Raw genomic sequence first — 138,207 nt, 5'->3', positions numbered from 1 at the left:
TCTAACACTTATCCCAAGGAATTCCCAAGAAAAAGGGAATTCCCTACCCAGAAGAAATGCATTCCCATCCCCAGAATCACTTATTTCCTTATATTCTTCATAACTTGTGAAACCACGATGTTCTAGAAGATCTTTTTTTTTTGGCCACAGTGCAAGCAGCAATGAATCTTTTGCTAGGGCCAAGTCCCTTAGTTATCTGCAAAATCACTGGCCAACTTTTCCAAGTCTACCATGTCCCAAATATAGTCTGTTTCTGCAATTGTTTCTTAAGAAGTTGCTGGATGTAATCTTCTACTTGTTTGATCTGTCTAGAATAAGTGCTCTGGCCGTAAGTTTTCAACAAGGCAATATCACCCTCATCCAGCGCTCGAATGGGCTTCTTGTCCTTCTCCTCTTTTAAGAAATTTGAACATTTTTTCATGCTTGGGGGAAAAGATTTTCCCCCTTCCCAAACTACCTATTCCTATATTCATCATTTTTTGATGGAAAATTGTACAGATCTGCACACATATATTGTATCTAGGATATAGCTTAACATGTTTAGCATGTATAAGACTACCTGCCATCTAGGGGAGGAGATGGAAGGAGGGAGGGGAAAAATTGTAACAGTGCAAGGGACAATGTTGTAAAAATTATCCACATATGTTCTGTCAATAAAAAACTACTATTAAAAAATAATAAAATACAAGGAGAAAAAAATTCCCTTACTGAAAAACAATCCACATTGATTTAAAAATCATTAATTTACATTATTCATTCACTAAAATATTACACTCTAAGTATGATTAATCTTTCTTAAAAGTTCCTGCAAAGGACTCATTGAACAATGTTGGCAATTCAAAATTCTGCTATTATAGGAAGATAGAAGTTACAGTGGGAAATAATTGGTATAACAAAAATATCAAAAAACAAAACAAGGAAGCTGGCAGGTCTTATAAAAACTTTACTTCAATACAAAAAACAAGAGATTGAATAAAAGAAAAAAAAAAACAAACATCCAACTGTTTGCTTGCCACCCAATTTGAGCAGTGATCCACGTAGAAAAACTCTTGGTTTCTTGGATCTGAAACATCTGCAACACTGTACCACAAACAAGATGAGGACCCTAAAAATCCATAAAACAATTAGTGATTATTTCCAACTTTTCCTTCCTCCCCTTTCCCCAACATACACATTCCCAATTCTGTTTGTTAGCAAAATACTTAAGTGGGTAAACCAAGTATAACATGCAAAGTAGGTACAAGTGGGAATTGCTTTCTAGACAGAAGCTGCAAAGCCACTTTCAGAAGAAAATTCAAGCAGATCATGCCTGATCTCAAATCTTGAATTTTTTGTGCCTCTGTAATAATACTAATCCCATCATGCTACCTTGCACCTTTACTAATAGGTGCTACAAACCAATACTTTTGAAAGAAAAATGAGAGCAATAAAATGAGAATCTTCATCTCCACTTTATCAAAGTCCCAGAAATTCAGTTCTCTAAACAGTGTGGGAACTCATAAGAATTTTATAACAGGAATTACTAGTTCCATAACTAAGTTATTAGTTATTCCTACCCAATGACACTCACAGGACAAGATAAGATAAAGGACCCAGGAATATGTCTCCCTGCCTACCCTACAATCCCAAGGCCTCAAATTCCTAGGATGGGTCAGAGTGGTTTTCTTGTCTCCAATGCATGTGTCAGAGACTCTAGTCTGAAAACTCATCATTCCCAATTTTTAGGAACATTAGAGAAGCAGGCCTTGGATGGAAATGATTCTGGGAACACAAAAATGGCATGAAGAGAATGCTACGTCACTTGAAAATGGGAGAAAATAGCATTGCGAGAGAAGTGTCAAGAAAGTCTCCATTTGTAGAGCCTGGTTAAAGGAAAAAAAGGCAATGTGGATATGGTGATGATGAGAGCCATCTATACCCAGAGAGAGGACTGTGGGAACTGAGGGTGGACTACAATATAGTATTTCACTCTTTTTGCTGTTTGTTTGAATTGATTTTTCTCATTTTTTAAATCAGACTTTTTTTGTGTAAGACAATTGTAAAAATATGTATGCCTATTCTGGAGTTAACATATTTTTACCATGTTTAACATATATTGCACTATATGCCATATAGGGCAAGGGATAGTGGGGGGGGGGGGAGGAAAAATTGAAATATAAGGTCTTTCAAGGATCAATGTTGAAAGAAATTATCCTTGCATGTTTTGAAAATAAAAAACTTCAAATAAAAAAAGGCATTGTATACTCCTTTCAAAAAGAAAGGATATGTATGAAAAGAGAGTCAGAAGGTAATGACCTCTAAGTTATGTATAACACAAGTCCATGTGACCATGGAGAACAAGAAGCTAAAGAACCTTCTTTTTGAAAGCAAAAAGATTAATTAAATTAAATTAAAAGCAGGATAATTTTCAACTAAAAAAAAAAAAAAAGAAAACACTCATAGCTTCCCACAGATCTACAGAGCACTTACCTTTCCTGTGTTGAAGTAGAATCTGTTGCTTAAATTCCCTACCATGGATTATGAAGGTAGGAGCCAGAGGAGGGAAAAAAAAAAAGTATTCAGAGAATTATCAAAAATTAGAGGGTTCCATGTCACCCTAATCCCAACCAAGAGTCAGAGCGCTGCGGTAGTAGCATCAAGGAGATACTCAGATCCACTCTAGGGTCATCATGCCAATCAAGGAATCATACTACCCTATCCCAACTAGGAAATCCCCTATCCCCTTTACACCTGGTCACTTACCTACGGGTGCCCTCTGTTGCGTGGGTCCTAAGTCCTAGAAGAAAGCAAAGTTAAACCTGAGGAGCAAAGAAGGGAAACCAGGAATCCCTTTTTCCCTTTTTTGAGGCTGGATCAGTTCCAAATGGTGACGTCATGAGGACATCAGAAACTCTAGTCTGTAAAAGTAGGATCATCCTGTCCAGATTCCTGGGTTATCCGCGCCCCCTCTCTCCCCCTCCTCCCCTCCCCCCCCGACCTCGCACCGCTGCGGCCTTACCAGCGATCTAGTCACTTCCACGGTCCGGGTGGCAACCGAGTGTGGGGGGAAAAACCCATGCTCCAAAGGCCTACACTGCCGAAAAACTCCTCATTCTACTCATTTTCCCTTCCTGATCAACCCACCGAGCATTGGCCGGGGACTGAATCGCGAGCGCGGGCTCGGCGGCCATGGCACAAAGTCCAGGCTGCATCACAAAATCGAGAGGAGGCCATGAAGAAGAAAAGACTTTAACCTTAACGAAACGGCTATTTAAAGCCTCAGGAAAGTGGACGAGGAGGGAAAAGACCTTGAAGCGTGAGGCTGTCACAGGCAGTGCCTAAACTAAGCGCAAGCCTCTTTCCCAATTCTTCTTTTAGTATAAGAAAAAAGAAAACAGAGGAAAATTGATAATGGCTTCTCTTTCAATCCTACTTTTTTATTTGGAAGGAAAATCTGTAAAGGAATTTTTGTTGATTAAAACAAAGTCACCCAAAATACAGGCAGATTGGTAGGCCAAACCCGAGAAGTCCCCACAGTCAGAGCGGAAGTGTGCTAGAGGAAGAGGAGGGGACAGCACGTACCAGGATCCGCCTCTGAGGCCTACCGACGCTCGCCGTTGGGAGGAGTTTAAAAAAAAACCGCTAAATTCTTAGGTTAGACGTTAATAACGATCTAGGCCTGAGCTTGGTCCATCAGGCCTTCGAGTTCTGCCCTCTCCCCCCTCCCATCTGAAAACCTCTTTTGTCCTCGCCTTTCACTTGGCGCCTCCTTTTCGCTGTAACTTCTCGCAGCCCCCTCCCCTGGAAGGGATGAAAAGGCCCGAGTTCCGTTATGGGAATGGGATTTGGGGACCCGATTCATTATTAGCCCCTTCTGTCAGTTTTTACTTAAGTGAAAAATAATGTTATATATAACACTATGTAAATAAACATTGTATCATATGCATATAAAATAGAAAATATAGAAAAATGTGCCCCCAAAATCACGGACACGTATTTCAAGAAGGTCAGATAGAAACCATGCGCATCCTAAAGCATCCAAACTATCCAAAGCAGTCATAGCAATACTTTTTTGTGGTGGTAAAGAAACCGGAAACAGTGGATGTCTATATTGGTTGGGAAAATTTAAATTTTAAAAATTTAAAACTGTGATTTATGTGAATGTGGAGGGAACCCTGAAATTGTCCTGACTGGGGGGAAGGGGAAGAAACTCTCCTTGAACTCTTGAGAAACTCCTCTCTGACAGAGATCCACTCTTCAGGGCAGTTAAGTGGGTTTTTTTCGATTTTTTTTTTTTAAGATTGGCTCAGGACCACTCTCTACTTAGCTCGAATTTATAAATGGTCTCATTTAGCTGGAGATCTGAACCTGACATCTCTATTGAGCTGAAAATTGGTTCAGGACCAGTAAGTGGTCTCTTTCAACCAGAAATCTAGGCCTGGGGTCAGTGACAACATTGAAGGAATCTCATTCAATTGAAACTTCAGTCTCAGATTTCCATACCTTAAAGGACAAAATTGAGAAATTTTGGAAAATGTGAGATTTTATATGAATTGATAAAGTGAAGTAAGCACAACTAGGAGAAAAATAAATATAATGACCCTTGCTGTCTAAGTGAAATCAATAAAAGGCAAAAACAACAAACCAATTGGGGCAACTGGATCAGTGAATAGAGTAAGGGCTCTGAAATCAGGAAGATCTGAGTTCAAATTATTATTCCAAGTTATAGCTATAAAGTAAATAGATTGAAATGTACTTCTTTTGAAATCAATAATACTTTTAGTGTCCTGCCTTTACTAATGGATAGAGAGCTGGGTCAAAAGTCAGAAAAACTTGAATTCTAATCCCACCTTAGTTATTAGCTGTCTGACCGTGGGTAAATCATTTAATCTCTGCCTGCCTCAGTTTACTCAACTGTAGAATGGGGATAATAAGAGCTATTTTTTTCAGGATTAGAGATATTGTAAAGTATCTGGCACACACATATATAAAGCTAGCTATTATTATGTCTTCATGATGTGAATGATGCATAACCAAATACAGTTCATGTAATGATGAATGTAGTGGTGTAGAAGGGAGGGAAACATGACATTATTCTCACTTCTATGCCAGTCTTCTTCAGATGAATTTCTTTTCGTGCTGATTCATATTGTTGAGGTCTAGATTTGGGGTACCTAAATGAAATTGAGGTCTAGTGGCAGGTTTGGGGTACAGGGAGTCAAATGGAGCTCCCCTGCAACCCCCCTGGATTCGGTGCAAGGATGAAGCAGTAAATGAGGTGGCTTGAGTCCCCAAGAAAGGCATTTATCAGGCTGAGCTAGATTGATAAAAGAGGTTTATTATTGGGTTTGGAAATAAGGAGATAGGTGAAGGTAGAGATAAGGAGGGCACTGGACAGAAGGTCCAGTGGACAGAGGATCCTCACATGACTAGCATGTTTGGAATCTCTGCAAAGAGAGGGTTCCAGTGTGTCCCTTTTATAATGAGAGATTTTGCTAGAGGAGCTTTTGGGTGTAACCCCAAAGTTGGCTCAGATTTGGATGGGAGTTGGGACAGGTCCAGATCTTCTATTGGAATACAAAGGGACCAGGATTTGTGAGTTAAAGGGTAATTACATTAACTAGGGGAGGTTGGGAATCACAAAGAAAGGAATCTTTCCCTCATCAATATTTCTGACTTTTTTTTTTTTTAATAATTATAACTTTTTATTAACAGAACCCATGCCAGGGTAATTTTTTACAACATTATCCCTTGCACTCGCTTCTGTTCCGATTTTTTCCCTCCCTCTCTCCACCCCCTCCCCCAGATGGCAAGCAGTCCTATACATGTTAAATATGTCTGACTTCTTTCAAAAACTGGACTCAAAACATCTCTTTCATGAAATTTTCTTAGATGACTTCATTCTGTTTACTTCTTTATTTCATAACTATCAACACTCCCCATACTATTTCTTTGTTCTACAACTGGATGTTCAGAAATTACAGATTCAACAGACAAAATCTGCCCTGTTTTTGTGTTCCATGCAATCCAAGGTCCAAAATTTTGTACATATGTAACCCAGGTTTGAAAATAGCTTGGGTTTTCTCCTTGAAAATTTCCTGTATCTTTTTGGCAAAAGACAAGGAAAGTAGGAAAGTCAGAATTCAAAAGCTGAATTATCAGAAACTTTTAATTGAATAGCAGTTGCTTAAGATAGTTTAACATTTCTATGAGAGAATCTTCATGCTTTATGGAAAATATACCAGCAAGAAATACAGCACAGAACAGGAATAGTTACTGAAATGTTTGATCTCAGACCCCACATACGGTTAAGGAAGGAACCAAAACTTAGCTGAATTGTATAGGGCAACTGGCTCAAGTATATTTATCGTGGGCCTATTTATGTAGCTGGCAGCTAGATTCTGTGAGCAGATTCTGTGAGAATCCACCCAAGAAATGAAAGCCTTTTCTAGCCTGCCAGACAGGCTAGAGTTGGCAGTGAGATGTCTTTTTTGTTCCCTTGGACCTATAAAAGTTGGGTGTCAAAAGTACATGTTCTTAGCATTTTCACTTTTTGTTGTTTGCTTGTATGTTATTTTGCTTCTCTTTTTTTCTTGTGCAGCACAAAAATTGCATAAATATGTATACATATAATGGATTTAATATATATTTCTACCATGTTTAACATATATTGGACTACTTGCCATCTAGGGGAGGGCGTGGGGGAAGAAGGGGAAAATTGGAACACAGGGTTTTGCAAGGACTAATGTTAATGTCCATGCATATGTTTTGAAAAATAAAAAGCCTTAATTTTAAAAAAAAATCTATAATCCATAAAAAGTCCGTCTATTAAAAAAAAAGAAAAATACATGTTCACAAATGGAGAACTAGGTGAGCAAAGTTAGGATTTCAGACTTTAACAAGGAATAATTCAGGCCCTTAACCCAGTTTAGCCCCATGGGATTTTCAAGATTGTATCTTCATTTTTTTATTATATTGAGGATGCACTCTAATATATAATAATGTTTATTTTTATTAATAACTACATAGCACCTAACAAGTACATGTGCTCCTTTTTGACCATGTGTGTGATGTGGAACAGCAACTTTAACAAGCTCTCTTGTCAGGAATGAAATAGAATTTTAATGGCGCTCATTCTGTTCCCACTGTCACACACAAAAGTCCATTGAGTTGAAACTGTCTTATTAGTTTATTTAAAAGCATAATCTATACCTCCAGTCTCATCCTGCAGTTACTCACTTTGGATGTAAGCAAATTTGTTTTCTACCCTAACTCCTTCCTAAATCATTAATTCTGCCCTTACTTTCCTTCCCCTCTTCCCTCTGAATGGGACCAGGTGAAGATTTCTCAAAAAGTCTATGAAATGGAGTGAATCAGACCTTAGGCCTAAATTTTAGGAAATTAAAGGATCCTCTATTCTCAAAGGACTGTAAGACAGAAAAGGTCAAATCCGAGGTCTAAGCTTCCAGATGTCACATGACCAACAGGAAGTAGACAGTATAGCCGACCATTGGTCAATGGTTATTTCCTTTTTAATCCATCCAATGAATTTTTAAAAAATCAATAGGAACAGGGGTTGTGCCCCCATTTTTCTTTTGTTTGTTTGTTTGCTTTTTTTTGCTATTTAATCCTTTCCCTATTTCCAGCCCAGGGCCACACACACACTATGCTGGGCTGTTCAGTTGGTGTGTTCGGACCTCTCCTTGCAAGGACTGAATACATGCTTTCTGTTTGTATCTGAAGATGCTTCTGAGTGATCAGTTTGGGAAAGGAAGTCTAGCACTTCATCCCACACACCTCCAATCTTAAAAAGCCCACTTCTCTCACAGTCCATTTTAAAAATCATTTTTAATTTTGCCCCTGAGCCTTTTCTTGTCAATAAAGGATATCATTTCAGACTATGATAACACCTGTGGTGAATTCTTGACATTTCGAACTGCTCTCCCACAATCTGGTATTTCTTCAATGTGTAATTGAGAAGGAGATTGGAATTTCAATGGAATACTGGCAAAAAAAAAAAAAAAAGCACCAAGTTTTGTGCAGCTTTTGTTTTGTTTTGTTTTAATGTTGGGCACCGGATACGTCGGGGTCATAGTCACCCCTCCCCTTCTTTGCCATTAGGACTGGAAATTGAGTTTTACATAGCATTGTGACACAATGAAGGAGAGAGAAAAAAAAAAATATCCAGGTGCCCACCACTCTGACTCCATCCTTGTCTGTAACCTCCCACTCAGAGGCTACTGATTGTCAGGGCCATACATACTAATCTTTCCCGGATAGACAAATGGCACCTGAAGAACAGGGACGGGACTAGAGACCTCATGAGTTCGGCTGGTCCAATCATGGGAAAGAAAATGAGACCCCAGGATGGGTTCGTCTTCATATAGGGATGGAATTGGTTAGGGACCTCATGAGTTCAGCTGGTCCCATCATGGGAAGGGAAACGAGACCCCAAGACTGATAAAGCAAGCCAAAAGTAGATGTGACATCACAGGAAGAGGCTGTGGGGAAAGAAGCAGGAAGTAGATTTACAGTCAGAATTAGGATATGTTACAGAAGGCAAGAAGGCAACAAAGGTAACCAGGAAGCAAGGACTTGGCTATTTGATAGCTCCCAGGAAAGAACATGGGCCCTATTAGAGTGGAAGAAATGTAAGAAATTGAAAGAGGCAGTTAACAGTTACAGGGTTAAATCTCCATAAGTTAAAGAGCTGCTGGCTCTCCTAACCTCCAGCAGTATAACCTTTCCCTGATTTCGTGGCTCACCTACAGGTGGCTGTTGAGAGATTAGTATGTAAAGGAGAAGCAGCTGGTCTTCGTATGCAGAAATCAGAACACTAAGTTCCACTGCCAAAAAGCCATGTCCTCCTCAGATGAGGACACAAGCCTTGAGGAGATGATAAAAGGATGTGAGAATGTTGGCTCCAGTATCTTTCAAACTTGAGCTCACAAACTCCTGTGTCCGGATGCCCTGCTGAACAAGAACCACTGCTTGATGAGGCAGTGGGAGGATTCAAACAAAAGCCTGGGATTAGGCATGCTGACAATCAGTAATCTCTGAGGGAGTGGTTACAATGAGGATTGCCAGACCCAGCAAGGGAAGGTTCAACAACCTCTTTGAGAGACAGGAAGGCAGGAATGTATAATGGGTCAGGGATAAGTTTGCCCGTCATCATGCCCGGTGACACAGCTGTAGTATATAAGTTAGAGAGCCAGCCCGGTGGATGTGGATAAAACAGGGCTTTTTAAGGTCCTTTGAAAGGCCGAGGAAGGACATTGGCAAGGTCCAACCTTAATCCTTTGGAGAAGGCTGGCATATTGATGTCTTACAGGTCCTGATGGGGAAGGCCACTGGATTTCAGAAATACCAACTATTTGGCCAACCTAAAATCACCTTAGTATTTGGTACCTTAACATCAGTCTTGTCTCCATGTCTATCTGGGGAAAATTGGTATGTATGGCCCTGGCAATCGGTACCCTCGGAGTGGGAGGTTAACACTTATCCAAAACTACCCTGGGAATAGAATATGTTATCTTGCCTCCTGCCTAAAAACCTAAATTATGCCCTCACTATAGTCCCTATTTATCCAAGAATGGTCCTCCTCCCTTTTCTGACAGGGCCTGAGCCACAATCCGCAAAGCTGTAAATAGCAAGTTAACTCTTCTCTTCCTGCTCTCTCTGTGAAGTAAAGATAACAACTGTGACAAAATATTAGGCTAATTGCATTCTCAGCTTCTGTATCCTGCTTGCAAACCTTGTCAGACCCTAAATCAGTGGCTGGAATCAGGCAACATTGGTGACTATTAGTCAATGACGGTTAGTTACATTCTTTTCATCTATCCAGTGAAAAGGCTTGGATCTTTTACTATTTAACTGGGTGTTCTGCTTGTCAGGTTGAGAAGCACACTTTGGGAACTAAGATCCCTACTGGGTGTGCTGGGCCTCTCCCTGCAAGGACTAAATAAATGCTTTCTCTTTGTACCTAAAGATGTTTCTGGTTGGTTAATTTGGGGAATGGGGTCTAGCACCTGTCCCACACACCAGGAAATATTTAACAAAATAAACAAAAATACAATAGAACATAGATAATGTTAAAATATGGTTTTCTAAATCATTATGCAACCCACAGATATCCTTTCTGTATGGTCTAGTCCTCCTCCCACTTTCTATTTGATTTAGACACCACTGTACTAGATAGTCCCTACTGCCTCCCTAAATTGTAATCACTGCTAAAATTTTTCATATTGAATACTTTAGATGACTGCATACCTTAGAGTAGTGATGTCACTAAAAGGTTGGAAGCTGAAAGATCCCTTAATTCCTAAATTCTCTCAGTCATCCCCCTTATTCTCTCCTCTTCTCTCCATTATGTTATTCTGATATGGACTTACTATCTATCCTTGTCAGGTAGCAGCTTAGCCAACTATTTTCAGGCGTAACCAATTCCCAGACTATATCCTGTTTGTATAGAGTGATTGGCAGATGGAATTCTTTCTCCCTTGTCTATCCCCCAATTACTATGCATCTTTAAAGAACCTTTGAGATATTCATTAGCATTCCATATGGCTCCTTGATCTCTCCTTCTGAGCTTCTGCTTTTACTTCCCTGGTTTCCTTGAGAAATGCTCAAGGCTATATTTCCCCTATAGAAGATCTGCTCATGCTGAAGATTTTTGCTAAATTCTCTCCAGGACTAAATCAACTAGGAGGCACTCTTTTTCTCTCCCTCTTAGTGTCTTCCCTTTAATGTCATCTTTCTCCTTACTCTAGCTAACTCTAGTTAGTCTGCTAAACTCCTCTATGAATGAAACCTGCCAGTCAATGGCATGCTCAGGCCTCATGGCATATTCCTTTAATGGATTTCTCCAAATTCCTTTCCTTGATGACACCATTGTGTAATGTTCTCTTTGGTTAGGTTTTCTTGGGGTCTCTGGAGGCAGCCTTCGTTTCAGTTCGGTAATCACCACAAGTGCAGCCAGGGGTTAAAGTCCAAAGACTTTACTGTCTCCTTCAAAGTCTTGTCTCCTTTTCTGGGGCCCCGTTAGCATTCTTAGAGACCTCTCTCCTTGCTTCTGAGAGCTTGAGCTCCTGCCTCCTTCTCTGCCCAATGAATCCTGGCTGAGGCTCCTAGTTTATATGTTCTACACTGAGTATACACCAATCATTATATCACTAGGAAACCATTATTTGTTGCAGGATTAAATCGATGCTAAACTAGATTTAACTATGGTCTCCTCAATTCCACTTAATACCTTGTTTCAAGTTCTGGCCCATTGCTCTCCCAACTCTATTTCATAATTGCCACACTGGTGCCTATTTTACCTCTTATTTTGTCTGTAACTTCTTCCCCTAAATAAACCTACCTTTTGGCAAAAAGAATGGCCATTGTGAATTTGTTACATGTTTATTTTGAACTAGGAATTGCTACCTTAACCTCATCATAACCTCAACGGGGCCTTCACTGCTGTGGAACAATCCTACTATAGCTCTTTTTATCAACCCACTATTCCACTTTCCACAGCAGTTCTTTCAAATTTTTTCATTTCATCTTAAACCTCCCATGATTTCCCCCTTTCCCCACTGTTTCAGTGTAGAATCTTGCCTCATTTTTTACAGGGAAAAAAAGACTATTTTCCATGAACTCCCTCTTTTCCCCTCTTCCTAACTTCTATCACTTAAATGCCTTCTACTCTCTCCTCTCTCACCTCTATCTTATGAAGTGGCCTTACTTCTTACCAAGCCTCTAATCTATTTGTTCAGTGATCCCATTCTATCCTGTCTCTTCCAACAGATTGCTTCCTCTATCATCCCCACTTCATCATTTATCTCCAATCTTTTTCTGTCTACTGACTCATTTCCTATTGTGTATATATTTGCTTCTCCCCATCCTGAAAAAATACTTCACTTGATACTTCAACTCCTTTTCTCCTTTCCATCATCTTTTCTTTAAAGTTAAACTTCTTTAAAAAGTTACCTATAATAGGTGCCTCTATTTTCTCTTCTCTCATTCTCATCTTAACCCTTATAATCTGGCTTCTGACCTGAAATGGATACTGAATCTCTGAGATTACTCTCCAAAAGCTTTCTTAGTTTCTGAATATAATGGCCTTTTCTCAATCCTTAAATTGAGGTTCAAAAGGGTTGGAATCACAGACAGGTGTCAGGAGGTATCTCTAAAGAATTTGCAGGTTTAAACTCATCTCCAAATCAAGGGGAAAAGTTCATTGTAATTGTAATACCAATTGAAGCAGGCTAAATTCCAAAATTACTAACAAAGAACCAAGAGAAAGAAGATACACTTATAGGACAAAGTTAGAGAGACCAGACCTTCATGTTACTTATTTGCTAATTTTATGGTTTAGAGATAGGTCTGAGGGATGATCTGTTACTATTGTTTCAGGAACTTGGTTATTACTGATCAACGGGTTATCTGATAGTCATGTTTGTAACTTCTCTTCTACCTTTTGTCAGAGAGAACAGCCATTGTGAATTTTTCACATGACCAAACCCCAACATTTGGTGCCTGCCATCATCTGTTGTCTACATTAGCCGCATCATTTTCAGACATCCCAAACTGGATGTCCCATAGCCATTTTAAATTCAATATATCCAAAACTAAACTCAGTATCCTTTCCTCCCCCAACCCTTTACCTGCTCTCCACACACACACATACACACACACACACACACACCCCTTTCTTATTACCATAGGAAGATGTACACTGGTCTTCTGACTGTTCTAGAAACAAGACACTCCATCTCTATGTTGCAGGCATTTTTTTTCTAACTGGATTGCTCTCCTTCTCCTCTCTGACTAGTGACCTCTCTGGCTTACTTTAAGTTGCAAGTAAAGTCCCATCTCCTACAGAAAGACTTTCCCAATACATCTTAATCCTAATGCCTTCCTTCTATTAACTATTTCCTAATTATCATGTATGTAGCATGCTTTGTATATGTTTATTTGCATGTTGTCTCCCCCATTTGTTTATGCACTAGTTCCTTTTTTGTAATCCCAGCACTTAGCACTACCTTAGCACTTAAAATGTTTTTTGATTGAAAGAATTCAGACAAATAAATCCTATTTATGTTAGTACAAAAGGACTTGGGACTTAGAACCTGTCAAGTAGATCTAAGTTAAGCTTAGAAATTGGAATGTTGGAAGCATAACCTAGGAATTGCTACCTTAACCTAATAACTCAACTTAATAACTCAACTGGGGCCTTCACTGCTGCGGAACAATCCTACTATATCTCTCTTTATCAACCCACACAGAGCCTGCACCTTTGACAACTTGGTCCTCGAGATATATAATAGCTGAAACAATGGTCCTGGGTTGTATCAAAATGGAGCATGGTATTTCACACACATAATAACCCACACTATGTACATCATTCCCTTCTATAAATCCCTTTGTTCATGAAAACACTTTGAGGGAGGTACTATAAAAGATGAATCATAAGTTAAGTGATTTTCCCAGAGTCAAAGCTAGTAAATAGCAGAGCTGGGATTTGAATTGAATTCTCTTAATTTTGTGCTTTCCAATACCACATCAATAACTACATTGCAAAACAGACCATTATCTATACATAGTAAAAAGAGCACAAGCAAAATATTTTCAAAGTTCTAAGGAAGGAAACATCATTCCTTAGAGATGATCAGGCAGGGTCTCATAATAGAGGCAATATGAAAATTTTGAAAGTTCACAAATGTGATGCTTCAGAATGACAATTCAGGTTTATCAGTGTATATCCAGGAAGGCCTCTAGGTGGGTTTGGCATATGAGCATTCTGAATTAAAAAATGTCAGAGAACAATGGGACCTTAAAATCATATAACCTAACCTTCATTTTATAGAATAAAGAGGCTGTCTAAGGTCACATAGCAAACTACTAGTGGAGTTAGGACCAGGACTTCCGTCTTTTGCCTCATTCCTGTACTTTTCCATTACACCATGTTCCATAACCCTTCAGTATTTGGCCCACAGGAATTCTCCTGTCCTCTGCAACAAAGCTGTTCCAGAGTATTCCTGAAGTTCTACTTCTATGATCTTATGATTTTGCTATTCTTCCAGTACAAAACCATCACCAATTCTATCTCATTATTAGAGCATCATTCTTCATTCCCTTTCTAGGCCCTGTCCCTTGGGTTCATTGAAGCCCTTGCACCTGACTAAAATAACAGTTTCTGCTCCTTCCCTCCCCCATTATAACTGTAATTTCCAGGAGTCAATCAATGGCTTAAAGCAGGGCTTCTTAAACTTTTTCTACTTGAGAACCCTTTTCAAGAAATCTTTATGTGACCCTTATAGTATATAAGTATATATATAATAGGTATACAAACCAAACATTTACTGATAATAAATCATAATTTCATGACCTACACATTCAGTTACTGGTGATTAAGTTTGGAATCTCCTTACCAACTGACTTGGTTGGTGAGGCTAGAGAAAACCCCTTTTTATAATGGTGGCTGTAAAGTATTAATTTTTAGGTATAATCCAACATTCCACTTATTTCCCCACAGAAATCCTATATAGTGGTTAGATTATATAATATTACAGTTCATCAATATGTTGAGTTAAATTGGCTGGCCCAGGAACTTAATAATCGTGTTTAACAACATATGTGAGGAAAAAGATTTACTAATAACTTTCTCCTAAATGCTAATGTTTTGATTGGCTCAACATCTGTAAGAACTACTTTTGTTTTAAAAGGACTAATTTTTTTTAAAATGCTTTTTAAATCAAATTTCTCTCTAATTGGAATAATATTTGGGCATATTTTTTTGAGCTGGCATATCCAACAGGACTTGCCCATCCTCACCTTTTTGCCACTACAGTTAATGAGGTAGCACTCCACTTTTAAAACATTGTAGACCCATAGCTATTGTACTTTTTAATGAAAACTTTGGCAATTTTAATTTTAATCTTGAGTTTATAAATGTTTTGTGTGAAATAACTTTATAGGTTACCATGGCAATATTATGACCTAGTGGCCAACTTTTAGATGACAAATATCTTTGTTCTCAAGCTGCAAAACAAGATAACATAATTTATTTAAAAATAAATAAAACAAAAACATTGTCTAAGCCCTATACTTCGTTAACTGCCTGAACAGAGAATGTCTCTTTTTTTTTTTTTTTTTTTTGGTCCATTCCTCCATGGTACTTAGTACAGAAGTCCATACTATCTATAGATATTTTATATGAATTAGTAATGACATTGAAATATAATATTCAGTACTCCATGTATTATTTAATTAAATAATTCTATGTCCAGAAAAAAAGATTTTTTAAAAACTTTTTTGAATTACAGGATTTTAAAGTTTTAAATGAACTTGACCCTGGAAATAAACATCTACATACTAAGGAATTGAGGAAAAATAACCACTAGTAACAAGCAGGGACAACATATCAACATAGACATAAGGACACACACTAGGAATGCAACCAAAAACATACATTTTTCCCCCCACAGGAATGCTCAGATTTTTCCTGTAAAGTAAGATGGGAATCGAAAATTATGAAGGCCTTGATATACACAGTCCTCAACTTGATCTGGACTAACTAGCTTATAATAAGGATTGTGTTTTCCCCTCATTATCACCTGGTTGGTATCTTAGCTATAGGTACAGTGGAAGCTTCAGCTCCCCATTTCCCAATTTAAGAATCATTCCTACTCAGACAATTAACAATTTCTATCCCAGTTTCCCAAATAATAATATGCCTAATTCTGTCTTTTCAGCTAGAAACTTCATAGAGATACTTCTTATCATCCCATGATAAATGTAGTTCCTCTCTCCAGGATCGTATCCTGGATTCTTATAGTTTAACAAAAGAGATTGTGGTGCAAAGTAAAAGAATGGGAGTTGAAATCCTAGCTCTTCTGTGTAATAGGCATGCAATTGAATAAACTAGCTTTTAAGTTCCCTTGCAAGCTCTAAATCTACAATGCAGTTTTTGTTCTTTAGGAACTTAATACCATCTTCCTTTCTGCGTATTTTGACAGAACTTAATCACTTGCTAGGAAATACGATACCAGGGATGGGGTAAGTTGAGAGGAATTTTTTGCCTGTGTTCCTGTGGTTCTGGGTCCCATGTTGGTAGCGTATTACCTTCCCTTGAATTCTTAGTTTTTCTCAGTGACTGAAGGCCATTTTTATACTTCCCTTACCTTCAACCCCTCAGTTCAACAGTTATTCTCATGAATCCACTGCTCATACCCTTAAGCCCTATCCCCATACTCTCTCCAATCTTAAAGGTTATTTCCAACTACAATGTTTACCTATATCCTCAACCTACTATTTCTTAGAATACCTCTATTGAAGGAAAACTAAGATACAGGACCAAGTAAGGAAAGGGGCCTCACCTTTGAAATCCTAGGGCTCTGTACATTGTAATCATTCAGTGAACAGATTTAAAAACACTCTTGCCCCCCTTTTTTTAAACCCAAAATCTTTTATCAACAAAGATCCTATTTCCTTCTCAGAATTCAAAGGTCTTTCCCTTAGCTCCCTCCTTCTTCCAAACCCTGATTTATCTCTCTAACCCACCCACAAACCAGGCACCTTCCACTCACCAAATTCATTATACCCTTCCCTCAGAAAAATCATGTTTTTCTCTCTTTAATGAAAATCATGTTTTTACATAATCCCATTTCTATTTCATCCAAACCTTTAATCAAAAGAAATTACTATTTAGGCAAAAGTAGACCACCCCCCCCCAAAAAAAAGGACACTAATGATTCATTTTGATAGTTTATTTTTCCTATTTTCTAAGTCATTTACTACTGAAAATAAAAGTAAAAATAAATGAGTTATGAACAAGTACATAACAATATTCACTCCCAAGCTGAGGGAAAAAAATAAAAATGAAACATTAAAAGGGCAGAGGTCTATAATATCTCACAATTATTATATAAGCATGATAGGGAATTTAAAGGAGCAAAATCATAATATGGAAGGAAAGATCACCCAAATTCCCAGAAGCTCAAAGTGTAACATAGTCAAGTGGTGGAAGAAAATACAATTAATCCACCTCTTCAATAGTGGGGCCTGTTCCAGAGCTTGAATGCTGGGCCTGAGCCCCATAACTTTCCCCAGGAGGACCACCAGCTCCCTGGTAAAGACCAGTAATAATAGGGTTACACACCTGCTCTAATTCCTTTCTCTTATGCTCAAACTCTTCTTTTTCAGCCAGCTGGTTGGCATCAAGCCAAGAGATAGCCTCTTGGCATTTCTCCAGCACTTTTCTCTTGTCTTCCTCACTAATCTTTCCTTTCAGACCTTCATCTTCCACTGCACTTTTCATGTTGAAGGCATAAGATTCCAGAGCATTTTTAGCAGCAACTTTCTCCCTCTGGGCCTCATCTTCTGATTTATATTTTTCTGCATCACGCACCATTCGCTCAATTTCTTCCTTGCTCAGGCGACCTTTATCATTAGTGATGGTGATCTTGTTGGCTTTGCCTGTGCTCTTATCCATAGCTGTGACATTCAGAATTCCATTGGCATCTATATCAAAGGTTACCTCAATCTGGGGGACACCACGGGGGGCAGGGGGAATGCCACTCAGGTCAAAACGACCCAGAAGGTTGTTGTCCTTGGTCATGGCCCGTTCTCCCTCATATACCTGGATCAGTACACCCGGCTGGTTGTCAGAATAGGTGGTAAAGATCTGGGTCTGTTTGGTGGGGATGGTGGAGTTGCGTTTGATCAGTGCTGTCATCACACCTCCTGCTGTCTCCAGCCCCAGGGAAAGGGGAGCCACATCCAACAGCAACAGGTCCTGCACTTTCTCTGATTTATCACCCATCAGAATGGCTGCCTGCACTGCTGCTCCATAGGCTACAGCCTCATCAGGGTTGATGCTCTTGTTCAGGTCTCTGCCATTGAAGAAATCCTGCAGTAGTTTCTGTACTTTGGGGATTCGGGTGGAGCCACCCACAAGGACAACGTCATTGATTTTGGCTTTGTCCATCTTGGCATCTCGCAGGGCTTTCTCTACAGGCTCCAGGGTACCCCGGAACAGATCTGAGCACAGCTCTTCAAACCTTGCCCTGGTGACAGAAGTGTAAAAGTCAATGCCTTCAAATAAGGAGTCAATTTCAAGATTGGCTTGGGTGCTGGAAGACAGGGTTCTCTTAGCCCTTTCACAGGCTGTTCGAAGTCTTCTCACAGCCCGCTTGTTCTGGCTAATATCTTTCTTATGTTTTCTCTTGAATTCCTCAACAAAGTGATTTACTAGTCGATTATCAAAGTCCTCCCCACCCAGGTGGGTGTCTCCTGCAGTGGCTTTCACCTCAAAAATCCCATCATCAATGGTAAGAATGGAGACATCAAAAGTGCCCCCACCCAGATCAAAGATCAGTACATGTCGCTCTCCCTGACTAGCTTTATCTAGTCCATAAGCAATGGCAGCTGCTGTAGGTTCATTGATGATTCTCAGCACATTCAGGCCAGCAATCACTCCAGCATCCTTGGTGGCCTGGCGTTGAGAGTCATTGAAATAGGCTGGGACAGTGATGACTGCATTGGTGACTGCATGACCCAAGTAGGCCTCCGCAGTCTCCTTCATTTTGGTCAACACCATGGAGGAGATCTCCTCAGGATAGAAGGCCTTGTTTTCACCTTTGTAGGACACTTGAACTTTAGGCTTACCTCCATCATTTATCACCTGGAAGGGCCAGTGCTTCATATCGGATTGTACCACGGAATCTCCAAATTTGCGACCAATCAGCCTTTTGGCATCAAAGACTGTGTTCTGAGGATTCATGGCCACCTGGTTTTTGGCTGCATCTCCAATGAGTCTCTCTGTGTCTGTGAAGGCCACATAGCTGGGGGTGGTTCGGTTGCCCTGGTCATTGGCAATGATCTCCACCTTGCCATGCTGGAACACTCCCACGCAGGAGTAGGTGGTGCCCAGATCGATGCCGATGGCGGTACCTTTGGCAGATGACATCTTGGAAAATGTCTCCAGAATTCTGATTCTGGAAGCTCAGTCCAGGAAACTGCAAGTACAATCCTCACGGAACAGGTTCCTCTTGCGGGAGCGCAAGCGCCTTGGGAAAAATACGCCTTTACTCGGGATTTTCCAGAAGGCTTCAATTATGGCTGACTCGCGAAGGTTTCGGAGCCTCTATGTTCCGAGAAATTTCGGAAGTTTCAGTGGCGCAGTTACTCCAATTCGCAGGTTGTCAGAAGCAGCTGCAATGCTCAGTATTTATTTATTCTCCCAAGGACCTATTCTTTTCCGCATGTGTCAGCCAATCACAGCGTTCCTGGGGCGGTGTTCCCTTCTCTTTCTCTCCCCCATCTTGCTCAGGAATTTTCCAGTGATTTCGCGCCATGAGTGAGGCTTTTAGGGGTCCAGGTCCTACCCAAAAGCAACTCCAACCAATCACGGCGGGCATCCCGCCCCTCTTCAGAACTTTCGGGACATTTCTGGGGTTCCTGAGAAGTACGAGTTTGTAGGCGGAAGAAAATAGAGAAGAGGACCCTTAAGCAGGGTGTGCACAGCCGATTTTGGTGCCGCTCACTGCACTTTGTTACCATGACAACTTTGTCACACTCAGTCTCTCTGTCTCTCTATCACTCTTCCTCTCTACACAGACACACATTCTCTGCCACTGCCTCCCTCCCTCCATGTCTTTTTTTCTCTCTCCCTGTCTCTCTCTATCTCTGTCTCTCTCATTGGATCGCTCTCCTTTTTAGGAATGAGTATAAAGTAAAATTGGTTGTGGGTTTGTTGCGCCATTTGGCCTACTGGAGTGACTGGGGCTTTGTTTACGTTAATGACCTCTTCGTAGTACGTGGGCAAAGAGCAAAATGCCAGGGGAGAGTTTGAAAGGTGCATGAAATTCTAGACTGAAGTCAGAACAGGGTGGGGGTGGGGTGGGGCAGAGGCTACGGGAGATTCTGATTGGACCCTAAACAGTGGGGGGAGGGGCGACTGCCTAAGACGGAGAAAGTTCCCTAAAGTTCGGGAGAAGGACCTGAACCAGCGCCCTGGGAGGGAGGCGGGGCCTTGGGCGGCGCAGGGAAGAAGAGATGGGCGGGAGGGTGGGGCTTATGGGGATCGTGATTGGTTGGCCCTGTCCCAAAGAGGTGGGACCTGCAGTTCAGACCGTTGCGAACGTTGCTGTGACAGGGTATCGGAGAGAAAGACTCTTCGGGAGCATCTTAGGGCCATAATTAGTTAAAACGAGGAGGGGAGAGGGGAGAGTTTAGGAAGGGGGCTGGATGTTCATGAGAGGCGGGGGAAAAAACCCTCCTGAGGTAACGACCTCCTGAGGTGACTCCCCCCAATAGAGCCTCGGCCCCACTTTTGCCTTTTCCTCTAACCCAAAGGAAAATTGAACTGAACCTGCCAAAGGGGACATTAATTCTGGAGAAAACTGGTGGGAGTGGTGCAGTGTGTACAAGCTTTCAAGGGAGGCCAGACCTCTCCCCAAGTGTTATCAGAAAACTCCCAATCCTCACCCTGTGCGAACCCTACTCAATAGTCATCTTGACAGGGACACATATCCTTTAGCCTTCCCGGAGCTTGTGGGAGAGTCATGTCATCTACCAAAGGTACCGCCATCGGCATCGATCTGGGCACCACCTACTCCTGCGTGGGAGTGTTCCAGCATGGCAAGGTGGAGATCATTGCCAATGACCAGGGCAACCGAACCACCCCCAGCTATGTGGCCTTCACAGACACAGAGAGACTCATTGGAGATGCAGCCAAAAACCAGGTGGCCATGAATCCTCAGAACACAGTCTTTGATGCCAAAAGGCTGATTGGTCGCAAATTTGGAGATTCCGTGGTACAATCCGATATGAAGCACTGGCCCTTCCAGGTGATAAATGATGGAGGTAAGCCTAAAGTTCAAGTGTCCTACAAAGGTGAAAACAAGGCCTTCTATCCTGAGGAGATCTCCTCCATGGTGTTGACCAAAATGAAGGAGACTGCGGAGGCCTACTTGGGTCATGCAGTCACCAATGCAGTCATCACTGTCCCAGCCTATTTCAATGACTCTCAACGCCAGGCCACCAAGGATGCTGGAGTGATTGCTGGCCTGAATGTGCTGAGAATCATCAATGAACCTACAGCAGCTGCCATTGCTTATGGACTAGATAAAGCTAGTCAGGGAGAGCGACATGTACTGATCTTTGATCTGGGTGGGGGCACTTTTGATGTCTCCATTCTTACCATTGATGATGGGATTTTTGAGGTGAAAGCCACTGCAGGAGACACCCACCTGGGTGGGGAGGACTTTGATAATCGACTAGTAAATCACTTTGTTGAGGAATTCAAGAGAAAACATAAGAAAGATATTAGCCAGAACAAGCGGGCTGTGAGAAGACTTCGAACAGCCTGTGAAAGGGCTAAGAGAACCCTGTCTTCCAGCACCCAAGCCAATCTTGAAATTGACTCCTTATTTGAAGGCATTGACTTTTACACTTCTGTCACCAGGGCAAGGTTTGAAGAGCTGTGCTCAGATCTGTTCCGGGGTACCCTGGAGCCTGTAGAGAAAGCCCTGCGAGATGCCAAGATGGACAAAGCCAAAATCAATGACGTTGTCCTTGTGGGTGGCTCCACCCGAATCCCCAAAGTACAGAAACTACTGCAGGATTTCTTCAATGGCAGAGACCTGAACAAGAGCATCAACCCTGATGAGGCTGTAGCCTATGGAGCAGCAGTGCAGGCAGCCATTCTGATGGGTGATAAATCAGAGAAAGTGCAGGACCTGTTGCTGTTGGATGTGGCTCCCCTTTCCCTGGGGCTGGAGACAGCAGGAGGTGTGATGACAGCACTGATCAAACGCAACTCCACCATCCCCACCAAACAGACCCAGATCTTTACCACCTATTCTGACAACCAGCCGGGTGTACTGATCCAGGTATATGAGGGAGAACGGGCCATGACCAAGGACAACAACCTTCTGGGTCGTTTTGACCTGAGTGGCATTCCCCCTGCTCCCCGTGGTGTCCCCCAGATTGAGGTAACCTTTGATATAGATGCCAATGGAATTCTGAATGTCACAGCTATGGATAAGAGCACAGGCAAAGCCAACAAGATCACCATCACTAATGATAAAGGTCGCCTGAGCAAGGAAGAAATTGAGCGAATGGTGCGTGATGCAGAAAAATATAAATCAGAAGATGAGGCCCAGAGGGAGAAAGTTGCTGCTAAAAATGCTCTGGAATCTTATGCCTTCAACATGAAGAATGCAGTGAGTGAGGAAGGCTTAAAGGGAAAGATCAGTGAAGATGACAAGAAAAAAGTGTTAGATAAATGCCAAGAAGTCCTTTCCTGGCTGGAGTCCAATCAGCTAGCTGAGAAGGAAGAGTATGAGCATAAGAGGAAAGAATTAGAGCAGGTGTGTAATCCTATCATCACTAAGCTCTATCAAGGATGTGAGGGAGGCATGGGGGGCACTTGTGGATATGTTCCTCCCAAAGGACCCCCCTCTGGCCCCACTATTGAGGAAGTGGATTAGTAGCCTCATCCATGTGGGATTAGAGGACCCTGAGGAGCCTCTAGCCCACTTTTGCCTCTTGCCCCATTTCCCCAGCACCAGTTGTGCCTTCTGAATTGACTGCATCTGTATCACAATTGTCCTTGACCATCCTAGAAGGATTTTGGGGATTACTTTTCTGTTTCCACATCTCACAATGCTGTTTGGACACTGGAATAGTACTCTTAGAATAACAAGGCCTTTTTTGGACTAGTTAGGTGAATTTGAATTTCTGTTTATTTTTAATCTGGCCCTGGATTTTGTTTTCCGTCCAGGGAGTTGAGTTGTTTATTGCTCAATAAATTTGTGCTTAAAGGAAAAGATGTGTGATATTTTGGGACTCTAAGCATGGTAACTGTGAACATTGATATGAATGAATATGCCTGATGGCTGAGGGTGATTAGGCAAAGTCACATAAGTAATGAAACCAATATTTAAATACAAATTTTGTACTTAATCTTCATTCTCCTTAACCTTTCTGCAGTTTTTTGTGCTACTTCTAAATTTTTGCCATGACATTGCACTCCTGATTCTCCTCTCTGATTATTTTTTCTGTATCCCTTGTTGTATTATCATCCATTTTATGATTTCTAGTCAGTTTCTCAAGACTGTTCTGGGCCTCCTTTTCTTTTTTCTCTCTGCATGTATTTGTTTGGAGATTTCATCTAATACGAATTTAATTATTGTTTCCACATTGATAATTCCCAAGTCTGTAAACCCAGTCCAAATTTCTCACCATAATTTTAGTTGTTTCCTGTGGAATGTATATAGCCAAATATGCCACCAATATCTCTCATATTTAATGTATTGAAAAAGAAATTCATCTTTTCCTACCAGCTACTCTCTAATCCATATTTTCTCTAAATTTTCTTATTTCAGTTGAACTGCCCTATACCACTTCCAGCCACCCAGGTTGGAAACCTTGCAGTCATTTCAACTTCTTCACTCTTCCTTATTCCCCATATCCAATTAAGTTAACAAATCATAGCCATTGTGCTTCTGGATCTCTCACATTCTCATAATCTGTACTCTCATGTAGCTACAACAATCTCAGTCATCTCTCATAACTGCTTATCTTTTTTTCAGTCCTTTTTGTGTTAATATTAAAAAATAGTAAGCACAAGCCTAGTATCACAACTAGGGAAGTATCACATTCCCTTCTCAAAAACCTTCAATAACTCCCTTTTGCCTGGAGGTCAAAATTGCAAACTGCTTCATTTAAGATTTTCCACAAGCTGACTCCATTCTAGATTCCCTAATGGATAGACCACAGCTGTGGAGGCAGGAGGACCTGAGTTCAAATTTGACCTCAGCACTTAACAGTTAATAACTTAACAGTTAATAGTGACCTTAGACATGCCACTTAAGGCAATTGTTTAAAAAAAAAAAAAAAAACCTGCATTCTAGCTTCCCAGCCTTATTTCACATTACTCCCCTTTATATACTCTTAATAGCAAAATTGGACTACTAATTTGTTACCCAAACTTGATATGCCATTTTCTACTTCTAAACATTCAAATGAAATACTCCCCAAAACTGGAATATGTTGTCTCAATTTTGTTTCTCTTCTTTTCTTCCTCAAAGACTCAGCAACAGTGGGGAAATTGTCCCACTTCTTTTGCTCCATGTCCAGTGGCAATAGGAGGCAATCAACAGCATTTATTAAGTACTCAATATGGGCCCAGCACATGCTAAATAATGGGAATGCGAAGAAAATCATAGCAAAAACAAAAACCCAAACACTAATCCCTACCTGCTCATAGTTTAAATGCAAACTGTGTACAGGAATTTGATATTTCAGAGGAAAGGCACTAATATTAAGGAAGCCATGGCTTCTTTTAGAAGTGGGATTTTAGCTGGGACTCAAAGGAAGCCAGGAAGAAAAGATGGAGAGCATTCCAGGCATACTAGGAGTTGGTATTATCTTATTAAAAGAAGAATAAGAGGGCTAGTGTCACTAGATTGAAAAGTGGAGACACCATGTAAGATGATTAGAGGATTTTATATTTGATCCTGGAATGATAGGAAGCCACTGAAGTTTCTTGAATGGGGGAGAGGGGAGTAAGATGAGGATATAACAGACTTAATATTTAGAAAGATCAATTTGATAAGAGAATGGAGGATATATTAGGAGAGAGACAAGGCAGGGAGACCATCTGACAGGCTATTGTGAGATGAAAATGAACTGGCCTAAAATGATGGGAAGGTAAAAGACAAGAAAGGGGCATATATAAGTGAGGTTATAAAGATAACAGGATTTGTCAAATTAGAGGATGAGAGAATGAGTCAAAAATGATATCTAAGTTGTAAGTCTGGCTAACTAGGAATATGATTGTGCCCTCACCAGCAAAACAAAATTAAGAGCAGCATTATGTTATCTGTCCTTCATTTTTTGAAAAGGACCGATTTTATCATAGGATGATGTCTTGCTCATGAGGCAGAATTTGCACAAAAATGCTAACAATATAAAGTGAAAAGAGACTCCAGGACACAATGTTGGGGATTTTGAATCAAGTATTTATCTACTATGTTCCAGGTATCATCCCAGGTCAAGGGTAGATGAGAACAAAAATATATTGTTCCTATATCTAAGAACATTTAATGGGGGAAGGGGAAGCAAGTCCATATATAAATATACATAGCAAAACCAAAGTTACTAAATATATTGGTAAATAAGTTAAATACAAGGAAGTTTGGGGAAAAGAACCTTAAGTGAAGTGCCAATAGTAGATTATGCTTTTGTTATGGCTTTTTAACTTGGTCTTTATCAGAGGGAAAGCTGTAGTCCACAAGTTCCTGAAAAGATTCAAAAAACTACCCACCAGGATTAAGGCAACCAGAGTTTGCAGAACTATGAAGAATATGTATTCGAACATTTATTTGAAGAGAATTTCTATAGAAAACTCCCAGCAACTAGTCATGTGAGGAAAGGTAAGGCTGAAGACAGTTCAGTTCAAATTGTCTTCTATTATACATGCAAAAACAAAATGCATGATTACCACTAATTAATACTAACATACATCTGTGTTTGGTTAAATATATGTGACATGGATAGTACACTTACAAATGGGTCTTAGTGTACATATGTGATTGTGTTTTCATACATGAATGTTTGAGAAGACAAAGAGTAAGAGAATCCTAAGAAATGTAAAATAGTTGTACAAAACTGTCTTATTACACTAGTTATGAAATGTGGGGACTGGAGAAGAAAGAATATATTGGCCCACTTTATAGGTTTTGTTGGGTGGGGACCAATACAGAGAATACTTGTACAAAAACAACTTTACTATAATAACCTCACTATAAAAGTTAGCATATGCCTTTCCCTTATAGACTCACATAGACATCCCAGTTAAAATAAATTCCATGTGTTTTTCTTGAACTTCAAGAAAACTATTCTTCATAGCAGACAGATCTGGGAGAGATTAAAATCCTCCAGCAGAAAAGGCTTTGTAAACTCTGAAATTCATATATATGTGAACAAAGTAAACATTTCAGAATTATAAAGAAAAAGTATGCTCTTTGTAGTGGCCAGAAATTGGAAACTGAGTGGATGCCCATCAATTGGAGAATGGCTGAATAAATTGTGGCATATGAATGTTATGGAATATTATTGTTCTGTAAGAAATGATCAGCAGGATGATTTCAGAAAGGCCTGGAGAGACTTATATGAACTGATGTTGAGTGAAATGAGCAGGACCAGGAGATCATTATATATACTTCAACAACAAAACTATATGATGATCAATTCTGATGGACGTAGCCCTCTTCAACAATGAGATGAAACAAATCAATTCCAATAGAACAGTAATGAACTGAACCAGCTACATCCAGCAAAAGAACTCTGGGAGATGACTATGAACCACTACATAGAATTCCCAATCCCTTTATTTTTGTCTGCCTGCATTTTTGATTTCCTTCACAGGTTAATGGTATACTATTTCAAAGTCTGTTCTTGTGCAGCAAAATAACTGTATGGACATGTATACATATATTGTATTTAACATATACTTTAACATATTTAACATGTATTGGTCTACCTGCCATCTGGGGGAGGAAGGAGAAGGGTGGGGGGGAAGGAGGGGAAAAATGGGAACAAAAGGTTTTGCAACTGTTAATGCTGAAAAATTACCCATGCATATATCTTGTAAATAAAAAGTTATAATAATAATAATAATAATAATAAATATGGCTTGAAAGAAATGGGAAGACCCTCTACTTTTTTTGTTTTTGTTTTTGCTAAGGCAATTGGGGTTAAGTGAATTTCCCAGGGTCACACAGCTAGGAAGAAGACACTACTTTTGCAAAGAAATGGGAAGTCTGCAAGTGTATTTTTTCACTTTTTTGATGTATTGGTTATACTGATTTTCCCTCTTTTTCTTTTTGTCTTAAAAATACTATTTCTATATACAATGAAGGTGGTGATGTTAAAAAACACAAAAGGACATCATTTAAAGAATAAATTAAACATTTATTTTGAGGTGTCCAATAGACACCTCATGATGACAAAATGGAGTTCAGTAGAGGGGTTAGAGCTGGATAAGTAGATCTAGGAATGAACATAGAGATGATAATTGAATCTGCAGGAGCTGACAAGATAAATGGTATAGAGTAAAAAGAAGCCCAAGACAGAATCTTGAAGATTAATTTTTTTTTTAAAAAGTGAACTATTACAGATAGGTCACCCAATTGTGTTGAAAAGATCTCAGAATGTATTTTGGAATCCTAGTTCTGCCATTACTTAGCAGTTTGAGCTTGTAGAAGACAAAAACTCTTGGTCTGTTTCCTCATCTATGAAATGTTAATACTTGTGATGAGAGTAAAACTCTGCTTGATCTACAAACCCAAATGGTCTAGTATCCTCTGGAGCAAGATAAGCCTTCCCGAAGGAAATCACGACTCCAGGCAAGATTTCACTTCCACTTGAGATTCCCCTTAGACTCATGCATAAAATGGGTCTTCAGAAAATGACCCTTTGCAGATCACTTCTCTCCAGAGAATGATATGCCCGCCAAGAGAGTCCCTCTTGGTGTTTAACAATAAAGGTTTCCCGCCATAGCCTTTGGGTTTAGCGAAATTGCTTGGCCGGGAACTCGCGCCTTGGACATCTGACCCTCACCCATTCCTGCCTCACTTCGGATTCACCGTGCGTTATCAGCAACACAAATGTTGAGTGAATGTTTTTAGCAAATAATTTCTTCCCACATCACCTGATTGGTACAATGTAATTCTCCCTCTCGTGTTTATATCTGCAATGCGCAGGACAATGTTTGAATAGTTTTCATTAACTAAATTGACTTCAGAGATACCAGCCCTTTAGCCCAAAACACGCCTGCGCGGTGAGATTCTGGAACAAGGTAAGAGGATATAAACTCCGCCCAGAGTCCGTCTCAATTCTCCAAGTTCCAATCCTTTCCCCTTCTCGAAGAACTGGGAGCTGACTCGGTCGGTGTCTCTTCAAATCACCTAGTTCCTTCTCGCTCACTCTCGCGCTGTCAGCTCTTCGCCGCGCGTGCGCACTTGCCCTCACCCTAGCCCCACCGTAGCGCGCGACCCCTGGGCTCGGATTCCGGTGGTAGCGAGCCTCTCACGCGGCCCACACCTCCCCGAAACCCGAGCTAAGGCGTCCCCCTCCTCTCCAGGACCCGAACCGCGGCGCGAGGATAATGGTAAGGGCCGTGACGTCATAGAAGGTACCGCTTCCCGCGGAGACCGTTGAATCGGTTAAAGGGCGCGGGGTGAGGGTGGGGGTGTGTGTGTCTGTTGTGTGTGTGTGCGCGCGCGCGCGGGGAGAGCGTGTGTGTGTGTGTGTGTGTGTGTGTGAGAAAATCCATCTCTCCTATCTTGTGCTTGTTCTCGGGAAAACTGGGCAGAGTGCGAGGTCTAGCAGTGGGAAGAACCCGGGGCTCGAGCCCCTGCCCATCCCGTCGGGAGAACCTCGGGTGTATAGCCTCCCCCTAATCTGGGCCTCGGTTAAAATAAAAGATTAAACCCCCACCCCACACTCCTATGGAGCTTCTTTTCGTCTCCAAATTCATGATCCTTTGACTAGTGGTTTATTACATAATGAACTGTTGATATTGAATAGCTAACGAGTGTATAGATATCCCTTTACATATGCTAATATATCTGGTGGTAGTATCCCCTTTTTAGATGAGGAAAACCAGGCACACAGGTGGTGGTCGCATTGCTAGGCAAGATTTGAACTCGGGTCTTTCAGACTATAAATCTGGCCCGCTATCCACATGGGCTACATAACTCATACTACTTCAGAAACACTTCTCCCCTACAGGAAAGAGAACACTATGTTCCAAAAGCTTTAGTCCAAAACAGCAATAAGACTTTTGGAACACCTGATAATCGGTAATTGAAAAGCAGAGTGATGGTCCTTAAGTCCTAAAGAGAGTAGTACTGGTGTAGAACAAAGACAAAGCATGTACTTGAAAGGACTTGTGAGAACCATAGAAAATAAAATTCTGCAACTGGAAGGAACCTTGGAGATTATTATTTTACAGGTGTGGCAATTGGACTTGATTTGACCAAAATTTTACTGCCAGTAACTGGCACAGCTGAAATTCCACACTTTCCACATCACTACACAATTAGGCTGGATCTCAGCTAAGTGTTGTTCAACACCAGGCCCAGTGCTAATCGGGGATACAAATATGAGCAAAAAGAAAGTCCCTGCAATGGAGGAGTTAATATTCTAATCATGGAACACTACACATAAGAGGAGAGCTGAAGGGTTGAATATGGGGGAGAACAAACACATTGTGATTTAAGTTCAGAAAATGAGGGGGCTTTTTTCCTCCCAAATGGGAGACACTGGGAAGAATTCACTAAGGGGATGGAAAATAGGTGGTTAGTTCATCTCCCTCATTTTTTCCTTTTTCCTTCCCTCAGCTCTTCTACTCCTTTTTCAAGTCACTTGTGGGAAAGGATGTTGTCGTGGAACTCAAGAATGACTTGAGGTAATGTGGAACAAATGAAGAGTCTTCCTGCAGAACTGAAGGCAGCAACTTTGCTGGATTTCCATAGAATTCTTTTGACAAAAGAAGCTTCTTAATGCTCTATAATTATGCATTGCAGTAGGGACTGGGGGAAGGATATAAGAATATTTGTTGTAATCCTTACTTTTAAGCTTTACAGTCAAGAGGGATACAAGTCTTGCAAAAGGGAAGAAATTCAAGATAAGTACCAGGTACTAGATGATATGGTGTACAAAAATGTATTTTAAAAGGTCTTGGGGAAAGTCAATCTTAGTAGCCTGGGAATGTGAATACTGAGAGATGGGTAAAATTTGGAGATACTGGAATTGAGATAGGAATATAGAAAGGATTCCAGGTGAAATACTATGAGTGAAATACTTTTTTCAGAGGGCCAAGGAGCACAGTTGTTGACTCTACAAGTTGGCTCTTTCCTTGCTCTCTAGTCTTCCTTTCTAAGAATTTTACAATCTAGCTGTGGTGGCCTACTGGATCTTCTTTATTCCAGGATCTCTTCTCTGGGTGCTTTTGCATTGATAGTCCAACATTCCTAGAATATTTTCCTTACCGCAGTTTTGGCTTCCTTCTAAATATCACACAAATCCCATCTTTGGAGACCTTTGCTAATCCGGCTCTGCTACCAGAGCCTTCCCCTCCAGATTGTCTTCCATATATTTTGTATGTTATTAAGCATGTAAATTTACATATCTCATTAGAATGTAAGCTCTTTAAGAATAGACTATTTTTCCTTTCTTTGTATCCCTATCACTTAGCACAATGCTTGTCACATTATAAGCATTTAATATAAATGTTTACTGATGGATTCGATCATATGGATGAGAATTCTTTGCTTTTACATTTTTGCTATTGAACACAAATTGTTAGTAGCATGGAGGTAAGGGTTGAACACTAGAGTCTGTATAAAGAACAAAGTGAGTCATAGGCAAAACCGTGAAGATAAAATTTATTGGGTTTTACCTTCTTCCTCTCCTTTCTTTACTTTCTGGTATCCAACTAGGTCTTAATTGTCATTTCCTTGTTACTGCTTCACTAAGCATTTATATAAAATCAAGCTCTCAAGGGCTTAAGGTGGGACAATTCTCAGGAACATTCTTATTTTAATAAGGAACTTATAATTAGGAGTGAAAGAGGCTTATTGGTGGTCTTCCTCATGAGTCCATTTTTTTTGCTATTCTACTAGTGCCAAAAGAAGGCTTAATATACTTATAACAAGGTACATTTATAAAGGTTTTCCTCCTCCTAAGGACCATTAAAAAAGGCATGAGTATGGTGATGTGATGTGGAGTAGTATTGATGAATTGAAAGAAGCAGCCGAGGAGAGAGGATGGTAAACTACAGGAGCCGATATAAAGAACCACAGACTGGCTACCTGAACAAGAATCAGATGTGTTGTGATGCATTTTAAAGTGGGGATCCAGCTTCTGGGAAGGAGTCTCACTTCTTCCTGGATCCACTTGTGATGGGTGCTCCTCACATGTATCAAATATCAATTTGTCCCTCTGTAACTTCCACCCACTTCTCCTAGTTCTGTCCAAGAGCCAATTAAAACAAGGTTAATGTCCATAATAACTTCAAATCTCAATTAGCTGTTATGTGCTCATCTGTAAATCTTCTCTTCAGGTTTGTAAATACCCTTAAACTTTTGAGTTCCTTGATTTATCTGGATCTTCTCTGAATACCCTTTAGCTTAACAATGAATGTTCTTCCTAATATGTGGTTACCCAGAATTCAGCACTTTTTTCTTTATGTGTTGTGTTGGTCACACGTAGAGACAACAGTGCTATTTCCCTGTCCTGGAGTTTCATGGTATTCGTATCCATAAGTTTCAGTCTAAGATTGATTTATACTGAGCTTTTAGTCCACTAAGCCTTTGACTTTTTAAAAATATAGTTACATATCCCTCATCTTGTGCCAGTAAAAGTTGATTTGTCAAAATCAACTATAAAATTTGACATCCCTGTTAGACTTCATTTAGATGGATTCAGTGGAAAGACCTGTCATATATTTTCCTTAAATATTCTAAAATTATTTTCATATAAAGTTATAATCCTTGCTTTGTCATATGGTCTGCTAACTATTCCTCCCAATTTCATGACACTTGAAAAGTAGTAAACATACCAACTATTGTCTTTATCCAAGGTATTGGATAAAAAGATGAGGTTGCTAGGGAGCTTCTTCCAAGCTAGCATAGAATCATTAATGTCTATTCTGTCTTTCTACACAAGAATAGCAGAGAAATTTTGTGGAATGCTTCCTTAAAATTGAAGTAAATGACACCTGTAGCTTCCTTGATTTATCTGAAAAGAAAACATTCTGGCATGGACCTATTTGGTGGTTGTACTTCATGCATGAAATGGGATGAAAAGTGGTGATGATAGGATTCTTTTACTTATGCCAAGTTTGGTTCTAACTAATTAAGTCTTCTTCCTTCACAGTATCTGTGGGACCTTGCACTCTGTAGACCAGGTGAGAAAAATGAAGCATTCATCTTATCAGGTTCCCTGAGGGAAATGTGAATATGAGGGCTATAAGGGAGGAGCTTGGGTCCTGGTTTCTGTATTAATGGTGTGTGTCTCTTCTCCCTTTCCACAGTATCTCAACATCAAACTAACAGATATCAGTGTTACAGACCCAGAGAAATATCCTCACATGGTGAGTTGAGAGGATGAATAAGGAAAAGAACTGGCACAGTAAGTTGAGGAAAAAGACTTCTCATGAAAATTGGCTTTTTTTTGTCTTTTTATCCAGCTCTCTGTGAAAAACTGTTTTATCCGGGGTTCTGTGGTCAGATATGTGCAGCTGCCAGCAGATGAAGTTGACACCCAGCTATTACAGGATGCAGCTCGGAAGGAAGCTATGCAGCAGAAACAGTAGTGACTGTTATTATTTTTATGACATTTCTTCCTCCAGCCCCTAGTTCAGGATCCTTTTTTTTTAAAGGTTTTTTTCTGTTTGTTTTTTGAGGAGCAAGAAATGTTTGTTAAAAGTATAATGCGGGGGAGAAGTTATCCCCTGTGACAGGAAGATTGGATAGGGGAATGGGGCGGGGGCGGGGGAGAAGTATTGCACAAAATATTCATCTTGTCTTCTTCCCAAACTGGTCCTTTCTCCTTGCTGGAAAAGTGAAAATGGGTGGAAGGAATTGGGACTGTCTCCCCAGGTGAGAGATGTCTCTCAAATTGGGGAGTAAAAAGAACCTGTCCCGCATCGGGAATAAAGTTTGAAACTTGGAGGTGTTTGTCTCTTTCAAGATGCGATTGAGAATATCAAAATTACACTTTCTAGAGAAGGAGGCAGACTAAAAGAAAAAATGAGGATATTTTCAGACCATCCATGCTTTTTATTGTCTATTTCCTTCCTCTACTTAGCTCTAAATGACTAGTAATTCAGGCATTTAAATCAAGAACTGAAAGGAATTTCAGAAGTCAACTCGCTTCAATCCTGTTCATATTAACAAATGAGGAAGCTGAAGCCCAGAAAAATTAATTGACTTGCTCAAAGTCAATGTCAAAGATGGAATTTGAGCTGAGGTTCTCTGACAGAATTAGTATGCTCCATGTTTAACTTGTATTGGATTGCTTGCCATCTTGGGGAGGAAGGCAGGGATGGGATGGGGGAGGAAGGGAGAAAGAAAGAAAAAATTTTGAAACGCAAGGTTTTACAAAGATGAAAGGTATGCATGTATTAGGAAAAATAAAATACGATTAAATAAAAGTACATGACTACATAGGAAAAGGAAAAAATTAGGATGCTCAACATTGTACCACCATTTCCAGGGAACATGCTACAGTGGAAAGAGTATTTGGATTCAAATCCCATTGATTGAATTGATTTGTTACCATTACCTTAGGCAAATCACTCAACTTCTATGGGAATCAGTATCTTCATTTGCAAAATGAGAGGGTTTAATTAATTACTTCTCAGGTCCCTTTTAGCTCTTTGTGATCCAGTTTTTATGGGCTTTACATAAAGTCAGAACCTGACTAACCTAGAAAGGTGCTGTGTTATTTTGCTACTAATTGGTTTGTAGGGTTATGGATAGTCAAGATTGCTGATTGGGCTCCTCCCTAGGTTAATTCTTTGCATATTATCTCCTTTTATTGGTTCTAAACAGTATAAATTGGGTCATGACTACTATATGTCAATTCTTTTACTTTTCTTTTAACCACCATCAGATTTCCTATAGCAATCATCCTGAACCTTTTTTCAAGGTTCACTCCTCCCTGTAAACAGAAAATGGTGATTTGTTAATATATTTGATAAAATTGAGATTGTCTCAAATTGCCTTGTGATTTTTATGGTTTAGTTATAGTTTATTATTTTTGTCATTTTAAATTCATCCCTTCTTCCAGGAGACAAATGGATGTTAGCGATTTTTGGACTCTGGGTTTATCATTGCATTGATAGGCATTCTAAAATTTTTCAGTGTTACTGATGTAATATGAAACGCTAAAACTTTTGGTTTTGGAATTTGCTCCAAAGCGGCTCTGACTACTCCTTAGTCAATTAGCCTCTGGCCTCAGGAAAACTCCTACTCTGGAAATGCCCAGTTGGTCTAATTCTGAATAGACTACTTCTCAGTTCACTGCTGACTGATGATCTGGTAGTGACAATCAAATTTTGGAGACCACCCTCAATTCATCTGGAGATTATTCCCTAGGCTTGAGCTATTGAATTAACATATCTATGATTGAAAGCTGTGTAAGTATCACCTTCGTTCTGTTTCTTTACTCAGTAATGGCATCACTTGGCTTTTAATAAACTTTGCCCCTTGACTAGGAGAGGGTCCAAGCCTGCAAATTCTTTTGAGACATCTTGCCACACCAGTCTGGGACTTCTGGGTCTCCCCTTCTCAACCTCAATGTTACCATTGTATAAATTGTTCTAATTCTGCTCACTTTGGCTGCATCATTTCATAAGTTTTATTTCTTCTGAAATTATCTATTTCATCATATGGCAAGATTACATACACTACAATTTGTTTAGTATAGGAGGGTAGTCCTTCAGTTTCTAATTTTTGGCTACCATGAAATTATGGTTGGAACTGGGTCAAATGGTATGCTCAATTCCAAATTTTCCAGATTGGCTAGATGATTTTACTCCACCAACTGTGTGCTGGTATAGCTGTTTTCCCTCTAGTCCTGCAAATATTTGTCATTACCCTTTTTTTTTGTTTGTTATATTAGCCTGAAGAAATATATATATAAACTGAGGCGAGATAGAAATTAGAGTCTTAAATGTTTTATTTGAAAGGGAGACATGTACTACAACCAAATGGATCCATGGTTTGGTCCCAGGGCTGAATGAGACTACGTCTCCAAGAATGCAGCCTCAAATGTTGGATACAAAGATTCTTTTGTAGGGTAACAAGAACCATGACATAATGAGGGGAGGCACCTGATATTCTAATTAATTGGTATGGGGAGAGGCACCTGATAGTCTAATGATGTCTAAAATATAAGATCTTTATTCTATCAAACGTTCTGATGATTAGGAGGGAGGGAGGTAGTGTTTGAGCATTACAATTAGGAACTGGAGGCAGAACAATTTAGGGAAACAGGCAGGCAATTAAGGAAACTGGGTCAGGACAATTAAAGGGAACTGGCACAATATTGATATAATCTCAAAGTTGCTTTAATTTGCATCATGTTAGTGATTTTTTTGAAAATTATTTTTAGTTTATGGAATAAAATTTTGAGTATTTTTTAAAATGCACACAACACTACAAATCTATTGTGCATAATTTGCTATTCCCTTTAATATACAAGTTATATAAATTTCTTTTTTTCCTCTCTAGAGATGGCCATCATTAGATATGTATCTGTACATATTTCTATTTCTTAGTTCTTTGGATACAGAATAGTCAAAATAAGTTATTCTCTCAAAGTCTTAAAACATTTAGGATGTGGCACACCTGGAGAATCAAGGGGGGAGGGGGAGGGGGAAGGAAGGGGTGTGTGTAGCAGGAGAACCTGATATCTGGTAAGCTTCCCACTAGCAAGCCACTGATGCCTTTTGGCTTCTAAAATGCTCTGAACCTGATTGGGTGGGTGTTAGAACTTCTAATGCTTCGCCTAGGGTGAATTTTGAGGCTTCTTCAATTAGAAGGGCTTATACCAGCCTTTGCTCTAAGACTAGAGGATCATTGTAAGGACGCTTAAGTCAAGTTTCTTTGAGAAGCAGGCAACTGATCTGGGATCGAGTCCAAGAGCCCCGTTAAAGACCCCTAGGGCCAGACTCTGCCTTTCATGAACATACAGAGTAAAAGGCTTTTCTGAATTAGGTTGGGTAGGGACAGAAGTCAATTTAGCTTTTAGGGTCTTAAAAGCTTTGGCTATAATGCTGAGAAACTGAGCAAGACAGAGATTAGAGACCAATTCAATAGTTTATTAAATGGAGAGATATATTGGGACCAATGGATCCATGTTTGGTCCCAGGGCTGGATGAGACCATCATCTCAAAGAGTCCAGCCTTAAGTATCACAGAGCAAGCTTTTTTATAGGATAACAAGAACAATGACATAGTGGGGGAGGTACCTGGGATGATACAATGGAGGGAGGTACTGGACATCAAAAGGGAACTGTGGCACAACATGGCCTGATCACAGGCCCCCAGTCAAGAGGGAGTGTGTCAGGGCTTTGAATAGAATCATAGAGGAGCTTGACAATAACAAGTATAAAATCCAGCCATGCCCAAGAAAGTATACAACAGTTTAGGGAGTGATTGATAAATCGGTAGGTTGTGTGGGCCTTTAGACAAAGAAACTTCATAGCCCTGGGGGGAGAAGGGGGATTGGAAGTTAGGGGATTGTATGGTTGTAGCCAGGGAAGCCTTGTGGGGCTGCAGATCAAGATACTGGATACTAGTGCCTGTCTAAATACCTAGGGGTTGTCACAGAATTTAGTAGAGTTTGCTCTTAGAGATAAAATCTCTTGGGAGTGATATTCTTTTGAATTTTGAATCAGGTGAGAAACAAAGAAATAGAACTGGGAAACTGAGTCAGAAGTATCCCATCTTAAGCAGAAGCTAAAGTTGTCCTCCCACCTCTTGCCCAGATAAGATGTCCACCTATGACAATAGTTCAGGAAAGCATTCCTTTGAGTAATTTGTGGCATTCCTCTCGAATGTTGGGCTACTGACTTAATGATCAGGCAATCAAATTCTTTTTTTTTTTAATTTAATTTTTATTTAATAATTACTTTATATTGACACTCGTTTCTGTTCCGATTTTTTTTTCCCTCCCTCCCTCCACCCCCTCCTCTAGATGGCAAGCAGTCCTTTATATGTTGGATATGTTGCAGTATATCCTAGATACAATATATGTTTGCAGAACCGAACAGTTCTCTTGTTGCATAGGGAGAATTGGATTCAGAAGGTATAAATAACCCGGGAAGAAAAACTAAAATGCAGATAGTTCACATTCGTTTCCCAGTGTTCTTTCTTTGGGTGTAGCTGCTTTTGTCCGTCATTTATCAATTGAAACTCAGGTCTCTTTGTCAAAGAAATCCACTTCCATCAAAACATGTCCTCATACAATATCGTTGTCGAAGTGTATAATGATCTCCTGGTTCTGCTCATTTCACTTAGCATCAGTTCATGTAAGTCTCGCCAGTCCTCTCTGTATTCATCCTGCTGGTCATTTCTTACAGAACAATAATATTCCATAACAGTCTGAGAGATAAACTATTCTATGTTCCTCTAATTTATTTATAATCTCGTTCTTTATGCCTAGGTCATAGACCCATTTTGATCTTATCTTGGTATATGGTGTTAAGTGTGGGTCCATGCCTAATTTCTGCCATACTAATTTCCAATTATCCCAGCAGTTTTTATCAAATAATGAATTCTTTTCCCAGAAGTTAGGGGCTTTGGGTTTGTCAAACACTAGATTGCTATAGTTGACTATTCTGTCTTGTGAACCTAGCCTTTTCCACTGATCCACTAATCTATTTCTTACAGGCAATCAAATTCAAAAGAATATCACTCCCAAGAGATTTTATCTTTTAATAGCAAATTCTACTAAATGCAACTTAGGGCTAGATATATTGTTTTAAAAGTTTACCAGGACTTACACACATGAGTTTAACATGTTCTATATATTTAAATTTATCCTGAAGCAAAGGATCAATTATTATACAAACTTATAGATTCTTAGTAAACACTCCCTTTTTTCTTTTCTTTTTTTAAAATTAACTATAAATCCTAAACAGGCTCATTTTTCAGAGCTAATGACCTGTTGGTTTCAAGAAAACTGGCAAGCTTACATATTAAGGGGAGTTGCCATAGACCTCAAGGGAAAGGCTGAGATTGCTGTTGTCCACTCCAACTATTCTTGGGAGTTGTGGAGCCACAACATGGGCTGTGTTGTTTGATACCTCTCCCTGTAATGCCGGAGAAACTGAGGCAGATAGAGATTAGAGAGTTTTTAATAATTTATTTGAAAGGGAGAGATTTACTGGGACCAAATGGATCCATAGTTTGGTCCCAAGGCTGAATGAGACTATTGTCTCCAAGAATCCAGCATCCAGCAACCAATGCAAGTTCTCAATGACATATTTATACACAGTAGCTAAACAAAGGCAGGGGTATGAGTTGGGAGTCGCAATCTCTAAGCTGATTGGCGAAGCCCAGAACTGAGATCAAATGTGCACAGTCCTCATGCAGGAACAACATTTCCTTCTATGATTCTCATTAGTGGGCTATTATTTCCTATATTATTTATAATTGGCTTGATTATAGCACTAAACATTATCTAAAATATATATAGTGACAAGGGATATTTGGGCAAGTTAACTAGAAAGGATTCCACATGCATATTCTGTCCTAATAAAACTAATCTCTCACTGAGGCAAATGATAAAGGAGAGAACACCATCGAAAGCATTGTCACTATGGGAAAGAATCCAAAGGTCCAGGAAATAATGGTGTTTACCAACTTAGACTCAGAAAAGATCAGTATGTCTAGGAATCAAAAGATGATTAAAGTATAACTAGGAATTGCCCTAAATGCCTATGTACAGGGTTCCAAGTCAGGGAAATAGAGGAATCAAATAATCCATAAAATTGACAAAGAAGACATAAGTAAACTAACAAAATTCACTGACAGTTAAGCTTGTATAATATTACCTTTTCATTATTAGCTTTGAGTAATGTAATCAGTAATTAACACTTAACCATAAAAAACTTACTCTAATATTGAATATCAAATGTAATAACATATAAAGGTCAGTAAGTCAGACACATGTCTGAAGACTTTGTTGACCTAAAGAAAATATATGATCATAATACAGTATAAAAATAAAGTATGAAGGAGCCTGAGAGAAGTGGGAGCATCACTTCCATCAGTTCCTCACTCAAACTACTCAACGACTCCTGTCTTCCTTTGACCAATGCTATTCCTCCTCAACTCCCTGGACCTCCTGCAGGAGTGGAATCCAAACTCTGGTAAGCAGGAATCTCCAGGCAGAAACCATTAATTCAGTTCTGACAGGTCGTGGGGTAAGACCATAAATTCTAACAAACTGGGAGTTAAAGTGTCTGACTACAAAGTCTAGAGTCCCCCTTTTTGAGTTTACACATTGACAATTTATAATCTTAGAGCAAATAGCCCTGAGTTATATCAGTCTTCATGAACCCGAGGGGGAGTTTGCAACTAAGGGGATTGGGGCCTATCAATTAGGGAAACTGAGGCAGAGCAATTGAGGGAAACTGAATCAGAATAATTAGAAGAGAACTGTGGCACAACATCCCTACTCTGTGAAGGGGGAATACCTTATACTTGGAGGTGAACTGAGAAGGCTTTCACCTTATCCCTCTTCTTCCACACACACTGTCAATTTTAGATTTAACATGGTGACAATAACTCCAAATAATTTAGTTAAGAATTTTAGAATTTTCCTAATAGCCAAGCTACCTTTATTTTATGAGAAGTTATGGATGAAAGGAAGAGGTGAATTAGATACCAGGAGTAGTAATTACAAAATAGATTTTGAGAAAGCAATAGAAAGAACATCATAGTTAACAAGGAACAGGATTTTAAACAATTATAATGGAAAGACAAGTTCTCCAGTGGAACTCACAATCAACTAGGAAAAAGGGAATAAGCCATGAGAAGGGAACACACAATAGCCTGGCAGGCTAAAATCATGAGACTAAGTAGGGGAAGGGGATTAAACCATTAACTGTCAGGCTAACCCTTACAGAAGTTAGTTCACTATAACAAGGAGAAGGACACCACTAGGTAAATGAAGGGTGAGTGGGAGTTAAGGGGAGGAGAAGAAAGCAGCCAAGAATTGGAACATGGCAGACCCATAGGCCAATTTATGAGGGAAATTTAACCTGAGGAGTTTGCCAGCATAACTTGGTTTTCTGATTGAACACAGTAAAGTGGGATTTCCAAAGATGATCTCTTGGGGAGGGACTGCAATGGAAACTTCATCCAAACCAAAAACCCACCCAATCCCAGCATCATCAGTGCCCTTCCCAGCCTGCCTCCAGCAGTATTAGCATACTATCGGGGCTTCAGGCTTTCTCTGCCAGCCCCACCTACTTACCTAGGACCTAAACGTTTTGAGCAGAAGTTCAAGAAAGCAGTGGTTCCCTGTCACCTTTAGGAAAAAATACAAAACTCATTTAAAGCCCTTTACAATCTGATGTCACCCCACCTTGCCATGCTAATAACATGTGCTCCCACCTCCACTGCATTTCAAACTGCCCTATTTGATGTTCATGGGACATTTCCTCTTCCGAACACGCCATACTTCTGCGTTAGCTGTTTACTACCCTAGCCCCAACCCTTTTCCACCCCTTTCTCAAGTCCACCTCTTCAAATCTGGGCTCAAGCACGCTCTTGACTTCAAGAGACTGCTACCCTGTTAGTGCTCCTCTCCCCACCCCCACCCCCATCACTGTGCACTTATTTTGCATATATCTTGGTTTTGTTTGCGAGCATCTCTTCGTATTCTCATTTTTATTAGTATTGCTAAAGTATCTTTGCTTAATAAATGCTTCTTGATTGATTGCTTAATGATTCCTCCTACTTCGGAAAACCGGGAACCTGCCCACAAGAAATGGCATACATCGGGCAGCTAGGTGGCGCAGTGGATAGGAGTACCAGTTAAAGTCAGGAGGACCTGAGTTCAAATCCAGCCTCAGATACTTAAATACTTCCTAGCTGTGTGACCCTGGGCAAGTCACTTAGCCCTAATTGCCTCAGGGGGAAAATCAAAAAGTAAAGAAATGGCATATATTCAGTCTGAGCCCCAGATTCAGGTTATAAGGGTAGAAATCACGCAGCAGTCACCGCAGCGGAGCGGGGTGGGGTGGGTGCACTTCCAAGCCCTGGCCTAGCACGATTGTTGAAAGCAAGCCCCACCCCTCCCACTAGGAGGCCAGGGCAACTCTCCGAGCCGCCCGCCTATCCCCAGCCTTACCCCTCAGGACCCAAAGACCACCTCACTTTGCCATCAACCCGAACTCTCCAAACCTCCAACAATCTCTGACCACCCCATCAAGGGTAAGGCTCCTTTCCCGGAATTATATGTATTACCAGCTCCCCCGCCTCCGCCCCCCGCAACCCTGTCCCCACCCCGCTAGGATCCCAATTTAACTTTTTCAGAGCAGGCTCCAGATCAAACAGCTATGAAACTTGGGGCCCTTCGAAGAACCCGGAAGTGCTGGTCTGTCACAAAGGCGGAGAAACACGTGGAGGAAGTCGCGGCTTTGTTTGGAGACGGTGTTCTCTAGAAGCCGGGCTGGACCCCGAGGTATCGCTGCCGCTCCGCTGCTGGGTACGATCCCCCGTCCCTGAAGCTGGTTGTCATCCGTTTCGCTGCTCCTTAGGCCCTTCTCCGGCCTCGACTGCTGGGAAGTTATTAACCACTCTGATCACCCTACACCTCCTGGCCACCAGATACTTGGCTTCGGCTTAGTGTTCCCCCTAATTCAGAGATGAAGTTGTTCTTCCTTCTTCGCTCCTATTTCCGATCCCAGTCGATTTTCCCCAGTATCGCCACACAGTCTCCCCTTCGCAGTCTAGATACTAAGAAACCCTAGTTCCCCGACGTGCCAGTAAGCGGTCAGCATCCCGACTCCTTCCCTCACCAGCCGCCTTTCTGTGTTCATAATGGAGGTCGCGCCTCCACCTTTCCAGGTCAGGGGACTCAGAGATGGGATTTGATCCTCTTTTCCTCCAGCGTCCATATCTTCTCTACTGCCTCCAGTGTGACCCAGAAGGATGAGGGTAGAGGAAAGGGAACGGTTCTTGATAGGGGCCTTAGGGTTGTTGGCCAAACCCTAGTGATCACTCCTTTCCTAAAGTTTTATTATCTGCACTCCTCCATTCCAATTCCACTTTACAGATTTTATTTAACTGTAGGGGATGGAGAGCTGACAATCAGTTCTGATAGCCTAAAGGTTTATTTCTCCTTTATCCCTAGGCCTCTCCAGCTTGTTTTCTCTGAGGGCCTGTCCTCGCTTAAGTCTCTTTCTTTTTCTTTTTCTAGGTCTCTGCAAGTGTGGCGGAAGCTCCTGCCACACCGGGGACTATGTCCATCCTGTATGTCTCTCCTCACCCTGACGCCTTCCCCAGCCTTCGTGCCCTAATTGCTGCCCGATATGGGGAATCTGGAACCGGCCCAGGGTGGGGAGGGCCTCCTCCCCGGGTTTGCCTCCAGGCACCTCCTACCAGTGGAACTTCCATCCCCCCACCTCGTTTGCCAGTTCTTGAGCAGGGACCAGGGGGCTTAAGGGTATGGGGTGCGGCTGCCGTTGCCCAGCTCCTGTGGCCTGCAGGAATGGGGGGTCCCGGAGGCAGCCGAGGAGCTACTCTTGTCCAGCAGTGGGTCAGCTATGCTGATGGAGAGCTTGTGCCTGCTGGCTGTGGAGCCGCACTACCTGCTTTAGGGCTTCGGAACCCAAATCACGATCCTCAGGTGAAGGGTGATGGTCATGGGAAAGAATTGAAATGGGAGGAAAATGGGAAAGGCTGATCTAGAAGAAGAAACCCCAGTCATGGGGTGGGGGGCAGGGGGATGGTGAGACAGATAGAAAGAAAGGAGTGCTGAATTTGGAAGTGGAAGACTTAAGGAGTCCTAAAACTGCTGCTTCTCATATGTGACCTCAAATGTTATCTCATCTTTTTGAGACAGAGAGTGGTTGGTGTAAGATTCCAACTCTGCAGACAAATAATTTTATAGAATTATTTTGAGGCCCAAAAGATATTAATACATACACACTTACTTATGTGTATATGTGCACACACACACACACACACACACACACACACACTCTCATTGTTGTTGCCCAGATTTGTGATTTAATTGGTGCCACATATTCCTGGTTTGGAAATTCCATATACTAATGCAAATCAACATTTCTATAACTTAGTTACCATCAGTGTGGCTTGTTAATTTGTGTTTCATATTAGATAAAAGAGGAGAGACGGGATGAGAATGATTTGAAAGGGAGAGAAGAGACTAAGTGATGAGATAACAATAGGGATTGGGAATGATTGGGAAACAAGATTGGGGTGGATAGGACTAAAAGCAGAGTTAGCTGTTTAGTTGTGTAGGCAGAAGAAAAGTCTGATTTCTGGAGAGCATTAAGAAGAAAATAACAAGGCACTGAGATGGGAGTAAATCCTAGGGTGAGGGAGGAAAGATGATAATAACTTGATGTTTATGTAGCATTTCATTATTTAGAAACCATTTTTACATTATTTCACTAGATTTTTATAATATTTTATGAGTTAGGCATCTTAATTATTACTAGTCCCATTTTATGTTGACAAACATTTAAAGAGGTTAATGGCTTGCCTTTGATTTTGAGTGGGCAGCTACATAGTGCACTGGATAGAGTGTTTGGCCTGGAGTCAGAGAGACAGCTTCCTAAGATATGAACAAATCTACCTAGCCTCAGATACTTAATCAGTTGTGTGACCCTGGAAAGGAGATGGCAAACCATTCCAGTATCTCTGCCAAGAAACCCCAAATGGGTCATGAATAGTCAAACATGACTGCTAAGTGACTGAATTGAACAATGTCATCCAGATAACTCAAGTGGTATTTGAACCCAGATTTCTTTTAACTATAATTCCATTGCTCCCCCCTTTTTTTTTTTTAACCTTCTGTTTGCTCCCTCTTCTCAGGCAGCCCTGGGAGCCCTGGGACGGGCTCTGGGCCCATTGGAGGAGAGACTGAGGTTGCACACCTATTTGGTAGGAGAAGCCCCCACTTTGGCTGACCTGGCAGCTGTTACAGCCCTACTGCTGCCCTTCCGCTATGTGAGTTACCCTGGGGTAGGCCGAGGAAATGATGTGTTTGGGGAAGCCAGACCTAGAAGAGGGTGGAATGAGAGAGGTGAGTGGTAGGGCAATGGGTAGATATAAAGGAGGGGAATTTCTGGATAGTTTGGCTGAGTAGTAGGTATACTGTATCTTGCCTTCATCTGGACTTCTGTATCTCCTCCTCCCTAGGTGCTAGACCCTCCTGCTCGCTGGGCTTGGGGTAACGTAAGCCGCTGGTTCATGACATGTGTCCAGCAACCAGAGTTCCGTGCTGTGTTAGGGGATGTATCCCTGTGCCCAGGGGTACGGTCTATCCCACAGCAACCTGGTAAGGATTGGAGACGAGGAAGCCAAATAGATCATAGATTTAAGAGTTAGAATTGTAGGTGCACAGATTTAAGAGTTAGCAGGAACTTTAGAAGCAGTCCAACTTTCTCATTTTACAAAAAAGAAAACTAAGGCCCCAAAAAGCTTAAATGACTAGCCCAGGTCCTCTGATTCTGAATTCCTGGTTCTTTCTTCTAAATTATGTAATAGTCTTCAAGAATTATTTCTCACTTCCTATCTTTAGCTTATAATTGGGAGAGTTGTGGAGAGGGGTTGGAGAAAGAAATGGTCAGTTTTTCAGGGACAGTGGTAGAGGAAGAGATGAGATAATTAAATGATAAGAAGGAAGTGATGAGCAAAATGGTACCAGGCTAAAATTTTCTGACTCTTATGTGAAATAAGAAGCTACTTCTGCAAAAAGTTGAACCTTTTTCCCAGGCTCTGAAGTTTCTGGGTCCTCCAAGACAGCAGCCCAGTTGAAAAAAGAAGCAAAAAAGCGGGAAAAGCTGGAGAAGTTTCAACAGAAGCAAAGGAACCAGTTGCATCAGCCACCTCCTGGAGAGGTGAGATATTGGGAGAAAAGAGAGGTATAAGGCCTGGAGGTGGAAGTACCCTAGAATAGGATCTGAATTCATCTTCTCTTCCCCCATACAGAAGAAGCCAAAAATTGAGAAGAAGGAGAAACGGGACCCTGGGGTCATAACTTATGATATCCCCACCCCACCAGGGGAGAAGAAAGGTATTGGACAGGAAGAAGAGGAAGACATAGCAGCATCTCTTCCTTCTCTTGACTCCTAAATCCATATTTTTCTCTATTCTATATGTGTTCTATCAGGGGAGAAGGAGAGGTAGCATATCATAATGGAAAGAAAGTTGGACTCATTCAGAAAAACTTGATTTAAGCTGTGTCTTGACATATAATGGCTATGTAATCCTAGACAAGTAACTACCAATTTCTGCTCTAGACAACTCTCTTAAGAGATAAATTGCAGAAAAGTTTCTGACCTTCATTGCTAGTAGAAGTTTCCGTATCTGGAAGTTCTCTAGGCCACTAAAATCAGAGGTTTTGTCTTTTCCCCCTCCCATTCTTATCCTCCTCATGCCCAGAATTTTTCACTGACTCAGTTGACCTTTTCCTCCTTCAGATGTCAGTGGGTCCATGCCTGACTCCTATAGTCCCCAGTATGTTGAAGCTGCTTGGTATTCATGGTGGGAGAGCCAAGGATTCTTCAAACCAGAGTATGGGGTAAGCATGTGGCTGAATAATACTCTTTCCCTTAAAGGACTCTGGACTAAAATGGAGGGCTAGATGGAGAATCAGGGGCTTGGGTCTGAGAAGGAAGGGAATGTTGACAAGGAGTGGCCAGAGCAACAGAAAGCTGGAAAGTCTAAAAGCATCATGCTCTCCTTCATGTTCTCTTTAGCGTGCCAGTGTGTCAGAGCCTAATCCTCGAGGTATCTTCATGATGTGCATCCCGCCTCCCAATGTGACAGGATCCTTGCACCTTGGCCATGCCCTCACCAATGCCATCCAGGATTCACTGACCCGCTGGTGAGATCTTTGTCCTGCTTACTAAGATCCCTCTCTATGTTCCCTGAACATCCACTTCTAGTCTTATGTTTTCATTGGCTTCCTCCCTCCCCCTTAACTTTCTGTTCTGTTTTTTTTTTTTTAAATAGCTTTTTATTTACAAGATATATGCATGGGTAATTTTTCAGCATTGACCCTTGCAAAACTCTCTTTTTCAACTTTTTCCTTCCCCCCACCCTCTCCCTTAGATGGCAGGCAGACCCATACATGTTAAATATGTTTAAGTATATGTTAAATACAATATATGCTTACATATCCACATAGTTATTTTGCTGCACAAGAAAAATCAGACTTAAAAATAACCTAAGAAGGAAATCAAAAATGCAAGCGGACAAAAAGAGGAGTGGAAATGCTATGTAGTGTTTCACACTCATTTCCCAGAGTTCTTTTGGTAGGTGTAGCTGGTTCTCTTCATTGTTGAACAAATGGAACTGTATTGTTCATCTCATTGTTGAAGAGAGCCATGTCCTTCAGAATTGATTATCATATAGTATTGTGGTTGAAATATATAATGATCTCCTAGTCCTGCTCATGTCTTTTTTTTTTTTTTTTTAATAGCTTTTTATTTACAAGATATATGCATGGGTAGTTTTTCAGCATTGACAATTGCAAAACCTTTTGTTCCAACTTTTCCCCTCCTTCCCCCCACCCACTCCACCAGATGGCAGGTTGACTAATACATATTAAATGTTAAAGTATAAATTAAATACAATATATGTATATGTGTCCAAACAGTTATTTTGCTCTACAAAAAGAATCGGACTCTGAAATATTGTACAATTAGCCTGTGAAGGAAATTAAAAATGCAGGCAGGCAAAAATATAGGGATTGGGAATTCAATGTAGTGGTTCTTAGTCATCTCCCAGAGTTCTTTTGCTGCTCAATTCATTACTGCTCTATTGGAACTGATTTGATTCATCTCATTGTTGAAGAGGGCTACGTCCTTCAGAATTGATCATCATATAGTATTGTTGTTGAAGCATATAATGATCTTCTGGCCTGCTCATTTCACTCAGCATCAGTTCATGTAAGTCTCCCAGGCCTTTCTGAAATCATCCTGCTGGTCATTTCTTACAGGAACAATAATATTCCATAATATTCATGTACCACAATTTACTCAGCCATTCTCCAATTGATGGGCATCCACTCAGTTTCCAGTTTCTGGCCACTACAAAGAGGGCTGCCATAAACATTCTTGCATATACAGATCCCTTTCCCTTCTTTAAAATCTCTTTGGAATATAAGCCTGGTAGTAACACTGCTGGATCAAAGGGTATGCTCAGTTTGATAACTTTTTGAGCATAATTCCAAATTGCTCTCCAGAATGGCTGAATGTATTTACAATTCCACCAACAAAATATCAGTGTCCCAGTTTTCCCATATCCCCTCCAACATTGCGCATTATCTTTCCCTGTCATTCTAGCCAATTTGACAGGTGTGTAGTGGTATCTCAGAGTTGTCTTAATTTGCATTTCTCTGATTAATAATGACTTGGAGCATCTTTTCATATGGCTAGAAATAGTTTCAATTTTGTTGTCTGAGAATTGTCTGTTCATATTCTTTGACCATTTATCAATTGGAGAATGGCTTGATTTCTTATAAATTAGAGTCCATTCTCTATATATTTTGGAAATGGGGTCTTTATCAGAACCCTCAACTGTAAAAATGTTTTCCCAGTTTATTGCTTCCCTTCTAATCTTGTCTGAATTAGTTTTGTTTGTACAAAAGCTTTTTAGTTTGATGTAATAAAAATTTTCTATTTTGTGATCAATAATGATCTCTAATTCTTCTTTGGTCACAAATTCCTTCCTCCTCCACAAGTTTGAGAGGTAAACTATCCTATGTTCTTCTAATTTATTTATAATCTCATTCTTTATGCCTAGATCATGAAATCATTTTGACCTTATCTGGTGTATGGTGTTAAGTATGGGTCGATGCCTAGTTTCTGCCGTATTAATTTCCAATTTTCCCAGCAGTTTTTGTCAGACAATGAATTCTTATTCCAAAAGCTGGGGTCTTTGGGTTTGTCAAACACTAGATTATTAAAGTTATTCACTATTTTGTCCTGTGAACCTAACCTATTCTACTGATCAACTAATCTATTTTTTAGCCAATACCAAATGGTTTTGGTAACTGCTGCTTTGTAATATAGTTACAGGTCTAGTACAGCTAGGCCACCTTCATTTGATTTTTTTTTTCATTAGTTCCCTTGAAAGTCTTGACCTTTTGTTCTTCCAGATGAATTTTGTTATTCTTTCCGGGTTTAACTTTCTGTTCTGATAAGTTTTTCTCCATTGTCCTTTTCTTTCCCTCATGGGTTTAACTGTTTTCCCCTTATTTCTCATTGTCTTCTTTGTCTACTGTTTCCTTTTCTTTCCTTCCATGATTTAACTCTCATTTATTCATTTTGGAACAACACTAGGTTTCTTGATGGATTCTTGTCATTCTCTAGAGTTCCTTCTCTGACTTGTATTGATGCATTCTGATCCATTTACTTTCCTTTTTTTTTTCCTGCTTGATCCACTGCCCTTCTATTTCTGAGCTGCTTTATCTTGTCAAGTTCCCAAATGGACTGTTGCCTCTTCTCTCAATGGGGCATATTGTTGCTGAAAAATTCTACCCTCATCCTCTAACTTTAACCCTTCCAGGCACCGAATGAGAGGAGAAACAACCCTATGGAACCCAGGCTGTGATCATGCTGGTATTGCCACACAGGTAGTTGTGGAAAAGAAACTATGGAGGGAACATGGGCTAAGCCGCCACCAGCTTGGTCGAGAGACCTTCCTACAAGAGGTCTGGAAATGGAAGAATGAGTAAGTTATATACAATACTTATCCTTTTCTCCTTTTCTTTGCATGGATGGATTCAGAGGGTCATGGAGGACTATCTGTTTTGTCCATGTAAGAACTTTGATGATCTAGGTCCTCCATGTTTCAAGACAATAATAGGGGACTCAGTTGTCATTGGGTTCCATGATGGGAAGGCATCCTTTGGAGTAGGAAGGTGACTGAGTGGGTGGGTATCTGCTCTCAGCAGCCAGAAGGGATATGAAGATTAGGGAGAAAGGGTAGGGAGGTGGTAACAAATCTTCCTCCCAAAACTTTTCATTTATCTCCAGGAAGGGAGACCGGATTTACCATCAGCTAAGGAAGCTTGGTGGCTCCTTGGATTGGGATCGAGCTTGTTTCACCATGGATCCTGTGAGTATAGCAAGTGTCTCAGGGAATTGAGATTAGAGTTTAAAATTCACTAGATTTGGTGACCCAGCAGCATCACTTATGGACCAATAAATAATTAATGAACTACTTTCTGTGCATACAACACTGTGAACTAAATGGAATGGGAAGAAAATCAGTGGCATCTTTACTTTCAAGGGACTTATAAGGAGCTCTTTGTAAGAGGAAGTGTGGTTGTCACCATACTTAGGACACATAGCCATGTTATATACTCCAGTGACCCTAGATAGTAAGTAAAGATAAAGATTCTTTCACTAGCCACAGGTAGCATTTATTAGGTACAATCTCTTGTACCTCTTTTCATGGGGTTTCTTGAAGGAAGCCCATAGGAGCTATAGAAACAATTAGGAGACAGTAAAGTATCAAGTTATGTAAACATACAATTTTTTTTTTTCATGTTTCCTTGAAGATTACAGCAAATCGAAACTCTTTTACCTGGTTTTCAGGGCACAGGGCACTTTCATTACTCCTAGAATCATAGGATTTAGAATTGGAAGGGAATTTAGAGATCATCAATCAGGTCCAACTGCTTCATTTGATAGATGAGGAAATTGAGGCCTAGAAAGATTACAGGATCATAGATTTAGAGCTGGAAGGGACCTTACAGGCCATCTTGTCAAACCTCCTTATTTAATAAATAATTTGAGGCTCAGGGAGATTAAGTGAAACTTGTCCATTGGCTGATATTTGGGCAGAGACAGGAATCCACCCAGGTCTTCTAGTTTCAAGTCCCAGGGACTTTTTCCCAACATACTCTTCTCAGATCTTGTCAGGCTGGGCTCCTAAGTGTCTTCAAGACAGAACAAGTATATTGTCTAGGCCATTACCAACAGAATCAATGCTACTATAGGAAACAGTCTTCTGTTGTGTCCTGAAAGATAAGTTCATGGGAGTAGAGAAAACTTTTCTTACCTGGGCATGTGGTAGGAGTAACCAAGCCTTCATCAGGGTTTACCTTTTCACTTCCACCTCAGATCCTTCTATTCTAGCAATTAAAATCCCTTTCTCCAAGAGGATAAAGTTCTTCTAATTAATCCTTGTCCCCTCTTCCATACCTTTCCAGAAACTCTCAGCAGCTGTAACAGAAGCTTTTGTTCGCCTCCATAATGATGGGGTCATTTACCGGAGTACCCGCCTCGTCAACTGGTCCTGTAGTCTCAACTCTGCCATTTCTGACATTGAGGTACGTGATGTACCCAAGAAGATTTCTGATCTCCCCAGGCTAGTTTCCTGCCTCCCTTCCATTGCTCTAATTCATCTTCGCAGTTCATTTCCTATTACAGAAGCTTCTTTTCTAATTGTTCCCTTCTTTCCCTGATTTCTCCACAGGTAGATAAGAAGGAACTGTCAGGCCGAACCTTGCTTTCTGTCCCAGGCTATCAGGAGAAGGTGGAATTTGGGGTCATTGTTTCTTTTGCCTACAAGATACAGGATTCAGGTAGGGTCTGGGGATAACTGGGGCTCCTTATTCCAGGATCAAAGGCATGGGCTAAGTTTTCCTTTCTCTCTTTCCCCAGAGAGCAATGAGGAAGTAGTGGTAGCAACTACTCGTATTGAGACCATGTTGGGAGATGTAGCTGTGGCTGTGCACCCCAATGATCCTAGATACCAGGTAAAGGGCAGATTATCTCATCAATCCACCCATTCACAAGTCTTTCTTAAGTACAACCTCTGTGTAAGCTAAGCCCTCAGGACAGACAGTAGCAAAATAGCCCCTGTTCTCCAAAAGCAGCTGTGTAAATCTATCCCAAAAAGGGAACTGTGAATGAGAAAGGACATTAGGGTTCAGAGGAGAAGACTTTCACATAAAACCAGGTTGTATCCCTACTTGGAACTGTGTATTAATGCTCAGTGAACCCAAGACAGAACTAGAGGAAGTTCTAAGGGGGATATTTTCCCTAGACATAGAAATGGTTGAGAATGTAGAAGAAAATTATAGATCCATTCTTAAGAATGAAGTACTTTTAGGCGTTTAAGGGCAGTCCCAGACCACAATTTACATCAGGGAGGAACTCTGTGTTCTCTTATCCCTTGTCCTTAGACTCCTTCTCCTCATGTTCCTGGGCTGGAGGGATCTCATGTCTAAATCTGTATGGTAGTACTTACCTTTCTGTCCTGCTCCCTCTGTCCCCAGCACCTTCAGGGAAAGAGTGTTATACACCCGTTCCTTTCTCGGAGCCTTCCTATCATCTTTGATGAATTTGTGGACATGGAGTTTGGCACTGGTGAGTTTGGGGAGAGGTAGGAAGGAATAGACTTTTTAACCCAGCCATCTTCAGGGATAAGGATGATAAGAGGCCTTCTTCATTTTGGGGGGATTCAGAGAAGGAATACCTATGACATTCCTCCCCTCACTGTTTCTCTGGCGCAGGAGAGGGGGAGCCTTTTTTCTCCCAAGGGCCATTTGGATATTTATAACATCATTCACAGACCATACAATATTATCAACTTTTAGAGTTCAAGAAGTTTTGTACATAGCTTTCAGCTCATCACTGCATACCAGAGGTTCCCCAACCCTGCTCTAGAGGATAGAAAAAGATTTAGGGAGGAATATTTGATATATCTGAACGGCAGCCTGGGGAGTATGGGTAGCTATAGTTCTTTTGGGATTAGGAACCTCTGATCTATGATTAAGTTGTGCTTTGACCTTCATCCCCTTGTTCTCCCTTCATGCTACTAGGTGCTGTAAAAATTACACCAGCCCATGATCAGAATGACTATGAGGTTGGGCAAAGACACAAGCTAGAAGCAGTGAGCATCATAGACCATCAAGGCAACCTTATCAATGTTCCGCCTCCTTTTCTGGTGAGAAGGGTTAAGAAATGGAATGGCTAGGAGGATAATGTTAATTCTGACAAAGAGGAGAAGGAGAGAAGAGAGATGTCTCATAAGTGTGGGATGGGCAGGATATAGGGGAAGATTTAAGGTTGAGAGGGAAGAAGGGGTTGTTGGAGTCCTGTATGCTGTGAAGGGAGTGGATACTTCTAGAACTCTCTAACTCTGACATTTCTTCCACCTTGTAGGGCCTTCCTCGGTTTGAAGCCAGGAAAGCAGTGTTAGCAGCCCTAAAAGACAAGGGACTATTCCGGGAAGTGAAGGACAATCCAATGGTGGTACCTTTGTGCAAGTAAGAGCAAATCTTTCAGCTAAAGGCCAGGTCAGACCTCTTTGGAAAAGTTTCTCACTTCTCTTGTGTTTTTTATTTCTTTGCTTTGCAGCCGCTCCAAGGATGTAGTTGAACCCCTCCTTAAGCCCCAGTGGTATGTGAGGTGTGGTGAGATGGCTCAGGCAGCCAGTGCAGCAGTGACTCGGGGTGACCTTAAGATATTGCCTGAGATTCATCAGAAAATATGGCACAATTGGATGGACAACATCAGGTATGTGTCAGAGGAGGCCTGACAAGACTAAAAATGACAGAATCCAGTAGGGGGTTGTAACAGAAAGTCTTTTGTTACGGCAGAGGGGAAGTGGGAAGGATTTAGTCAGGACTGGAGGATGGTATCCTTCTAGTCTTTAACCTCCTCTCCTAACGCCATACTTTTTCCCATCCTATTTTCCTCCCCAGAGACTGGTGCATCTCCCGGCAGCTATGGTGGGGTCACCGAATCCCTGCCTACTTCGTCACTGTCAATGACCCTAAAGTGCCCCCTGGGGAGGTGAGAGAACTAGATCTTGGCATCACTGCCAAGGAGTGGGAGAAAGGAGGGAAGGATATTGGGGGCAAGGAAAGTCAGAGATTAAAGAAGTACATTTTGGCATCTGCCCAGAGACAGCTTTCTGGAGTCTGGTGTTAAAGGTAAGATTAGGTGAAGGAGAGAGAGGTTGAAGGAGGACTAAGAAGGTAAACAGGGATCTCTTTGGGAGAAGAATTAGGGGCATGATAGACTGAATTGAGGAAAATTGAAACATGGGGGAGAGGGAGTGGATAGAAGATGGGGATCCATAGCTTGGGCAGATGCTTACATTCTTGCAAAGGAAAGGGATGAAAAACATCAGCCAAGGAAAGTCAGGTGCAGAGGCTGTCAAAGTAACATGTCTTCTCACTCTGGGGACAGGATCCTGATGGTCGGTATTGGGTGAGTGGCCGAAGTGAAGAGGAGGCGAGGGAGAAGGCAGCAAAGAAGTTTGGAGTGTCCACAGACAAGATTAGCCTTTCACAGGGTAAAAGAGGATTGAGGAGCCTGAGGGGACAATGTGATAAAGCTGGATCCCTTATTCTAGCCTGACTGACACTTAGTTATTTCCCTTTCCAGATGAAGATGTTTTAGACACATGGTTTTCCTCTGGCATTTTTCCCTTTTCCATCTTTGGATGGCCCAACCAGGTATAGAGGTTGGGGTCTGATATTTGGGTTCTCTCATAGGATTTGTAGGGAAAGATATTAGCTTGGGGGGAATACTTGGGTAACAGGTTGGGGGTGAGAATGGAAGGGTAGATACTGGTTATGAGGGAAATAGCTTGGGAAACTAAATATCTGTGTCATGGACTTTTGCACCTCAGAAACCTAGGTCTCTTTCTGTTCTATCTTCCCTTCAGACAGAGGACTTAAGTATATTCTACCCAGGGACTTTGTTGGAGACAGGACATGACATTTTATTCTTCTGGGTAGCCCGCATGGTGATGCTGGGTCTGAAACTGACAGGAAAACTGCCCTTCAAAGAGGTAGGAACAGCAGCCCTTTGCTTTGTAAATGAGACTTTTGGCACTGGACAACCTTCCCTCCTCCTGCCCTCCCACCTCCCCCCGAACTCTGCACAGCACTGGAGGTGCCGTCTTTATCCTGAGTGTCAATACCTGCCCCCTTCAAAAAAAAATTATCATTCCACAAAAGATAACTTCAAAATCTGTGACCCCAGCTAAAACATTATTGGTGTAACTGTGAATTGATCCACACATTCTGGAGAGCAATTTGGAACTATGCCCAAAGAATTATCGAACTGTGCATACTCTTTGATCTAGTAGTTTCTGCTGGGTTTATATCCCAAAGAGATCTTAAAGGAGGGAAAGGGATTCACATGTGCAAAAATGTTTGTGGTAGCAACTTTGTAGTGGCAAGAAACTGGAAACTGAGTGGATGCCCATCAGTTGGAGAATGGCTGAATAATGTTATGGTATATGAAGTTATGGAATACTATTGTTGTATAAGAAACAATCAGCAGGATGATTCCAGAGAGGCTTGGAGAGGCCTACATGAATTGATGCTAAGTAAAATGAGCAGAACCAGGAGATCAGTATTTAATGATCAATTCTGATGGATGTAGCTCTCTTCAACAATGAAAGGATTCAAACCAGTTCTAATGATCTTGGGATAAAGAGAGCTGTCTACACTCAGAGATAGGACTGTGGGAACCAAATATGGTTCACAACATAGCATTTTCACTCTTTATGTTATTGTTTGTTGCATTTTATTTTCTTTCTCTTTTTTTTGGTTTGATTTGATTTTTCTTGTGTGGCAAGATAATTGTATAGATATGTATGTATATATTGGATTTCACATATATTTCTACCATGTTTAACATATATTGGATTATTTGCCATCCAGATGAGGGAGTGGGGGAAATCGAGGGAAAATTGGAACACAAGATTTTGCAAGGGTTAATGTTGAAAAATTATCAATGCATATGTTTTGAAAATAAAAAAAGCTTTAATAATAATAATAATAAAAAAATCTGTGACCTAGAAAGCTCTCCCATTCTGGGACATTTCCTTTTAGGGCCTCCACTGGGACACTTCACCTTCCTGCAAAAGAATGGTGCTTGAGCAATAAATGAGCTCATGGGCCATCTGAAACCTTTGCATAATTAAGCTGAATTGTATGATAGAGAATTGAGATTTTGATCTATGCCTTGTTTCTGCCAAACTGCTTTCCAGTTTTCTAAGCAATTTTTGTCAACTTAAAGAAAACTTATCTGCCATTATAGGAAGGAAGGAAACAATCTTTTATTAAGCATCTGTTGTGTGTTATCAAAGATTGTGGGGGTTGAGGATTCCCTCAGTGTTTCACTTGTTTGGAACTAGTAGGAATAGGAAAAGAGAAGTGACCTACATGATCCCTTACTCCCTTCCCTCATCCCCCCTGTACTGTCTCCACAGGTTTATCTCCATGCCCTCGTCAGAGATGCTCATGGCCGGAAAATGAGCAAATCACTTGGTAATGTCATTGACCCCCTGGATGTCATCAGTGGACTCTCCCTGCAGGTAAGGCTAGCTATCCAGGGCCTGAACATTGGTGTGGAGGGGATTTAGGGGGATGTAGCAAAATATTTCTTCACCTAGGGTCAATCTGTAACTTGTGTATATATATATTTTGATAACCATATTCTAATATAATCTGTCTCCTTATAATTCTGCATGTTTCATTTCATGCATTTAAAATCACTATTCTGAGAAAGGCTTCACAAGACTGCCAAAGGGGTCCATGATAAAAAAAAAAAAAATCAGAAAGAAAGATTAAGAACCCCTCTTCTATGGAATCCTGAACCTTCTGTATTAGGGTTCTTCAATCATTTCTTCATCTTTACTCAGGGACTGCATGATCAGCTACTGAACAGCAACCTTGACCCCAGTGAAATGGAGAAAGCCAAGGAGGGGCAGGTATGGGATGTTAGAAGTTGGGGAGAGGGTGTGGCTTTTGAAGAAGTGGAGGGAACCTGTAGAATCTTCTGCAGAGATGTGGGAGCTCAGGGAACTATCTCCCTGAAGTGGGGAAGGAGCTGAAGAGCTGAAAGAAAGGAAAGGGAGGAAAACTCTGTATTAGCGAGTACTAGCTTTGAAATCAGAAGGACATGGATACTAATCACCCAGTCTTAGTACCTGGAAAAGGTGAAGAGAATGAGAAAGCAGTTCCTGCTCTTTACTCTTAGTCATGATCCTAGTGTCCATGGGCCCTTTTTGAAACCTGGATCTTGTAGCCAAAAGAAACTGAACAATTCCAAACTCCATGCATTTATTTATTGCATGTGACCATGAGCACAAGTCATATAACTTGTCTAAACTTCAGTTTCCCCACCTGAAAAAATGAAGGAGATAAATTAAATGGCTTCTTATCAACCACTTAATAAACATGCATTTATTAATTGCCTAGTATGTGCTTGGGCAGCTAAGTGGCACATTGGATAGCATAAAGAACCTGGGGTTGAAAAGACTCATCTTCATGAATTCTAATCCATCCTCAGATATTTACTAGCTCTGTGACCCTGGTTAAATCACTTTACCCTGTTTGTCTCAGTTCTTCATAATGAATTGAAGGAAATGGCGAATTATTACAAAGATACTCTAGTATTTTTGCCAAGAAAACCCCAAATAGGGTCATGCAGAATTGGACACAACTAAATAATGATCAACAACTAGCTGGGACATGAACATTTCTGTAATAAACTCTGGAATGCCACCAAGTTTTCCCTTAGGGCATTGGCAGTATAATTGTTATCTACTTTATTAGAAGGAAAGCTCCTTAGAGTAGGAGCTTTCCTTCTAATAAGGGTAGATAGCAATTAGGTATAAGATGTATAGAATAAATGTAGAAAGAACAAATACAAATCAATACCAAGGAGTGAAAGGCAAAGGCATTTTGAGAGAATAAGAAAGGGCTTCATGTAGAAGGTGCTGCTTAAACTGAGTCTTGAATGGAAGCTTTGGTAAGGAGGTGAGGGAAGGATGTTGCAGACAAGAGGAGGGAGCCAAAGCAAAGGCTGGGAGATAGAGGGTCCTATGTGAGGACCAAAGAAGGCTGGTTTTCCTTCCCACTCTGAATCTATGATCTCTTTAAGATTGAAGAGAGAGAAAGGAGAGCTATTTGTAAGGGGCTTCTAAGAATCTATTACTGACATTTTATATCTCTGTGTAGAAGGCAGATTTCCCCAATGGAATCCCTGAATGTGGTACAGATGCTCTCAGATTTGGACTTTGCGCTTACACTTCTCAGGGTATGACCTCGCCACTTCCCACTAAGCTTCCCTACTCTCCCATGTTATGCCTTCTCCCCCCTCCCATTTCCTCCTCCCCCATGTACCCTCCCCCAATCCTACATGGGGTCTGCTGCTAGCCCTGGGGCCTTGGTGGATGGGGTAATGGAAGTAGGACTCCTGATCCTCCTGTGCTCACTCCTCACTATCTCTCTAGGCCGGGACATTAACCTGGATGTGAACCGAATCCTTGGGTATCGACATTTCTGTAATAAGCTCTGGAATGCCACCAAGTTTGCCCTTAGGGCATTGGGAGATGGATTTGTACCCTCACCTACTCCCCAAGTGAGGAGCCTTAGGGGCTGATGGGGGGAAGGTGGTACTCTCAAACTCTCCTCAAATATAGCTGAATAGGCCCCAGGTCATTCTTGGGTGTGATTGGGTTTCAGAAGATAAGAAAAAAGTTCAGCCTACTTATGAACTAATCTTTCAGCTCACCTTAATCCTACTTAAACCAATTCCTTGATATTCTACAAGTCTATATGGATCCTTTCCCCAAACTGGGTGCAGTTTTCCATAGGCCAGACTCAAGTAATTTGAGTGGTCCCAATTACTCATTCCCAATCCCTGAGAATGGCTGCTTTCTTGCTCACATCAAACACTATCCGCACACTACCTATCATCACCCTGTGTAGGCCAGCAATCAGGAGAGCTTGGCTGATCGTTGGATTAGGAGCCGCCTGAGTGAAGCTGTTGCGCTGAGCGACCAGGGTTTCCATGCCTACGATTTCCCTACTGTCACCACTGCCCAGTATAGTTTTTGGCTCTATGACCTCTGCAATGTCTACCTGGTAAGGACAGAATGGGTTCTAGGGTGCACCTTGGCTGGGAGAGGGTAGATGTATTATCTCTCAGAGAACCATATGATGTATACCAGTCCTTATATATCTCAGGAGTATCTATCTTTAGTACCCAGGCCTGTAAAAGTGAAAAGAAAAGTGAGGGTTTTGCAGAACAATGCATAAAGCCATTTGGGATCCCAGGAGAAGGAAAATAATGACTCGCCCTCACCAAGACATCTCCATTGTATCTTGAGTCTTGTTTGGGAGCTCAGGGTTCTGCAGGGGGAATGCAAAATAGGCTAGTGTCAGAATACTTGAAGTTTCTCAAGTAATGAGAAAGGAAAAAACTGGGAAATTTCATCAAGTAATCTATAAGATCCTTTCAAATCTGACAGTCTATGATTTGTCTGATTTTGTTCCCTAGGAGTGCTTGAAACCTGTGTTGTCTGGGACAGACCAAGCTGCAGCAGATATTGCCCGGCAGACCCTCTATACTTGCCTGGATGTGGGCCTAAGACTACTCTCACCCTTCATGCCCTTTGTGACTGAGGAACTGTATCAGCGATTGCCCCGGCGGGGGCCCCAGATGCCACCCAGTCTTTGCGTTACCCCCTACCCAGAGCCCACTGAGGTTTGAATTGATACCAGAGCTCCTGAGAAGTGGGGATTGGGGTGAGGGGCAAAAGGGAGCCTGATACAGAGAGGATTGAAGGCTTATTCTCTGTTTTTTGCCTTATGAACATCTTTGCCTTGTTACAGTTCTCCTGGAAGGATCCTGAGGCCGAGGCTGCTTTTGAGCTTGCACTTAGTATTACCCGGGCTGTGCGTTCTCTCCGAGCTGATTATAACCTCACCCGAAGCCAGCCTGAATGTGAGGGACTCGGCATGTTTTCTTCTCCCTCTCTCCCATCCAGGGTCCCTGCCATTTATCCCATCGGTGCTCCCTACCACTTTAGACTATCTAGCCCTCTCAAGCTCCTTCACCTTCCTCACCTACCAGGTGTCCAAGCGTCTGACCTCACCTCTCCCTCTTTCTTCTACCACAGGTTTCCTGGAAGTGGTGGATGAGGCAACAGGAGTACAGGCTTCTAAAGTGTCAGGCTATGTACAGGCTCTCTCCAACACCGGAGCTGTGACTATTCTGCTCCCTGGGTCCCCTGTTCCACAAGGTTGTGCTGTGGGCCTGGCCTCTGACCGATGCTCTGTCCACCTGCAGCTTCAGGGGCTGGTGGATCCTTCCCGAGAACTGGCAAAACTCCGGGCCAAACAAGTGGAAGCTGAGCATCAGGCCCAAAAGCTTCGGGAGCGTCGGGCTGTTCCTGATTATACCACCAAGGTTCCTTCCCAGGTCCAGGAGTCTGAGGAAGCTAAGGTGTGTGGGTCTTTAAGGGTGGCATATTCCCACCCTACATTAATTCCTACTTCAAGTTTTAAGACCAGTTCTTTCCTGATACCTTCTTAGTCAAAGGCCCTAGGCACTGGCTATCTGCTCCTTCCTGGCTGTAAAGAAGGTTTTTGCACCCAAGTTTCTTCTTTCCCATAGTAAAAGAGGATGTAATTTCCCAGTTTTTTTCCCCCAGTAACTGTAAGAAAACTTGGAAAGTTATAAGCACAAGATACAAGCCTTGAGATGTTTTTCTGGCGTCTTCCATATGAATGTTGGAATACTAGGTCCTTCTCTTCCTTTCTAGACTCTTCCATGAATATCTCATGTACATATGAAAACATCAGATCTAGAAAGTGATGTTGATGAGAAAACAGGTCTAAGGAAGGAGAATTATTTTAATAGTAGCAACTCACATTTCTACAACTCATACTTCTTTGAAATTAGTGGCAATATCATCATCCCAGTTTTATGAATGAGGAACCTGAAATCTCAGCTCCCACCCCAAGGTCATGTAGCAAGTTAGTGGGGAAGCCAGCATAAATTCTGTATTTTCGTAAGAGTCCATGCTGACTCTTTTACAAAAGAGAGCTGATATTGGGATATGAGGAAGTAGGCAGGTAATAATTATAGGTTCTTGGGATGCTGTGCTGTTCCATTTCCCAAGGTGGATGTAATCTTGATCTATCAGACAAAATAAGTAAACCACCTTGGATTTTTTCAAAAGAATTTCTCAAAATTCTACTCGCGCTCTTGGGACTGAAGAGAAGGATACCTTGGCTTCTCTTACATGCTCTTTAGAAGCTGATAATTTAATTTGGGGAAAAAATTACAGCAGTATTGAATGTAGGAAGAAAAAATGGCTGTCCCTACCTGTAGAACTTAAGGGAAGTACTGATCTCTAACTCCCTATGAGAAAACTCCATTTGTTCCTAGAGAAAATCTCTAGACTTCACTGCTTTCCCTTAGGTATATTAGGATAAAGAAATGCTATGCTCCTGTACAGATTGTCATCCTTCCATTTGATTCTCTTCTGGTGTCCCTGGTCCTCCCCAAGGTTCACAAACAACTTAAGATGCTATTGAAAAGGGAATGGAACTGGGGTTGAGATGGTCTGCTTGGAACTCCTACTTCAAAGATACACACACCCTTATGGACAGTGAGAAGATAGGACATTTGGTACAATACTTCAGACACTCCATCGGAAAATGGGCTTCCAAAGTCAGTTTTATAATTAAATGTGCAGTCTGAGTACATTATCTCTGGGTGCTCAGAGGAGGGAAAAAAAGGGCAGTGAAGAGAGAGCATTGTAAGATAGGGTAGTATGTGAGGCTCCAAAGAAATTGGGATTGATGTTAAAACTCAGAAGTTAGGCATGAAATTGATAATAGGAAAATGAGCAGAATATGGTTTGGTCCCTTGTCCTCTTATTTCTGTTGGTTTCTATTTTCCTTTTAGTTCTTCGCTAGAGTTTCTTTTCTCTGATCCCTTTCTGGGCTTGTGGGTTTGCCTGCATTTTAGAAGCAGAGGGAATCTCTTTTAGACCTTGCTGTTCTCACCCATTCTTATGTCCTTCCTCTCCTCAGCTCCAACAGACAGAGGCAGAGCTGAAGAAGGTAGATGAAGCTATTGCCCTGTTTGAGAAGATGCTGTGAGATCTGGAAACAGCTCCCCAGCACGCTGACCTCCCATTATTGGGTGGGAGGTGGTGCTGCAGCAATAAAATATTTTGGCACAAACTTATTTCTTTGTGTAATGAGGAATGGGTTCCTGTGAGAGAGAAGCAATCATATAACCTAATTCCTTAGAGAGGGAGGGGTACTGTTTAATGTTCAAAGTCTGAAAACAGTCAATAACTATAGCAATCTAGTGTTTGACAAACCCAGAGACCCCAGCTTTTGGGATAAGAACTTTACTGTTTGACAAAAATTGCTGGGAAAATTGGAAACTTAGTATGGCAGGAAACTAGGCATCGACCCATACTTAACACTATACACCAAGATAAGGTCAAAATGGGTTCATGACCTAGACAAAATGAGATTATAAAATAAATTAGAGGAACACAGGATAGTTTACCTCTCAGACCTGTGGAAGAGGAAGGAATTTATGACCAAAGAACTAGAGATCATTACTGATCACAAAATAGAAAATTTTGATTATATCAAATTGAAAAGTTTTTGTACAAACAAAACTAATGCAGACAAGATTAGAAGGGAAGCAATAAACTATGAAAATATTTTTAAGTCAAAGGTTCTGATAAAGGACTCATTTCCAAAATATATAGAAAATTGACTCTAAAGAAATCAAACCATTCTCCAATTGATAAATGGCCAAAGGATATGAACAGACAATTCTCAAAGACGAAGAAATTGAAACTATTTCTAGCCACAGGAAAAGATGCTCCAAGTCATTAATCAGAGAAATGCAAATTAAGACAACTCTGAGATACCACTACACACCTGTCAGATTGGCTAGAGTGACAGGGAAAGATAATGCGGAATGTTGGAAGGGATGTGGGAAAACAGGGACACTGCTACATTGTTGGTGGAATTGTGAATACATCCAACCACTCTAGAGAACAATTTGGAACTATGCCCAAAAAGCTATCAAACTGTGCATACCCTTTGATCCAGGAGTGTTTCTACTGGGCTTATACCCCAAAGAGATCTTAAAGAAGGGAAAGGGACCTGTATGTGCCAAAATGTTTGTGGTAGTGGCCAGAAACTGGATACTGAGTGGATGCCCATCAATTGGAGAATGGCTGAATAAATTGTGGTATATGAATGTTATGGAACATTATTGTTCGGTAAGAAATGACCAGCAGGAGGATTTCAGAAAGGCCTGGAGAGACTTACACGAACTGATGCTGAGTGAAACAAGCAGGGCCAGGAGATCATTATATGCTTCAACAACAATACTATATGATCAATTCTGATGGACGTGGCCATCTTCAGCAATGAGATGAACCAAATCAGTTCCAATGGAGCAGTAATGAACTGAACCAGCTACACCCAATGAAAGAACTCTGGGAGATGACTAAGAACCATTACACTGAATTCCCAATCCCTATATTTTTGTCTGCCTGCATTTTGGATTTCCTTCACAGGCTAATTGTACAATATTTCAGAGTCTGATTCTTTTTGTACAGCAAAATAACGGTTTGGTCATGTATACTTATTGTGTATCTAATTTATACTTTAATATATTTAACATCTATTGGTCACCCTGCCATCTGGGGGAGGGGGTGGGAGAAAGGAGGGGAAAAATTGGAACAAAAGGTTTGGCAATTGTCAATGCTGTAAAATTACCCATGCATATACCTTGTAAATAAAAAGCTATTTAAAAAAACAAACCAAAAAAAAAAAAAAAAAAAGGTTGAAAGTCTAATATCTGGGAAACTCAAGGGGAACTGAATGCTTTTGTTCCTGGAGAATACTGAGGACTAGGGGCAAGGTACTACCCCAGAGCTGAGGAACTAGAAATTTGGGTCCCCTCTGTGGGGAAAGGGAGCAAAAAGGATAAAACTTGGTCTAGCCCTGGCTGGGCTCCAGCCCCTGACTCATGCACTTTCATTGGCACATTTCATCTCTGCAATGCAGTGGGATAGATCAAGTAAGGGCAGCTCTATGTATATCTCTCATTCTACACATAGTTCCTTTGTTTGGGCTTCTTTGGATTTGGGGGGCTATGCAGTTGGGAACACTCTAGGTCCTGTCTTTGCTCCCTAGTTTGCCTCACCCACAACTTACACCTTGCCCTGGGTTAAATATAACTCTGATCTAAAGTCTGGGACAAGGATACCATTGCTTGCCTAGCCTAACGACCCTATCCTGGAGGAAATTCCAGGGACCAGGTAAGATGCGGGGAAGGGGAGGGGAGAAACTGAAGGGGAAACTTCTGTTCCCTGTGAGAAGAAAATACCTGGGTACTTGAGGGGAAAAACCTAAAAGGGAGAGGGAGGATAGGGGTGGCAGACCAGCAGATTGTTGGCTACTTGGAAGTAAAGAGCTTGATTGCCTGGGTCACTGAGAAGCAGAGAGGTCCTTAGCCTTTCCCTGGCAGGTTTGCCAAAGCCACTCAGTTTGTATTTTAATAACTGGTTGTCTGGGTGAAGACAGGAGTCCAAATAAGGAAGATAAGTGAGGCTGAGGGTGGAGAAGGCAGGTGTCCTAGGAGACAGAAACAGATCCAGGGTTGGCCAGAGAGGAAGGCGTGTCACCTCATTATGCCATTCTATCTGTCCTCCTCAGAAATTTGGGCACTTAATTCAGTATTCCACAGACATACACCCTTGCTCCTGTGTCTTTGTCCTCCCCTCTCCCCTCTCCCCTCTCCTCTTCCTCCAGGTCCATGTCTTAGCCATGAGCCCTCCGTCTCACTCCTACCTGGGCTCCCTACTCCTGCTGATAACATGGCTTTTCCCAGCATCTGGCTTCTTTCCCAATATCTGGAGCCTGGTAGCTGCCCCCAGTTCCATCACCCATCAGGACCTGACAGAGGAAGCTGTTCTTAATGTTACTTTACAGCTCTTCCTGGAACGGCCACCCTCTGGCAGGAAGCCGCTCCACCTAGAAGACTTCCAGGTAGGACCCCATGTGTTGCTCCCAGTTCTCTCAAGAGCTAATTATTCCCCTGAGGTTCCTAAGAGCTCCTCATCCCTCCAGGGCTGTGGTTGTTAAGGGTAGGACATCAGTTCAACAAACAGTTATTTAGTGGGAAGGGAGGCATCCCACCAATTGGCAAAGATATAGGATTTGGAGTCAAAGGATCTGAATTCAAATTTTCCCTCCTTACCACCTATGTGACTTTAGTCAAATCACATGAGATGATCTCCAAGGTCCATTTCCAGTTTTAAATATCTGGTCATAAACTTGTGAGCATCAAGTTTGGAGGTGGGGAATCATATTCCAGTACATATAGTGACACTGGCCTCCTTGTTATCCCTTGTATAAAACACTCCACTTTTAGACTCTAAACATTTTCAGTAGCATTTTCATAGTTTCCCTATGCCTGGAACTTTTTTCCTCTTCATCTGTCCCTCCTCCTTCAAGTACCAGCTACAAAATAATCTATAGGAAGCCTTTCTCAATCTCTCTATTTTTTAATTGTAGCAAGCTTCTTTGTTTTTAATACACATTGCTTTATGAATCATGTTGGGAGAGAAAAATCAGAGCAAAAGGGAAAAACCATGGGAGAGAAAAAAACAAAAAAGTCAACATAGCGTGTTGATTTAGTCAGTCTCTTTAGATCTTTTTCTGGCTGTAGATGGCCATTTTCTGTCCAAAGTCTTTTTTGATCGCTTTGGATCACTGAACCATTGAGAAGAACCAAGTCTTTCATCATTGATCATAGCACATTCTTGCTATTACTGTGTGCAACTTATTCTTGGTTTTGCTTTTTTTGCTCAGCATCAGTTCACATAAAGCTTTCCAGGCTTTTCTATAATCAGCTTGTTTATCATTTTTTATAGAACATTAATATTCCATTACCTTCATGTACCACAATTTGTTTAGCGATTTCCCAATTGATAGGCAGCCATTCCAGTTCCAATTCTTTCCTACCACATCCAATCTCTCTTAATTTTAATGACTTCCCTTGGTTAATTATTTACTTGAAGGTATATTGTTTGCATGGTGCTTCCCCCAATAAATTGTGAGCATCCAATGCTTGATACATAGTAGGTGCTTAATAAACGTTTACTGACTGATTGACTACATCAAGACAAAATAATGTTTGCCTTCAAAGAATTTATGTTATACTAGGGAAGACAAATAAACTAAAGATAATTTGAGAAATCTTGATTTCCAGAGGAAAGTCTTTTCAATGCATGATTTAGTTCTATGGCCTCTGCCTGCCTGGCTCCCCTGCAGAATACAGAAATTTTTTTAGGGTGTTCCCTGCACCATCTGGTGGTGAACGGTGGAATTCTTTCTAGATTTCTAAACCTTAGATATTTTTCTCCTTTTTCAGGGCCGAACCCTGCTGGCTGATGACCTCTTTGGTGCTTACTTTGGGCTTGGGACCCCAACCCGCCACTTCAGAGCAGCCCTTGGTGAGGTGGCTCGTGCCAATGCAGCCCAGGACTTCCTTTCAGCAACCAAGCATAACCCTGAGCTTCACTTTGATGCAGAACGGCTAGTTGGGAGTCGGGCCCGCCTTTTGGGGAGCCTTCAGGAAGCCCTCAGTGCTGCTCGAGCCCTGGAATACGCTTTGGCTCGCCAACACCTGGGAGCCATGCTACACACTTTACAGGTGTAGGAGACGAAGGGAGAGAAAGAATATGTTAGATGTTAGTAAGGATAAAAAGAAAGTCAGCATGAGGGAGGGATTTGAGGCCCCTTTCTATGTCCCCTCTTCTAAGATAATAGTACTTCCTATAAGAGTTTTGTCATCACATATTTAATATGTATAGGACTGCTTGCCATCTGGGGGAGGGGGTGGAGAGAGGGAAGGGAAAAAGTGGAACAGAAGCAAGTGCAAGGAATAATGTTGTAAAAAATTACTCTGGCATGGGTTCTGTCAATAAAAAGTTATTTAAAAAATAATAAAATAAAATAAATACATACACACAGAAAAAAGAGTTTTGTCATCAGAAGTGTTGGGAAATTGAAAGGTACTGGTAGAAGACTGGCCCATGAGTCTCATGTGAACAGGAGCGGTGAATCTCATGAGGGGATGGTAGAGAGAGGGAAAGAAAGGATGGAGTTTAAAATTGGAGGAGAAAGAAATGGGCTATGATTGTTCTGTTTTCTACCATCAGGATTTCTACAGCCACAGCAACTGGGTAGAGCTGGGAAAGCAGCAGCCCCACCCTGATCTTCTGTGGCCAGGAAGGAAGCTCAAGAACTTGGCACAGGGTATGGGTACAAGCCATACTACCTAGCCTGGGGAAGGAAGTCCCTAGAGTCACTTTGGTTAACTCACACTCCTAGGGAAAAGTGTCCCAATGCGGTCTTGCATAGAATAAGAGAACTGGAAGAAACTTTCAAGACAGATCAAGGTCAAACCCTTATTATGGAGACATTCAGAGAAAGAAGGCTTGACCTGCCCAAAGTGGCAAGTCTTTCATGGCATCATGTTTTGCCCCCCATCTACATCACCTGTTTTTTCTTTTTGGTTGTTGGAAGTGGGTGAAGAAGGAACAGAGGGAGAAAAGAAACCTACCTTGTAGCCCATCCCCAAGTACACTCCTTGTCCTGCCATTAAGAGTATAGAGGCACCAGTTGTGCTTCCTGTTAGTCTTTTTCCTTTTCTTGGGAAGTGGGAAAGAGGAGACTAAACAAATAAGGAAAGGATTTAAAATGTTGGGGACCCAGGGAGCTCTTTGTTTTCTGTCCCTTCACTGTCTCATTCTCCCTACTTTGGCAATCCTTTTTTTCTCAGTTGGGGACCAGATGTGCTCTGACTGTGAAGAGCTGAGCTGCCCTGGAAATTTGCTGGACTCCATATTCCTTACCTCTGGCTATTTTGGGGCAGAGCCTCCCAAACCTCCAGGTATGCCATAGGATGAGACCCCATTTCCTCCAAAGACTCACTTCCCATTATTAGCTTCCTCAGGAAGGTGCCACTTCCTGTGAAAAGAAGGATCATATTAGAGGTGGCACAATTGGCATAGTGAGTGAAATATAATGAATGGAACGAATGTCTTCTCAAAATCAGGCAGCAAAATCAAAATCTGGGGGTAGCTTTCTATTGCTCACAAGAGAATTTTGATAGGGTAGGGTAGGGTGATAAGGGGATTCTTCAGGGTTAGTGAGAATTATGGCAATCTTCTCATTCTTGTTTAAACTTCACAAAATGGCTGCGTTGCTACTAATTTGTTTCTTGATCTCTAAGGAGTTTGGTACTAAATATAGGGAAAGGAGCTTTTTTCTCTTCTCAGTTAATAAAGGGTTTTAATGTCCCATCTCTTATGTCTCTTGGACCTTTTCCCTCAATTTAGGGAAATGTAGCCATGGCGGCCATTTTGACCAGAGCAGCCATGATATTCCCCGAGGGGGCATCAACAAGGACAGCACATCTCCAACGTTCTCACCACACCATGCTTTGCATCCTCAAGCTGCCCAGCTTGCTTTTCAGGCCTCAATTCAAGCCCTAAATCTCCTCCGAGACCGTTTAGGGGATTCAGGATTTTCCAGGTGAGCAGGAAAGAGGAGGTGGGAGGCAGAGAGGCAGCATTGGATTTACAATCCGAGTTCCTGTGAGAGGTAAGAGCTGTGAGATGGGTGGGGATCAGAGAACTAAGCCCTTCATTCGAGTTCTTCACCCCCCCAGGTTCCTGCAAATCTCTCCAGCCTCAGGCCTGAGTTTTGTCCTGGACACTACAGGCAGTATGAGGGAAGAAATTCACGCAGCCAAAATGCAGGCTCGGAAGATCATTGATCAACATCGTGGTGGTCCTATGGAGCCTACCCACTACATTCTTGTGCCTTTCCATGATCCTGGTAACAGTGATACCAGGGCAGAGGGATCAGAGATCCTGGGTTATAGCTCCACTTCCCATGTTTTCCCCTTTTAAATCAGCAGTCCTTTCTCTGGCAATACAAGAGTAGGGAGTGGTCTTCCCTTTCTTTCCAAAATGGCAGCATATCCTTGGGAGGGTGAGTGCCTCGGAAGTATAAAGCCAGTAGGGACTTGGGAATGGGCTGGGGGAGAGGATTAAATGAAATTTCCATTTTCCTCCATTTTGGGAGCAGGAATGGAATCTGTTGGTAGATTTCAACATGAAACAACAGAGTTCTGAGAAGTAGTTGTGGCAATCATTCATTCTATTGCTATTTTCTACTCTAACCCCAAGAGTTCTAGTCCAGTTCTGTCAAGAAGACAAATTACTTAATTCTCTTGAGTCACATTTTTGTTATTTGTAAAATGAAAATAATGATATATATCTGACTTACCTCCTGGGGTTGCTATACAAAAATTAAATGAGATATTAGATATGAAAGTTCTTTGAAAAGTACTGTACATTTTGGAGGTGTTATCGTTAACATGATTTCAAAATAGTAACATTTTTTGGTTTGTGTTTCCTCCTCATTACAGAGACAAAGAGGACTTCTGGGTTAGGGAATAAAAAATTACTGTAATAATTTTTGAGTAGAATTGGGCCTATTACTGTTCTTCACTCACTTCATCCTCCCTCCTTTTCTTCTCTTCAGGATTTGGACCTGTCCTTAAGACCAGTGACCCTGATGCTTTCTGGAAACATCTTAATGAGATCCATGCATTGGGGGGTGGAGATGAGCCTGAGATGTGTCTGTCAGCCCTGGAGGTCCTTCCCCCTTAATTTTCCCTACCCCTCCTTCTTTCTTCCCATCTCTATCCTCTATCCTTCCCTCCTCTCCTCTCCTTCTTCACCTTAGGAACAAGAATTTTTCTCCTCTTTAACTTAGCTCCTTGCTCTTTGCCCAACAATTTGTTTCTTCTAGATTACTCCCCTTTCTTCCTTGGATGGAAAGGAAGTTTTTCATCCCTTCCACTCAATTTTTAATTCTTTCTTTTCTCTCTTCTCCATAACAGCTGGCCCTGCTCCATACACCCCAGTTCTCAGATATCTTTGTCTTCACTGATGCTTCCCCCAAGGATGTTTATCTCACTAGGCGTATAGAGGCCCTGAGCCAGAAGCAGCACTGCAAGGTGAACACCCCACAATAATGCATTATGCATAAGTCAAGAGAGACCCCAAGTTAATAATCCACTTGGACAAATCAAGTTAGCAGGAGACTTCAACAAATGAAAATTCAAGAAGCATATATATGTATGTATGTATTTTAAGAAGCATATATACTTAACATGAATCAAACACCCATGTTATCCTGCATCCTGTACTAAGCTGTGAGGAAACCTACCCCTTGACCTTGCTATTGATGTATTCAACTTCTCTGGGTACCAGATCTTCTCTGCAGTTGATACAGAAAACCTTGCCTTTGCTCTAGGGCCTTTTAACTTTCACTACTTACTTCTTTGTCACTGGATGCCAAATTCTTGACTTTGCAAGTTCAGAGATCTGTCGAACTCAAATCTTAATCCCCTTTCCTGTTCTTCTATTGCACCTGATTGTGACATCTATTCCCCCTTGAACTCCAGAGTTTGTTTTCCAAGAAAAAGCAGGTATATAAATTCAGAGATTATATGCCAGGGAAATTTAATTGGAATAGCATTTAAAGAAACAAAGTATAATGCTTTAAAATACTGAAAAACCTAAAATATTCTTTGAAAGCTGTGAAAACTACAATTCCTATCTGCTTTATAGTGGTGTCTTGGATATAAAGTTCATTAGTTCTTTCTGCAATTCTAGGCTAATTCTCAGTGAATTGGGAAAGTACCTGATCCAGTGACTATTCATTGGTGCCCCCCTTATCTTAATATATCATTACTCTGCTAGTTAGATATCTTCCCTTCCAACCAGAGTAATCTACCCCTCAGTATTCAAAGATAAGTCTTTCTCATCACATAATCAAATGAGTAGCATGAGGGTGTGCCTTAAAGAACTTTGGTTTTGTTATAGGAGACATTGTTCTGGACCTTACCATAAGAATACACCAACAGGCCTATATCCTAAAGAGATCTTGAAGGAAAGGGACCCACATGTGCAAGAATGTTTGTGGCATCCCTTTTTGTAGTGGCAGGAAACTGGAAACTGAGTGGATGCCCATCAGTTGGAGAATGGCTGAATAAGTTATGGTATTCATCCATATATGAATGTTATGGAATATTATTATTCTATAAGAAATGACCAGCAGGATGATTTCAGAGAGGCCTGGAGAGATTTACATGAACTGATACTAAGTGAAATGAGCAGAACCAGGAGATCATTGTACGTGGCAAATCAGTATTATAAGACAATCAATTCTGATAAATGTGACTTTTTTCAACAATGAGATGATTGATGCCAGTTCCAATGATCTTGTGATAAAGAGAGCCATCTACACCCAGAGAACTGTGGGAACTGAATGTGAATCACAACATAACATTCTCACTCTTTTTGTTGTTTGCTTGCATTTTGTTTTCTTACTCATTTACTTTACTTTTTGATCTGATTTTTCTTGTGCAGCAAGAGAATGGTATAAATATGTTTACACATATTGGATTTAACATATTTTAACATGTATAACATATATTGGATTGCTTGCCATCTAGGGAAGGAGGTGGGGAGGAGGGGAAAATCTGAAAAACAAGGCTATGCAAGGGTCAATGTTGAAAAATTATCCGTGCATGATTTAAAAATAAACTTTAAAGCACACACACACAAAAGAATACATTAAGAGAATCAAGCTACAATGCTGACATGATGTTGGAGCGTGAGGATTTCCAGTGCCCTAAGATCACAGATTCCTCCTCAACATAGTTGACAAATGGAAAACTGCAATAACAGATTAGCCAGAGAGGATGCATGAGATCCCACCACAACACCCAGGTTTTAGAGATATTCTCCAGGCTTTCAAAGTCAGGACCATAGCAAAAACTGTTAATAAATCAAATAATTTGATGCCTTTCTGACCACAGGTGACATTCTTGGTGACAGAGGACCCATCAAGGCGGATTAGAAGGGAGGTCCTTTTCCCAAAACGGTTTAAGCCATATGAGGCAATAGCCATGGCTTCAGGAGGAGAAGTCATTTTTACCAAGGATAAGCATATTCAGAATGTGGCAAGTGTGATGGGGGAAAGCATGATGGATATGGTAAGTAGCCCTAGAATACTGGGTTTGGGAAAATAGAAATCCAAGAAAACTGACATAGAAAATGCAATCATCTGAGGGTGAGGGAAACAAGAAATAAATCATTTGCTGGGGGTAGAGGCTGCTTCATGGTCTTCTTCCAGATTTCCCATTTCTTTTCATCATTAGAGCAAAAGAAATAGATCTCATTAAAAATATTACCATTTATAAGTCTGGGAGCAGGAAGACTTTTTCTGGTACCATCTAGACTATTTTGAAAGTTCCAGTTTCCGTTCATCATAAAAATAACAACCATTTTGGGCTACTGTCTCTTGTTCTAGGAGTGTGTGTTGAAAATGCAATCATCTTATAAGGCTGGGGACAAGATATATGGTCACCCATAACTCAGCCTCATCAATTCCTATGAATCATTCCTTCTCTTTCTTCTCTTTTTCCTAGGTCCACCCCTTTCTCTTTCGTTTAATTTTTCTCTCTGTTCTTCTTCCTCCTTGTCCTATGTATCTCTTTTTATGTCACTCCTCACAACCTCAAGGTGAACTTAGCCCTTGTGCCTCCTGTCCTACCCTGTAAGGGACCTCTCGTATTCCATGTGGACAAGCTACTCCATGGAGTCATCATCCATCTCCATGGAGAGATAAGCACCTTCAGGATCTCAGACCCCACAGGTACTTAGAAAAGAGGACCGGTAGTTAAAGGGATCAGATTTGGGCTGGAGAATGCCTGGCTCAGGGTAACAAAAAAGGCTCAAGAGAAAGGCAGCTAGGTGGCCCAGTGAATAGAATACCAGCCCTGAAGTCAGGAGGACCCGAGTTCAAATTTGATCTCAGACACTTAACACTTCCTAGCTGTGTGACCCTGGGCAAGTCACTTAACCCCAACTGCCTCATTAAAAAAACAAAACAAAAAAAACAAAAAAGTTCAAGAGACCTAATAGTCCTTCCCCTTAGAGTTGTTCTATATGAGATATAGATGTCCCTATATGAGATAGAAATAAATTGTCTCCTCATTATGTTTTCCAGGTATTTCTCAGGATATATATCAGGATCAGGGGCCTCTGGGTCATATTCAGTGTTTTGGTCAGTTTTGGACAGTCAATCTAAAAGACCCTCCTCAGGTTGGGGCCTGGATGATAGCCATCACAGCACAGGGGACACCTGTAGTAAGAGTGAAAGGTAAGGAAGAGGTTGAAGGAGTGGGGACAATAGCAGGAAACATGGGAGCCTCTGGAGAGGAAATAAAAAATGTCTCACATGCCTCTTTCCTCTTCCAGCTAAGACTTCCCTGGATTTCCTCTTCTCTTTTGGGATTCCTATTGAGAATGGACCCCATCCTGGCCTTTATCCTCTAAGCCAACCAGTTACAGGTATAATATTTAATAATCTTCTTTCTTACTCTTCCTCCATAATCACCTATTCCAGGCCTCAGAGATACATGAAAACTGGAGTCCATCTTCTCTCTTCACACCTTTTTCTTCTCTTTCCCAACCTAGGTCTCCACACTCTGCTTCTAGTTGAAGTGATGGGATTGGTTTCTGACATTCTTGAGATGAATCATTTTTACATTATCCTTCGGGGCAGCTCAGAGGGTGAAGAGTTGGGCCATGTGGCCTTGGAAACCACTGGAATCCCCAAACGGGGACTTTTCACTGCCCTCCTGGACCCCAAGCTTCTCCTCATCCAAAGACCTTTCTTCCTGGAATTGATTGGCCAGGATGATAGGGGATCCAGTCTTCAGAGAGTAGCCTCTCAGCCTTGTATTGTGGTTCCTGTCCTTCTTGAGGTAAGATTTAGAGATTATATTATAGCAGGAGGGAAAGGGAAGAAGATGAATAAACTCGTTTTTTATCATTGCATCTTAGTCTTGCACATAGTAGGTGATTAATGAATGTTTGTGAATTGAACTAAGTTCCCCTTTCTGGACATTTTTTTATCTCTGAAATGAGAGGATTGGATGAATTTATGAATTTTTAGAGGAGGGAAAGATGCTGATCTATCCCCAATCAAGCTCTCTTCATTTCCATTTTCCAGCTCAGTGGTCCTTCTAATCCTCTTAGCCCTGGCCACCAAGCTCTGCTCAGCCTCCGAATCTCTAGCTTCTCAGGACCCTGGGATCTCATCATTACAGCGTCTGTCAGGCCCAGCTTTCCCTTCACCTGCAACCTCTCTAGGTAATTATAGGAGTCCTAAGACCTAATTCTTTTTTTTTTAATTTTTTAATAACTTTTTATTGATAGAACCCATGTCAGGGTAATTTTTTACAGCATTATCCCTTGCATTCACTTCTGTTCCGATTTTTCCCCTCCCTCCCTCCACCCCTTCCCCGAGATGGCAAGCAGTCCTTTACATGTTGAATAGGTTACAGTATATCCTAGATACAATATATGTTTGCAGAACCGAAGTTTTCTTGTTGCACAGGGAGAATTGGATTCAGAAGGTATAAATAACCCGGGAAGAAAAACAAAAATGCAAGCAGTTTATATTCATGTCCCAGTGTTCTTTCTCTGGGTGTAGCTGCTTCTGTCCATCTTTGATCAATTAAGGCTCTCTTTATCGAAGAGATCCACTTCCATCAGAATACATCCTCAAACAGATTGTTGTTGAGGTATATAATGATCTCCTGGTTCTGCTCATTTCACTCAGCATCAGTTCATCTAAGTCTCGCCAGTCCTCTCTGTATTCATCCTGCTGGTCATTCCTTACAGAACAATAATATTCTATAACATTCATATACCACAATTTACTCAACCATTCTCCAATTGATGGACATCCTTCTAAGACCTAATTCTAAACACCATCCCCTGATTTTCTGTCAGTTCTGGTCTGCTTAACCCTACCTACTTCTTTGGAGCTCAGATCAATTCTGAACCTCTACTTTTTGGTTTGGGATGTCTTGCTAAGGGGTCCTTAGGATCTCGGTAAAAGGGTTGTGAACAGCTTGTGTCTAATTTCACAGGGTTCATCTGGAGAAGAATGAATCAGTCTGGGGGCAAATCTGGTTCCAGGTTCCAGGCTCAGCCACACTGGATTCATTAGTGACAGTGATAGTGACAGCAGAAACCATGTCCAATGACTCTTCCCCCCCTGCACATGCTTTTCTTCAGCTCTTTGTGCAGTCTTTCTCCCAACAGGTAAGACAAACCTGCCCCTTCTCCAGCCCCTTTTGATAGATTGAACCATAAGGAATAGACTTTAGTTCTAGGTGAGTGAAAATAAGTCAATTCTATTCTGACTTTCTTATCCTATCTTTGTTTCCTTCTCTCCTATCTTCTCTCTCTTTTTTTTTCTTTCTTTCATACACTGCTATGCCCTATCTTTTCCCCTTTTTTCTTTCCAGGAGCAGCTGGATGATCCTGGCCCCTCCTCAAGACCGAGTCACAATATAGCTAGGCCAGAGCTGTACACTTCTACTCTGAAGCCACAAAGGGATGGGGCTGAGGGTACCATTAGAGCTGAGCCTTGGTGGAGGTTGCTGCTGATGCTTAGCATAGCAACCTGGTGATAACCTTCCTGTCCACATCCCCAAACATGGTGCTGGGTAGGAAAGGGAGGCTGTGTCTATGAACCTGTTCAGATCCTACTAGTGAGGGGCTCTGACCCTGCTCCTCCTCTACCTCCAGAAGTTGTGGTTTCTCCTTCAACTCATGGCATTCATTTTGTTTTCTTTCAGTTAAAAGCATTGGTGTGGAAGAAGAGGTCAGGGGAGAGAAAGATTTTCCTAAATTGCACTATTTTGTCCTCTTTATTTATTAAGCTTTTTTGGGAATCAAAGAAAAGACTTGTTTTTGGAGAAAATTAATTTTGTTGCCTTAACCCTCTCCCCCTCTTTCCCTCTATCCCTTCTCTCTAGTCCAGGGACTGTTGATTATGGAAATTTTAATGTGGGGCCTGAATCAGTTTCTGTTTTATTTTTTATTCTGTTTTATTATTCCCCACATTTTGTAGGGAAAGATGACCTTAATAAATCCTCAATAAATGATGTTTCTTTCTTTGGGGATGTGGGATATAAGGGATATATAACTGGATATACCGGGAAGATTTAAAAATAGGGCCTAAGACAGTTAGGAAGAAACTTTAATAATTTTTCTCTGCCATGTGAGGCCTGAGAAGTAGGAATATCTATACATTTGCCAAGCAAAGTCATTTCAATTTTGGGCAAGAATGGGGTCAGAGGAAGGTAGTGGATTTCTAGCAGTCTTCTCTCATCAACCAAAGTGTGGATGGAAAAGGTCCTTAGACTAGGGTAGGACCCCTCTGCCTTCTCATCTGGCCCAGTGGAATAGCTTCTTCAGGCTGGGCGGCCAGCTTGTGTTCTTGTGGTTTTATCAACACCTAGAAAAGGGAAAGAGAAAGTTGAGAATTGTGTGGGTTTTTTTGTTTTGATGGGGTTGGGATTGGAGGTGGTCAGTGCTCTCCAGAGCACTCTCTCTTATTGATGCGGGAAAGATTCCTTTCTAGATTCCCACCCTCTCCTAGTTAATAATGTAAATTGCCCTTTAACTCACAAATCCTGGTTCCTTTGAATTCCAATAGAAGATCTGACCTGTTCCCAGCCCCACCCGGATATGAGCCAACTTTGGGGCTACCCGAAAGCCCCTCGAGCTAAGTCTCCTATTATAAAAAGGCCGTGCTGGGAACCCCTCTTTGCAGAGATTCCAAACATGGCTACCATGTGAGGACCATCTGTCCACTGGACCCTCTGTCCAGTGCCCTCTTTATCTTCGCCTATACTTTAACTTTGCTTATCTAATAATAAACCTCTTTTATCAATCTAGCTCTCTGGGCCAATAAATGCTTTTATTGGGAACTCGCGCCGCTACTAGACCCCCTTGCGCCGAATCTGTACCCAAACCTGCCACTAGACCTTAACCCTAATTTCATTTAGGTACCCCAAAGCTAAACCTCAACATTATCCCTTTGTGACTAGAGATTCTGCCCCTACCTACTTCTCTCCTCAGCAGTCAGACTTTCAATTCAATCAGCTTTTTGTCCCAGCACTTCTTGGGCTGGGTTATATAGGCCCAGAGTGGGGACAGATAATACATTTTCAGAGAAAGTAGAGAAAATTGGGGGAAATAATTTTCAATTGTCCCCTAGCCAATCTTACAAGAAAAGAAAGACCTAATTTACCTTCTCCTGTGCCAGACTCTTCAGGCAGTTGTTCATTTTCTGAATTTGGGCCAGGAGGGAGGCCCTGGGCTCTGAATGGAAATTCTAGAAAGAGAGTGAGAAGGTTGGCACCTCCTTCCCTCCCCAGTCTCTTCAGTGTAAAACATTCCAATCCATTCTCTCACCTTTCTAGCCACAAAGAAAAACTCTTGACCAATCCCATAGCCCTTTCCCCTACTTCCTGAATTTCAAGAATTTCTTTCTATTCATTCATTCATTCACTTCTTTCTCTTATTTCTTTTACAATTCCATGACCTCCAACCCCAGTGGAAATCCAGGATTCCCTCCCTCTACTCCCCAACCCCAATCTCTCTTCAGGGATCTCAATTTATTACTCCCAAGTAATCCATCATACTCCCCTACGGTGGTGGAATATCCCAATTTCCTCCCCCATGGCAATGGAATAGTCTAATACTCTACCCATCCCCCATCACACTGACTAACCTTACCACCCTCACTTTCCCTGCCATGTGCAATGGTATAACCCAGTTCAGATATCACCATTAACTTCTTCCTTTCCTGGGATCTTCCAGAAGTTTCTTCTATTTCTCCCTTCTCAATCCTCATACCTCACCAAGATTTCCCAGATGCAGCTGCCATCTCTGAGCCTCCTTTAGACTCGCTCTATACCAAGCTTGGCTCTTTTCCAATAGCTCCAGCCCCTGCCACAGGGCATCCTGCTCTCTCTCTATGGCACGCATCCCTTGGAGCTATGGGAGAGTAGGAATATGAAAGAGGGTGACCAATCTTTCACATCAAAACTCTAAATAACTTGTTTTCCTTTCCCACCAGAAAAAGCTGGACTCCTTTCCTCAAGTTTCTTGGGATTGGGAGTGGGGAGTAACCCTTGGGTATCACTCTTTGTCCCTATTCTGAAGGTGGGTTCATTGGCTACAGATGACAAGATCCAGGACTAGCCAGCTAAGACCCCAAGGTGGTGGGTGGTAATGTTAAAAATCGGGTGAGGGAAGGCTTTTAAACCCAAGGTTCAGTGAAGAAAGGACAAGGATATCTGAATCTCACCTCACCCAAAGGAAGAAGGTCAGTGCTCCAGGATCCTGGCAATTGGTCTCCAGTGGCAGTAACAAGACAGTATAAGAAGTTTGCCCAGAGATCCTGGACCCTCCAAGCTTCTGACTCCCCATAGCCTTGGTTTCTGGAGGTCAGAGACCAATACACACATGCAGCCCAGGGCATAGCCCCACCCACCAGAGGACACATCCCTCCAGCCAGCCAGCCACCCTCCCTCCACACAGCCCTCGCTTTGCTTCTCATTCATTCTTTCTGACTGCACCTTTCCTCTCATGTATTTATTTCCTTTTGGGACATTCTGTTTTAGAACTGGAAGGATTTCACAGAATTATAGAATATTGGAGTTGGAAGATATCTTAGAAATCAATTGCAGATAAACAGATCCTGAGAAGGGAAACAACTGGATCATGGTTACAAGTCAGTGGCAGACTTATCCATATGGTCTTTCAAAAGTAATATGTTACCCTTCTAGGATTTTAGTGATGTTGGTATTCCTCAATTCCCACTTGCCTTTGTTTTTAGAGGGTCCAGGAAAGCAATGGTTTTTTCCAAATTATATATTTTATTCCTCAAATCATAGTTTTCCCTCAGGCAAACAATACTAAAGTTAGAGGTAGGAGATCTGGAGTTGAAGAGAAGGGATAAAAGAACACTTGATATCCTGCAGGAGAAAGGAGGGCTGATCAGAGAATAGAGGAAGCCGTAGGTAGAACTTGTTGAATCATGAAATTGCTCAAGTCCAATTCGGGATCTTCTAAATCCAGTTTCAGGAACTTATCCACCAAGGCCTGGCAACTAAAGTGGAGAGAGTGTTGGAGGAAAGAATATGTTTTGGTTTTCTAGAGGAGAAGGAACAAAGAAGCTGGGATTGGATGCTCACTTTTCTATCTGATTGTCCTTTAAAAGTCCTTTATCAGGCTTAATAGGTTTTCCTTTTTGGATCAACTCTGAGACCTGGAAAAGGAAAAGAAGCAAGATAGGGTGGGTGGTCAAGAGATGTGCTTCAAGACATAGGATAAGAGTTATGGAATGAAGAAAGACCCGAATCTGTGGGAAGAAGTCAGAAACAGGCTAAGAGATTTTAGAGACTAGATACCTGGATCCATGAAAAGAGTTAAGGATTCAAGGGGAAAGAAGGCTATGAATTAGTGAGCTAGATGCTATATTCTATTACCTCTAATCCACGAGTAATGAGTTTAGCTGGGAGTCCAGCTTGGGCTGCTGTGTAAGAGGCATGACTGGCATTTGCAATACCTTCTCGGACCTGATATAAGAAGATGAGGTCATTTCCATCCCTGCAGGTCTCCATGGTCTTGTAGAAGAGAAAAATGAAAAATCTATCACATACTTTATTTTTCTGAACATCCTGGGATGAGTTGCTTCTTTGAGAGACTGAGGAAAGAGGTGACACATTTCCTGCCCTCAAACTGTAGAGACAAAAAAGAGCCTTTGGGAAGTTCCCAGAATGATGATAGAAGCAATAATTCTCACCCTTAGCTTTCAGTTTATCAGAAGAGAAGATTATTGTTATTAAAAAACTACCAAACTGGGGTTCTGAATTTTAGATTTAGAAGATGCTTTCATCTTAAAGGTAAGACTGATATCATCACCAGATACTCCACAAGGGATCCAGGAGGCTGCAGCTGAATGAGGCTCACAAAGTTGGTGGCAACAAAGATCTGGGGGCAGTTGGGTCCTTGGTACACCCAGTGTCTGAGTACAGAGGCTAAAAGTGCCAGTCCATCTACCTGAGGAGGGTATATAGGAGAATAGAATAAGGATTACAGGTCATATACAGATCTATACTTTCCCTGTTCCTTGAGCCTGTTCCTATCTTCTCCCTCCATTATTCTCCTTTGAACCCTTCCTTTCATTTCCATGTAGCTTTTCTTCTTTTTCCATCGGCCCCCTCCCAGTTCCTCCTCTTCTTCCCTGGTTCTCAGTCACTCTTGCCTTACCGTGTTAGTTCCCTTCCCAAACTCATCAATGAGGACCAGGGACCTCTCAGTGGCATTGTTCACAGCTTTTGCTACCTGATAATAGAGATGGAAATGGGAAGATTAATTTCATTCATTCCTCAGACTCTACACTTTCACCCCTTTTTCTCAGACAAGAAGAGGGGATGTTTCATATGTTGAATGGTTTTCAGGGTGAAAGTTCCCTAAATTACTCCCATCCACTTTGCCACCTTTGGCTCCCTTTGCTCCTTCTGACCTGGTTTAGATCAATCATGAATGTGGAGAGACCAAGGGAGACTGACTCAAAATTGTGGATTCGAGTGAAAATGGCATCTACTGCTCCAACTTCTGCCTTGCCTGCTGGCACAAAGCTCCCTACTAGAGCCATGAAGGTAATCAGACCTATCTAGATAGAGAAGAGAAAAGAAAAGTAGTGAGGATAAGAGTTGGGGAATGAAGAAAGACCAGAATCTGTGGGATGAAGTCAGAAACAGGCTAAGATATCTAAAGGAGTCGGGGAACTGTGGAAGAAAAAAATGGACAAACTTTAAAGATTGTGTGTGGGGAACTGAACAATTTGTGTCCAACACCAGCCCCAAGATCCCTGAAATAATATCTCTATGTCACTCTGAAGTTAAAGACTCAGGAGGAACTGAGTGAAAGGAATGAAAACCAACAAAAAGTGAACCAGAGCCAGATCAAAGCATAGAAATGAAAAGCTCTAAAGCAGGCAGGTGGTGAAAGTGGTGATAGATCATAAAGAAGGAATCCCTCCACCTGTTTAAGGTAGATGCTTTTTCCTGATGAGTTGGGGCCTGTGATGATTTTGATCCTTCCTCTGTCTCCACCACTCTCAGCAGAGTTTGGTACAAAGGTATGGGAACACAACTCCATCAGTGGATGTCTAGGAATGGCCAGAGAAAGGTTAATTGTGGAGGCAGCTAGACAGTGCAATCTGCACTAGTCCTGAAGTCAGGAGAATTGAGAAATTTTTGTGCAAAATCTTTTTAGCTTAATGTAATCAAAGTTGCCCATTTTGCCTTTCATAATATTCTCTAGTTGTTCTTTGGTCATAAATTCCTCCCTTCTCCAAAGATCTAATAGTAAATTATTCCTTGTTCTCCTAATTTGTTTATGGTATCATTCTTTATGCTCAAATCATGTATCTATTTTGATCTTATTTTGTTATGGAGTGTGAGATATAGGTCTATACTGATTTTCTGACACATTATTTTCCATTTTCCCAGCAATTTTTGTCAAATAGTGAGTTCTTATTCCAGAAATTGGAATTTGGGTTTTATCAAATAATAAATTGCTATAGGTCTTGATATTTGTGTCATGTGTATCTAATCTATTCCACTGATCCACCACTATTTCTTAACCAGTACCAAATGGTTTTGATTGCTGCTTAGCCTAACCATGAATAATTGATATTTTTCCAATTGTTTACATCAGATATTATTTGTGTGAGAAGTGTTTTGTAATTGTGTTCATATAGTTCTTGGATTTGTCTTGGCAGGCAGATACCCAAATGTGGATGAATATTTACAAAAATATAAAGAACCTGAAAAATGTTAATTATATTGCCTGTTCTTGATTTTTCCAGATGTTCAGGAAGGTGTGAGAGCCATAATGCCCATTCATTCTTGTGGTCTCATTTTGATTCCCACAACATTTAGTACTGACCTGCCATCTTGTATTCTCACCCCAGGAATTTTAGAGGAATACTGGGGTCGTGAATAGCCATAGTCCCGGGCAGCCCCAGCAAGAGCCAGTAGGACATCTAGTCGGGAAGCAAGATCTATCACGCGGTTCAACATTGCCCCCCTGGATAGCACCTGGCACTGCAGCTGGTACATGAGTAGTGTCTCTCCATCTGGGTAGGGAACAGGGAGCCCAAAAGGGGGGAAAGGGAAGAAGACCAAGGGACACAGAGAAGGCAAATGTGAAAATAGGATATGATAAGGAAAAGTTGATGGAGAGGATCCAGTTAGAGAAAAGAGGAGGATTTTCTAGGCCAACACCCACCCCTTCACTTACCTCTAATCTCACAATGAAGGTCCCCCAGGATAGAGTCCAATTCCTTGGTTCGGGTACTTCGATAATGTAGCTTCTCGTCAGACAAAAACTGTGGAGACACGGATTGGACCCATAGTGGTGCTCACAACCCTTCTCCATAGGGAGTCCCCTTCTTTTGCACTTTTGATTTTTTTTTTTGGCTTCTCTCCCCTCTCCCATCTCCTTCTTCCTTTCCATTCTCATTCTCTTCCCTTTGCTCTAAAGCTTACAAAGATCAAACTGTGGGTTGAGGCTGAGAGATAGAATTGTCTTGGTCACTAACTCAATTCATTCCTCATCTTTGCTACCCCACACACTGGTCCCTAATTCATCTCATTCACCACCATCCCTATCCCACACAGGACCAGGTTCTCACCATGAAATCTAGACCCACAATCTCAAAGTCACTTCGATCTACCATAAAGGGCAGGCGGGGAATAGAGAGAAGGAAGCCAATCTAGAGAGGTGAATGAGGGAAAATAAATTTAAAAGTTATTCTAAGGCTTGACCTTCTTAACTATCCCAGGAGAACTCAAAGGACTGTCTTCCATTTTTCCCCAAAAGGCCCCAATGTTCCTTTCAATATCCATTGAGTTCCCCTAGAGGTTTCTGGTCCATCTATATTCCACCAGAATAAGACTTCTGTCCCCTAAAAGCAGACTTGTGCTAGAGTCAGCTTGAAACAGCATAAGCTAACATTAAATTTTTAGCATGTACATTTATAGCTAGAAACTGGCAAATATTAAAAATCAGAACTTGACTTATACTGCTTTGTTGATTGTCTAGACTTAAGAAAGTAATGGAAAAAATGTCAATAATATAGATTAAACTGAACAGTGTGTTAGTGTATTTTTTTTTCCACTTGGAGAACCAGTTGTCAAACATTTACCAGTGCAACACTGCCCCAAAGTATCAGGATGAGTTGTAAAGGAGATGTCATAATTCTTCTCTCACCAAAGGGATGTAGAGAACACAGCATGAAGGAATCCGGCTATCCAGAGTCTCCAGCTCTTTTCGGGCAACCTCTGTGAGGAAACTGGGAAGTCCCATCAGCCTCCGTTTCTCTAAAAAAAGTAATAAATGAATAATACAGATGTACTTTTCACATATTCTCCTTGAGATGAGGACAGAGCTGTAAACTTCAATGGGACAGGGACTTTGATCTAAATTGTATATACCTTATTGAGCTCTGCACATCTTTGCTCTTCCAAAAATAAGGACTGATATTTCCTCCCTACACCCTTCTCCAGATATTAGTCATAGGGGGAGAGAGGGAGGTTTCCAGTAATAACAGATACCTTTTGATGAAGCATATCTATGTTTCAAGAAGATGGGGCCCCTCTCTTTAAACTTACTCTCATCAATATCTGGATCAATGTTGGGTCGGACAGTGAATCTATTTTCAGCAATGCTGCCCTCAAAGTCCACCTAGATGGGAAGAAATTGTTCCTATCACCCATAGTCCCAAATCTACTTCATATTCCTCCCTGCTCCCCACTATAGTCTTGGGCCTTCTGGATTTTATCTCTCTTCTCCCAGATAAATCTCTAATAATACTGTAGCCCATCCTTCCCTGCTTCCAATCCCATTCTATTTCCACTTTTGTTCTTCAACTCCCAGTTTTATTGCTCTATTTCTCATCTCTTCCCCTTACCCTACATCTTTTCCAGTCCCCACAAACCTGTCTTTAATAATCTGCTCCTCCCTCTTTGCTAATTTCTCCCCTTATACCACCATCCAGTTTTATCCCTCTGCCCTGTTCTCCCATCTCTTCTTTTTCTTTATTCCCTTACCACTTTGTTAATGAGGCAGGCAATGTGGCAGAGGTCATCAGAAAATTCTTGAGCGATATCCCGGAAAAGCTGGGTGGACTGAGGCAGAGATCGACAAGTATCTCGAAGGCCCAGAGCACTATACACTGTCTGCAAAGGAAATGGTAAAGAATTGGGGGGATGCTTTCTAGAGTACCCTGAAAAAACGGTGACAAAGAAAGACACAGAAAAAGAGAAATAGTGTGTAACCAACAGTAGAGAAAAAAAGAAAAGGCCATGAAGAAAGACATGTAAACAAAAGACAAATATAAGCAGAGAAAAGCATGCATGGGATGACGTGGGTAAAGAAGGGAAGTGCTACTTGGGAGAGCAGAGATTGGCAGAAATTGTCTTTGGGTGAGAAAGAATTAAGAAGGTTGGAGGACATCAATTTGGAACAACTATTCAAAAAGTTCCTGCCACTTCAGCATCAGGAGAGAAGATAATATAAAATAATCTCTGCCCTCAAGAAGCTTTTACTTTTTAGCTGGAAAAATACAATGTATTTAAATATATATACATGTAAATATAGAAAAATATATAACAAATAAACGTAGATATTTTAATATATTTAATGATTTAAAGATAACTTAGTATGAGCATTCCTTTCTATAATTCAATCTGATATATAAACAATCTTAATTGCTATGGCTAAAAAAGCTTCTCTAATTTTGTTAGACTGTTCAGATAATAGACATAAAGTACATTATGGAAAAGAGTATTTCTAGGAGAGACATGGACTCTGGGCAGAACTTAAGTGAACCCATACTCGAAAGTTTGATGTGATCTGCCAAAGCTTGTGCTTCAATGCCAAGGCCTTTAATAACCCAATATGGCATGGGAATGGGATCTTAGTACATGAAGTACAGAATAACTGATTATTAATGTGGTATAATTAACGCTAAAAGAAATCATATAGGGAGAAAAAGACCTTGGATGCCTTTTTTGAAGTCCTTTCTTACGAGTCTCAGTTTCCTTATCTATGAAATGAAGAAAATGGCCTCACGGCCTTTTAGCTTTGAGTCCCATGTTCCTATAATTTGTATAAACCAGGATAGTTGAGGAAAGCTTTCCTGAAGGTGAAACTTGAAATGAGCCTGGAAGGTTGGTGAGGATTTGACTAGGCAAAGAAGGGAATTCCAGCATGGATGCAACAGCACATACAAAGATGTAGAGTAAGAATGTGAAGCTATTATGTTAGTTATTGGAGGATACTAAATTCAGAGAAGATAGAGCCCCAGCCCTCATGAGGCTTAGTCTGGAAAGTTCTCCGGAGTCCGGTAGGTAGGGGATAGAGTAGGAGCAAAAAGTCACCCAGGGATGGAGGAAATTGGAATCCTTACCTCATAGAGAATTTTCCAGTCGCTAACCTTTGTCTGTGACAGGAGCATACGTTTCAGGATAAGCTACAGACAAACCAGACATCTGTCATTGGTCCTCTTCTCAAAGGGACCCTCGCATCTAAACTCCCAGGATAGCCCTAATCTCTCCCCTTACTTCGCTTCTCCTACCCTTCCTGGCTTACAGGTACATTCTTGATGTGGCTCAGAAGTCCGTGCAGAGTCCGTGCCATCTCTTGGTTTTGAGGCAGCAGGAAAAACTGGATAACATCTAGACGGGAATTCAGTTCCTCCAAGTCTTGAGTTGGCCGCATCAACCACAGCCTGGGATGCATGCAGAAGAGAGGCTGAGGTCTAATAACAGCACCTATCTCCCAGGGTCATTGTGACAATCAAATGGAATAATGATTGTAAAGTGATTAGCACAATGCCTGGTACATAGTATATAAATGCTATACAAATATCCACTCTTCACCGCCTCTAGTCTTATGTTGAAAGAAACTTAAAAGGTTATCTAGCCAAATTTTTTCATTATACAGATGAAGAAGAAGAAACAGAATCAGGTGCTAAGTCTGGGTGCTAGGATAAGTGTGTATAAATACGATCAATACTAATACAAACCATACATTTGTATTAATGTATAATATTATTGTATATGTGTAAAACTGTGCCATGTTGGATTTTTGGATGCATTTTCTATATATTTATGGTGTATTCATGCATTTTATATATAATACATATTCATACCATATATTATGGTATGGCATGTGTGTCTGTAGATACTATATGGTTTTGTTCATGAGTGTTTGTATGTAAGGTAGTTCATTATATTATTAAAGATGCAGAAGCCTAGGTTTCAAGTCTCAGAACTGATGATTGTTACCTATGTGACTTTGGACTGTGAACATTCTGGGTCACAGTTTCTTTATTAAAAGAAACAGGGAAAATAATCTCTGTCCTCCCTATCTCCATGCAAATTGTTTGTTTGCCCAGTAACCCTTGCTGCAACCAGAAACTATAGAAGGGGTTGTAATCTCTCCTACCATTTCCTGCTTTCCCTGGATGCTACATTTGGAGTTCAGCAAAGCTTCTTCTCTATTTTATCCTTGGGGGCTTTCAATGGGTTAGACATGTAGAGCTGATCACGTTTTTCCCCCAATGTAATATTTTTTAACGTTGAAACTATGATAATAGATGTGAATATATTTTGTAAATTGTAAATAGCTAAGTAATGTAAGGTGCTACGATTTTAACAGACTCACCTGAGCAGTTTTTCGCCCCTCTTGGATCTGCAACGGTTGAGAATTCCTGAGAAAGTGGAGTAGACACATCAGGGGTTGGGGAAGAGGAATGGGTGTGTCAGACCAAGTAGGGGCATGACCCAATAGGGAGATTAGGATTGAGGCATCAGGGCCTGGGGCCCTAGTGTTGGTGAGGCATGCTCAGGGGCGTTCCCGGATTTAGGACACAAAGGGAGCCAGAGCCAGGTGCCAGGCCACATCCTGAGCCAGCTTAGGAAAAGGGCAGGGCTGGGTAAACACACACACACACACACATACACAAATCACAGAATTTCACATAAAGATAGCAAATTATGTGACAGAAATACACACACACACACACACACACACAGAAAGAGAGAGAGAGAAACATGGGTAAAAGTGTAAATCAGGACAAAAGAAAAGTCAGAACCTATAAAAGAAACAAAGATAATGAAGAAAAGGAATATATAAATCAATGACACTGATTCTCTCCATCAAAGAAAAATAAAATCCCAAGATTATTAATAATAGAAAAGCTCTATCAAAGGGGACCCAAAAACTGACAGAAACATAATGAGTGAAATAGCTAGCACTAGCTGATGTGTGCACAAATGCATAAAGCAGATAAAGCCTTTGTGGGGAAAGAGAATGAATGCCCTGCATTTTCTGGGACAGTGGAGGATTTGCCACCTACCAAACAGGCTGAGCCCCTCCTTCAGTCCACTGGCCACTTTGTACACCGATGGATGGGTCTCACTCTTAAATATTTGCAGGACACTATGGGGAACAATTGGGGGAGAGAGGGAAAAGGAAGGTATAATCTAGGAATCCAGATGACATGACCTAAATGGGTGAAGAATCTTTTTAGGTGGGGGTGAGATACACAATCTTGGGATCTAGAAATAAATTTTTCCCTCAATTGCCTTTCCCTTTTATAAAATTGATATACATCTGTTTCCCCTAATCCCATCCATTCTGCTCTCTTTTCCAGATAAATCTAGGATTAGAGAAGATGCATCATTAGGCTTTTTAGAGCATTAGGGATTTAATCCTCCTTTTTACCTTCTCTTAAGACCCTTCTGTCTCTTATCACCTCACCTATAAGTATCCTGGTCTATGCTCACGAGATCTGCTCTGAGGATAGGAGACAAAACAAAAAGGCAAGTAACATTGGAGAGACTCCTGTTATTCCCAAAGTCATCTTAGCTTTTGATCATCTGTGTCCTCTATGTTGACCTTGTGTTGTTATCCTCAAAATCTATATGGAAAAACTTCTAAAAAATTAGAAACTATAGGAAAGTGGAAAAGGCTGCTTCATGAAATAATGAATTCCCTATCACTTCAAATAAAAGCTGGATGATCTATTGTCAGGAGAGGATGTTGTGCATGGGATTTCTGCTCATTCACTCACTCACGTATAAATCAGTACTGGTGGTTTCTAAGATTCCTTGCCATTCTCTGACTTCTATTACCTTCCCCTAGTCTTATTCTCTCTTCCTCTCCCTCCACCCCCACATTGGGTTACCTACAAGACAAATTTCTTGAAGCCTAGAATTGGGACATTGACACTACCGTCTTCCAGTTCCACGCTGACTCTTCTCCGATTCAGAAACTTGAGCAATCCTCCTAGAGCTTGTATCTAGTGATAAGAGGGCCAAGGGCAAAGGCAAGGGCAAGGGGAGAGATGTGTCAAGTCCCTCTGAAGTCATGGATGGTATCATAGAACCTAAATAGGAGCTTTTTAGGATCACCCATCAGCCATGGCCTCTGATCAGCTCTGGGGCAGTTTTCTTTCTCCCAGACCAACTTTCCCTTCTGCCACCCTCAAAAACCGTTCTAACCATGAGAGGACAATCGAATGGGATGATGGAAGAGAGGAAGAGGATTTTCTCAGTACATGTCAAGGATTCTGGGATGAAGGAAAAGTTACCAGAGAGGATGCGCTGTTTGCTGATTTCTAGACCTGTGGAAATAGGGTAGTTGAAGATACAAATCACAGAATATCAGAACTAGTAGTGTGTTTAGAGATCATTTAGTCTAATGCTTTCATTTTAGGGCTGGAGTTGGGGGAAGGAGGTAGGTACCCTTGGTGATGGTGATAAAGTATAAGAAAAGTTAAAGAATGAGAGTGAGGAATGGGACTATTGAGTCAGGATAAAAGTTATGGGTGGGTTGATACCAAAATCCACACGGGGCAACAATACAGTTTCAGGGCTCCCCAGTTCCTTGTGCTCAGGTGAGACTGCAGGAGAAGCAAAGAAGGATAGCTTTAGCTTGAGGCCCCCAGTTTATCTCTTTCCCTTTAGTCTTGACCAGACATCTTTAGCCTCCCCCAAGATTCTGTCAGCCCTTCCTAGATATATCTAGTTGTCTCCCAGCCCTCTTCCAGATATTGCTAGTCCTCCCCCAAAATTTCTAGCTGACACCTACTCTCCTAGACATCAAATACATTCATACACTCACAAGACACCATATACAAAGTTCTCCCTCAAGCCCTCACCCAGGCCCCCTAGAAAACGAGCCATGTTCTCATCCTGCTTGGCACTTGTGATGATGGATCTTGGGTGGATTTCATCCACAACTTGACAGGAGAAAACAGACTTGGTTAAGTGCAACTTAGAAGACCTCCCATTCTCTGCCAAAGCACTCAATCTTGTCACCCCAAGAGGCGACTTGATGTTGGGACCTGGACGGGACTGCCAGGAACTGGGAGCGTGGGGAGGAAAGGCAATAAAGTCATCAGGGTGGAGCTCATTCCTGGAGATTGCTTAAAATGAGCTTTAAGGACTGAATAGAATGAATTAGGGGCAGATATTATCTTGTGTTCATGAGTACGGGTGTAGTCCTGGTACTCCTGAGGACTGTTCTCACCTCTCTGGAGAAGTTTAAGGTGATCACAGTCAGGGGTGTCTGGCAAGAAATAGATGGTGGAGTCAGCACTGTCATAGTAGGCTAAGCCCAGGCATCCAGAATGCCACAGCACACACAAGTAAGTCTGTCGGAGAAGTAACCATTGTCATTTCCAAACCACTCCTGCCATCCCCACCTCTCCAGTGGGGCCCCTGGTCCCTTGCTGACCCCCTTTGGGGTCCTCCTTCCCCCCCCAACACCTCTGTTTGTTCTTCCTCTTCGCCCTCTCCATCCTGCACTAGAACTGAAGGGCAGAGGAGAGTAGGCGCTTCTGCTCCCTGATCTTGGAGGATGGCACTGGTTTGGGCTCCCAAGAAAGCCATGGCACTTGGGGACCCCAGGGGTCTAGAAAAAGAAAAAAAAATGCCAGCCTGAGTTTTCCTTTTCTTCACCTAACCCCAGCCCTTCCCCCATGCTCAACCTGGGGCAGAATCCCCACATATAAAAATGTTGAATCAGCGAATGGAGGATCCTAAATTTCAAGATAAAAGACAATTTAAGTGCTAATCTAGCTCATCCTCCTCAATTTCATAGGTGAAGAAAGAACTCGAGGACCAGAGTAATTGATTGACTTGCCCAGGATCACACAGCAAGTCTTCGGACTCCATAGCCTGTGGCCACTAATGCACGGTAGGTTTGGGTAGACTTTCTTGGAGGAAGATTGTGGAAAATGACATACGATACAAGGCGGGGGCGCTCTAGGAGGGGCACTAGCTCCGCCCGGGCCAGGAGAGTTTGGAATTTGCCTTTTTTTTTTTTTCCACTTCGAGAGTTGGGGGCGGGGAGGGGATGAGAAAAGCTAGGGAACTAAATAAAGTAAATCAACTCGTGGGGAGGCCCCAAATCAGTTTTACTAAACCCGCTAAAACGGGTTCTCCGGGCTCTTCCTCTGGACATCGACCACACCCACAGTCTGCGAGAGAAGGGGAAGAGACCCGAAGTGTGGAAAGAAAGGAAGGAGGGGCGCTCACTTCCACTGCGCACGCGCACCCCGGAAAGGCGGGGGAAGGAGGGTGGGGTGAGTCTGGCCGGAAGCGCTCTGAGTCTAGGAGAAAGGTCGGATTCGCTTTCTGGGCAAAGCAGATGAAGGCGCGTGACTCAATTCCGAAAGCTTATTGGAGGATCTTCACTCAGGGGTCGAGCTCTGCTTTCAAACTTCCCGCCTTTTCGAGTTGAAGGGAAGGGGGAAGGGAGTTGTTTGGACTTGGAGTGGAGGATGAGCCGGAGAGCTGGGGAGGGTAGAGGAGGGGGAGATTCTTAAAGAGGCAAAGGCTCCTGGGAAGGGAAGAAGATTCAATGGCAAATAAACAATACGTGCTAATTAAGTAATAATGATTACGTGAATTCTGAGTTTATTTTAAAATCTGTTCATCTTGACATAAAAAGCAGATGTATCCAGTCATTGAACTATGCATAATTTTTGACCCAGCCAATATCCATGTAAATAAGGTCTGTGTCCCAAGAGATCAAATAAAGAAAAGGCTCTCTGTGCAAAAAGTACTTGTAGTGGCAAAGAACTGCGAACTAAGGGAGTGCCCATCAAATGGCTGAGCAAAGTCAGGACCAGGAAAACGATTTATAAAAGAACAATACTGTAAAAACGAACAATTTTTAAAGACTTAACTCTGATCAAAGCAATGACTAATTTAAGAGCATTATCACTGATAAGTGAAGCATTCAAAGACATTTCCTGCCTCTTAACAAAGAAATGATGGACTCAAAATACTCAGAATGAGACATACAGTTTTAGACCTGGAAATTTTTTTTTTTGCTTGACAATGTATATTTGTGATAAGGTTTTTATTTTTCCTAATCAGTGAGAGAAAAAATAAATACTTCTTAATTTAAAAAAGACAATAGAATAAAGATAAAGAACAACATAAAAATAAAAAGGATGTATAATTTTAGTTTTTTTGTTACAATATTAATTTTACTTTAGAAATGAATTTCTCATTCTTTTTATTATGTCCAAGTATATCTCTCCTCTCTGCTACCCAGAGAACCATCCATTATAACAGAAGAAATTTAATTACTTTTTTAACTTAAAAGAAATATGTTTTTTAAAAGTAATTCAGCAAAACTAGCCCCTCTATCAAGTTTGATGCTATAGGCCATATTCCCAAACTCTTTGAAGAAGAAGAGACAGATGGGAATTTTCTCTGCTTTAGGGCCAAACCTGTCTTTACAAAAGACAGCTAAATTCCAAAAGCATGATCATTTCCCTCTGACTGACAAAGTGAGATGGGTCATAAAGGTAACTTGTTTCCTATTTTTACCCCTTACATAATGTTTCTTTCCAACACAGAGGACATACCCTACACCTCTTCATTTGAAGACAACCTTAAGGCTAAACTGTAAAGTGGAGCCACTTTTCTATTCTCCTAGGAAAGCACCTTCTACTGCTCCCAGAAACTCCTCAAAATGTCTACCTTACTTCCTGAGTAGGATATACTAGTATGTTGGAGACAGACTGTATTAGCTGGAAAGTGTTGACTGTTAATTTTTAGTATTAGTATTTACAACTTAGAAATTTGCAATTAATATAAATTATTTTTATTGATTTGGTCTTTTAATTATTGATTTAAACTTACTGCTTTATTATATTGTTGGCTATGAAGACTTAAGAGAAGTCTTCTTCTTAGTGGACTGTTAATTTTTAGTATTAGTATTTACAACTTAGAAATTTGCAATTAATATAAATAATTTATTTTTATTGATTTGGTCTTTTAATTATTGATTTAAACTTATGCTTTATTATATTGTTGGCTATGAAAACTTAAGAGAAGTCTTCTTCTTGGTGGAGAAAATGTTCATAATGCAGATTATACATAGTACTTTTTGGAAAGCTCCTGGTTAAATATCTGCCTGGTTATGTACCTCCCAAAGTCCCCTTCCTCTTTTTTGTTATGTCAACAGGTGGATAGTCAAAAGACTGGATGATCTGATGAAGAGTAAAGTAAATCTAGTTTGATGGAACAATATATATAATGATTATAATAATATAAATGGAAAAAAATTCTCAAAAGTGAATGTTGCAAAAGTACAAAAAATAAACATGCTTTCAGATCTTTTCAATGTATTATCAGTTTTGCTGAATTTTTTGTCTCTTTCTCTTTATTTCAAAAATATATGTTATATGAGATAGCTTTCTGGAAAGGGGTTGGTGAGAGATAATAGGAGAAATTTTGATGATGTAAAAATAAAAGATATTAATAAAAATTAATTTTAAAAAAGTAGTTAACAGAAATGAACCCTACAGGAGGGATGGGAATTGGGGAGAGGGTAAGGATTTGGGTAACCACAATTAAAAGACTAGTGGTTGGAACAGAGGTAGGAGTGGGGAGACTTGGGTGAGTTATGGAGCAATAATAAGAATGTGGAAGTGGAATGTGGAAATACATGGGAGGAGGATACTAGAGTTAGGGAGTGTCAAATGGGGGGATGGGCAGAGGGCCACACTGTAGCAGATTAACTCAAATCAGGGTGAGAATAGATTGTGGACTGGTTTACAGAAACTAGAGCAGATTTATAGAAAGGTAAGGAAAGGCAAAGGAATAGAAACTGAGAGAAGATTAAGGGAAGAATGGGAAGAAAATTTTTTTGAATATGTGCTCAAGGAGGATGTGTCTGTGTATATGTGTGTGTGTGTGTGTGTGTGAGAAACAGAGAGGAGAGAAATGGATAGACAGAGATAGAGGGAGATAGAGGAAAAAAATGAAAAAAGGAAGTGGGAACAAGAGACAAAATGTGTCCAGAAAGGTAGAGAATGGGATTTGTCTCTGATGGCCTAATTCAGAGATGAAACCCCCTATCAAATCCATGGAACTTTGATGGATGCCCTAAGGAAAAGGTGGCAGTACCCTAACAATTGGGGAGAAGTTTAGTAGCACAGGGTTGCAGGCTAAAAACAGTTATTGATAATAAAGACAGCTAAAGCTGCTTTACTAGTTGAGAGGCTAGTATGGGGAGAGGGAGATGGAAGAAGCTGCAATAGGAAGTACAATTTAGTACAATACAGGTACAATAGTATCTATTTTAGTACAAAATCCATTCTTTTGCCACTCACTCCCTTATTGTCCCTAACTAGGGTCACATTTAAAGCCAAATAAAATGTAAACAACAACTACTTCCACCTTCTTCGTGGGAAAGAAGTTTGAGCTTTGGGAATCATCCATAAACAGCCTAAAACACACTCTAAAAACAGTGTGGTTGTTCCTGTGCCTCTAGAACATTCCAAACCAGGGACACTTTCTAGTTGGTGAAGGCTATTAGTGCTATCTAGGTAGAGAGAAACGTCTTTAAACCAAAGAGGAAACCACCAACTGTTAGGTTTTTTTTCCTACTACGTCCTCATTTCTCCTTGTCCATGAAATTTCATCTGCTTCTTCTAATCCTTTTCTTTCTCCCTGGAGTGAGCTTCTCTGTTTCGGAAGGAAAGGCACTGATTAGTGAAGGAATACGGAATAACAGGATTAATACTAGGAAAGTAGAGAGAGAAGAGACGTTCAAGATCTAGGGATGGTAGCTGGGAGACTGGTTCTGTGGAAATACTGTGAAATACTGAACAATGAAAACTTAACCATCACCTTCCCACCTCTTCCCCGAGTATCTCAGTAGTGTGGTAATGGAAAGTAATTTAAGTTCTTCACTATTAAGTTTTGTCACCTCATCTGTCTAACTTTTGGTTTGATTTAGTGTGGAACCAGTAGAGTAAACCTCAGGGTTCAGGTACATTTTTATAACTCAAGCAATTATATACCTCCCCCAACTCCATCACTTTCTCCCTAAACAGTCAACAAAGAATGAGCTTCAGAGAAGGGCTGGAGAGAGAGGATGGGAGTTTTGAGGGGATCTTCCCCTTTGGATGGGGCTGGAAAGAAGGTCTTTTTTCGCCCCCTAAAATACTTCTACCCAGGTTCTCAAGGCTCCTTAATTCAAGGTGTCAGGTTGCATGTATGGAGTAGAGGAAAAACAGGAGTCAACAATCATTGGAAATAAGACAAAAAGGAAGGAGTCTAAGGGAGACTAGAAGATTGAAAGAGCTCCAGATAACTAGTCCTATTCTCCCCTTCCCCTAATCAGGACTTTCTCTGGGAGCTGGATTACCCTTCCTCTCCATTTCCAGGATCCAGGAGTCCTCCCTACTTCTCTTGGGCTGGATTGGTTGGTGAGTCATCAGCTCATAACTCTAGCCTGGGCGGAGGAAAGGTAGAGGAGGAGCTAGGGGTGAATGGGGGGTGGGAGTGGGAGTGGGGGTGGGGGAAGAATCAGGACCTAGCTGGAGTGTCTAAGTGTGTGTGTTTGTGTTTTGTTGGTGAGCAACGAGGAGAAGTCCCAGGACATCTGTGGGGAAAGCTTCTGAAACTTCACAACCCACCTTCCCTCAACTCCGGCCCCACCCAGTTCCCCCCGTGCCTACTGCTTCCTGGTCGCAGTCGTAGCCATGGCCGAAGAGCAGGCACAGGTTGAGTTGTTCGTCAAGGTAAGAACACCCCCATCTGTCCTACTCACATCAAAGAATTTAGTTTTGCTCCTTCCCATTCTCTTCTACTTCCCCTCCCCAAGTCCTTTATTCTCTTTTCCTTCCAGTCCCTGTGTGGGTTTGCTTCCAGGCAGAGAGTCTCAGTGGCTGGGTTTTTGAGGGGATGGGGGCAGAATGGAAAACAGTATCTGCAGCCTTGGATCCCTTTGATTCATCATCAGTAGTTTGTAAAAGTGGAGATTTTCAGATCGGTGAGAAACAAAAGAATGAGACTGAAGGAGAGTTGTGAAAACTAGGGTGATGGGAGGTGCAGAGCAAATCTGGGCTCCGAGGAGTGGTGCTACTTGGGGTGATTGGGGATTTGGGGAGAAAGAGGATTTTCAGCAATATGAGGAATTACTCCCGTGCCCTCATATTCCCTAAAGATTAGAAGTTAGAAAAAAAAAATATGTGGGGGTTGGAGGTGGGGTGATAATGCAGGAATAAGACATGGGGTAGGTGGAAAGAAGTAAGGATAAAAGTGGTGGGTACGGGTGTTATTCCTTAGGCTGCTTAGGAAGAAGGAAGAGCTCTACGCTTAGAAAAGTTAGAAAAAAGGAGAACAGCTGAGGGAAGAAAAGGCCTTCATAGGAGATAAGCTTGGGGAGAGGAAAGGTCTGGGAGGAATGAGTAACCCACTAAGAGGTGACAGCAATTATGGAAATGGAGGAATGAAAGGAAAGGGATAAGACTGTTAAAGAGCAAAGAGTTTAAGGGAATAGTTTTGTGCAAAGAGCCGGAAGGGTTGAGCTATAAGGTCAGTAAAAAAGGCAGGGAGAATTGGGAGTGAAAGATGTAGAAAAGAACAGAAAGGACTTCCCCATTCTTTGAGAGGTGATCAATCAGAAGTTCTTAGAGCTTTAGGAATCTAAGAACGCTCTTCTCCCATGGCATCCAAAGTTTGGGTATCAAGATAAAGATTGGACTTTGGGCCATTTCCCTTAATCATCTATCTCCCCATCCTCCTCTTCTTCTACTCTTGTCTTCCCATCTACATTACCCTGAGTGAGATATCTCTCTTACTTCCTTTTTTTTTCTTTTTTTTTTTTTTTAAATAACTTTTTATTGACAGAACGCATGCCAGGGTAATTTTTTACAACATTATCCCTTGCACTCACTTCTGTTCCGATTTCTCCCCTCCCTCCCTCCTCTCCCTTACTTCCTTTCTGCAGCTTCTTTCCATCACATCTCCGCCCCCCCCCCTTTTTTTTCTTTTTTTTGCTGAGATAATTGGGGTTAAGTGACTTGCCCAGGGTCACACAGCTAGGAAGTGTTAAGTGTCTGAGGTCAGATTTGAACTCATTTCTTGCTGACTTCAGGACTGGTGCACTACCCACTGCGCCACCTAGCTGCCCCCTGTCACATTTCTGTGACACTCCCAGTCCTGCCTGCCCTTCTCTGTTCTGTTTCCTCTTTCCCCCCAATTTCAGCCAGTCTTTTCTTTCTACTCCTCCATAATCCTCTTTTTTTTTCAGCCTCCTGCAGGTGATCTCTTTCCTTTGCTTTCCTTATGCTTCTCACATTCCTTCTCTTTTCTCTCTCCTTCTACTACCCTTCCTTTCCTCTTTTTGTGTTCTCCTTCCCCTCTTCAATTTCTGTATTTTGGTTTTTGCCTTTCCTTTAATTCACCCTTAAGTGGAGAGGAAAGTGCCGGTTTAGGTGAGGTCCTTATCTCCCTACTCTTATACCAGCCTCAGGGCTTATTTTTAGAGAAGTTACTAAGGGAAAAGCTAGGGGCCTAGTTGTCCCCTGGCTGGGGAGCTCTGGAGATGAAGAGACCCCATGTGTTTAAAAGAAAGCAGTATAGATTTTAGTGAGAGAAGGACTATACATAAGGCTTGGGCTAACTAGGCCTCAGAAACTATTTTTCCTCACCTCCAGGAAGGAAGTGGGCTCAGACCGGAGACATGCAGAAATGAATCATCCTCAGTCAAGTTGTGTGGTAGTGATGGTGGTGTGTGGGGGGGAGGGGTCCCAGGAGGATGAGGTCACCACTTGCTAATCAGAGGGTACTGCCCCTTTCCATTCACCCATTCTGCAGGGAACTGGTACCCCCTTTCCACACCTAGATATACAGATAGTGGTAGAAGAATTTTAGAGAGCTCTTAAGTATTGGGTCTTTTCCCCATCTCCTACTTCCTTCAGAATCAAGGCTCTACAAGTTCCTCATTATAATACAATCCTCATCCCTTTCCCCTTATATGTGGAATCCAATTTTCATCATTCCAGTTCTACTTTTAATAATTCTGACCCTTACCCTCTTCAAGTCCCAAATTGTATTCAGGTACAAGTGTTCTCCCTGAAATAGGACTTCCCCAATCCTGGGTCCAGCCTGGCTGCTTTTCTCCTCCAGAAATGACTGAGGGGACTGCTTTGGAGAGTTTAGAGATGTTAGGGTGGGGTTGTGGAAATCTTTGGACAGAAGGCAGTTGGGTCAGGGGAAGAAGCAAAGTTAGAACAGAGCTTTTACACAGTTCATATCAGAAAGAAGCATGGTAAGGTGGAAAGACCTCAGAAGACTTGGGTTCCTTGGAGTCCTAAGTACTTTCTAGTTCTGTGACCTTGGATATTTGTCCTCACTTTCTTTGTCTGTAAAACGAGTTGGACTAAATAATCTTTGAGTTTTCTTTTAGCTGTAATATTGTGAAGCTATAAAATGTTTTAAAATGTCACCCTAATATCTCATGACTATCTGTCAGAGGTTTTGGCTTTTATGGTAACACATATAACACTTAGAAAATTCCTATGTACCGAGAACAAACTTTTTTGGCATCAATTGCATTAAAGGCAATATTAAAGAAAGTTCCTCATGTATACTTTGTATTGTTTGACCTTTTTGACTTTTGGGGGGGATACATTTCAGGCTGGCAGTGATGGTGCCAAGATTGGGAACTGCCCCTTCTCCCAAAGACTTTTCATGGTGCTATGGCTTAAGGGTGTTACCTTCAATGTCACTACTGTAGACACCAAAAGGTGAGAGCCTGCTTTTACCCACTCTTGCCCGCTGTTACCCTTTCTTTCCTGTCTTTTATTCCTTCTCTAGCTCTATTCCCCATTCGTCCTTCTGTTCCTACCCTCTTTTCCTCCTATACCTCACCTACCTGCCCATCTTCTTTTGCTGTACCAAATTTCTCTCCTAAGTTTACTTCCTATTACCAATACTTCTCTCTTTCCCATTCTCTTTGACTTTCTGAAATCCCAAGTCACCATCCCCTCTGACAACTGGGTTCCTACTGCAGGAGAACAGAGACAGTACAGAAGTTGTGTCCTGGAGGTCAGCTTCCATTCTTACTGTATGGCACTGAAGTACACACAGACACTAACAAAATTGAAGAGTTTCTGGAGGAGGTGCTGAGTCCCCCTAGGTATGTTTGGGGAACCTGGGTTGGGAAAGAGCAAGAGGATCAGGGGAATGAGGAAAAAAGTAGTGAAATCTGAAATGAATGGGGACGGAAGCAGTCCCCAGGTTGTCACATTTTACTTAGAACATCTCCTTTTTATTACTCTATCTCCCACCTGCTCCCAGGTACCCCAAGTTGGCAGCTAAGAACCCAGAATCCAACACAGCTGGCCTAGATGTCTTTGCCAAATTTTCTGCCTACATCAAAAATTCAAACCCAGCACTCAATGCCAGTAAGTCGGAAGGGCCAGAGACCTGGTTCTTGGTAGAAATGTGGGAACTGGGTGGACAAAGGGGGAGACTGGAGAGGCTATTACCAGGGGAGAACAGACCAGGAAGCAGAAGATAGAAGGAAAAAAATGTTAATAGTTTATAGGTGAGGGAAGCAGTGATCCACTAATATTCTATCCCAACCTTGCATTATAAAATCCCTCTTTCTAATAGGTCCCTACATCTCCCTCCATTCTCCATAATAGTTTCCCCAGGTTTTCTGGTTCCATTAGTTCTACTTCATGAACTTATTTTCATTCCATAATTAAGCATGTTCATTCCATAATTAAGTATTTGGACCATTAATTTACTGCTTAATTTTCTTGGCTATTTTCTGGTCTCTTATTAGCACTAGCCCCTCATTTTTTTTTCCTGGTCTACATTCTTTTCTGTCCTGATTATTTCTATGAGATTTTCCCCATCATTTTGGTCCTAATTCTTCAACAGACTTAGAGAAAGGGCTGTTGAAAGCGTTGAAGGTTCTGGACAATTATCTGACATCACCACTTCCAGAGGAGATTGATGAGACAAGTGCAGAAGATGAAGGTGTCTCCCACAGAAAGTTTCTAGATGGTGATGAGCTCACATTGGCTGATTGCAATCTACTGCCCAAACTCCATATTGTACAGGTAAGTCAGCAAGGGAAGGAGAAAGTAGCTAAGGTGACTTTCCTTTGGAGAGCACAGCTATCTTCATAAGAATCACCATCCCCTCTTCTCATTGGTGACTTTCTCATAGCTAATAATGGTAGTGTTAATAATGGTGAGTGTAACTCAGTGTTCCTTAAAGTTCATTTCTGGTTTCTTCTTAATTGAATTGGCACCTCAAACTTTAGCTCAGGGGTTCTTCATGTCTGTGACACTTTTTAGCTTGTGACTCTGGGCAAGCCTCAACTCTTTTCTCTACCCTGTTTTCTCATCTATAAAATGGGGATATTAGTACCTAACATATAGTGTTGTAAGGATCAAATGATAACATGTAAATTGCTTCACAAATCTTTATATATATTTTCTACTTTAATATAAATTTTTTCCTCTTGTGAGCCTTTTATTTTATGTATTTAAAAACATTTTTTGAACTAACAAAACTAAGAGTTGGTTTTGTAATTTAAAAAAAACCTTTTGGTTAATTTCTTTCTTTCTTTCTTTTTTTATTTTTCAGCATTGATAATTGCAAAATCTTTTGTTCCAATTTTTCCCCTCCTTCCTCCCACCCTTCCCCTATATGGCAGGTAGACCAATACATGTTAAATATGTTAAAGCTAATACATCATTTTTAATTGAGCTGACAAAAATTTATGTAGTGAAGTGCTTTTTGGCAAAGCCTTATAAGTGAAGAATAGAACTTGGTTAGATGGAACAGAGGATAAAAAAGAAGGGAAAGCAAATTATGTGAACAAAAATGGAATGGACTGCTTTTCATATTTGTGGAAAGCTTGGGCAAGGGGGTAGTGATGAAGTTGAGATGTCAGTTGGGGTCAGATTGTAAACACTTTAAATTTAAGACCAAAGAATTTGGAATTTATTCTATAGGAAATGTTGAAGGTTTTAGAGTTAGAAATGTTGATATGACATATTAATAGACCTCCACTGTGGTCACAATCATCGATACTGAGCATCAGCTAATTATGTTATTTGTATCTCTCCTCTCTTTCTCCAATAGGTTGTATGTAAGAAATATCGGGGATTTTCTATTCCAGAAGAGTTTCGAGGGGTGCAAAGATACCTGCGTAATGCATATGCCAGAGAAGAATTTGCCTCTACCTGTCCAGATGCTGAGGAGATAGAGCTGGCTTATGAGCTAGTAGCCAAAGCCCTACAATAGCCGTGGACAAAACTTCTTTCTTCTATCCTACTTCTTTCACAAATGACTTGATAAAGCTTCTCAATGAACACATTTCTAGATGGCCACTGAGCACAGAATTTTGAAATAAAGCACAGAAGGGTAGGGAAGATTGTTGGGAACAGGATGGGGAGGAAAATGGGGGGGATTTTTTTTTGAAGGGGTTAGGATGAAAACATTTCATAAATAAAACAAATGAAAATAGTATGTTCTTATCCTGAGTATTGGGAGGTTGGAAGCCAGGGTCTGATTGGAGAGGACAGATGAATCGGAAGCATTAAGGGAGATTGTAGAAGTGGGATCAGATGTTATGAGAGTTGGGAAGCAGAGCCCTCAAGTTCCCCGAAGAGTATTTTGAAGTGAAAGCAGAGAGAGCCAAAAGTTGTATTTTCAATCGAGTGTTCGACGTAATAGGGAGCTTGAGGAAGGCTGGGATGAAGGATGACGTCCCAAATCTTCAAGAATTTGAGGAGAACTACACCAGGGGGAAAGAAGAAATCCTGGAAGGGAAGGGGTGTGGCCATACGCTGTAGTGTAGGAAGCCCCAAAGGAGTGGATGTGGTCTAGAGGGGCGGGGCCTCTGGAAGTCCAGCCCGTATCGGATCAGACAATACCCTGAAGCCGCCAGTCCAAGGACCCTCACCCCAGTCCTGGGCCCCAGCCCCTCCCAAGGCCTACAGACTGGGATTCCCCTCCCCCACCCCCTTACCCGGGAGTTGAGGGGCCCCCGAACACTGATCTCCAAGGGGAAGGGGCGGGGTGAGACAGCCAGCGGTGAGTGACTTTATGATAGGGGAGCAGGGCGGGGGAGAAGGGGTCCAGGCGGGGGAAGGAGAGAGCAAGTGCAGACAGCTTGTGATTTGTGGTCCAGAGGTAGGAAGCAGATGTCTGGAGTGCTGAGAGATGAGCGGTAGAGGAGTCTAACCCTTGGCACCTTAAAAGTAAGCAGGGTGGGGAGATCAAACGCCTGAATTCTCAGGACTGGGAAGATAGGATTCTATTGAGAAAATTTGTTGAGGGTAGCGATCAAGGGGAGTACTCTCATTGTCTAAAATGATGCCCTCCCCCTTTTCTCTGGTCCTTATAGTTTCACTCCAGACCTCTCCCAGTCCCGTGAGACTTCGCCTGATTTTATACTGGGTGCACTAAAGGTTGCATGAATCCGGCTGGATTCCGTAGTCTTCCTCGCTTCCTTTAAGGAGCGAGGCTTCCAATCCATCTCCTGCCTTTCTTTCCTCCTTCCTCCCGAACAGCCTTTGCTTCCCCTCGGAGTCTCAAGCATCTGACCCGGGAGTCCTTTATCGACTACTAATAACGAAGGGTTAAGGGGGTGAGTTCGTCTCATATTTAGGCAGTGAGCGCATCCTAGCGGTGACTGGTCGCGAAGAGGCTAATGGAGAGGCACAGGAGTGGGGGTGGGGTGGGGTGGGGAGGGCTGTGGGGTGGGAAGTCGGAGTTGGTCATTGAAGGGACTACAGGTGGTTTTGGGGGGAGCGTGTAGGAGGTCCCAGTTTTCTCCCCAGTGCAGGCTCTATTGGATTCAAAAAGGAATTAAAATTGTCGACAGATAGAAACCAAGAGGGGATAGTTGGATATTGAGGAATCCTTAAACCCCTACCCTTTCCTTGCTTATCTCAGTCTATTGGCTCTCCCTTTTGGCAGGTGAAAAAGTAAAAGGAAAAAAGAGAGACAGCCAAGGTGTGTGGCTGGGATGGGGACCCCGGGGGAGGGGCTTGGCCGATTTTCCCATGCCCTGATCCGGGGGGTCCCAGAAAGTCTGGGCAAAGAGGAGGAAGGAATAGCAGTTGGTCTCCCACCTCTGGACCTGGCGAAGGCACAGCGAGAACATGGAGTGTTGGGAGGGAAACTGAGGCAGCGCCTGGGTCTTCAACTATTGGAATTGCCCCCTGAAGAACAACTGCCATTTGGACCCCTGCTGGGAGACACAGTTGTGATACACGGAGACACAGCCCTCATCACTCGACCCTGGAGCCCTTCTAGGCGGCCGGAAGTGAGTGCAGGAGAGCAAGAGTGGACGGGGAAAGGGGGAAAGGGAAGTTGAGGGCCAGAGCTTTCGGGAGAGCAGGGCTGGGGTAGTAGGACACCGGTATCTTAAAACCGAGATTCTCTTCCCCTGCTCCCAGGTGGATGGAGTCAGACGGGCCCTGCAGGATCTGGGACTGCGGATCGTAGAGCTCAAAGATGAGAACGCCACACTGGATGGGACCGACGTGCTGTTCACAGGTGGGCCCTGAGGGATCTGGGGAGAACAGGACGCTTGAGTGGCTTGAGTCGTTCTAGGGGAAAGGTTCTTTGGGGAAGAGAGTCTGGGAGACAGATTTCTCTTCTGAACTCTATGTTCTAGGCCATGAGTTTTTCGTGGGCCTCTCTAAGTGGACCAACCACCGAGGAGCTGAAATTGTTGCCGACACATTCAGGGTGAGGGAAACTGGTCCGTAGGCAAAGGCCTTCGGGTGCGGTAGGCCAAGGGCCCCCAGACTGGAGAGCGGTGGGGGAAAGCCTGAGACGAGAGAAGTATGGTCCGGAGAAGCGGGGGCAAGGTTGGGAGGAGCAGGTGCCGCTCTGGAAAATTGCGGGAAGGATTCCGGGTATCATCTTGTCTTTCCAACATGTATTTCTACCGGTTTCCTTCTTCCTAGGACTTTGCCGTTTCCACTGTGCCCGTTTTGGGCCCTTCCCACTTACGAGGGCTCTGCGGAATGGGAGGGCCCCGAACCGTCTTGGCTGGCAGCAGCGAAGCCGCGCAAAAAGCTTTGAGGGTGAGGAGGAGGGACAGGTGCCACAGGGGGCACAAGTTAAGCTTTAAGGGAGGAGCTTATTGGATGAGTGATAGGTCTTAGATACAGGGATGGGGCGGATGGGACCTGGATACGAAATCCCAGAAAATACTTGAGCCCAGGTTAAGCCCTACCATTTGTTCCTTGGGCATTGTAGGGGTCAGAAAGGGCTGTAACTCGGGGACTAGGTTCTAAATCCCCTTTTTCCTTTGCTTCCCTAGGCTATGGCGGCGCTGACCGATCACCCCTATGCCTCCCTTACTCTCCCAGACGACGCGGCCGCAGACTGCTTATTTCTGAGGCCGGGACTCCCGGAGGCGTCTCCTTTCCTGCTGCATCGAGGGTGTGGGGACTTGCCCAACAGCCAGGAGGTGAGAAACAGGAAAGGGAGGGAGCGTGTCACGTGGGCAAGGAAGGAGAGGGACGGGATTTCTGGAATTGCCAGACGGTGCTGTCCAGGGCTTATCATTAATCCCACCTTCTCCCCCTAGGTGCTGCAGAAACTACCTGATGTGACTCTGGTACCAGTGTCTTGCTCCGAGCTGGAGAAGGCCGGGGCAGGGCTCAGCTCCCTTTGCCTCTTCCTCAACACCCGCCCCCACAGCTAAGAGATCTCCAAATGTGGAATCAGTGAAGTAGGAAGAATAGAAAAGGAAAGATGAGTTTACCTGTGGGATGAGAAGTAGAAGAAGCTAGGTGTGGGGTAGGAACCAGGGTTTGGGGTGGGGAAGGGGGAACAGATCGGATCCCTGATAATAAAATGGAACTAACCTTTTAGGCTTCACTGTGTGTTAGTGTTTGATTAGGGAAGGTGGATTTGGGCGCTGGTGAATTGGTCTTGTTCTGTCTGGCGCCATGAGAGTGGAACAGCACAATGTGGGGAGGGGCGGGAGGCCCAGAGGGGAAAGGGTGAGATTTAGAATTCAGGTCTATTTTCAGTAGTTGTAGGGAGCAGAGAGTATCCAAGGCCCAGATGGGCTCAGAATTAGCTTCCGATGACTCGTTGGGAGTGAGAACGTGGCCGTGGGAAGGAAGGTCAGGAGGATCACAATGCAAGCTATGGGATAAGCTCTTTTCAAACCACTATAGCATAGATGGTGCCGGTGTCCTTGGGGATGGTGTTTTTAGGATTTCTGAGAGGAATGTGCTCCAGATCAGCGTAGAGAAGGCTCTGGAAAAATGGGAAAAGAAGACAGGATGCAGAATAGGGATCCACCATGTAGTCCAGGACTATTGTATCCCTGGGGACTCAGGCAATAGACCGTTTCCATGCATTCCCTTTTTTTCTCCAGCTCCCTCCTCCCTCCAGTTCTTACCTTTTCATCCTCCAAGTTCTCTGTTTCCCGAGTCTCTTTTTTCCATCGACTCTGGATCTCAGTGTCCATAGATGGATCTTTTGTTTTGGGGAACGGGTGCAGAGCTGAGGGATGGGAAGAGGGCACATGTCCAGTCACAGAATGGAGCTGGGGAGAGGAGCTATTCTCACCACGTGCTGGGTTGGTTCTGACTAGCCCGGAAGGGAGTTTCCTAGAATGGGTTAGAGAGGGAAATTAGGGGCTCTGACCAAATTTGTACTCTCTTATCTTTAGCTAACGGAAGCCCCAGCCATCTCTTTAAGTTTCTTGCACAAAATTAGAAAACCAAGACTCCTACTATCCAGCCTGTCACTTCCTCCAACCACATAGTCTTCTCTGTGCCTAACACTCAGTAGGCACTTAATAAATGCCTCACTGGTTGGTCAGAGCTGGCCCCTTAGCTCTTCCTCCCACTTCCAGCCAGGCTTTATTAGCCTTTGGCACGCCACTCAGATTTTCATGCCTCCCTTTTCTCCACACCCACCCAGAAATCAGTTCCACTCTCACACTGGGTAACCCCCGCTCCTCAGTTTTTTATGTCTTCATCTCCGATCCCAGTTACCCCTTCCCCTTCTTTCCATCCCCCATCTTCTGCTTCCTGGCACTTACTGACGAAGTCTCCAAGCCATCCCCAGCCCTGTCAGCCCCAAAGCCAACCCGATGCCCAGCAGAGGGTACAGGAACAGAGGGTACGAGGATCCTAAAGAGGGGAGCAGAGTCAGAAGGGAGCACTTAGAGTCCTCTTTACAAGGAACTCAACCAACACACAGCAGGACCACTTCCATCTCCATCCATTCATTACACAAATTATTAGGTGCCCGACCCTGTGCAAAGCGCAGGAGATACAATAGTATTACCCCCATGGGAGAAGTTCGGCCTGTTCTAACAACTGCAGAGCATGGCCAGCCTTTCCCAACTCACCCGAGGTGGGCCTGGAGGCTCTGCAAGCAGCCTTGTCCCCCAGCACTGTGAGGCAGGTCCGACTCTCATTGCCCTGGCGGCCGCCAGTTCCCAAACAGAAGAAGGTCCCCGAGTCTCCTCTAGCGAGGAGCAGCTCCAGCTGCTGAATGCCACTGGGGCTCACCACACGCAGACGACCAGCAAAGCGCGAGGTGGAAGCTCGGGTGAGATTTGCTGGGGGGGAGGCCCAGACCACCGGGCGGCGACCCGGAGACAAGCCTATACAGCCTGGGTAGGTAGGAGCCCAAACCCAGCGGGTCGCCTGAGAGATCCCAGTGCAAGAAATACTCACCCGATCTCCAGGGCGTCCTTCCAGAAGAACTGCGGAGAGTTGGGATAAGGGGGGATTCTGAGTCCCACCTTCTATCACCAGCCTTTGTTCTGAAAGCTCGTCTTCCTGGAGAATCCAGGCATCCCTTCCTCTCTCCTCCCCCATTCTTGGATTTTTCCTAGGATTCAAGGTCCGATCCCATATCACCTCCCCTCTGCCCCCCCCCCACCCCAGTCCTTGTTTCTCTTCCCCTTTCCCATTCACTTCCCACCCCACCTCCACTCACCGTCCAGGTTCCCTCCAGTCCCTGCGAGCAGCAGCAAAAGTCCCAGGACTAGGACCATGATCGGGCATCTGGTGGGGACAGAAATGAGGGAGCTGAGTGACTGGGGAGGGGGGAAGTTGGCTAGAGGGAGGGAGCAGTTGCTGGGTTGGGGACACAGATAAAGGACGGGGTGGAGATTCAGTTTCCTGGACACCAAATCCTAAGGGGAATTTTAGTGACCACATTCTTATTTACCCCTCGCTGTTGACTCTAAATTCTACATGGGGACCATTACAGCCCATATCCTCACGAGGACGGAGAGGACCACTAGGTGTAGAGGGTTTGCACTCTTCACCCAAGGGGAAGAAAAGGGACTGGGCTATTTTTACTCATTCAGTTTAGCTGCATCCTATAGGGTGTTATTCCAAAATCTATAAGCCCCAGGAACTCTGACATCACAATGGGTTTTGGTGATGTTACAATTCCTTCTCTATTTGCTTCTCTTGAGAAGGTAACAGAATTTTGGGGAGAGGAACAGGCTATCCTGTACTAAGATAGTTCTTGTCCATCTTTTTTGGGGGAGAGGGTCTTCCTCATTTCCCTCTTCAACTTTCCTTTCTCTACCCTATACTCTCTGTCCCCAGTTAAATGAAACTTGGAAAGGAGATGCTGCCTGGATCAGAAGGGGAGGGGCCTTTCTAGCTACAAATCTCAAATATTTAGAAATCTTTATCTGCTTCTTCTATCATCTCCAACAGCCCTACCATGAGTGCCTTCTTGCTCCTCAGCTTCTCAGTGCTGGTCTGCTGGGTTTCAGATGAGCTCTGTAGGGGATTCAAGTATTCAGTTAGTTTCTCCCTTCAATCCCTAGTTCCTGCTTAGGGATCTAGATATTAAGCTTCTTGGCCCCTAATAAAAACTCTGAGAAGAGAAGGCAAAGAGGAAGAAGAGGTAAAACTCTTCTCAGGGTTTCAAGATTCAAGGGTTCAAGGGATCACAGTCCCCTAAAAGCCCTTTGTTCTACTGGCCAACTCCCATCACACACTCCTCTCAGTGACTTAGATATCTTTTGTTTTAGCTCCCTGATGTTCCCAAGCCTCTTTCTCCCTCTCCCAGTTCTCTCTCTCTTTTTTAAATTAAAGCTTTTTATTTTCAAAACACATGGATGGATAATTTTTCAACATTGACCCTTGCATATCCTTTTGTTCCAAAATTTCCCCTCCTTCTCTCCATCTCTTACCCTAGATGACAAGCAATCCAATATATATTATACATGTTAAAATATATGTTAAATCCAATATATGCAAACATATTTATACAATTATCTTGCTGCATAAGAAAAATCAGATAAAAAGGAATGAAAATGAGTAAGAAAACAAAATGCACTTTTCCAAATTCTCATTCCTCAAGGACTAAGTTCTTTAAGTTCCCCAAACAGCATGTCCTCTTTGTGTTAGTTCTCCAGTATTTAGCATTCTTTTTTTCCTGCTCTATTCTCCCCCTTTTCTTGAAGCAGCACCCACTTTTTTATGGGTCAAAAAATATAATTTTCCTAGTCCTTGCTCTTATAGCCTCTGCTCCCCTTATGAACCCAGCTATCATCTTCTCTAAAGCCTAGGTTTAGTTCAGTTCCATCTCATTGTGTTAAGGTGGGAGAAATGAGGGTTGGGGTCTCCCTGGCCAGTCACAGGCTTTTCAAAAGAAAGAATTTGCAAACCCCAATAAATATAGGCTCGAGGTTTGTGGCAAGAATGGGTTTATTATGCTAAAAGAACAGCTCTCTTAACAGGCAAAATCGTGTTAGGATTGTTCGCAAAGGTTTTTGCACACAGTGTTTTATTATATTGGGTTCTTTTGGCCCAGAGCTGGGGCCAGTCTCCAAATGAATTTGAGGGACTAATTTTCAACTCAATAGAGGATAATGATTATGCCCGAAGCCAAAATCTCTAATTGAATGAGATTATTTATCTGGGAATTTCCCCTATGAACAGGAGGATTTGAGACCCAGAACCACCTTTCCCTCAAGATTAAAGGGGACACAGTTTACACCATGGCCTTTCCAACCTTTACCTCCCCAACACCCCATACCCCGCCAAAGATCAGAACGGTTTACATCAATTGGACTAAAGGACCTTCGAAGTGGTTTGTAGCTTGAGTCACCTTCAGAACAGTCCCTAGATCCCTAGATCCCTTTGGGAGACATCACTATAGTTGCTGAGTCAAATCATTCTATGGGCAGGGCATTTTGGGGTAGTGTGTGGGAGAATGAATAGGCTTCCATTTCAAATACTCAGCTTGGGGTCCAGGTGGTTAGCCTCTCCAAGGATTAAATTTCCAAGAACCCAACATTGATGAGATTATTTGTCATCATAAACTTTGAATTATCTGAAAATAATAGGGCAAAGATTTCTGAATTCACTCTTCCATACTTAGAATTTTCTTTGGGAGTATTTATATGATTCTTTCTCTACAATCAATTCTCTTCTTCAGATTGTAGAGTAAAAGTTCAGAATGAGGAATTTAAAGCTAGTTGTATTTTCTAGTCCTTGTGCAACAAGAGAACTGTTCGGTTCTGCACACATATATTCTATCTAGGATATACTGTAACCTATTTAACATTTAAAGGACTGCTTGCCATCTGGGGGAGGGGGTGGAGGGAGGAAGGGGAAAAATCGGAACAGAAGTGAGTGCAAGGGATAATGTTGTAAAAAATTACTCTGGCATGGGTTCTGTCAATAAAAATTTAAAATATATATATATATATATATATCTTTTCAAGCCTTTCTAAAAAAAATAGAATTATAGGTGAAAGTAGTTTTGGAAAAGAGGGAAAGGATATAAGATCTTGAGTATTCAAATAAGCTGGAAGTAAGTGACTGAAAGGTGGGAGCTAGGAAATGAGTGTACCTATGTTGGGAAGGAAGAGAAGAGAATAGGAAATGGTAGGGAAATAGGGGAAACTTCACAGAATTTTTTAAAATTAAATGAGATATGTGCATGGTGCTTGACTTAAAGTGCTATTATTCTTAAATTGCAAATTATAGGTGAAATCATTATGGATAAAATTGTCTTGGTTCATTTGTCTTTCCTTCTCTACTTTTTCTGGTTTTTTCTTATCCTTCTAAAACTTCAAGTTTTTGGATCCCTTCTATCTCAGCATCTTTTTCTTCTCTGATGTCTTCTTCCTCTTCCTCTTTCTTTTCTCTCCTGCTTGATATCTCTTCTCTCTTTCCTTCTTCCCCCTTCTCAATTTTTCTTTCTCACCTCCAATTACTATTTTGCTAACTGAGGAACATGAATTAGATGATCTCTGGGGTCCTTTCATCTTCAAATTCTTTGATCCTTTCTGGATTCTTCATTGTGCACCTTCTCTGTTTATTTTTCCTTCTGTTGTGCCAGTTCCTTTTATTGTCCTGCCTCAGTTTCTCTAAATTATCCTGCTTCAATCCCCCTGGTTGCAACACTCCTTTCTAACCATTAGGACTGAGATAATTAGGGCTGGGAGCACTGACCATTAGCATTCCATAGGCAGATAAGTTACTAAGAGATATGTTGAAGTATCTCTAAGTTCCAGATTTTCTGTCTCTAGCTGACTACCCTCTTTACTCCCAATTTATCAGAATTTATGGTCCTCACCCCCCAAATTGTCAGAACCAAATTAATGGGACCTGCTTGGAAATTCCTGAGTTTACCAATGTTTGGACTCCTTTGCCTTTGTCTCCCCTGATCATTTGGAGCTCATTGGAATCTCACATTTGCTGCTGGATTCTTTGAGACAAATGTCACAATTTGGCCCTGGAGGCAGAATGGATTCTGCTCTGCCTCCAGACTATCTTTCCCTCATAGAAACCCAAATAAAATATTAAAAACTCTCTAATCTATATCTTGCCTTGTTTTCTCTGACATTACACTTCAATGTCTGTTTCTTCCTTTCTATGTCTCTCTCCCACCTGTATGGAATTAACTGAGTGAAGACCCTCTCATGGGAATATAGCCTTAAACTATACTTAAACTATAATTGTGACTTGAGACTATAATAACAAATAAAGCTATAGCTAAAAAAGTTTCAGGTGTTCATCCCCTCCTCTTTCCACCACCTTCAATTAGCATTTAAGTACCTCTTCTAAAGACAATTTATTCTTTCACTTCTGGCATAGATTTCCTTGATTAGAATGTAAACCAGGATGCCCTCAAACTTTGGGAGAAAAGGCCAGGGGTGTGTGTGGAAGAAATAGGGGGTGGGGCTTCTGTATTCAGACTATTTAATCTTGTGTTTTGCAATTTTTACTTTGCACTCCTTTGACTGACAAACATCTTATCAGATGGGAGATGCCCTTTCTCTTGAGATCATTATTATGATTTGTTAATTCCTTTTTGCTTTTTCTTACACCAAGAATCTCTGATTATTTTTGTGGTCGCTATTGTGCCCCTCACAGCCCCATCCCCTCTGACTGTCCTGTGTTGTCTGAGACCTGCTCTACTAACTGGACTCTCTACCCCACCTGCTTAATGGTTCCACTATTACACTTGAACCTTTGCTCAGGTTTTACTTTAGACATCCTTTGAATTTAACCTATCCCGAGTTTCCCTCTGTCCTCAGGCCCCCCCCCCCTTTCTCTCAGTCTCACCCTTTCGTCTTCTAGTTTTGACTCACATTCCTTTCTGTTTTCAGAGATAGAGATGTTGGGCTACTTTCCCCCACTACAAACTATTGGGAGGGGACTTTCTACAACTTGTGGCCCTAGGGCTATATGCACAGCTGATACTACTGAGAGATCAGAGTAGAGCCAAGCTGAGCTATAACCTCCTTGGTTGAGTTTCATTTACCCGATCCCAGTAGGCAGTAGCACTCCTCAATATAATCTTGCAGACCACCATCCTAATGTGGAGGTTAGGAAGGGACTCCAAAAGTTTGGGGTCACAGACCGGTGTCATGGGGTATCTCAAAAGAATTTGCAGGCTTGAACCCATTTCCCAGTCAAGGGGCAAAGTTTATTATAATTGTAATGCCGTTGCAAGTGAGCTGAGTTCCAGAAGAAATCAGCAGCATGCTAAGAGAGAGGAGACCCCCTTATCCAGCATTCTATCATTGACATGCTAGTTCTATGGCCCAGAGGAGTGGCTCCCAAATTTGGTTATCACTGACCAACAGATTATCTATCTGACAGTCAGCAATGAACAGTGGAGTGGTCTATTCACTATTGTCTCAGCAGTTCATTTGTGGGAGTTTCCTGAGGCCAGAAGCTATCTGACTGAGGTGTGATCTACTCAGAATCAGTTTCCAGAGGGAGACTGCAAAGTCAGAAGATTAGGACTACTGACTTATTGTTAGAACAGAAGCCCCCCTAAAATCAGGGGACCTCAAAATCATTGTTATATCCATCTCACATTCTTGCTGTTATTGTGTACAATGTGTTCCTCCTGGGTCTGCTTGTTTTGCTCAGTGTGAATGCCCGCTCTGCATTCACTATTGCCAGTCTCTCCTAATTCCCAGGCCCTCAGGGAAATCTCTGGTCACTGTCTTTTGCAGTGCTTAAACCAATTTTACCAAGCTTACCTCCTTCTGAGGTCTTCAGAGATCGCTGGCCATTATTTCGTAAGAATGATAGTTTAGACCAGGGGTCCTTAAACTACGGCCCACAGGCCAGATGCGGCAGCTAAGGACGTTTATCCCCCTCACCTAGGGCTAGGAAGTTTCTTTATTTAAAGGCCCACAAAACAAAAGTTTTGTTTTTTATTATAGTCCGGCCCTCCAACAATCTGAGGGACAGTGAACTTGCCCCCTATTTAAAAAGTTTGAGGACCCCTGGTAGCTACATGACAGAGCACTCGAGAGCAGTTGTATGCAAGCTCAGGATCTTTGTTCACGTGTCCACATACTACCCTCTGACCTCCTGCACACTCTTAGTTACTACTCCCAACAGAGCTCCGGGGGGGAAAGGGCCAACTTCCTGGTCCCCACAGCTTACATAGGGTCACTCAGAGAAGGAAACACTCCCGCAGATGATGCGGATCTCAAAGCGACCAGAGCTCCCGCCCATGAGGGGTCCCTGCTGGGACGCAGCAAACCCACTTCCAGGGCTCTCAGGCAAAGCCCGCGTACTTCTGTTGCACCGTCTGTGACTCCTCCTCCTCCTCCGACCCTTACAATTCCCTGCTCTTGTAAAGCGGGACCACTCACCACATGCAGCTAGCTTTAGCATCGGCAATAGCTCGCCTGATCCATGAGATTACAGTGTCTGTAACAGAACAAAGGCAAACAAAATAAAACAGTAAGAACTAGGCCCAACGGGGCCACAACCAAGCATGGATAACATAGTGTTTAATCCATTCAAGAAAGTCATGTTCAAGGAGGGAGGATGTCATAAGTCTGTGCTTTCAACTGTGCACGCCTTTTAGTAAAGAAAGGCACAGAGGAGGATGCATACAAGCAAAGTCCTGTCCCGCAGCCCTGCCTCGGTAGCTTTGGCCGGTGGGCCTGTTGGTTTTTCATCCACTAACTTAGTCATTGTCTATAAGTGGAAAACAGGAGGAAGCCCCTCCCCAGGCCACCATATGAGTCGCCATTGTCCATTTATCAGTCTGTAGGTATTGCACAGACCAATCCAGCTGCGGCACTGGAGCTGTGTCTGCTGTCTCTGGTGTCACGGTCAGGAGGGACGCGGCTGCCAGGAGCATCTGCAGGGCTCTGACATCCGGCCCATCCTTCTGGGCCGCCGGCGGCGGTGACGTCGTCGTTGTCCGGTCCTTCTCTTCTTGGTTCCCCAGGTCCCGGATGTTCCTGGTTGGGATCCTCTCCTCTGCTGTTGGGTCTGCATCCGGAATGACAAGAGCATACCCGGGGCCCCAATCCTGACCCAGATGCCCTTCCAGATGCCATCTAAGCCCTTCCACATCACCGTGGAGAGAGGGCTCTTGTCTTTGTCGGCCAGTCTGTTAGCTAGAAGTTAGCTAGTTAGTTAGTTAGGCAGAAGCGTGTGCCAGAAGTGCATCTCTGGGGTGAGGTCCAAGGAGTGTGAAAACTGTAAGTAATTCTCCGTATATATCACCGCTTCTAAGCGGGCCGGCGTGAGTCGGTGGAGGGCCTGTAAACCCCCACACGCCTTTTTCCTGCTCAGACAGGAGCCTCTTGAGAGTACGATTAGCCTGTTCAACAATGGCTTGGCCCATAGGCTTATAGGGGATGCCAGTGGGATGGGCAATGCCAGATTCAGTGCAAAAGGACCTAAAGGCGAGGATGCATAAGTGATCCATTATCTGTCCTAAGTGCACGTGGGACTCTGCAATGGAGAAGCAGTGATAAAGATGGCTGGTCGGTGCCTGAGTACTTCTCCTGGTGGGAGTGAACCATGAGGAATTGGGGGGGTGTATCCAGGGTTACGTGGATGCTCTGCCTTTACCATGAGCCACATCCATTTGCCAGAGGGCGTTGGGCGACTCACCGCTAGGATTTGTTGCAGTATTTCTAGGAGCAGGAGGAAAAGGAGCACAAGTAGTGCAGCGGCGAACGATGGCCACAGCTTCTGCTTTAGAGACGCCATACAGCCGCCCATTGCAGGCAGATAAGTGACACGAAGCATGTGCCTTATGGGCGGGGGCAACCGAGTACAGGCCACACACGGGGTAAAGGAGGGAATCAGCCACCTCACTGCCCTCAAATACAGGCCGGGCCGTCCGTCTGAGACTAACACGCCTGATAAAAAGGGGCGCGGCTCTGCTGTTGAAAGCTTCTTGAGCCTGAAGGAGACCAGTGATGGTGGAGGGCCTGTCATCCATATCCGCGTGTGGTAGCTGCCGGATGGCTTGGCAGACATAAAGACTGTCCGGGAGGACACAAATAGCCTCTTTATGCCGTTGCATGGCGTGTCTGATGGCTTATAACTCATTTTTCTGTGTGGAATCATAGGGGGTGTCAAGGACATATGTCTCCTGAGTGTCTGCCCTGTGATCTTTGGTAGCATCAGTAAAAACATCAGGGCCTGGCACTGGCTCTGAGGAAAGAGGTCCAGGGGCAATACTTCCTCTTAGTCTTTTGTACAATTGTCTAAGTGGCCGAGAAGTAGGCAAAGGCGCTAAGGGACAAAGCCGGACAGAACTGCCCCCATTAAGTTCTCCTGGGCAATGGCAAGCGCCTGCTGTGCTGCTCTACCAAGGGCCAATTGAGGGGGTGGCCCCGAGATAAGTCCGGCCTACTGGCAACATTGCCACAGGAAGGAACCGCGTCCTTCAGTCTCACTGGTCAGAGCCCGTGAAGGCCTGGTAGGGGACAGCCTCTCTGCAGAGGGCTCACCATGTGCCATGCAGAGAAAAGGGCTTAACAACAAATGCCGGCAGCATCAAGGGCCCCAAAGGACCAATTCTAGAGGCAGGACAAGTGCACAGCAAGGGATCAGATTGTAGTGCTGCACGGGCCTCCGCAGACCACAACCGTGGTGATGTCAGGGCAGAAGGGCCTTTCAAAATATCATAAAAGGGTGCATAAAGAAGGGGGGACCAGAGGTGTGGCCCTCAGCCACTGTAAAGTTCCCACCAACTGTTGAAAGTCATGAAGTCAGCTCAGCATCAGTTCATGTAAATCTTTCCAGGCCTTTCTATAATCAGCTTGTTCATCATTTTTTATAGAACAATAATATTCCATTATCTTCCATACCACAGCTTATTCAGCCATTCCCCAGTTGATGGGCATCCTCTCCTTTTCCTTCTTTGCCACCCTAAAAAGAGCTGCTACAAACATTTTTGCACATGTGGATCCTATTCTGTCCTTTATGAGTTCCTTGGGATACAGATCCAGTAATGGCACCCCTCCCAAAATTGGGGGACCTCAAATGCTATATTACATCACTAATGCACTGTCTGAGACCCTGGATATCCCCACATATGCCACCTCAGAAACCTAGAAATAACTACATTTTTATAGATATTCTTTTTTTGGGGGGGTGGGGGCGCTGAGGCAATTGAGGTTAAATGACTTCCCCAGGGTCACACAGAAAGTGTTAAGTGTCTGAGGTCATATTTGAACTCAGGTCCTCCTGATTTCAGGGCTGGTGCTCTATCCACTTCACCACCTAGCTGCCCCTATAGATACTCTTAAAGATATTTTAATCACCTCCTTAATCCATTTGGTTAATAGATTTAGGTAGAGCCTAGGAATGAGGGGTGGGGGTTGTGGTGGGAGGATTTGAACTATAGAAAAAAGGGGGAAGGAGTGCAGGCTTGAAAACAGCTCATAAAACCCTAAGGAAGCTTCCAGAAAGGCAAATGATTTCTGGATCTGGAGCAGCCAGCAGAATTCTCAGAAAAAAGAAACAAATTTCTCCAAGGATGCTAATATATTGAGGAAAGGGAGATAACACAATCCAGTTCCTCCCCAACTTTTCCAACCCCAAAGATTTTGACCACATTCTACTAGTAATATCCTCTGGGATCAGATAGCTAGAGATTGGGGTAGCTGGGATGAAGGCAGGGTGATGAATAGAGACTCTAAAACTGTGGTTCCCAACCTGAAGTATGCATACCCCCAGAGAGGTAGGAGAAGCTTGTAAAAGAGTATGGGGAATATCGATAGGTAACAATATCATATTTTTTATAATAGCTTTTTATTAACAGAATATACGCCTGAGTAATTTTTATAACATTATCCCTTGCACTCACTTCTGTTTTGACTTTTCCCTTTCCTCCCACCACCTCCTCCCCCAGATGGGAGATAATCTCATACATGTTAAATATATTATAGTATATCTTGGATACAATATATGTGTGCAGAACCGAACAGTTCTCTTGTTGCAAAAAAAAAAAAAAATTGGATTCAGAAAGTAAAAATAACCTGGGAAGAAAAACAAAAATGCAAACAATCCACATTCATTTCCATGTTCCTTCTCTGGGTGTAGCTGATTCTGTCCATCATTGATCAATTGGAACTGAGTTAGATCTTCTCTTTGTCGAAGATATCCACTTCCATCAGAATACATTATACAGTATCGTTGTTGAAGTGTATAATGATCTCCTGGTTCTGCTCATTTCACTTAGCATCAGTTCATGTAAGTCTTTCCAGACCCCTCTGTATTCAAATGACCTGCTGGTCATTTCTTACAGAACAATAATATTCCATAACGTTCATATACTATAATTTACTCAACCATTCTCCAATTAATGGGCATCCATTCAATTTCCAGTTTCTAGCCACTACAAACAGGGCTGCCACAAACATTTTGGCACATACAGGTCCCTTTCCCTTCTTTAGTATTTCTTTGGGATATAAGCCCAGTAGTAGCACTGCTGGATCAAAGGGTATGCACAGTCTGATAACTTTTTGAGCATAGTCCCAAATTGCTCTCTAGAATGGCTGGATCCATTCACAACTCCACCAACAATGCATCAGTGTCCCAGTTTTCCTGCATCCCCTCCAACATTCATCACTATCTTTTCCAGTCGTAACTATATCATATAATTGAAAATATTCTACTTTGTTACTCCTGTATACATGCATGGTAAACTCCAGAATTTATTTTATTTATTTAGAGTTTTCCATTGAATAAGGATATGGAATTTTACTAAAAGCCAGGGTGTACAGGAACCCCCCAAAACTTGAGAACTCCTACTCTGAACTGTGGATTCAACAGATGAAACCAAGACTCAATCAGTATCTTCCTCCCCTCTTCTTAGTAAGTCATAGCAACAACAAAACTTTTCCAAGGGGCAAGAACGTGACAGAGGTAAAGTTTCACTTTTTTGCATGTTCCTTCTTTTCTAGGGGTCATCAGGAGATAAAGAAAGTTGGTGTCACACTTTCCTCATCCTACCATAAACTCCCGTTTAAATTTCTCTGTTGCAGGAAAAAAAGGGGGCTTGGGGGAAGAGGTATGAGAGAGTTGGCTGTGGAAAGAGAGGCAATTATGGCTTAAGAGACTGGGTTTAATCTAAACACTGGCAAGTAGCCAAATGTTAACCAACCTTTAAAGTCCTAGGAGGAAAGGGATAAAATGTTCCCTTTAGTCTAAATGTTTAAGAAAATGACCATAACATCTAATCCTTGGACCCACAATTACTCTAAGATGGTCACTCTCAGGAGATATGGAGACAAATAGGGTGGAGACACACAAAGAGCACTCATGGGAAATGGAGAGTGGTATGGATAATACCCTTTCTGGGAATTGTGGTTTGGACATTTCTTTCTAGGAAAATAAAGTGAAGAATATGTGTGTGTGTGTGGATGTAGGTGTGTGTGTGGGTGAATTTATGAAAAAGACTGGTGGACTTTTGCTCCCTGAAGCTCTCTGTGGCCTGAATTCATTCATCCTTTTAGGAAAATGACAATTCTCTCTAGCTATGTAATGCCAGACTACCAAATCCTTTTGATTCCTTTCATGACTCACTTTTAAGAAGATGGGGGCTGGGTCCATATTTAGATTTTTGTTTTTCAATATTTTTATTAGTTTTTTTTCTCACTGACCTTCATTCCTTCTCTTTGTCCTCTCACTTTTTTCTTCTAGGTCCCCCTCCTTTCCTTGGTCTTATTTTTCTTTGTTTATTAGTCTCTTTTTTCTCTACCTTTAATTATTACCTCATTCCTTCAGCAGTTTGCTCCACACCTTCACCCTAGTTGACCACAGCATTCCCCAACATGTTGAAACTAGCTTGGGTATACACTAGGAGATAGATGACAACATCATTTCATTTGTGAAATATCCTTTCCCTTTTCTTCCCTTTCCCTGCTCTCCCCAGAGGAGACAAGAGGAACAGTGGTAGTACATCTTTCAAGTCCCCATGTTTTTGATGAGGTAACAGGAGCTTCTTTTCATCCTGGATTTCCAGGAGACCTGTGGTTCCATTATCCTTCCATCTGACATTATCAAGATTACATGGGTCTGGGGGCATGTGGGCTGAGAAATAGGAAAGGGAGAAGATGGGTAAGAAAGTAGAGAAACAGACCATTAACATACTCCCCATCTCTTTAAATACCCAGGATCTTAGCCTTCCTCTCACCACACTATATTAAGGATTCAGGGACCTGGTCTTTTAGTTCCTTCTTTACCTGGTGATAGCTAAATGGATGTTTTCATAAACCTGGGTTTCTGGTTTGAAATGAGAATCATTTGTGGAGGTGTTTAAAAAAGTGGCAGAAGGATCACACTCCACCCTACCCCCAAACTGTATTTCTGTTCTCTTTTTATTGCCCACACTCTCCTACCATTAGAAATCATAGATTTTAGAGGCAGGGACTTCTACTGTGTTCTTCAGATTCTCTTAAGTCCTGATCCAGACAGGGATGTGAATTCCCCAATTGGGAAACTGTTGTTTCACAGTTCTGTCCCAATATACCCATAACAGTAGTTGTTAGATTGAGGAAATGTTTTATGCTCTGTGGCACCACAGATTTAAAGCCTTTTTTACACAATTAGAGGATTGCAACCTTCCTACTAGCCTAAAGCCTGTGAAAAGGGTCATATTTATAATAAAAATGAGTAGGTTATCTCAGACTACAGCTGTCAAAGCTAACATTTATAGCAATACAGGGGAGGATCTATGGTAAGTCCAGTAAAATTAAAATCAATTACTGAACTATTTGATTCCTTTCCATGCTCATTAATACCAAATTCCTTAATTAAATATTGAGTTCTATTGAGAGATGAGACATCCTAACAATGTTTGGGGTTTCCCAGGTCGCTGTCACAGGTATTGTGAAAGAATTTACAGTCCCAGTCTCCAAGTTAAGTTGGCAAAAAAGGGTTTATTGACACTGAGAATTCTCAATGGGCTAGTCAGAGAACAGCTTTATCTAGTCTTCTATAGCTTAAGACTAAAGAGTACAAGTTGATTCTATGATCTGAGACTAAGGATTAATCTACAGATGAATTAAGGGTGGTTTCTGAAATTTGATTAGCATAGGAGTTTTCTGAGGCTAGTGTTATGCCACAGTTTTCTTTAACTGTCCTGACTCAGTTTCCCTGTCTCAGTTTCCTTAACTGTTCTGTCTCTGACCTAGTAAAACTAAGGATTATTCGCTCTTGGGTTATAAATTAGCAAGATAAAAGAGTAGATCTCCTGATTCTTTTATGGGATTTACAATATTCCTTTAGAATATTCCAAGATTAACCCATGATATCTTTACTTCTTTGTCTCTGGAATTTTTATGGCTTCCCCTCCCTGATAAAAAAAACTTTCCCTCCCTTTCTCTTCTTTGTCTCCAAAAAGGTATTTAAGAAGTTGGGGTTCCTTCATTCATTGCTGGAGAATGGCATCTGGCAGCTGTATGCTGGGCGCTGGATTCTTTGGGTCCTCCAGCCCTGGGACCAATATGGATTCCTTGGTCCTAGTATACTTATCTCTGTCTGACTGGATAATCTGAGACGAGAGTCCTGTCCAGTCAATCTTATTCTCCCATTAATAAAATATTAAAAACTCTCTAATCTCTCTCCTGCCTCAGTTTCTCCGGCATTACACTAGAAGGTATCTTGGCTAAGGAGTGGTCAGAAATCCAGAGTTTCCTAAGACAGACTTCAAGCCAGAAGATTGAGGGTTTCCTGACTCAGGCCCCTAAAAATCAGGGGACCAAAGAATCCTATTACATCAGATCCATTACCATGCAATAGAATTTCAGGAATGTATTCTCCCCATCCAAATTCTCACCCAAGGAGGGCTTTGTATAATTCTCCAGAAGGTCTTGGTTTTTCCTTCTCCCAATTTAAGTTGTGCTACCACTAGGGCCATTTGCTGGAGCCATGCTGCTCGATTCCCCATAGGCAAGTCTTTTCTTTTATCTTCATGCTCTGGATGAATTTGGATAGGGCAACTACATCTTTCTGGGATCCATGTGTCTCCTTCATCTATGGAAATAAAAAGAAAACCTCAACCCCGAATTATTATCTTATCAGGGCCCTTCCACCGCCCATTGACATCCTTGCACATCACATATCGTGGGAAGGATCAGGCTGCAGAGCTGGCCCCTTAACCTTTTCTGTTCCTCTTTGTTTGAGGAAGAATGATGTAGTAAAGAAAAAATTAAGTCAGCTGGGGTATGGGACATGTTATTCAAGGTGAGGTAATTAATGGTTTATAGTGCTTTAGTAAGTCTGTCCTTGGGGGGATTCTCCCCCCCACCCTTTTGCTTATCAAGAATGACTTTCAAAGTTCTATTCTTACCTTCTACTTCTGATTTTAATAAGCAAATTTTTACAATATTATACAAAGAGAGGATGATGTAAACTGTGTCCCCTTTAATCTTGGGGAGGAAGGATTGGAAAGGCCTCTTTAATCTTTGGGGGAAGGGTGGTGCTGAGTCTCAAACCCTCCAGGCCTCTGGGAGGGACCCCACCCTTCTGTTCATAGGGAAAACTCCCAGATAGTAATCTCTTATTCGATTGGAGATCTTGGCCAGGGGCACGACCCTCTATGGAAAGGTCCCCCAGCTCCAGGCCAAAACAAACCCGATTTAAAGGAAGGCCTGTCAATCCATCTCTGCTAATTCCTAATTAGGAATGCCCACTGAGTTGCTTCTCAGTGTAAATTCATCTTTGCAAAAATCCTAACAGGAACTGGCCCGCTAAGAAAGCTATTTTCTTAGTGTAATTGGGGTTTGCGAATTTTTTTTGCAAAGCCTGTGCAACCAGCCAGGGGATCCCATTGCTGTCAGGGGATCTCTCAATCCTCATTTCTCACACCTCAACAAGGGTATCAGCAGAGATTGCCTGAGGACCTTTTTCTTTGCATGCTTTGTATAAAATTTCTCTGGAGACTTCCCATTCACTGATAGTGATTTGGGGACCACTGGGGAACCAGAGGCATTGTTGTAAACATCCTGAAGAAATGCTCTTAACTTATTTTTCTTAGCCCTTACTCACTATTTTAACATGATTAACTGTAAAAATTTAAGATCTTTCCCTTCATCTTTCAGTCCTTTAACTATTTGCTCTTCCATTGTTATATGTCTCCTTTTGCCCTGAAAAATGAAAGTAAAAGTGAGCAGGGATGAAGATCAGCCCTACTGGAGCTTTCCCTTACTTTTACCAAGGCCTTTTGTCCTCCAATTGTAATGTCAGAGAAACTGAGGCAGGAGAGAGATTAGAGAGTTTTTAATATTTTATTAATGGGAGAGTAAGATTGACTGGACAGGACTCTCATCTCAGATTATCCAGTCAGACAGAGATAAGTATACTGGGACCAAGGAATCCATATTGGTCCCAGGGCTGGAGGACCCAAAGAATCCAGCGTCCAGCATACAGCTGCCAGACGCCATTCTCCAGCAATGAATGAAGGAACCCCAACTTCTTAAATACCTTTTTGGAGACAAAGAAGAGAAAGGGAGGGAAAGTTTTTTTATCAGGGAGGGGAAGCCATAAAACCTAAAAATTCCAGAGACAAAGAAGTAAAGATATCATGGGTTAATCTTGGAATATTTTAAGGGATATTGTAAATCCCTAAAAGAGTCAGGAGATCTCTCTTTTATCTTGCTAATTCATAACCCGAGAGCGAATAATCCTTAGTTTTACTGGGTCAGAGACAGAACAGTTAAGGTAACTGAGACAGGGAAACTGAGTCAGGACAGTTAAAGAAAACTGTGGCATAACACAGCTACCCAGGCGGTACCAATCACTAGAAGACCATCTTCAGTATCATTCTCCTTCAGGTCTCTGCTTCCCTTGTGGGCTGCTTGACACTATCAGTCCCTGATATGATCAGGGCCTGACAAGACCAGGGCTCCATGTTGGGAGCCATTTGTTGTGACCAGAACAACACAAATAGTCTAGTGGCAGTTGGAAATAAGGAAACAGAATTGTTGATAATTCAACAGAGCCATTTAGTAAGGGAAATCATGCTGCTTATCTATTTTAAAACCATAGGTTATTATGAAAAGCATTGTTCTGTGACCAACTCTGGTTTCTGTTTTCTATGATCTAATTCTCTGAAGCATGTTGTTATTTTCTGGAGACTCAATCTTGTGTAAGGTTCACAGTGCCCCAGCAAATGTGACAGGACCTTATGTTTTTTCATGATTTCAAAATTAAATGCGCCCTTGATTAATCTTAGGAGGGGAACATTCCAGTTACCGAATCTCTAGCTTCCTGGTAGTTCTCTAATATCAGTGCACAGATGTCCTTTCTTAATTTTTTTTTTCCTTTTGTAAGTCATTTGGGGTTATGACTCACCTATAGTCACACAGCTAAGAAGTGTTAAGTTTCTGAGGCTGGATTTGAAATCAAGTCCTCCTGCTTCCAGGGTTAATGCTCTATCCACTGTACCATCTAGCTGCCCCCATCCATTACCTTTTCTTTAATAGCAATTCTATCAGAAATTTCTTTTGCATGTGTTATTTTCTCTCCTTTCTCTTCCTCTATCAAAAAAGCATTGTATTTGATCATTTTAGATTACTAATCATTCCACCAAAAGTACTTGAGTTTTATTATCCTCCCTCCTGTATGTGTTATTATTACAATTCAAATTTATAATAGTGCTTTAAGGTTTGCAATGGGATTGACTTACACTGACCTTGAAAGATAAGAACTACAGGTATTACTATCCATATTTCACTGATGAATAAACAGACTCTGAGAGTTTAAATCACTTGATCAGAGTCACAATTTCACTTCCTACTCTAAAATGGGTTATTTTATGATAATAATAGTAGTAATAACATAATTCTAATTTACTACCTACTATACAAGGTTACTGAAAAGAAAGTGTTTTTTTTCCTCAAAGTTGAAGAACTATACAAATGTGATATTATTTTTATTCCCCAAATTCACCTGTCAGGTTGAAACTGATGCTCTTATTCTGGGGGAAAATACAACGGATTTCCCTGACCTTTTGGATATGGAACTCTGAGGTTTCCTCCACAAAACACACTATGGGAAGGGAAACATCCTTTCCCATGAAAGTTTCTACCCTACCCTTCACTTTCCCCTTTCCTTTCCGTCAAACCATGAGGTCCAGGAACACTGTTGAGACCACTGAACACATCAGGATTGAGCAGAGAGAACCTCTCTCTCAGAGGTATGAAGAAGGGACCCCAAAACGCTAAAACTCTTTGAAGGAGAAAATCTCCTTCAATTCTGCCTCAATAAGGAATCCGGCCTGAGGGAAACAAGACAAACAGCTTAATTCTGTTATCTAGGTGGGATTGGTTCAGTCCTGAGCTAAAAACATTGCAACCCTTTTCAATTAAAGAAACTCATTCAGTTCTATTCAAATTGCAGCTCAAGCTGAAATCCAGCTTGTAGATGAGCCAACTTGGGATATCCCAACCCCACTAAGACCCAGTATAATATCTTCCTTCAACAAAGGTCTTTTGCAGATGGACCTTGGTAGCTCCCTTTGCTGCCAGGACCTTCTGTCCACTGAGAACTGCATTCTCTCAGCACCAAAACTCCATTTTCCATAGATCTGTTACTATAGAAGTCAGTCTCTTGGTAAGCTGATTTCTATCTAACAATAAACTTTCATTTTGCAACTAATACTTCGTGAATAAGTGAATTCTTTCACTCTGAAAACCTGCAGCCGATTTAAAGGAGATTATATATATATATATATATGTGTGTGTATATATATATATATATACACATATATATATCTTTAAATTTATAAGATATATGCATGGGTAATTTTACAGCATTGACAATTGCAAAACCTTTTGTTCCAACTTTTTCCCTCCTTCCCCCATCCCCTTCCCCAGATGGCAGGTTGACCAATACATGTTAAATATGTTAAAGTATAAGTCAAATACAATATATGTATACATGCCCATACAGTTATTTTACTGCACAAAAAGAGCCGGACTTTGAAATAGTGTACAATAACCTGTGAAGGAGATCAAAAATGCAGGTAGACAAAAATAGAGGGATTGGGAATTTAAAGGGGATTTTTAACAATTCTCTTACAGCCACTAATCTAGACCACTCAAACAGTATCAAGTAGTCTTTGCTGATAGTTGGGAGCCTTTGGGGAAAAGAAGAGGTGTCAGAATATTATCCATGTTCACCAAACCCTTGCAGCCACCATGAACAATTGAGACAATCAGTCACTTTTGTCTAGCTTTTTTCATCTTCAGAGCCCATTGTTCTCAGTAAAATGGATGGTTGTGATGACTGAAGAACCTGGCATGGGGCCCCATAATCAAATACTCTCTCTCTATCCTCTTCTTAGAGGTCTCCCCATTTCCTTTAATACTCCTTTGACTCCCTGTATCCCCCCTCTTCTCCCTATCCCCAAGAAATTCCATAAACCCCCTCTGATCACAGAAAGACCATATACCCTCTAGTTCTAGTACTTGACATAATTGCCAAGCACGGTGCACCAGTATCATCCTGCATTCTCCTCCTTAGCCTCTTCTAGCCAGAGGGAATTATTCCCCAGCAAAGTCAGCCTGAATTTCCTCAAGATCTTCTTAGTCTTGGGAACATTGTTGGTCATGGGAAATCAGACTGATGCAAATACTGTTCCCCTTGAATTTTGGGGGGCAATGGGAGGGAAACTGAGGAGCTTTTCTCTGGGAGAGAACCGCCCCAGGGAATCAAGATAAGTAGATTTATTCTGTTATCCTGGTAGGGAATGGCAACATCTTCTATTGATTAACTAAACCCTCTATTGAACAGCTAAACCCTACTGAATTGAAAATTAGTCCAGATTTATTTTTACCTTCTGAATCCAATTCTTCCTGGGCAACAAAAGAACTGTTCGGTTCTGCACACATATATTGTATCTAGGATATACTGTAACCTATTTAACATGTATAGGACTGCTTGCCATCTGGGGGAGGGGCAGAAGGGAGGGAGGGGAAAAACTGGAACAGAAGTGAGTGCAAGGGATAATGTTGTAAAAAATTACCCTGGCATGGGTTCTGTCCATTAAAAGTTATAATTATTAAAAAAAAAAAAAAAAAGAATACATTTGAAATACACACACACACAAAATTAGTCCAGGCCCACTCCTAGTAGCTTATTCAATTGGCGATCTTGGTCTGATAAATCAACTCAAATTGCCCCTAGCCCCATAAAACTGAAAACTGTTGGTACACTCCTTACAAATCTCCTGATTTTATTAAGGGTTTGTCCACAGAGAATTCTTTCTTAGTGAAAAATAAAACTTTCTTTTTTGCCACAGTTTCTGGGATTCATGAATTCTTTTCACAATGAATCTGCGTCTACCTCTGAGTCCATTCTCACACCTCTTCAAGACCTTGGAATAGTAAGGGATCCAGACACAGGATTTTGGTACCATGAAAGCATCTCATTTCCATACAAGTTGGTGATTCAGGACAGGTTGAAGGTTGTAGAGGACCAGTACTGAATAAGCCCATGAACAACAAGAGTCCTGTTCAGGTATTACTTGAGACCTGCTATCTGTTAGGGCAAGCAGTTTAAACTATTGGCTTACCATCTCCCTAACAATGAATTATAAAGACATACTGGAGAGAAATTTAGGATAATCTTGATGGAGAATTCATGTGACAGGAATAAGGAATTTTAACTATACTATTTACTCCTTAACAATGAATTAAGGACATACTTGAGGTAAATACATTAGTATGATAATTTCTGCTATTTACTACTCTGTTTTGACAAGTACTTTCGTATTGATAAACATGACAACTATTTTGTTGGTATTGATGAACACTCATATGTTCATAATAATAAGAAGGATAAGAAGAAGAAGAAAAAGGAGGGTCAGTGATAGGTTATTCCAGCAAGAGGTAGCAGACCCCATCCTAACTTCACCTGACTGATCCCTTTCTTCCTTTCTTCTTAGTAAGTTTTGTCATGTTCTTGGTTGTGCTACGTGGCACAGTGAATAGACCTAACTTCAAATGTAGCCTCAGATAACAACTACCTATGTATCTCTGGACAAGTCATTTAATCTGTTTTGCTTCAGTTTCCTGATCTGTAAAATAGGGATAATAATTCTATTCCAGCATTGTTGTGAGGTAAATTAGATATTAATTGTAAAGTGCTTACTTAGCATAATGCCTGTCATGTAATAAGCATTATATAAATTTTCATATTATTAATATTACTTGTGGGAAGGTACTCTGCCTCAAACTATAAAATGGAGTTGGGGAGGAGAATGGAAAGAAAATTTCTTTTATAGGAAGGAAGACTCGGAAAGGGAGAAATTAATTTGCTGTTATGGTGTCTCATTCCTCAACATTCAGGCCACCTTTCCTTCTCTACCCCTCATCTATAAAACCCCTAATCCTGAGAACATTTTTAAGTTCCTAAGTCCACCTGCTGCTACTTGCCTGGTGACATAAGGGGGATGAATGGGAGGCAGGAAAAACAATAAGTCGAAGAGTATGTAAGCCATGGGGAGTGTATATACAAGAATGCTTTCATTGGGAGATGGGTTTCCTAAGAAGGAAATAGGGTCAAGATAACAGACCATAATTCCATGGCTGTGGATGACATGGAGCTCTGCATGATATAGTCCCCTAATGGGGATGAGAAAACCAACAATAATAAACCAACAACTAGTTTGTCCACTAGAGATAAGAGGATAGTATCCTATCTGGTGTGTCCCTTCAGCCCTTTGTGGTCCCTAGGGCTATCATATATGAAGAGATCCATTGACCATTTCCTGTAACTGCCAAAAGATTGTAGTGCATAGAACATTATGCTGTATTCAAAGGCTTTCAAGCCTGTGCATAACTTTTGGACTAAGGACATAAAGTTATTTTCAGCATAGTATACATGGAGGAAAAATAAAGAGACAGGTTTTTTTTTTGAATCATTTATTTATTTATTTTTTTAAATAATTTTTTATTGATAGAACACATGCCAGGGTAATTTTTTACAGCATTATCCCTTGCATTAATTTCTGTTCCGATTTTTCCCCTCCCTCCCTCCACCCCTTCCCCCAAATGGCAAGAGTCCTTTACATGTTGAATGGGTTGCAGTATATCCTAGATACAATATATGTGTGCAGAACCAAACAGTTTTCTTGTTGCACAGGGAGAATTGGATTCAGAAGGTATAAATAATCCGGGAAGAAAAACAAAAATGCAAGCAGTTTATATTCATTTCCAGTGTTCTTTCTCTGGGTGTAGCTGCTTCTGTCCATCTTTGATCAATTAAGGCTCTCTTTATCAAAGAGGTCCACTTCCATCAGAATACATCCTCAAACAGTATCGTTGTTGAGGTATATAATGATCTCCTGGTTCTGCTCATTTCACTCAGCATCAGTTCATGTAAGTCTCACCAGTCCTCTCTGTATTCATCCTGCTGGTCATTCCTTACAGAACAATAATATTCTATAACGTTCATATACCACAATTTACTCAACCATTCTCCAATTAATGGACATCCTTTCATTTTCCAGCTTCTAGCCACTACAAACAGGGCTGCCACAAACATTTTGGCACATACAGGTCCCTTTCCTTTCTTTAGTATCTCTTTGGGGTATAAGCCCAGTAGAAACACTGCTGGATCAAAGGGTATGCACAGTTTGATAACTTTTTGAGCATAGTTCCAAACTGCTCTCCAGAATGGCTGGATGTGTTCACAATTCCACCAACAATGTATCAGTGTCCCTGTTTTCCCACATCCCCTCCAACATTCTGCATTATCTTTCCCTGTCATTCTAGCCAATCTGACAGGTGTGTAGTGGTATCTCAGAGTTGTCTTAATTTGCATTTCTCTGATTAATAATGATTTATCTCCTTCGTTTTCTAAAGGAAAAAGAATTAGATCCAGATGAGTGGAAATTAGTAGGAGAGCAATTATGTGAATACTACAATGATAATGAACCTGACTCAATTTCCAAAGAAATATTTTATACATATAATTTAATACAACTGGTTTTAAGAAATTATATAAGTATTGGAATAAAAAAAAGAAAAGCAGGAAGGGGAGAATCCAGATAAACTAAGTGAAAAGGATGAAGAATTAGACAAGAAAGGAGTTAAGTATCAGAAGTATACTTAATTTTGATCTGGGAAAATTTAAGGATTTGAAAATGAATTGCAGTCTTTATGGGATTACATCATCTTATGTTAAGATGTTACTGGAGAATTTGGCTTATGAAATCTTAACCCCTACTGATTGGAAATCCATAGCTAAGGATATAGCTTCCTTGTCCATAGAATCTGGACAAAACTTGTTGTGACTTTCAGAGTATAGTGACTTATGTAGGATACAAGCCCAACACAATAAGTATACTTAAGTGGTACTTCACAGCAGAAGCTATTAGGGTATTCCCTATCTCATGGCACTCCCCCCTCAATTAGCCCTTCATGGGTAGAGGGAGGAGTCGGAGAGGCAGTACCACAATCTGCTATGAAGCAGCCTATGACAAGATTACAAAAGGCACTGGTTAAGGCTAAAAAAGAAGGACAAGATATATCTGATTTAATAAATGCATACCCTGTGATTGAAAAGCTTGACTCTTCAGGTCAACAAAAGAGAAGATACACTTCTTTTGATCTGGGAAAATTTAAGGATTTGAAAATGAATTGCAGTCTTTATGGGATTACATCATCTTATGTTAAGATGTTACTGGAGAATTTGGCTTATGAAATCTTAACCCCTACTGATTGGAAATCCATAGCTAAGGATATAGCTTCCTTGTCCATAGAATCTGGACAAAACTTGTTGTGACTTTCAGAGTATAGTGACTTATGTAGGATACAAGCCCAACACAATAAGCAAACTGAAGTTAACATACAGATCACCTTTGACCAACTAGAAGGTTAGGATCAGTATGCAGACAATTCAGCACAGATTAATTACCCCATAACAGTATATGAGCAAATTGCTGCTGCTGCTACAAAAGCTTGGGATTCCCTTCCAGGGAAAGGGGAAGCCTTTACAAAAATAGAGCAAAGTCCCAATGAATCCTTTGCTGATTATGTGGGACATCTGCAGACAGCTGTCACAAGAACCATTGGAGAAAATGCAGCTACAAGAATTATGATAAGACAACTGGCTAAGGAAAATGCCAATGAGGTTTGCAGAAGAATTATATGGGGACTACACAAAGATGCTCCTTTAGAGGAGATCATAAGGTGCTGTGCCACAGTGGGCACAAATGCTTATTATATCCAGACTATGAAGAACATGGGAAGACAAGGTCCTTCTTGGCAAGGGACTTCTAGAGAGAGTCGTCGATGTTTTCAGTGTGGAAAAGTTGGACATCTGAAAGCTCAGTGTAGATATAGAGATAGAGTGAGAGAACAGAGGGAGAGAATAAAACCCAAAACCCCAGTTCAAATGCAACTGAAGCTTCCATTGGGCCTCAGACTGTAGAATGACCCAGGGAAATGAGAGGCGGGGCCCAGATCCAAGACTTCAAACAAAAAACAGGTGGGGCATGATGGCAGCCTAGTGGAATCCTAGTGCATTTAATCGTAGACACCAATATCCAATTAAACAGGAAGCCAGAATAGGATTACAACCTCTGATTGAAAAGTTCCTTAAGTTTAAACTCCTGATCCCCTGCCAGTCTCCCTGCAACACTCTGATTCTTTCTGATAGAAAAGCAAACTGAGATTACCACATAGTATAGGATCACAGGGCAATTAATGAAGTAGTCATCCCAATCCATCCCAATTCATATGTGATCCTCACCCAGATTCCTGGAAATACACAATGGTTTTCCACTCTGGATCTTAAAGATGGCTTTTTCTACATTCCTTTGCATCAAGACTCCCAATTTCTCTTTATTTTTGAATGGGCTAAGCCAGGGCAACTCCCACACCAATTAACTAGGACTGTTCTTCCTCAAAGCTTTTGAGATAGTCCACACCTGTTTAGGCAAGTTAGCTAAAGATTTAAGGGAACTGGAGCTGCCCAGCAGTAGCCTTATCCAATATGTGGATGATCATTTACTCTGCAGTCCCACCAGAGAAGAGTCCCTACTGCAGCCACAAAGACCCTAAATTTTCTAGCCTCAAAGGGTTACAGGGTCTCCCTACCAAAGGCCCACATAGCTGCCATTCTGTCAAATGTTTGGGCCACAATCTCACCCCACCTCTCGCTCTCTGAGGAGAGGAAACAGGCTATCTATCCTAAGCCTGCCAGACCCTGCCTCAAAGGAGAAACCGTGAACCTTTTTTAGGCATGGCCGCTTCTGCAGGATCTGGATTCCCAATTTTGGGATTATTGCCTCTATGATTCTATTCAGGGCCCTGATAACCTTCCTCTGGACTGGGGACCTGATCAGTCCAAGGCTTTTTAAACCCTGAAAGCCAAACTGACCTCTGCCCCTGCCCTTGCCCTCCCTGACTTACAGAAACCTTTCACCCTGTATGTGGATGAGAGGTGGGCAGGCTTTGGGAATCCTTAGCCAGCCTCTAGGTCCTGATCCCAGGCCTGTGGCTTATTTCTCAAAGAAGCTGGACTCGGTTTCCCTAGGATGGCCTTGCTGTCTCAGAGCAGTGGCTGCCACAGAATTGTGGAAGCCTCCAAACTGACCTTGGGTCAGCCATTAGAGGTTTTAACCCTCCCCCCTCCCTGCCCCCCCCCCCCCCCCAGAGTCCAGAGCATTCTAGAAGCCAAAAGGCATCAGTGGCTCTTGAGTAGGAGGAGGCTCATTGGTACCAGGCCCTCCTTCGAGATACCCCTGACCTGACTCTCCGAGTCTGTCCCACTTTAAATGCTGCCACTCTTCTCCCCGACGTCTCTCAGCCAGGAGAGATTGCCCACAATGGCGAGGAAGTTATAGATTCTGCTACTCCAGCAGATCCGACATAAGGGACACCCGCCTTGAGAACCCAGATGGGGAGTGGGTCACAGATGCTTTCTTGGGAATGAGGAGAGAAAAGCGGGTTATTCAGTGGTGTCTCTTCATAGCCCCCTGGAGCTAAGCCGTTACCTCCTGGGACTTCTGCTCAGAAGGCGGAGCTCACAGCCCTGACCAGAGCTTTAGGACTGGGGAAGGGGATGAGAGGCAACATCTACACTGACTCCAAATGGGCTTTTCATTTCTCACATGCTCACGGAGCTATTTGGAAAGAAAGGGGCTTGTTCACAGCGAAAAACTGTCCCACTAAACATGCGGGAGGAACTCAGCATCCATTGCAAGCTGTCCGTGAGCCCAGAGAGGTCTCAGTCATGTTCTGTAAAGGGCACCAGAAGGGAGATGCACTTCAGGCCCGAGGAAACAGGCTGCAGATTCAGCTGCTGAAGCTGCTGCCCTTTCCCCACTGACTGTGGCCCCTTTAATTCCCCGCTGCCTGAGTCTTTTGTTCCCTCCTGTAGCTCCCAGGATAAAGCTCTTGTGGAGGAAAGCAAGCGCACCCTTTCTCCCTCCGGTTGGTTTCAGATGCCTCAGACACCTCTTAGTCCCAGAGGCAAGACATGGACACCGATCTCTGGTCTGCACCGGCCCTGGGAGAAATGCTCCCCATTCCCTGGGGAAGCGCATTTTCAAGGGCCACAAGCTGGGAGAACGGTCGGACAGCTCTGCCCGGCCTGCCCAGTCTGTGCCCAGGGAACCCGAGGGAGCCATGAAGCCTCCCCCGCTCCTGAAGCCAGTCCCGAGGGGAGGCCGGACCCTGGGGAGGATGGGAACCAGACGTCACTAAGATGCCCCCTGTGGAGGTTTCCAACTGCTTCTGGTGTTTGCTGACACAGTCCCTGACTGGGGGGAAGCTTTCCCTTCCAGGACTGAGAAGCCCAGGAGGTATCTAAGGGCTTGCTGCAGGTGATCATGGCGGGCTTTGGCCTTCCTCACTCTTTACAGGTGATAACGGCCGGCCTTCATTTCTCAGGTAACCCAAGGGGCCGCCAAGGCCCTTAACATCTCTCACCATCCCCGCTCTGCCCCCGTCCTCAGGCCCCGGGGAAAGGGAAGAAAATAAACCACATGCTCAAACGAGTCCTCGCTAAACTGTGCTTAGAGACTAGTGAGGACTGGAGGAAGAATCTTTCACTGGGGTTACTTCGAGTCAGAATCGCCCCCGGGAGACGGTTAAGCTGGGCCCTCGGAACCCCTGTATGGCCGCCTTTCTTCACCGCAGACACCCTTGGGGCTCCACAGCAGCCCCTGGTCTCTCGGTGTGTCCTTGGCTCGTTCACACGGCCCTCTGTGAATACGCAGATGAGCACTTCCCTCAGCCCTTATAGGCTCAGGCCCAGATCACCCCCCACCCAACCTCCCTCCCCACTCCCCTCCCCCCCCATTAGTCCCCAGGACATGGAGTACCTGAAACCTGGAAGTTCTGGGGGACCGGTCCCCTTGGTGTGACAGGGTCATTCTGACCACTCCAACCTCAGTCAAACTGGAAGGGCCCCGAGCTGGACTCACATCTCTAGGGTTAAAAATGCTGCCTCTGTTCCTCTCCTTCAGACACCCCGGATACTCCCATGAGCCCAGAGAGGACCTGAAGTTTCTCTTCCACAAGAATCCTGAGAAATCTGGAGAAGGAAGGGTGACATTGCCTCTAATCTCCTTCCCTTCTCACCATGAGGACTCCACTCCTGCTGCTCTCTCTCCAGCTTTCCTGGTTCTTACTCCGTGGGCCCTCGCCATTGGGGTGACAACTTCCTGGCCAGACTAGGGGACTCCGCAGGGAATGGGGTGTCCAGGATTGCTGGGGGTGCCATCCCCCCCAGGGGGCCCACAGATGCAGCCTAATGCACTCTTTGCAAAGGTCCCATTCCCACGTGTCACCGTCTCCTCCCTGGACCCCTCCCCTTTTTGCTAGCCAACCCCCAGGGGAACTCCCCCTGTCCCCTGCTTCCTGGCTGGGAAGGATCTCGCATCTACACATCACCACAGAGACAGTGGCTGTCACTGAGTCCCATAATGGCCACGTCTATATCCCTGACGTGGGGACACTGGCCTGTACCACCCACACTGTGGGTGAGAGTGTGATCTCTCTCAGCCTGCCGCAATTTCTCCTCGGCGACGGGCACCAGCTTCACAGGAGGGTCACGGGCCAGGTGTCCCCTCCCCCGGGGTAACTGTGGGGAACCGTCCCGGGATTATCCTGCAAGCTCCTTCCCAATGCTTCTATGGCTCCTTCCTTAAAGCTCCTCCATAACCTCCTGAAAACTAACATTCTGATCGATACAATGCTATGAACTCATATTCACCCATGGGGGGGAGCGACCGGGAGACGGCTACAGACCCTCAGGTACCATCTGTGCACCCAAGGGATGCGCTTTCCTCTGCAAAGGAAGTTCTCCATTCCACTCCTGTAAATGTTTGACTGGGCATTCACTACATTTGTGAACACCCTAGTACTATACTCTGCATTTACATCGCCAGGCTCTCCTAATTCCCAGGCCCTCAGAGAAATCTCCTGTCTTTTGCAGCGCTTAAACCACTTTTACCAAGCTTACCTCTGGCTGAGGTCTTCAGAGAACTCTGGCCACTGTTTCATAGGGACTGTGGTTTATACACCAGTAGTGCGCTCAAGAACAGCCATGTGCAAGCTCAAAGTTTTTTATTCAGGTATTCACATCCTGCCCTGACCTCCTGTTGACTCCCAGGTGAACACCAGGTTAAAAAGAGTGACTTCCTCTTCCTTAGAGCTTAAATAGGGTCTATGAGGTCACATACACAGCCAATCAGAGAAGGAGGCACTTCCCGTTAATGAAGCAATCTCAATATGGCCAGAGTTCCCACTCACAGTGCGGTCCCTGTATTGCTCACAGCAAATCACTTCCCAGGATCTCAAGCATTACTTGCTTGTTTACTTCGGACTGCACTGTACTGTCACCTTTCTCCTCTGACCCTTACACACTCCAATGTCTCTAAGGGGTAACTCCTCTTCTGATTATGATCCTTTTGCTCATATTTGGCCCCTGCATTTTCAGACTGCTCATGAGATTTGTTTCCTCTAGGCTTCAAGCTGCAAACTTCTAACTCCTCCTGTGACCTGGGGATCATGTGACAACTGATGGGCAAACTCAACATCCACTGGATGCTGCAGCTGCTCTTTTCAGATTTTGTTTCTCTCCTTCAAGCACAACCTCCGATTCGGGTCAGTTCTACGACCATTTTCAGTGGGAAGTAGCTACAGAAGACCTGAGACCCTCAACCCTTTTTCAAAAGAATTTGTGCTTATTAAACATATATTATATCTAGGATATACTGCAACATATCTAACATATATAGGACTGCTTGCCATCTGGGGGAGGGGGTGGAGGGAGGGAGGGGAAAAATCGGAACAGAAACGAGTGCAAGGGATAATGTTGTAAAAAAATTACCCTGGTATGGATTTTGTCAATATAAAGTAATTATTAAATAAAAATTAAAAAAAAAAAGAATTTGTGCTTATTGCTTGAGAGGGAGAGGATGAGAGTGAATTCTGTATGATCTGTGTAAAATTATGTAAAGTTACCAAAAATGTCTCCTTTGATCTACAAACCCAAATGGTCTTGCATCCTCTCAGAGCAAGAAAAGCTTCTTGAGGGAAGTCACAACCTCCCGCAAGATTTCACATTTACTTGAGACTTCCCTGAGACTCATACATAAAATAGATCTTCAAAAAATGACTTTTTGCAGATCATTTCTTCCTTGAGAATGATATGCCTGCCCAGAGATCCCTCTTGGTGTCTCTTAAACAATAAAGCTTTATTACCATAGCCTCTAGGTTTAGTGAATTCGTTGGCGCAGAACTTGGGCTTTAGAGAAAAGGAACCCACCCATTCCTGCCTAACGTCTTCATCAGGACCCTCATCACCTGGAGACCCTATGAGAAGACTAGGTGAAGAATCAATCTCCCATTAGGACTTCTTAGAATCCTATTGTATCTTGGGAGAATATTAAGCTTAGCTCCTTTGAACTTATGTATGGAAGGCCATTCTTAACTTTTGACATTCTTATAGCTCCAGAACAGCATCTGATCCCTAAGTTTGCCACACAGCTTGGTGCAGTCCGGAAAGTCTTTTCTGAATACTCAAATGAACATCTCCCTAAACCTATAGATCCTCATATTCAGCCTGCCACCCCTGTAAATCAAGGGTACATGGTATATTTGAAATCTTGGAAGCCTCAAGGTGCTGACCCTCTAGATATAAAGTGGAAAGGACCATATAAAGTCATTCTGACATCAGTCAAACTGGAAGACTGGACTCGTATTTCTAGGATTAAAAGTGCTGCTTCTGTTACTTTTTTCTCAGATATTTTTGAATAGTTCTGTGAACTCATAGAGGACCTGAAGCTACTCTTTTACATCACCTCTGAAAATACTCTGGAGAAAGAAGGGTGAAACTGTCTGGTCCTTTTCTCTCTCAGTCTAGTCTTCTTTTTTGCTATTTTCCACTCTGAGAATGAGAACTTTACTTCTAATATTTTCTCTCTAAATTTCTTGGTGTTCCTCTGTGGGCCCCCACCAGTGGGGAGATAACTTCTTAGGCTAGGGAACTCTGTGGGCAGTTGGGGTATTCAAGACTGTTGGGTCCCCAAGGCTGCTACATAGATGTGACCTAAAGCATTTTTTGCAGAGATCTCATTCCCAATGTTGCCATCTCCACCCTGGATGCCACTCCATTTGTACTATCTATCCCCTAGGGGAACTACTCTAACCTGACTATCCCCTATGAGGGGTATGAGAAAGAATCTCATACCTACATATCTCAACACCTATATTAGAGAGACAGTACAGAGACATGACCCATAATGGCCATGTTTACATTCCAGATGTTGGGACACTGACTTGTACCACCAATACTGTTGGTGCAAGTGAATATAACTCCTCCCACATTTGCCACAATTTCACCTGGGCAACCTGTACTAACTATACAAGTGGGTCATGAGCTAGCTGTATCTATCTATGACTATGGATCACCCTGAGAAATAATTGTAGGGTATCCATTCCAAGATTATCCTGGCAAACTCACTCATGATGTTTCTACACCACCTTCCTTGAAGTTTCTTCATAACCTTCTGAGAAATAACATTCTGATCGATAGAATGCCATGCAATTATAATTATCCTTGGGGACAACGAACCATGAAGCAACTAAAAAACTTGACTTCAGGTACCTAAGGGATCTCTCCACCTAAGGGATATGCTTTCCTTTGTAAAATGAGTTCTCTATTCTACTCCAATGTTTCTGAGGGACCTGTTAAGAGTAATGCCTCTGATTGTATCTGATAATACCCAATACTTAACCCCTTTTAAACACTTTGGTACTTGAACCCTTGGCCATCTGAGTGCTCCTTTCACTGTGTATAATGCTACTGCTTCGAACATTGCTCCTACCCCTTCAAGGAGACAAAAGAGGGGATTTTGGGGAAATGTTCTTTGGTATTTAAGCAAGGGAACAGCAATGTTAGTTTCCTGGGTGGGATACTTAAAACATGAGAATATCCTCTCCAACCTGACTGCCACAATCAACCAGCTGGCCAATGAAACTGCCCACTCTCTGAGACATCCAAGAATATTTGGACTCTTTGCTCACATGGTTTTGGATAACACGTTGGCCTTGGATTATCTTCTTGCCTCCAGTGGAGTTGTTTGCACCCTGGTCAATACCTCCTACTATACATCAACAACTCAGGAAAGGTTGGATTTTCTGAGAGAATCTTAGAGAAAGCTGTCTGGATGCAAGACATTCATGGAAATCTGTTCTCACCCCCTAGTTTTCCTCTGGGCGGGGTTCCTGTGTCTATGGTCTCTGCTAACTCCTAGACTAACTCCACTTTTAATTATTCTTTTTTTGCTCATATTTGAGCAAATTTTTAACCTACTTATGAGGTTTGTTTCCTCCAGGTTCCAAATTACAAGCTTCTAACTACTTGTTCAGTCTGAAGATTGTGGGCTAACTGACTCAGACACTCAGCATCCCCTAAATATTGCTGCTGCCATCTTCAAATCGGGTACTTCTCTTCCCAGTCTGAACCCCCATTGAGCATAAGGACAATTCCGCGCCCCTTGCCAGCCTGAAGCATCTCCAGAAAATGAGACCTCCATCCCTTTGTCCCAAATGAATTTGGGGATTACTGCTTGGGGGGGGGAAGATGTAATATGATTTTGGGGTCCTCTGATCTTGTGTTCTAACGGGTTAGTGGTCCTGGGCCTTCTGGTTTTGGGGTCTGCCCCAGGAAATTCCCAATTCATCTCATTCTGATTTCTTCTTAGTCAAATAGAATGGTCATAGAATGAATATGCTAATGATAGACTCCTTAGCTTTAGGCCATAAAAGCCTGGATAAAGCTGCTGTCTCTTAACTCTTTGCTACTCCAATCTGAAATCTAGCCCACTATGTATTCTCAGCATCAATAAATCTTTGCCACTTAGCTTGGAGACTGGAACTGCAAATTCTTTTGCAAAACCTGTGACATGGACCTAATGACCCCCAAGTGTTGTAAGGATATCTCATGCCTCAATACAACCTCTTGGCGTCTCCTTCTGAACTTCAACAAGATGAAATTAGTTTTCAACCAGGACAGTATGACTATAGTTATGTTACTATTTCTGCTAACACGTAACACACGAGTCTCATGTGTTAAGCAATTCTTTTTAAAGTTGTTGATTTCATTTTTGTGTGCAGGAAAACATTACCAGTTCTAGGTTTTATTTACATTATATAGAGAGTATCTTTCTATTTCACCTCTTCTTGGGGGAAACCAAATATAGTCTTTGGTTATTTAGAATGTTGGAATAAAGAACCAAAGAATGGAAGAAAAAGAATTTATCTTTTTGGTTGAGAGAGCTGCATATATTTAGCCTGGAATGGATCTTTGCATGCAGACCAGGTCCAATCCTGGAGGAGTTTCCCTGACAAAATTTCATTATATTCATCCCACTATCTAGATTGTTAACATAGTTTTGAAAAACTATTGACTGTCATCCCACTTAGCTATCTTTCTTGTATTTGTGTTATCTGTAAATTTGAAAAACAAACAAACATAAGCACATAGCATCTATATGTAAGAAATGGATGGGCATTTTGTGTTTCCATAGTTATGAGAATTAAATTGGAGAAATGAAACTTAGAAAACTGAAACTCACAAGGACATCGAGGAATAATCAAGGATGAAAGTTATCTTCCCCAAAAGAATGTGAGCTACTTGGGGGCAGGGATTGACTTTTGTAAAAAAAAGGGCAAGGGGCCTGAGATTTGAAAAGAATCTTTTGTTCTTTGTCTCTAATCCTCCATAGTTATATTTATCCTTCTAGAATGTAAAGCTCCTTGAAAGCAGGGACTGCTATTTAATGAGGGATGGAGATTCATGTCATGTAACTTCTGTAAATATCCAATTAATCAGAAAAGGGACTTGTGCTTCAGGGTACGAAATAAAATGCTGCCTTTGGAGTTTAAAAGGTGTGTCTCCTCACCTAGGCACCCATTCTTGCAAGAATGTAAAATAAATCTTTCCTGTGTTTATCAGTGAGTCAGTGGAGTTCTTGGTAAGATATTTTGTTTCTTACATATGTTTTTATCCAAATCACTGATGAAAATCAGCACAGAGTCAGGGAGAGATTCCTGGAATTGTATGCTTGAGACCTCCCCCTAGAGAGCTATTAATTCACTAATTATTACTTTTTGGGTTCTTTCATTCAACAAGTTGAAAATCATCTAACTTTAATATCTATTATGTAGTCAATCCAATTTACCAAACACTTATTTAACAAACCATTTATGAAAATGGTTTCCTACCATGTTCATATAGATAGCATGCAAAAACTTTGTCAAATGCTAGTCCCAATAAGGATAGGGGCTTTAACTGGGGATTCTCTCCTGTGCTGGGTATAGAGTCCTAATCTCTTGTATGTTGGCACTTGAGAGGTTGATTCTTCATACTTAATGAAGGACTTTAGATTTACCCCTGTACAATGTCACAGTATTGCATTTGGTCTATCATTCTAGTTTAAATATTTTTTTATCCTGACACTGTATTCCAATATTTTAGCTATCCATATGTTCCAGCTTTGTGTCATCTATGAATCTGATTGTTATCCATACTTTTGTTTAAGTCACTATCAAAAATATTGATAAAAATTCCGTATCTGATTTATTCTTTGTGTGACTTTGGGCAACATTCCTGGGCCTAACTTTCCTCATCAGCAAAATAAGGGCAATGAACTGGAAGATTTCGGAGCTAGCTTTTCATTTTAAATTGATGATCTTACAATCCTAAAGGTTAAATAATACAGGACCAAATATAAATTGCTGAAGCACTCCACTAGGGAATTCCCTCCAAGATGACAAAACCATTTATGATGTCACTCTTTGGGGCTGGCCATTTAATGAATTCCAAATTCATTTAACTGTATAGTGGTATCATCAAGCCCACATCTCTGCATTTTGTCCATAATAAAATAGGATAATTAAATTTCTTTTTTTTTTAAATGGAGGCATGTCAAATCTGACAATTTAAC

At 42.1% G+C, this 138,207-nt stretch overlaps 11 protein-coding genes, 1 long non-coding RNA gene and 2 other non-coding genes across 23 annotated transcripts; 6 read left to right on the top strand and 8 right to left on the bottom strand.

The window, feature by feature from the left end:
• Positions 1-923: 923 nt before the first annotated feature.
• On the bottom strand, positions 924-3,361 carry LOC127561081 (uncharacterized). Its single transcript, XR_007953456.1, has 4 exons — positions 2,999-3,361; positions 2,743-2,776; positions 2,470-2,507; positions 924-1,105 (listed from the first exon to the last, which is right to left on the bottom strand). It is a non-coding gene; the product is annotated as an uncharacterized LOC127561081 (long non-coding RNA).
• LOC127563618 (small nucleolar RNA SNORD52) lies at positions 1,649-1,716 on the bottom strand. The gene has a single exon (XR_007954059.1). It is a non-coding gene; the product is annotated as a small nucleolar RNA SNORD52 (small nucleolar RNA).
• Positions 2,612-2,674, bottom strand: LOC127563626 (small nucleolar RNA SNORD48). Its single transcript, XR_007954067.1, has one exon. It is a non-coding gene; the product is annotated as a small nucleolar RNA SNORD48 (small nucleolar RNA).
• A 13,357-nt stretch (positions 3,362-16,718) lies between the features above and the next one.
• Positions 16,719-19,809, bottom strand: LOC127561079 (heat shock 70 kDa protein 1). Its single transcript, XM_051996236.1, has one exon. It carries the CDS (start codon positions 18,932-18,934, stop codon positions 17,003-17,005), a length of 1,932 nt encoding a protein of 643 aa, XP_051852196.1. The 5' UTR covers positions 18,935-19,809; the 3' UTR covers positions 16,719-17,002.
• Positions 19,810-20,075: 266 nt separating this feature from the next.
• LOC127561080 (heat shock 70 kDa protein 1-like) lies at positions 20,076-22,799 on the top strand. Its single transcript, XM_051996237.1, has one exon. The coding sequence runs from the start codon at positions 20,532-20,534 to the stop codon at positions 22,458-22,460; it is 1,929 nt and encodes a 642-aa protein (XP_051852197.1). The 5' UTR covers positions 20,076-20,531; the 3' UTR covers positions 22,461-22,799.
• A 5,051-nt stretch (positions 22,800-27,850) lies between these two features.
• LSM2 (LSM2 homolog, U6 small nuclear RNA and mRNA degradation associated) lies at positions 27,851-33,766 on the top strand. Its single transcript, XM_051996233.1, has 5 exons — positions 27,851-28,147; positions 29,382-29,449; positions 31,921-31,951; positions 32,078-32,137; positions 32,234-33,766. Exons 1-5 carry the CDS (start codon positions 28,145-28,147, stop codon positions 32,357-32,359), a joined length of 288 nt encoding a protein of 95 aa, XP_051852193.1. The 5' UTR covers positions 27,851-28,144; the 3' UTR covers positions 32,360-33,766.
• A 7,081-nt stretch (positions 33,767-40,847) lies between these two features.
• VARS1 (valyl-tRNA synthetase 1) lies at positions 40,848-60,795 on the top strand. Of its 4 annotated transcripts, none has more exons than XM_051996229.1 (31): positions 40,848-40,999; positions 41,102-41,249; positions 41,988-42,416; positions 43,631-43,765; positions 43,958-44,096; positions 44,534-44,658; positions 44,750-44,834; positions 45,241-45,341; positions 45,520-45,647; positions 48,335-48,499; positions 48,805-48,886; positions 49,986-50,105; positions 50,252-50,360; positions 50,440-50,534; positions 51,057-51,147; positions 51,603-51,727; positions 51,946-52,049; positions 52,141-52,299; positions 52,488-52,578; positions 52,978-53,083; positions 53,176-53,246; positions 53,459-53,584; positions 55,016-55,120; positions 55,448-55,516; positions 56,769-56,847; positions 57,044-57,171; positions 57,522-57,677; positions 58,093-58,299; positions 58,428-58,539; positions 58,715-59,040; positions 60,639-60,795. In XM_051996229.1, exons 3-31 carry the CDS (start codon positions 42,030-42,032, stop codon positions 60,705-60,707), a joined length of 3,795 nt encoding a protein of 1,264 aa, XP_051852189.1. In that variant the 5' UTR covers positions 40,848-40,999; positions 41,102-41,249; positions 41,988-42,029; the 3' UTR covers positions 60,708-60,795. The 4 variants fall into 4 exon arrangements, with proteins under 4 accessions (XP_051852189.1, XP_051852188.1, XP_051852187.1 ...); XM_051996228.1 differs by having other exon boundaries at positions 40,850-40,999; positions 41,107-41,273; XM_051996227.1 differs by having other exon boundaries at positions 40,850-40,999; positions 41,102-41,273.
• A 94-nt stretch (positions 60,796-60,889) lies between these two features.
• On the top strand, positions 60,890-74,701 carry VWA7 (von Willebrand factor A domain containing 7). The gene is made up of 17 exons (XM_051996234.1): positions 60,890-62,905; positions 63,399-63,635; positions 65,023-65,304; positions 65,813-65,909; positions 66,436-66,546; positions 66,995-67,190; positions 67,327-67,496; positions 68,208-68,320; positions 68,569-68,685; positions 70,555-70,731; positions 71,261-71,393; positions 71,748-71,900; positions 71,999-72,091; positions 72,218-72,507; positions 72,756-72,895; positions 73,681-73,855; positions 74,062-74,701. The coding sequence occupies exons 2-17, from the start codon at positions 63,414-63,416 to the stop codon at positions 74,224-74,226; spliced, it is 2,634 nt and encodes an 877-aa protein (XP_051852194.1). The 5' UTR covers positions 60,890-62,905; positions 63,399-63,413; the 3' UTR covers positions 74,227-74,701.
• Positions 74,702-74,781: 80 nt separating this feature from the next.
• SAPCD1 (suppressor APC domain containing 1) lies at positions 74,782-77,549 on the bottom strand. 3 transcript variants are annotated; one of them, XM_051996231.1, is made up of 5 exons: positions 77,436-77,549; positions 76,922-77,049; positions 76,463-76,603; positions 75,855-75,938; positions 74,782-75,056 (listed from the first exon to the last, which is right to left on the bottom strand). In XM_051996231.1, the coding sequence occupies exons 2-5, from the start codon at positions 77,036-77,038 to the stop codon at positions 74,958-74,960; spliced, it is 441 nt and encodes a 146-aa protein (XP_051852191.1). In that variant the 5' UTR covers positions 77,039-77,049; positions 77,436-77,549; the 3' UTR covers positions 74,782-74,957. The 3 variants fall into 3 exon arrangements, with proteins under 3 accessions (XP_051852191.1, XP_051852190.1, XP_051852192.1); XM_051996230.1 differs by lacking the exon at positions 77,436-77,549 and having other exon boundaries at positions 76,917-77,411; XM_051996232.1 differs by lacking the exon at positions 77,436-77,549 and having other exon boundaries at positions 76,922-77,411.
• Positions 77,550-77,600: 51 nt separating this feature from the next.
• Positions 77,601-89,423, bottom strand: MSH5 (mutS homolog 5). Its single transcript, XM_051996235.1, has 24 exons — positions 88,465-89,423; positions 88,226-88,349; positions 87,855-87,935; positions 87,534-87,596; positions 87,196-87,317; positions 86,884-86,993; positions 86,453-86,488; positions 86,049-86,131; positions 85,355-85,400; positions 84,278-84,416; positions 84,096-84,158; positions 82,735-82,863; positions 82,297-82,369; positions 81,896-82,005; positions 81,318-81,398; positions 80,924-81,011; positions 80,570-80,759; positions 79,661-79,787; positions 79,140-79,289; positions 78,884-78,958; positions 78,536-78,673; positions 78,100-78,237; positions 77,806-77,879; positions 77,601-77,720 (listed from the first exon to the last, which is right to left on the bottom strand). Exons 1-24 carry the CDS (start codon positions 88,585-88,587, stop codon positions 77,609-77,611), a joined length of 2,475 nt encoding a protein of 824 aa, XP_051852195.1. The 5' UTR covers positions 88,588-89,423; the 3' UTR covers positions 77,601-77,608.
• Positions 89,424-93,513: 4,090 nt separating this feature from the next.
• Positions 93,514-99,504, top strand: CLIC1 (chloride intracellular channel 1). Its single transcript, XM_051996224.1, has 6 exons — positions 93,514-93,746; positions 96,649-96,758; positions 97,025-97,150; positions 97,312-97,418; positions 97,903-98,084; positions 99,118-99,504. Exons 1-6 carry the CDS (start codon positions 93,708-93,710, stop codon positions 99,277-99,279), a joined length of 726 nt encoding a protein of 241 aa, XP_051852184.1. The 5' UTR covers positions 93,514-93,707; the 3' UTR covers positions 99,280-99,504.
• Positions 99,505-99,974: 470 nt separating this feature from the next.
• Positions 99,975-102,879, top strand: DDAH2 (dimethylarginine dimethylaminohydrolase 2). Of its 5 annotated transcripts, none has more exons than XM_051996220.1 (8): positions 99,975-100,071; positions 100,551-100,627; positions 100,960-101,308; positions 101,442-101,541; positions 101,663-101,736; positions 101,958-102,077; positions 102,317-102,466; positions 102,587-102,879. In XM_051996220.1, exons 3-8 carry the CDS (start codon positions 101,009-101,011, stop codon positions 102,701-102,703), a joined length of 861 nt encoding a protein of 286 aa, XP_051852180.1. In that variant the 5' UTR covers positions 99,975-100,071; positions 100,551-100,627; positions 100,960-101,008; the 3' UTR covers positions 102,704-102,879. The 5 variants fall into 5 exon arrangements, with proteins under 5 accessions (XP_051852180.1, XP_051852181.1, XP_051852179.1 ...); XM_051996221.1 differs by having other exon boundaries at positions 99,985-100,071; positions 100,385-100,627; XM_051996219.1 differs by having other exon boundaries at positions 100,009-100,238.
• Positions 102,880-103,146: 267 nt separating this feature from the next.
• MPIG6B (megakaryocyte and platelet inhibitory receptor G6b) lies at positions 103,147-105,045 on the bottom strand. Its single transcript, XM_051996223.1, has 5 exons — positions 104,968-105,045; positions 104,372-104,731; positions 104,060-104,150; positions 103,412-103,622; positions 103,147-103,266 (listed from the first exon to the last, which is right to left on the bottom strand). The coding sequence occupies exons 1-5, from the start codon at positions 105,023-105,025 to the stop codon at positions 103,171-103,173; spliced, it is 816 nt and encodes a 271-aa protein (XP_051852183.1). The 5' UTR covers positions 105,026-105,045; the 3' UTR covers positions 103,147-103,170.
• A 16,623-nt stretch (positions 105,046-121,668) lies between these two features.
• Positions 121,669-123,348, bottom strand: LY6G6F (lymphocyte antigen 6 family member G6F). The gene is given in 2 exon segments (XM_051996676.1): positions 121,669-121,919; positions 123,162-123,348. Coding segments are annotated over 2 exon segments (438 nt in total).
• Between the last annotated feature and the right edge of the window lie 14,859 nt (positions 123,349-138,207).

This window comes from Antechinus flavipes, chromosome 4, assembly GCF_016432865.1.
Source record: "Antechinus flavipes isolate AdamAnt ecotype Samford, QLD, Australia chromosome 4, AdamAnt_v2, whole genome shotgun sequence".
Lineage (NCBI taxonomy): Eukaryota > Metazoa > Chordata > Mammalia > Dasyuromorphia > Dasyuridae > Antechinus > Antechinus flavipes.
Note: the sequence above shows the minus strand (reverse complement) of the source record. Positions and strands in the feature narration are given on the sequence as shown.

What these genes read in the sequence shown, in the direction of transcription:
- LOC127561079 (XM_051996236.1), bottom strand. Translation starts at nt 18,934, where the DNA reads ATGTCATCTGCCAAAGGTACCGCCATCGGCATCGATCTGGGCACCACC.
- LOC127561080 (XM_051996237.1), top strand. Translation starts at nt 20,532, where the DNA reads ATGTCATCTACCAAAGGTACCGCCATCGGCATCGATCTGGGCACCACC.
- LSM2 (XM_051996233.1), top strand. An exon ending in GAACTCAAGAATGACTTGAG is followed by an intron (nt 29,450 to 31,920) that starts GTAATGTGGAAC and finishes CTTCCTTCACAG; the next exon opens with TATCTGTGGGACCTTGCACT. An exon ending in CAGAGAAATATCCTCACATG is followed by an intron (nt 32,138 to 32,233) that starts GTGAGTTGAGAG and finishes CTTTTTATCCAG; the next exon opens with CTCTCTGTGAAAAACTGTTT.
- VARS1 (XM_051996226.1), top strand. Translation starts at nt 41,609, where the DNA reads ATGGAGGTCGCGCCTCCACCTTTCCAG. An exon ending in CTTGTTTCACCATGGATCCT is followed by an intron (nt 48,887 to 49,985) that starts GTGAGTATAGCA and finishes ATACCTTTCCAG; the next exon opens with AAACTCTCAGCAGCTGTAAC. An exon ending in TACCCTCACCTACTCCCCAA is followed by an intron (nt 57,172 to 57,521) that starts GTGAGGAGCCTT and finishes CACCCTGTGTAG; the next exon opens with GCCAGCAATCAGGAGAGCTT.
- VWA7 (XM_051996234.1), top strand. Translation starts at nt 63,414, where the DNA reads ATGAGCCCTCCGTCTCACTCCTACCTGGGCTCCCTACTCCTGCTGATA. An exon ending in TCCACCTAGAAGACTTCCAG is followed by an intron (nt 63,636 to 65,022) that starts GTAGGACCCCAT and finishes CTCCTTTTTCAG; the next exon opens with GGCCGAACCCTGCTGGCTGA. An exon ending in TGCAGTCTTTCTCCCAACAG is followed by an intron (nt 73,856 to 74,061) that starts GTAAGACAAACC and finishes TTTTCTTTCCAG; the next exon opens with GAGCAGCTGGATGATCCTGG.
- SAPCD1 (XM_051996230.1), bottom strand. Translation starts at nt 77,168, where the DNA reads ATGAGAAGCAAAGCGAGGGCTGTGTGGAGGGAGGGTGGCTGGCTGGCT. An exon ending in ACCTTCTTCCTTTGGGTGAG is followed by an intron (nt 76,604 to 76,916) that starts GTGAGATTCAGA and finishes ACTCTCCCATAG; the next exon opens with CTCCAAGGGATGCGTGCCAT. An exon ending in AGAGTCTGGCACAGGAGAAG is followed by an intron (nt 75,057 to 75,854) that starts GTAAATTAGGTC and finishes TCCCTTTTCTAG; the next exon opens with GTGTTGATAAAACCACAAGA.
- MSH5 (XM_051996235.1), bottom strand. Translation starts at nt 88,587, where the DNA reads ATGGCTTTCTTGGGAGCCCAAACCAGTGCCATCCTCCAAGATCAGGGA. An exon ending in GGAGGGGCTCAGCCTGTTTG is followed by an intron (nt 85,401 to 86,048) that starts GTAGGTGGCAAA and finishes CCACTTTCTCAG; the next exon opens with GAATTCTCAACCGTTGCAGA. An exon ending in AAAGCATCTACCTTAAACAG is followed by an intron (nt 79,290 to 79,660) that starts GTGGAGGGATTC and finishes TTCTCTATCTAG; the next exon opens with ATAGGTCTGATTACCTTCAT.
- CLIC1 (XM_051996224.1), top strand. Translation starts at nt 93,708, where the DNA reads ATGGCCGAAGAGCAGGCACAGGTTGAGTTGTTCGTCAAG. An exon ending in GAGGTGCTGAGTCCCCCTAG is followed by an intron (nt 97,151 to 97,311) that starts GTATGTTTGGGG and finishes ACCTGCTCCCAG; the next exon opens with GTACCCCAAGTTGGCAGCTA. An exon ending in CCAAACTCCATATTGTACAG is followed by an intron (nt 98,085 to 99,117) that starts GTAAGTCAGCAA and finishes TTTCTCCAATAG; the next exon opens with GTTGTATGTAAGAAATATCG.
- DDAH2 (XM_051996220.1), top strand. Translation starts at nt 101,009, where the DNA reads ATGGGGACCCCGGGGGAGGGGCTTGGCCGATTTTCCCATGCCCTGATC. An exon ending in TTGTTGCCGACACATTCAGG is followed by an intron (nt 101,737 to 101,957) that starts GTGAGGGAAACT and finishes CCTTCTTCCTAG; the next exon opens with GACTTTGCCGTTTCCACTGT. An exon ending in ACTTGCCCAACAGCCAGGAG is followed by an intron (nt 102,467 to 102,586) that starts GTGAGAAACAGG and finishes TTCTCCCCCTAG; the next exon opens with GTGCTGCAGAAACTACCTGA.
- MPIG6B (XM_051996223.1), bottom strand. Translation starts at nt 105,025, where the DNA reads ATGGTCCTAGTCCTGGGACTTTTGCTGCTGCTCGCAGGGACTGGAGGG. An exon ending in GACTGGAGGGAACCTGGACG is followed by an intron (nt 104,732 to 104,967) that starts GTGAGTGGAGGT and finishes AACTCTCCGCAG; the next exon opens with TTCTTCTGGAAGGACGCCCT. An exon ending in ATGGCTTGGAGACTTCGTCA is followed by an intron (nt 103,623 to 104,059) that starts GTAAGTGCCAGG and finishes AACCCATTCTAG; the next exon opens with GAAACTCCCTTCCGGGCTAG.